This window comes from Corvus cornix, chromosome 3 (genome assembly GCF_000738735.6).
Source record: "Corvus cornix cornix isolate S_Up_H32 chromosome 3, ASM73873v5, whole genome shotgun sequence".
In the NCBI taxonomy this organism is placed as follows: domain Eukaryota; kingdom Metazoa; phylum Chordata; class Aves; order Passeriformes; family Corvidae; genus Corvus; species Corvus cornix.
Genome location: NC_047056.1, coordinates 42,363,838 through 42,499,305, shown reverse-complemented (window position 1 = coordinate 42,499,305; position 135,468 = coordinate 42,363,838). Strand labels below are relative to the sequence as shown.

Sequence of the window (135,468 nt, the reverse complement as noted above, 5' to 3'; positions counted from 1 at the left end):
GGAAATGGTGGTGAGGAAGGCAAAGACAAGCTGGAAAATCACATGCAGGCTGACAGCTCTCCCTTCTCTCCCCGCTGGCACCTTGGCTTGTCCTCACTTATACCCATTTGGGATAAGTGCTGGCTTGGAGGATGAGCAATAGGGCCCCATCGTCCCTGCTTCTCACCCCAAAGATGTTACCTTCACTGACTCTTTAAGACAGTGTAGGGGGAAACCTTGCAGGGAGCCTTCTTGTGGGGAATGTGATGGAAACACATAGTTCAGACTCAGGGAAAGGCATCCCTAATATGGTCTCAGCTACACTGACTGGCTGGGGGCTCCTGGGGGAGGAATGGAACCCCTTATAAAAGTACCCAGGTCCTCCCACAAAGGCAAACTTCCCTGGACTTTAGCAGAGCTACAGTGAAGCTTGCTTGATATGGGAATTTCATCCACCCTTTGGAGATTATCCAAGCTTTCTTGGGTTTCATATGGCATGAAGTGGTGGCCTGGTCTGTGCATGACCTGGCGGTTGCCAGCAGAGAAAGGCCCCTTGCAAGCAGCACACAGCTCCTGCCAGCATCACTCTGGGAAGGAAACCTGTTGGCATCCCCCTGTTGTGGGCTCCTGCCTTGCTCCCTGCTCCCTGCTCTCCTCTCCCTGCCAGCGCAGCAGCAGCACCACATGCTTCAAAGGGTGCAGGGCAGTGCCACCACGCCAGCCCCCCCTCACTGCTCCTCTCCATAGCAGAACCCGCAGCAGCTCCTTTTTGCTTTTGCTTCTTACAAATACGCTCAGGTGCCTGTTTACGTGGTATAACCACGCCATCTGCACCCCAAGCAGCCTCCTCGGCGCCAGGAGCCACGGGTGGGAAATTCCCTGACCTGCAGTGCTGACCAGGGCCGGGCCCTATCTGACACAGGTTAGACCCCTGCCCACCGGCGGTAGGGAGGTGGCAGCGCTGCGGGGGCCGACCCCTGCAGCTCCAAAGGGGCCGGGCCAGGGCTGGGTCCCACACGAGCTGCGGTGGCTGGGGCACAGACGTCCAGCCCCAGATGTTTCCTCGAGCGCACGTGGAAGACGCTTGGAGGAACACATGTGCCAGACGGCACGCTGCTGGGATGTTCACCCCAAAAAGTAGCACAGCCACCCCACACGGCCAGCACGAAAAAGTCGCAGAAAGGATGCCGCTTTTCTAACAGGTATTCTCCGGCTTATTGGAAAAAAAAAAAAAAAAGAATGTTTTACTCATTTAGAGAACAGCTCCCTGCCTTGCTCAGAAATATAAACTCATTATGTGCTGTGTGTCAGCAATCGCACTGCAGTTGCTCGTTCAGAACAGGGCAGCTGGGGGCAAATGCAGCCCCCCGAAATAGCAGCCGGAGTGGAGAGCCAGCCCGGGCAGCCACGGGCTTCGGGAGCAGAAAGAGCCTTGAACAAAACGTCAGCACCATGAAGGCATTTGCTCAGGTCCCACAGAGGACTGTTGGGATGGAAATGCATGGCACACCTTTAAATGGACATAAAATGTGCCATCAGCGGGGTGGGATTTATTTTTAACCCCTCCGAGTCTGCAGATGTGCAAACCCCCTGAGAGCAGCTCTGGGCAGCTAGCGAGAGGCGTGTGATCAGCCTTTTGGCTACCGGGCTGGGAAACGCCTCTGTAGTCAGAGCTCGTTTATCCCCCAGTGAAGAGGGAGATTAAAGTCTTATCGTGCCCCTTCCTTTGCCTCGGTAGCAAACCCGGCCAGCAGCCGGAGCACACACGTACGTGCTAAGCACCACCAACCACTCACCAGCTTTGCAGTTTTCTTTTTGGAAAAGGACTTTCTGGGTCTGGGTTATTAACCTCGGCATCCCCCCGGCTCTACCTGTGGGAGGGAGCTGGAAGATACGCTGCTGCAAGGCAAGGAAAAGCTAGACACCCCGGGGAGGGTGAGGCGCATGCCGCTGACCTGCTGGTGGCTGCCGGGGGCAGGACAGCCCTGCGGCAGGGGCTCAGCCCTTCTGTCAGCACCACTGTGAAGCCATCAGGGCTGGATGTCAGCCTTCCTGGCCTGTGGTCTGCCATTGTCCTGCACCCCCCCGGCCCCTGCTGCGTGGCCAGCAGGCGACACACCCCCGCCAGCCCAAGGCTTCTCCAGCTGTTGTGTTAAACCACCAGCCTACCTTGGCAGGGAGCAGGGTGTGTGTCTGCAGCCCCTCACATCATACAGCATTTTGTAAAATCGACCATCGTGTATTAAGGGTTCCCTCATCACTTCTTGGGAGGAAATTCAGCTGTTCAGCAAAACCAGTACTGATTTAAAATGCAGAAAAGCAAACACTGCAGCCATTTCCCCAAGTCTCTCCAGATTAAAATTTCAATACATTTGTCTCCAGACACCTGTTTGTCCCCTCTAGTTCTCTCCATCCTAACCCACTCCAGCAAAGCAGCCTTGTCACAAGGACAGTCAGCAAAAAGGCCAGCTGCAGTCAAAAAGCAGCTATGGATCTTGCAGCATCCCTACAAGAAGGGTACCTCAGTTCTGCTGTCACATGGCTTGGCATGCAGATTTTGGTTCTCAGAGGATGGGGAGCAAGCAAAACCTGTGCCCAGTGGGAAAACCCCCAGCTTGAAGTACAGCATCCCTCCAAGGCACCAGAAATTATCTTGAGAATGGTTTTGACAAATGGATGCTCTTGAAAAGAACCTGTGCACCACTTGTGAGCTGCTCCCCCAGAGAGTGCTGACGTCTGCATATATTGTTTATAATTAATTATCCACTCAGCACGGGCAACCTGTTGGCCCTGGAGAGCTGTGTTAGGCTGACTTTCATCTCCCCAGCCTGCTGGTGTGAATCCAGCCTGAGCCTCCTGTGAATCGGACTTCTCCCTGCAAAAATCCACCATGGTGCCCTGACCCCCTTGTTCCTGCCACCCCACACAAAGTGAGACATCCATGTCCAGGGACAGCACTGTAAGTGCCAGCCAGGCTGCTTCAGGAGAAATATGTGCTGGTTTTGCCGCTGAGGGGGCCAAGGGTGGTGTAGGGGGCTGTTTCTGGAGCAGAAAAGGAGCTGGTTTTGGAGCTTGCCAGATCCTGCCCCAGCACTGACATTCACCTGCTGCCCCAGCACCTGCCACTTGCCCTGGATCAGAGATGATGGGCACTGTGAGGAAACTTGGGGCATGCAGAGCTAAAAAAGATTCACTGAGCCAAGCTCACAGGAGAAGCTCACTGAGCAGGGCATTTTGCTAGCAGTGGCTGATGAAGTGGATGGCTCTGCTCCTGAGAGAAGAGACTGGGAGTTTGGGACTCTGGCCTGTGCTCCTGGCACTCCCACAGCTGTGTGGGCACCCCTGTCAACCCCACACTCCTGCTCCCCATCCCCTGCAAGACCAGAGAAACGTATTCCTCTGGCTATGAAACACTCACTCATTTGTAGTTGTACAGCCCTATGTGACTGCTCCCAAATGCTGTCTGCATGGTGCTCAGACCCACTGTCTGCTCCAAAACCTCTTTGGAGGAAGACACTCAGGAACAGTGAATGAACACTATGGCAGTGCTGTGTTGAACAGGAAAGAAACTGGCTTCCTGTGAATTCCTGCAGAGGCAAACCATGTCCAGCAGAAAGCAGTTAGCTCCTGCACACAGAAAGAGGTGTGCAGGAATAAAACCACTTTCTTCAGTCACTAAAGTCTCAGAAACAGGTGATGCTGTAACCCCACCACTCTGCTTTCCAAGTGTGCTGGTTTCAGCTGGGATAGAGTTAATTTTCTTCATGGTGGCTGGTATGGGGCTGTGTTTTGAATTTGTGCTGAACACAGGGTTGATAATATAGAGATGTTTTTGTTATTGCTGAGCAGGGCTTACACAGAGCCAAGGCTTTTTCTGCTTTTGGTACAGCCACACTAGTGAGGACGTTGGGGGAGAATGGGATTCTGGGAGGAGACGCAGCCAGGACAGGTGACCCAAACTGACCATATGACATCATGTCAGTATATAAAGTGGGAGGAAGAAGGAGGAAGAGGGGGGATGTTTAGAGTGACGGCATTTGTCTCCCGAAGTAACCATTACCTGTGATGGGGCCCTACTTCTGCAAAGACAGACTCTGGATGAACGTGTTTGTCTCACATTCGGCCCTCATCTCTCGTCTGCCCAGTCCTTTGCAGATGCCCACCATGGAAAAATGACTGACAGGGAAAAAATAAGATCATGCATTCATCCAAACCACCCTTTAAAAACAATTTGCATGTGTTTGTCCCTCCCTTGCCTGTTGTCTGTGAAGAGGAGATGGATAAAACAGGTCAGGACACTTCCTTCTGCCTTTAGTGGCCCCACTGCTGGGCTTCCCAGCACAATTTCTACTGCATTCCTCATGTTCCTTTGCCTCATCTCCCCTGTCCTGCACCTACTTGGTAATCACTATGTTATCAGCATTTGGAAACACACTTTATTGCAGCTCCAGCTGGAGCCCTGGGGAGGAGGATGCCACTCCGGAGATGTGTCCCCTCCTGTCCTGCACATCTAAGCCCTGTCAGCACCGAGGCACCCCACAGCCACAGCCAGCTGGCGGGCAGTGACCCAGAAAGGGCTCCCGTGTGTGGCAGGGGCCAGGGCAGATGCTGGCGGGGACCCCCACCGAGACTCCACTCCACTCCATAGCTGCAGCAGGGAGCAGCTCCAGCAGCTCCACAGCCCTGCTCCAGGCACTGTGCATAGGGAGAAAACCACTAGCTGATGGGTCTGTTGGCATGCTTCCCCGGAGTAACCTCCCCCTGCTCCTCCATGCATCCTGGAACACCTACAGGGGCTCGGCTCAGACAAACCTTCACTCTACTCTTCTTTCTCTACCTTGTGCCCAGCAGACCGAAGCCATATGTCCCTGCCTCCTGGGCATTTTCATGGTGAAGAGGTCAAATAGCACATTTGCTCTGCTCTTCAGAGGACAGTCAGCATGCAGTGGTCTGTCGTGTCCTTTCTAACTTCCCTTCCTCCTCTGAATTATTCCCTGGTTCCCACACTATGCTGCTAGAATCCCCTCCACAATTTGAAAGGCTTATTTAGCGAGTCAGATATAGCAAGGCATGACTTTATAAATAGAGAGGGGCATGGTTGGGGACTGTGCAACATGACTCACAAGTCAAACTGCCAGTGAAGAACTTATCAGACATTTGCTTTAAATATTCATTTAGCAATACCAAACCCTCCTTACAGTTACACCTACTGAATAAAAACACCCTTCCCATATGCAGTCAGTATATTTATATTACTTTCTCCTAAACTACTCTGAAGCCACTTACCATTATGCTGGTAAGAGATAAACCAGAGTCAGAAAGAAAAATACCTCCTCGGAGCTTGAGCCTGCCCTCACTCCCAGCACTGCAACTCAGCACTCTTTCCCAGCACAAAGTCAATGGTATGATGATTATGTCATAAAACATTATCTCCTTTAATGTTTTTCTTTTTTCCACCCATGTATGTTATTCAAAACTACATCAAAACTACAACTCCTACAGAATGCCTGTGGTCCAGACCTGAGTCTTACTGCTCTTCAGTTTTCTTCTATACCTTCATTGGCTCAACTGATCCTTAATTCACACAGATTCTTTCACAGCAAATGGAGAAAAATAGATGTGAATTATGAAATGAACAAAAAAATCTCTACAGAACAGGCAACTGATTCAATGCATATATCTTACACTTTCCATGGCCTCAAGTCATGCCAGGTTCTGGACCTACAGCAGCAAAATTATTCCTTCTTCCTCCCTTCTGCTTCCTCCTGTGATTGCTTTTACTGCTATAGCTTTGTTTCTTAATCTGGGACCTGATCATTCAAGCACTTAAAAGTTAACCAAATCTGCTGTTTCCCCCTCAGCTTCAGTGGGGATGAATCAACTCCAGCCTGTCTGCATTGCAGCAGAGGGCATCTGAGACTGGGTACATGGGCTGAAACCTTGCAACAATGCTGAAATAGAGCCAATCTAACATGCACTAAGAGTAGAAATGAGTACTGAGTGTAATGTCACTACAGCACTCCAGGAGCCTTCTCCATTACTTCTGCGCTGCGGAACATCCCAGATGCCTTCTCTTTACGTGGCTATGCCTCCATCCCAGTATTTGTCCTGTCCTTGCCCAAACCCCCCTGCCCAGGCATGAGCCCTCCCCCTGCCATCTGCTGACCTTGCAATATTTTCCATGTTGTTCTTTTCTCTCCCCTTTTTATTTTTAAACGGTGATGTACATTCAGCAGGTGCACTCCCTGCGCTGCCCGCAGTCCTGCTGCAGCCTTTGCCACAGGAAGCTGCAACTGCTGAAGAAACCAAGCACCTCCAGTTTGGGCAGAGCTACACCTGGTTTCTGGATTCTGATCAAGATCAAGACAGAATTTACATCAGCTTTCTGTCAAACAATTGCTTTTCCACCCAGGAACTTGTGCAGCAGGCACTAAAAAAAAATAAAGCAAGATATCAGCAGAGCCTAAGCACCTCAAGGATTACGTTACACCCTTTTTAGGTTGACTTTGGAATTCAGCTCCAAGTTCCACTTTATACCATACTTTGCTGTCTAAGCAGAACCAAGCTTCTTTATTAACCTGTCTGGCATTTAACCCATCAAATGTGAATAGAAGAACGATAACACCTTGACCATGCAGTCTTGGCCACAATGGACTGTCTTCAGTGGACTAATAAAAATTAAGGAAAGAGGGAAGAAATCTCAGAGGAGAAGGTCTCAAATCAATCACCACGTTTCTCCTAAAACGTTTATCCCAAGAAATATTGCTCATATTCTCCCTGACCTGTTTTGAACGCTGTAAATCTCCTAAATTTGCCACTTCTATTAGGTTTGAAGAATAACCTTATCACACAGGGCTCTTGGAGGCCAAATATGGAGCCATCACACCCAAGACAAGGACAGAAACCGCTGGTGGTTTGGATTCCTGGTGGGAACAGCTTGTGAGGAAGTGGGAGGTCTGGGCGCTCAGCAAGGCAAAGGACTTGCAGGAGGCACAGCCAGAGATTCCCAGAACCACCTGTGGCTACTGCAGCCTCCGGCTTGTGGCTGCAATTGGAAAATGTTCAGATTTCAAGACTTTCTCTGGTATTTGTGCCAGGAAACTGGGCTGCATGACTTTCAGAGCTAAATTTAGGATCACAAGTATTTCACATTCCCCAAACACCTTCTATGACAACATCTCAAAACCCTTCATGGGCATTAGCTATTCCTCTTTATCTTCCTTTGAGATGGAAAATAGAAAAGGCACTTTGCTGGCAACAAACAGAGCCCTGAGTGTTGACTTGTTCATGGTCACAGAGGAAAACTGTGATGGAGGCTTGGTATGGGAAAGGAGAAAGAAGAAAGAAAAGCAACTTTCCAATGTAAACCGCTTGGTTCCTGCAGTTGCAGAAACATGGTCTGTCAGTGCTGCTGAGATTAGATAGGAATAACACCATCACTACTTCAAAATGATTGGGATAAGGGATTTCTGGTAGCTCTTAGTTGATTTGGCGTTTTTTTCTGGTGTTGGGGATAAAGGGGTTCCAGGAGAAGAGATCCTTATAGAGAAAATAACCTGCCTTTGTAAAAGTGCCTCAGTCCCCACACACCACTCCGAAAAACTTGTGGCAAGAAAGTGGACAGCTTTAGCACCTGGACCTCTTAATCTTCAGCGTGGAACATAGTGCAGGACGGGCAGAGCTCCCCACTGTGCCCTTTGGTTGAGCTCTGTAGGCAGGTAGCCCAGTGGCAGCATAGTTCAGTGCTAGCAAACGCAAAACCGTTTAGACTCTTATATCTCTGTTATTGTAACTATTTTTTGTAATTATTGTTGCTAAAGGGAATTAAAAATCCTTCCGGAAGCCGATACAGTTGCCCTGGGAAACCTTGTTGGCTTCTTTTGTGTTGATCTGCTTCAGACCTCCTCCTGCTCGCATGGTCCCTCCCTCTGCAAGCAGCCTTCTCCCTGCCGCCACAGGGAGGTTTGTGAAGGGCAGGAGTGTTCTGTTCTGCACGGCTGGCAGTGCTCTGCTTCTTGCTTTGCTCTGGCCTCCAGCCCTTCCTCCGCTCTCTGGCTGTCCCCTTCCCAATACTGACCTACCCAGCGCAACACCAGCAGTTCAGCACTGGCCACCATAAACAGCAATGTAAACTCACTGTATTTTGCACTCAAATAGATTAGATGGTGTCTGTGTCTAGGGGGTTTGAGGAGCCCGTGGTGTGGGATGCAGGGTCACTGTCCAGTAGTCACCGTCAGCCTGCCCATGGGAGCACCCTTGTCCCTGCCTGCATGCACCAGGCACCAGGGCAGCTCTTCCCCTGGGACAAGAGTAGAGCTACATCCATACAGAGGTCTCCTTACACACCTGTACCTGAAGCCTTACAGCACCTCTGCTTTGGAAAGAGGACAGCCCAGCCAGAACTGTGACAAGGCATGACCTCCACTGCAAATACTGCTCAGGTCCTCGTGCCTTTGTGAACCTGGGTCAAGGGCTGATGCCTGCTGATGCTGACTTTGGGCTGCTCGTCTGTGAGCATGTGTGAGAGTCCTCTTACAAGGCAATCTTCCCCCTTTCCCCTCCTTCCTCCAGATTTCTCAGCTTTAAAGCCTTGTTTACCCTGGTAGAGAGAGAAGCTGCTGGAAGCCAAGCAGTGAGGGCACAGGGGAGCAGGGAGTGCTTGTTGGGAGGGAGTTATGGGTGGGAGTGATGTGCCAAGGAAGAAAACTGCTTCCAGGGATCTATATATATACAGCTCCCTGAGGTGGGGTTACACAGAGGTTCATTCCTGGGCTGCCTGTGGCACTCCCTGGACATCAACAGCCAGAACTGCCTCCAAGCTGCAGCTTTATTTTCAGAGCATGGCCTTGAGCAGCCAAGACAAGACAGGGTTTGGCTGCAGTCCCTGCAAGCACAGAGGATGAGCTGCCCAGGGTCACCACAGTGCGAGAGGTCTGCTCAGTGCTGGCCCCAGCTCTGCACAGGGCAGTGTAGTTTCAAGGCTGACAGGGTGCTCTGGAGGGGGGAAGAAGGAGACAAGGGGGGCAATGGAAGATTTCCCTGACATCTGCTCATCGCCATCACCCACAGCACACAGCCCTTGTGACAGCCAGCAATGCTCCAGCTTTTCCTGCTGCATAGCAATCAGAAGCTGCTTTATTTTTGAGATCCTGGACAAATGAAAAACAAAGTCTTTGCCAGCTGCAAATACAACTACTTCCCAAAGCCTGAAGCCAGAACATTTTAGCCCCTTCAAAATATGTTCTGGCCGTGAGGGTTGGAAGAGGATCCCCAAAACTGCCAGCGATTCCCGGGAAAGTGGACAAGGCTGGGGGGTACTCTGAATGGTTCTGTTGGTAAAGTGGCCCACCCTGACTGGCATCTGTCCCACGTGGCAGCCCTGCACACCAGCACTGCCTGCAGTTATCCATTAGCTGATCAATAGGTTACAGTCACCCTTGTGTGCTGCATTTTCCAGCCCCAGGAAATGTGCCATGAGAATCTGTACAATTGAATAGCTCTTTAATTTTTTTTTTAAAGAAAAATGCCTGTTTGGTTCAAAAATAAATAAATAAGCAAATAAACCCTAACAAGACATGTTCCATTAATTTATTTTTCCTGTGGATTAATGAAATAGAAACAGCACAAAATTTTCCTACAAAATAAAATTGTTTGAAGATTTGAAAGTCTTCATTTTAATGCCTCACTTTCAGAAATAAAGGTTGCCACAGAATTTTTTGTTTAGGAGTTTCCTGTGAAAAGTAATGATAGTTTTCAAGTGGCCTATTTTGTCCCTTTAGTAAATCTCATTGAATAAATATTACTGGCCAAATGCCCATGGGAGACACACAGCCAACTGAGGACACAGTGAGGTTGCACTGATCTTAAGTTTGAGGGGGTGTTCAGGTCCTCTCAACAAAGCCAAGCCCAGTAAATACTGTGGGTCACAGTGCTTTTTGTTTCTGCAGCTTTGGAAGCCAAGGGGAGAAGCGTGTTGGGGTGCCAGCTCCCTTTGCACAAAGCCATGACCTATGAGGGGGGGTGGCCCTTCCTGGGTCACATTCTGCTCTCTGTGCAAATGCAGATTTTCACTTTAGCAAAATCTATATCAAAATAAAATTAGGAAGACACTCCAACGTGCTCATCTTCTCCAGGATTTCTTTTGCTCTTTTGTGCAGAGGCTCCCTCAAGACTTTCTCTCAGAGCCTGGGTTTTCCCTTAGCTCCTTGTATAATTTAGGTAATGGCCCAGGTAATCTGCAGATCTGGGGGAAGCTTACATCCAAATCCAGTCATGACTGTGTCTCCCAAGATCATCTAAGCAGCCCCACATAGTTTTTGTCCTTTCAAGGACCTGTCTTCTCTCTAGATTTTCCATCCCTTGGTGATATTTTAACCGAGGGCAGCTTCTTGCATTGCCCACTGCATGCAGCCGTAGACTTAAATTGTGGAGGGTTGTCCTGCACTGGTCCAGCCCTGGATCCAGATGGCTGTGGAGGGAGCAGTGAGCTGCAGCCCCACAGGATGTTTTGGTGCAGGCAAGAGCCATTCCCCTTTGTTACCCTCCCTCCCACAGCATGTGGGTGTCCTGCATCCTTCCTTCTTTCCTCTTTTACTCCCCTGATACCCCATTTACCCCTTTGCTTCTCTCAAAACAGAGGATGCTGGTCCCGGGGATCCTTTCCCTGCTGCCAACAGCACTGTTAGAGGTGCAGGGAGGATAATGAAATTATTGAGAACTGCACAAAAAAGACCAAACCCAGACCGCTGTGCACAAGCAAAATTTTTCAAAACACCTTCCCAACAATGGGGCTTGTGAGCCATGTGAAAATCCAACTCACCCATTTCCAAAAAATCTGTGTCTTCAATTGCTAAAAATATTAAGGAAAATCCCAAGCCCAAATAAAAGGCTGGTTTCAGGATAAAGAGAGTCTTTTAGTTTGAAATGAAAACCTGAACAGGGTGGTTTCATAGACTTAGGGTTCATTGCATCCCTGTTCATTGATTAAGCAACAAAAAACCCAAAGCAGTCATTTTTCTCAGCTGTAAGAATGCTCTTTAGGGCATTTATCTTCACCTGGATGAAATCGGCACCGAGGTGATTGAGAATACCTGCTGCTGTGGGTTAGATTGAGACCAAGTGCTGCTGTTAGAGGCAGCAGACAACGACACACCAGTGGCAGCATCAGTCCCTCTGTGCAAGGCAGTGCCTGTGCAACACCCTCACTGCTGAAGGACTCGCCTCTGCCCGAAGCTGTGCTCATGAGTGGTCCTAAACCCAAGTTTGGCACTGCAAAATATAGGTCTTCATTCAGAAGGTGCAAGCATCTCCTGACCCCTTTGATTTTGATCAGGTTGGAGAGGAGCAGCTGGCTCAGCATCCCTCCCCCTTTCAAAAATCAGCCCCTTCTGTCGTGGGGTTAGGACCATAAATTAATACTATAGGTGAGAATGTGGAGTTTGTGAATGCCATCTAACTCATGAGGATGCTATTCTAAGTTAACTTTTGTCTGTGCTTCTAAAACAGTCTTTTAATCAAATAACAGAAGCAGGTCCTAAAATCCATCTCATAACACCACCTAAGCCACAACTGAACCTGAGATCAGGGGTCAAGTACTGAGGACTTAATGTTAAGCACCTCCCAAAATCCCAACAGGGAGCTGACAGATGGAGTGTGTGCCGCTACACAAACGGCAATAAAAGCTTGTGTTTGCTTTTTGAGAAGAAACTGGTTTTTGAGAAGCAGCTACTTTCCAGTCCATCCCCAGTCACTGAGAGAGCCCTTAGGGCTGCCCAGTGGCCCTCCCTGCCCTCAGATACCAGGGAAGGACCAGGGCAGCTCCTCCCACAGGCTTTTGCTTTAGGATGGGGCTAAAAAAAAACTGTACTCATGTATGAATCTCACTTTAATGCAAGTAAAATGAGCAAAAATGCAAAACAAATGCACCCTTAACATAGCCATAGAAGAGCAAAAACTTTTCTTGGGCTGGAAGTTTATCTGCAAATCACCTTTTTTTTCCTGGTACTGCTCTCTCCCACGGCAAAAGAACACCCCAAAACTCGCACTGCTTTCATGACAGGGTCCTGTGCTCCAGAAGTCCTCCTTCAAAGTCTAATGGCTCCTGCACATGTGCCCTGACCCAGCGACACGTGCCAAGCCTGGTGGGGCTTTAGGATAGCTCCCACAAGGAGCTGAGCACCTGGGGTGGGTGTGTGTGTGTGAATGCTGCAAACAAAGAGGGGCCCTGAGCCCCCTCACCCCAGTAAGAGAGAAATGAGACAGGCCAGGACCATCTTTCCCTCCTCCCATTGTGCCCTGCTTCCTCATCGGTAAACAGGGTAGGCAAACACCTGCGTCAAGGGGAAGCCCCTGGGATTTTCCTTCGGGCTCCTAGGGAGTTCCTGAGTACAGGATCTGATCCCGGGAAGGGGTGGTTGGAGGGGGCAGAGGAGGGGGTGGTCCCTTCGCAGGCAGCTCCCTCATTCGTGACCACTGGCAAGGGCAAGTGTGTCAGGCAGGGTGAGGAAGTGGCCCTGGCTGCCCTCAGCCCTCCAGGGACAACATGATGGCAGGTGGGTTTCCCATAAGTGGAGTGGAAAGCTCTTTATTTAACCTGCACCCGCCACCTGCCCTCAGCCCCAGCCTTGCCTTCCTCGGGAGCATGCCAGGGCTACTTTTTTGGCAGGCTGAGCCAAAAGAATTGTTTTGCAAGCAAAGGCTCCGGGTAACCCTTTCCTGCCTGGGACTGGCACACTGCAGAGTGTGAGGACACCCACCGTGCAGCAGCATGATGCAACACACAGCCACCCCCACGCTGCCCTCAGTGCCACCGAGCAGCCCGCACCCCAAGGAAGTCCCAGAGCTGGCTCCTCTGGCTGGGGTCCTGTCCCCTCTCCAGTCCTGCTCCTATTTCGAGGAGTGCAGCCCCACTCCCCCTCCCCCCGCCCTCATGCTACGTCCACAAGTGATGGAAGAACCTGAGCAAATGACGACAAACAACAGCATTAGGGGTGTGACAGAATGACTGATGATTTAATGCTTCTTGAAGTTTTTTGTTTCCTTCCACAGGGCATTGGTTTTAAAAACAAACAAAACGAGATAAAATAAATTAATTTATGTACACTTTACATACACTGTGTCACATGGAGCTTTGCAGCAACAGTAACCAGAAATCGTTACAAAATAGAAAGTTACATGGCTGTTGCAGGCTCTCTGCTGCCCGCAACCTTGAAGGTTGTCATCCTGAGCGTGGTTGGCAAAGAGATCATGTAAACATGTTTAGAAGCATTTACGGTGGACGATGGATGGGCCAGCTTCATCATATTCCTGCTTTGTGATCCACATCTGCTGGAAGGTGGACAGGGAGGCCAGGATAGAGCCACCGATCCAGACAGAGTACTTACGCTCAGGTGGGGCAATGATCTGGAAAACACCAAGAGAGCTGAGATCAGTAAACAAGGCCCTGCTGTGGGTGATAGGCACAGGGATGTGCACAGCCCCGCGTGCCATGTGCAGGGCGGCAAGAGAAGGCTGCTCCCAGGACCTCTGTGCTCCAGCCTTACCTTGATCTTCATTGTGCTGGGGGCCAGGGCTGTGATCTCCTTTTGCATGCGGTCAGCAATACCTGGGTACATGGTGGTACCCCCAGACATGACGTTGTTGGCGTACAGGTCCTTCCTGATGTCAATGTCGCACTTCATGATGCTGTTGTAGGTGGTCTCATGGATACCTGCAGACTCCATACCTGGGGGTAGCAGGGGGAAACAGGCAGGCACAAGTTAAGAGCAAAGCAAGAGTTCTACATGGTGACTCTGGAGAGAGGGGAGAGCTGTCAGGGGAAGAGACAGGGAGGGGGGCACACACCAATGAAGGAAGGCTGGAACAGGGTTTCTGGGCAGCGGAAACGCTCATTGCCGATGGTGATGACCTGCCCATCAGGCAGCTCGTAGCTCTTTTCAAGGGAGGAGGAAGAGGCAGCGGTGGCCATCTCGTTCTCAAAGTCCAGGGCCACATAGCACAACTTCTCCTTGATGTCACGGACAATCTCACGTTCAGCTGTCAGGGAGAAGCAAAGGCGTCAGTGTTGGCAGACGAGGAAGAGGGAGCATTTGCACTGCCTCCATAGGTCTGCTATGGGGGACTCTGGACCCCCAGCCACACGTAAGCTCCCAACAAGGAGAGTTTTCAGGGCTTGCAACAGGGTGAGAGCATCTCTGGAGGTGCAAGGGTTGGATGTGAGAGGGAACTTTTTGGAGGAGGGAATGGTGCTTACCTGTGGTGACAAAGGAATAGCCACGCTCAGTCAGGATCTTCATCAGGTAGTCAGTGAGGTCACGGCCGGCCAGATCCAAGCGCATGATGGCATGGGGCAGGGCATACCCTTCATAGATGGGGACATTGTGTGTCACACCATCACCGGAGTCCAGCACGATACCTGGGGAGACAAGAAGCAACCATCTGAGAGATGTGGCCCACAGAGGGTCCTGCCCTGGGGGCAAAGTGCTTGTCAGATGTAGGAGATCAGCCCTGGGTGTCCTTTCTTGGAGAAGAAGGGCCAGCAGGACTTTGCACTCACCAGTGGTACGGCCAGAGGCATACAGGGACAGCACAGCCTGGATGGCCACATACATGGCAGGGACGTTGAAGGTCTCAAACATGATTTGGGTCATCTTTTCACGGTTGGCTTTGGGGTTAAGGGGGGCCTCAGTGAGCAGAGTGGGGTGCTCCTCTGGGGCAACACGCAGCTCATTGTAGAAGGTGTGGTGCCAGATCTTCTCCATGTCATCCCAGTTTGTGATGATGCCATGTTCAATGGGGTACTTCAGGGTCAGGATACCTCTCTTGCTCTGGGCTTCATCTCCTACGTAGGAGTCCTTCTGACCCATACCCACCATGACGCCCTGCAGGGGAGGAAAGCGGGGACTCAGCAACCTCTCCACGGGCAGCAGCATGGGGCTCCCCAGCAGGACAGGAGGATGCGGAGGGCTGGAAGGCAGCAGGGATCCACAACCACGGCTGTGGCAGGGCGCGCGGGAGGCTCGGAGGGGGAGTGCGCCGTACCTGATGGCGGGGGCGGCCAACGATGGAGGGGAACACGGCCCTGGGGGCATCGTCCCCGGCGAAGCCAGCCTTCACCAGGCCGGAGCCGTTGTCGCACACGAGCGCGGTGGTCTCGTCCTCGTCACACATGGTCTCGGCTGTGTCTGCGGGGGCACAGGGCAGCGGGGCTGAGCCTCACGGCGGGCCGGCAGCCGCGGGCGGTGGCGGCGGGGCCGGGGCTTACCTGGGCTGGCTGGGGGCTGCGCACGTCGGGCAGAGAGAGAGGCTCCCGCTCCTCGCCGGGTCACTCGTGGCCGCCGCGGCCGCCGCCGAGCCTTTTATCACGGCGGGCGGCGGCAGCGACCGGCCCCCAGGAATGCGGCCCCGGCCGTCCCCATATTTGGGCGTCGGGCCCGGCGCGGCCCCGGCGCGGCGGTGCCCAAAGAAGGCGCTCCTGGCCCCGGCCCAGGTGAGCCGGGCCCGGCCGTATAAGGCGCGTCTGCCGGGCCCCCCCCGCCACCGCCCGCGGCCGGGGCCGAAATAATCCCCCGGCAGCACCGGCCCCGTTAAGGGCAAAGCAGGTGGGGGCGGCCGGGAGCCCCGCGGGGCTCAGCGGGGCAGGAGGCGAGCGGCCATCGGCTCTGCGGCCACCACGTGCCAAGGCTTCTGGGGCTGCGAAGGGAAACGCGTCCCTCCCGAGTCTTTGCCATAGCTATAGGTGAGCCCAGGGGGAGAAAGAGAACTGGAAAAGAAGAAGTGACAAGGTAGATCCCTGGTTTGCAGGGCACACGGTGACAGTCCATGCAAAACCCACAACTTTATACATCAAGTTAAGCCGTGCATCGTTTCCTTGCTGCGATTTAAAAATGGAAAATAAATGCACGGGATAACATCTGTCAGACAAATGCCTGAAGAGAAGCCCGGTAAAGGATTAATCCTGGTCTGATCCCAGAAGCCTGACGTAGTCGTGAATGCTGGTGCCATTATGAGCGGCCATTGCTGGCCGCTGAGCTCGGCCAGGCAACACGGGAATCCTTCAGCTATCCCTGTGGCTCACCCTTTCCAAAAGGAGTGCGGTCTCACAGGCAAGTCATCTCTGATGAGCTGAAGGTACTATGCAAGTGAAAAGGAACAGTTCATCTCCTTCAGCTATGGGTATTTAAGCAGAGATTCCATGTGGGACACTTGGAAGATTTTACAGACATTCGGTTTCCAAATGGAAAGAAGAGGCAGTAATGCAAGCAGTTTTGCAGCCGTGACACTATGTCAATGCAAATCAACCTTCAAGATCTTCTCTGAAGGCACAATTGGTCAAGTGCAAATCCTTTGAAAATTTAGGGAGTCAGGCAAGAAGGAAGAAGGAATAGTAGGCTAGAAGCACTATGCTGTGAGGTGTCTCCTGCGAGTGAAGGTATTTCTGCAGGTGACTTCCTCCACTGCAAGGCAGAGCAGACAGCTCAACAGACAAGCAGACAACTTTTCTTCTCCGCTGTTAAACTTCTGCATCCTCCAGGTTGGCATTTCTCTTTACCTCTGGCAGCCCTCTGCTTCCTTCTGCTATAGATTCTGAAATCCTGTCAAGCACTTAGAGGCATCGCAGCCACCAAATCTATTTACAGAACTGTAGTGCTTCATTGTGGTTTCCAAAATACGGTCGGTTGTTGAATCAGAAATCAAGTAACAGAAACCCGAACGTCGCTGAAAGATAAACATCCTTAATCCTGCAATGAAATATGATGCAAGCATAAACCCACTCTATCCCTTCTGTTCCCTTTTATTTTCTCTCTACCCCAATCTAGTTTACAGCGAAGTGCCCAAATGGCAATGTTAAATTCTCCCACTTCTGAGTAAAATACCATTTTCTGCAGGTAGAGCTGATGTTTATCTGTATTCACTAAATGAATGTGGTTTTTGTCTCAAGTCAGAAAGCAGCTGGAGTGATTTTCCAGTACAGAGCTGGGCACAAAGAACTCACTATCTACCATACATAGCTTCTGAAATTGATCACAAATGACAACTGATAAACTCTCCTGCTGCTCTGGCGGCAACAAAGGATACAAATGCGTACCTCCTGTACTTTCTGTGCTTTCCATTACTGAGAAAATAACTATTTAAGAAACAATGTGTATCCTTATTCAAGTGGAGCTATCCATCCCCCTTAGGACGTTTGAACCCTCATCTTTTTTGCCACAAGTTTATTTGTTTTTGTTACACTTAGAAACAACCTAAAGCTCTGGCATTTACCACCTTCCATATGCAGTGGTAAATGAAGGCATCCTCCTGGAGCAGTAATCTGAGACTGGAGCTCTGCACCAGCACAGCTTATTACATAATGAAGTGAAGGACAGAGAGGAGGAATAGCCCCAAATCTCAGACTCTTCAAACTTTCCAACAGAACAGTGAACCAGTTCAGCATTACTAGTACAAGAACATTAAACATCTGTTTGGACATAGAAGTTATTTTAATGAGGCGTTGTTTAAGTAAACTCATTGCAAGTAGCCTTCTGTTTTGGCAATAGTCAGATGGAAAGCTGTTGTACAAATGCCAAATGCCTCCCAACCCGGCAGCAGAGTAAAACAGTAGAAAACCCAACAAGGTACATCCTTTCCCAAAAACCTGGAGAACGCTTTTACACCAACCACGATGAACAGGACCCAGCAGAGAAGCCAGGCACTTTGAAACAATAGCTAAGGGTGATCAGAACTGCTTGCACCTGGAGCAAGCTTTCCAGGGCTTGTCCTGCCATGCCTGATGGAATACAGAGATCTGGCCAACAGTCTAGGAAAGTATGAGATATCCCCAAAGTGTTTTATGGTGGACAGTCAATTAAAGAGATTCCTCTTCAAGCAAAATTTAAGAGTCTGGGAAAAGTTAAGGCAGAACATATATTGGCAGGGGCAAGCAATCATTTATTCCATTAGTCCCTTTCTCCCCAAACCCCGCTAAATTTACCAACGTGAAAGCACCCTCAAAGTGACATTCAGGCGAACACGTGGAATTCTTCCAAGGCTTTAAACAAGCAATTCCTTTGAAGCTGTAGCTGAGAGTTCCGCTCACACTTCCCAGCCATGCAAGACTGCAGAAGAGCAAAGTTCGCTGCTTAGAACAATCTTAGAAGATGACTGCTAGTGCATTTCTTTCCCATATTAGTTTGAACCTCTCTAGATAAATGTATTCTTCCAAACATGTTCAGACTCTCAGCCCAGCTTACTGTATTAGTACAGGGAGGAGGGGAAGCCACGGGAGGGGAGCTGTGCTTTTAAAACTAGAAACTGGATTCTCTTCAACCAGTTTAACTTCTGACCTTCTCAGCTGTTAGATCAAGTTATTGCAGCAGGCATGGAGCCAGACAAGTAAAACATAAGGGCATGCAAGTTGCTCTCCAGTCAGTTTCTGTCTCTTCAGCGACATGCAAAAGAAAGGTGCAACACATCAGATTGCAACTGAAAGGCTTTTTTTTAATCAAAAGACTAAACTCTGCTGTCAATCAGAATAATTGAGAAATGGAATTTTTTTATTTTTTTATTCCCATGTCAGAGAACTAACTGGGGCTAAAAAGGATAAATGGAAATTAGTAATGCCTACCAGTAAAAACCAAGGCATGGAAGTAAGGAAGATCATGCTGTACTCCCACACTTTCATAACTGCTTTCGAGGTTTCTTCTGAGCCTAGGCACAAGCAGTTGCTGTCAATGACTGCATGGGGAGCTGCTAATCCCATTTTACATGTATGCTAGAAATAGCTTAAAGGGAAGTTAAATGGATACAATACTAAAATTTTTGGGAAAAGTTTAATCTTACAGATGTGAACTGAAAGAACGGTATATTGACTGGACCAGAAGACTTCAAATGAGAGCTGTACTTTATTTCTTTCTGTCACAGACAAGCTGAGTGATCAGTGACAAGTTAGTTATCCATTTTGTGCAAGTAACCTTTAAGGCAAAACTGAAATTACCCAGTTTTTTTCAGCAAAAAGTGTTGTACAAAGAAACAGTGGAGTTATCTGATAGAATAACCAGTTGTTTCTTAAGTAATGTACGCAGTCACTTCGCATGAATGTGTTTGGTGTTTTCTCTGAACTGAAATCACAGCCCCAGTGGTGACAACACAAGTTTCCCACCTTCTGCAGTGGGTCCCTGCATTTCACCCTGTGTGTCTTGTGTACCCCAGCCTCAGACAGGACACGTGCTAATCAAGATACAGAAAAAACCAGCAAGTTTATGAAAGGCACAGAAAACGAAAACTTTATTTTTATGTTGCCTGAAAACACAACTCTGCCTCCCCTGACGAAAGCATCAATGTCTATACACTTAGGACCAAGTACATTACTCATATAGACTTTATCACAAAGTTTTAGTAAAAAACCAAACAAAACATTAAAAAGTACACATGAATTCAACAGTTCTTTAGAAAAAGTATTAAAAAACCCTGGTGAGAATCATGCTTGTCCCTGAACGTAGAGTTCATAGTTTGCTTTTAGCACAAATTCAAAGTAAGCATTGTATTTCAAGTTGCCGAGTTCGTTTGCTTGAAGCAAGTCCTTCACCTCTGGTAAATACTCACTCAGCTGAACTCCTACAACACAAACCCATTTATTACAACACTGATAAATGCACTTTGCATGAGCAGTTAATATCATTTTTGAGTAAACACCTGTGCCTGCCTCAGAGGATTTGGGAAGCTCTGATTCTGTTATACATGTCAAGAAATACAACAAAGCTCAAGTAGCCTGTAAAACGGAGTTAATTTTCTTCTTTACCCAGAGTTCAGTAATTTAATAATTAAACCTAAAATCCAAACTTTACCTAAATAAAAATAATAATAAATAAAAGAAAGGAAAGAGGAAAGAAACCTCAGTTATACAACAACTATGTATCAGTTGCAACAGTTCAGGGTAGGGTGTGCAAGTCTTACAAATGCAAGGAAATCGACAGGATTGAACACAGAACTGGAACTGTCCTGAAGAACTTAATTCTTGTATTTTTCACGTGAAGCCTTCTCTGTTCTGGGAAAAGTTTCTATGCAGTAATATTTAAAACAGGCTTTGACTCTCAGTTGCTTCCCTCCTCTCCCTCCCTCCTCCAGCTGTAACTTTCACAGCCATAACTTCCTACAGTCAGCTTTAAGTAGAAAATGGGAGGTGTTTTGGTTTTTTTTTTAAACTTTTGGATACGGAAAACAAAAGGAAAAAAAAATTTTGGCTAAAATGGATTAAGTTCTTCTGAGTGATAGTCAATTATTTATTATCCTGGATCTTACAGAAGATACATATTTACCTCCAGAAGACCTACTTTACTGCACAGTAAGCAACTGCTGAAAACCTGCTGAGTGCCCTACTGAGCAAAGAACTTTAGAATACTAAGATTATAACCAAGAAATCTGCTCATCACTTACCCCCCTGAACAGTTTACAGAGATAAAATTAGCTCCATATGATATTAACTGTCTAGTGGAATGAATTTTTTATTACTCTGAGAATTTATTAATGCTACTTTTACATGCTAATGTTGATCTTAAACAGCTTTTGAAACAACGATTTCAAGACATTCAATTATATTTAAGTCCACTTTACCTTCTTTCAATAGCTTTTGTAGTATTTTCACGAATATACTATCTTTAGATGCTTCAATTGGATCATCTCTACCATCTGAACAGGACCATCTGAAAGTCAAAGAATAATTTGGGGAGAGAATTGCACAGAGAAAATACTAGGAAAACTAACAAGAAATAAAAACACAGGAAAATTTGATAGATTATCAAAGGTGATTAACACATGTCCACATGGAAACATTATGCGCTTGGTTATAGCTCAAAGCAAAAGGTTTTTTCTACCTTGTGTTAATTAGTCTTTATTACAAGAGTAAAACTGGAATGAAATTGCACTACTATAATGTAGTCTAGTTAGGAGAACAAAAATGTTTCCCATCTTCTAAACCATTAAAAACCCCAACCAAACAACATTATTTCTTTGATAAAATAGAAGTATTATCCATTGAGATAACTACCTATTCTCAGTAATTATATTTTACAACTGAGGTGAAGAACGTGTAGATTTATTTTCTTGGCAGAATAAAGCAAGAGAAGCAATTCTCTAACGTGAAAAAAAATCAAAATAAAACAAAAATCAAACATTGAGAAAAGAAAGGAGGAAAAAATCCGCAGAATCTAAGTTGCAGGCCTGTAACAGCACACACAGTCCCAAAACAAATCGTTTGTCTCCTTTGTGATTAAACGTGAAGACTGAATGCCAGTCTCACCTGTGATAAAAAAAAATCCCAGATTTTTCTAAGAGGAAGATTGTTTTAAATGACAATTTCCCATCCTTGCGGAGCTTTATATGTACCAGTTTTAAGTCAACACCAACCTAACTTGTTTTGCTGTGGTTCTAACCTTTCAGTTGTTAAAATTTCCTGTTCCATGTGCTAAGCTGTCAGACAACACTGGTTCTCATATCACTCCCTAAACTACCATGGGCCAGTGGGACATGCTTGTAACAGATCTGGACCTGGATCCAGAAGCTATTACTGACAAATCCTCTGTACTTCACTGGTTTTACCCTGGATGTCTCTTCAGCTCCTAAATGTCTAGAATTACATCTTTAATTCTGTTAGGAAGCATGTGAGGAAAGGAGGGAGGGCAGGGAGATTTCCTCCTCTTGGGCACAGAGGAGGACAGTGAGGACACGAGCAGAACACCAGGCGCACACTCAGCAAGGCTCTCCATCCTACCCAAGAGCCTTACCACCATCTGTAGCCCTCAAGCTAGAAACCACAGGCCATCCTTAAAAGCAGGTACTGTAACATGTCGAATGCTTACTTTTGCACACAGATGAAAGTTAACACTACCTCTCTGTAAGCCTTTGTGAGCTCAGCTGGGACATCAAGTTTTCTACACACTATTCGGTGTAAAGTCTGCATCTCAAATTGCACCTGGTTAGCTGCCAGGGTGGCCAAAATCTTGTCAGCATTATACGTGTTTGAACTGTGCTACATTCAAAACCCTGTGCTTGTCCAGGGTAGATAGGTCATAAACCAGTAACTGGACTGGTGTCATGTAGGAGTTCTGGAATAGTGTGAACCTCTTTCTGCTTGTTATTTGTGTTATATGTGCACATAACTTAGTCATGCAATTAGGAATTTATTTCCTAGACACCACGGTCCTTTGGAATCTATCCTATGCGTAAGTGTGAATCCAAATGCTGCTAATTTCCATTTTAATCACAAATGGCACAGTGCATTTGGAATGTGTTCGCTCCTCATCTTTTCTTCCTTAGGTCCCTCCTGGAACATAGATAGGAGTTAGGAAAGGCAGAAGACTCCTGAAAGTTAGAAAGGAAAGCGAGGAAATGCCATTTGAGCTATTTAACCTGGGAGAGAACAGTATCACTGCATGATGAGAAGATTCTTGTGACCAACTGGATTCTGCCTGTACTGGGTTTTGAACATCCATAAGAGTGGCTCTTCTAAGCACTATTTAGGCTTTATCTCTCACAGCCTAGAATGCAGCTTTAACTCAAAAAGGTCGTGAAATTGCCAGTGTGGTTCAATGGCAAAACCCAAGTGAAATAAAAGCTTGCAGGAGTCACCTATGCCTATGTTACTTCTAATAAAAAGCTTCTATTTGAGATGATTCAAAGGACAAAAAAAAAAAAAAAAAAGGTTCAGGATTGGTCACTTCTTTTACCTCAAGATAGGGTTCAAGAACAAAAGCTGCATGGGTTCATTTCTGTGTCAGGTGCCAGGACTGCATAGTAGGTTGCCAGTGAGATAAACCAACAAAGTACTGCAGATTTTTTTTTTTTGCTGGGGTTTCACTTTACAAATAAGAATATATGTTCTGATCAGATACATTATACTTTACTAACCTTATCCTATGAAATTAAATCTTTTTGGTGAATTAGAGAATAGTACACAAAAATATAATTCCGGAAAAGCTGTGTCACAATAACTTATATTTGTACTTACCCATCTCTTTGGAGAGCCTTACAGAGAATTTTAAGTTTAAGATCATTTACATCGACTTCTTCTTCCTTCAATTCATATAAAGAGAAAAGACAGACAAACTAAAATTTTTGGGTTTTCTACAAAGAAATAATCACTCTGTCACACAGACTGCACCAATAAATCAGATTCTTCAATCACCAAACATAATTTTTAACATACGCTGTTCTAACAGGTGATCTGACTGGACTGTTGAAACATCAAACACTGTTTCCATTGAAATCATGGATACAGACTTTCTACAATACATCACCACTCAACTGCTGAAGACCAACTAACACAAAAGGACACATTTTAAAATACCAATTTGTACAACATTGTATTCTAGGCAAATTTTATTTTACCATGTGCTAAATGATGACTGAAGTTAAAGTTCTTTTTTCGTTATGGCCAAGCTAACTAACATGCATTAGTGTCCACATTAAGATATGTTTTATGAAGATATTAGTAAGTATCTTCAAAGATACACATTTGATTTCAAAAGGGCAGTTTCTTCATTGCACAGAAACTACCGCCTCCAATTTGTGCTGAATGGTTCTACACAAGTTGTTAGAAGCTTTAATATCTGTGGGGAAAAAAATTCTACATCTCATGGGTTTAGAGTAGCATTTATTTAATTTAGATGAAAAAAAATACAGTTGGAAAAAAAGTAGATGGCAAATCTGTGGTTCAAAGCTATTTACATGTTAAAAAGTGGTGACTATCCCACATTACCTCATGACCATCAGTGAAACTGCCAAGAGGGAAGACACAAGAACTAAGCTTCTAAAAACAGCTGATCTTTGTCCTGTTTGGAGACAGCCTGTAGGGAAGCAAGGCTCTAAAAAAGAAACTCTAGACTATAAATGGGAAGTGAAGATGAAGAGTGTAATTTTTCTTAAATTATCTAAACCACATTTGGCATTAAGTCTCCAGTGACTTAAAAACAAACTGAAAAAACACATCAGGGGTTGCTTTAATTACCATACACTAAGCTAATATGTTCATTAACTAGAGATGCACCATCCTAGCTTAAATAATAATAAAAAAGTCTCCAGGTTAGAAATCCTTCAAAAAGTTTTCTTACCTCATCAATATATTCTAGCAGATCAAGTGCCTTCTTGAAGTCATATTCATTGGCTCTTCTGTTCTCATCACATATAAACATCTATGAAATCAGAGATTAACATGGAGAATTATTTTTAGCCTGCAAACTAACGTAACTGGTATCAGGGACAACCCACTGTGGGAAGACCACCATGTATTTTCTGCTTACATGACCTGCTCATGAAAATATGTCTTGATTCAACTGCTAGTATTTTTATAGTAAGGAATATACTTCAGGTTTTAGAGCAGCATTCCACCTACGTGACAATGGTCTGTGGGCAAATGATACTAGATACAAGGCTGCTGGGTTTCAAATTTAAGTGCCATTTAAGGCTGTAACATTCCTGGACTACTGTAGCCAGAGCTCAGCTCCACAAATAAGCTCTCCGAATTATTTCGGTAATTAAGCTCAAAGCAGTACTTCAGCACATGTGCTGCCTTTCACCTCTTAAAAACAAGTTCCCCCTCAGTATTTCATATCCCCCAATTATAAATTAGTACTTCAAAGGAAAATTAGCATTAACACTCTTTTAATTTACACTTTCTGAGTTTCATTCTTGCATTGCAAGGAGCAAGTATGAACACTGGTTTGACAATACAAGAGAATTCAGAAAGAAAACTCTTGTGGCACCAGCACTTGCCAAGCCCTGACTGACACTTCCTACCCTTCCCTAATCCCACAGCCAGCCTTACTTAAAAGACGCAGGTAAGGATTTCACAGTCTGCTATTAGCACAGTTTTAGCATGCTAGTTTACATGTCAGCTTTTGATTTTCCACAGGATTACAGAAAAATACGGAGCTACAAAACTGACACCCAGACAGGACTGACTTCTTTTACAATGTATTGCTGTTATTCATGGGAGTATTTTTTGTGTGCATCACTGGATGGTAAAAATATGTGGCAAACAAGGCAAAATCAGTAAGGTTACTGGTTCCTGGCTACCACCAGAAAGGAGTGAGAAAAAGGAATCAGCACTGTTACTTATCCCTGTACTGGAACAGTTCACATTTTTGTTTCATTACAGGTTGGATTTTTATAAAAGAAGACAAAAGTAGAAAGACTTCCGGTGCCTCTTTGCAACAGGTGACCAAAAGCCTCTTCCTGTTTCTAGTTCTTCCTTTTTCTATCTTGCAGCATCCTTCTCCACTAAGATAGAATTGTTTGTTCATTCTGCCTTCCAAGTTCTGCCCTACTGAGAATGTAAAGGAAGGTAAAAACTGTTCTCACATCCAAAAACTGGTTTAGACCAATAAATCAACTTCTGGCACTGATCTGATTTGCTTTTTCTCGTAGCAGCACTCCAAAGCACACAGTCACAACAGAAAAAACTAGCACTAAACCCATCATTCTGATGTTTGGTGCTGGTAGAACTAAGCAAAGTTGAACTAATTCATACATCAGATCTTTAGGTGCTTAGCAAGTCATATAAGGGATAAAGGCAGCTGTGACCTCCTCATTTATTTTACCACAAAGAGGCAGAAAACATCCTGGAAGTTTACCTGTGTAATGAAGAAAACACAAAGCACTTACATCAATAAGCTGAGATGCAGACAACACTGGCATATCGTTGAGGTTCAACTGCTTCTCTGCCAGGAGTTGTTCGGGAAGTGTCTCCTGATGTAACAAAAAGCGCTCCTGCTCTGATATTTCTTGTAGTCATTTAAGGAAATGAATGTTTCATGTTATTAAAATGTAATAATAAATTTTGTGGCACAACAGTAACTGTCAAGTCACAACATTATTCAAGCCTACAAGCGTTTGTTATGAAGCATTCCATTTGGACTCTCATCCACGTTCCCAAAGCACAGAAATACTTCCACTTCAATACCGCCATCCTAGTGAATTAGTTCTTACTTTTCACTCATGTTCCCAGCGTAATGAAAATGGATAACTCCAATTTTGCCCCAAAACTTCAAAATTAATACACAGGATTGGATGGAAGCTGTTGCACTGCGCAGGAAAGTAAGCTGGTTGCAACTTCAAGAAGCTGTGCCATGGACTTGTTCCATCTCATGAACTGTTCAGTTTTTGACAGTTTTATACTTGCCAGTATGATCTGCTTTAGGATCAGAAACTTGCTAGTCTGAGACATTCAAAATGGAATAAACATCAACCACACTGTATGAACCCTGCCCTTCCCACCAACTTCCACTGCATGGTAGAATAGGGAAAATAATTCTATGGAGCATTTTATCTGTTTGGAGGAATAAGCAAAATGTGGCAGAAATAATTAGCCTTTCTTTATCAACAGGAAACTGATACACAAATAAATTAAGTTTTAAACACTGCACCATGTGCCACACAGAAATGTGTAGCAGAATAAAGTCCAGAGCAAATTTTGAGAATCCTCTAGTCCATTTAAATAAAGCTTTGGTTTTCTCATTTTTCATTTTTAAATTTTCTTATTTAAAGGTGAGATTCTTCACATCAGCATAGGCATTTTCACAGTGATAAAAAACTAAATTTAAACTTCAAGATTTCATGCAGTGTTTTACAACTTAGAAGATAGATAATACATTATTATTATGAGCTAAAAATAATTTGTAAAGCTTACTTAGTTAACATAATCATTACCAGGCTTTTTCAACAGCATTTAAGAACTATTCATTACCTAGATGGATAAATACGCAGATAAACAGAAGTAAGCTTGAGCAGCAACCCTGAGTCAATATTCCAAAGCTTCCCCCTGGTGGCCAGAATCCTTTAACCAGTAGTGCAGAATTGCTTTTTCTCACACTCACAGCACATGTGCTGCACTAACAGTATTTTCCAAAGGCATACGAATGGCAGAGCAGTGGAACCATTGCATTTGGTAATGAAGCAGGACAGATATTTGTACTTTTCCTGTTCACATCATTTCGGATAGAGCACAATGAAACACTGTCATGGTAACCTTTCTAGATACAGAGAGCAAAACCCTGAGAAAGCACATCTTGATCACACCTGTATATATTTGTAATTACATTACAACACGGTTACTGGATTTCCATGTACAGCCTAAGAGCCTCAGGACCTGAGAAGAATTCAAAACTGAAAGCCATTCTATAAATAAGCTCTAAGAAATTAAGTAATTTTTACCTTGCATCTGAAATATAAAATGCAGATTCATTAAAATACATTCAGTGTGAATGGTTTACAACTTTCACTTCTCAAAGTACAAGTGCAGCTTGTTATTTATGCCAATATTTCACACGTTAGTAGAACAAGTGGAAAGGTACAAATTTGCCATGCTCGTAATCCTAACTCACATGTGAAAGTGAATACTGAGCTTACTGCCTCATGCTGTCTTCCTTGTGGCTTCCTAAAATGAGCAAAACCATCAGCCCATTTATCCGTACCACACTAAGCGCTCTCAACATAAAAAAATCAGCTATCTGCAAAATTAGTGGGATTCTAATTCAGTAATTTAATTAGTCTTTTCTTCACTTTGCCCTATTCTTATTTCTTACCTTCTATTTTCTCTTGTAGGATGTCTTCTGAGAAGTCAGAGGCTAGTGCAGCTAATTTGCTCAAGCCAAGAAGTGTCTTCTTCTTTGCAAAATATCGTGTCTCCATATTTGCTAAAGTCTGCAATGTTCTGTGAGCCTAAAATTAGAAATCAGTTTTATAAATTAGGATTGGAAGGTTAACAGACAAGAGTTTTATCTGAACGGAAGTCTCACAGCTATTTATTGTTTGTAACACTGTAACCCTTCTTTTTAAAGGTTGTCCAGTTTGCACAATAAAACTCTGCATTACACTCTTCAGGAAAAGACACAGCCCTCTCTTCCAACAATATATTAAAAAAAAAAAAAATCTTTTCAGTACTAATAAAAAATCCCCTACCTTTCTCTCAAACGATAAATTGCAACTTCACACATTGTATCTTTGGGATCTAATTCAATACTCTGCCATGAAATTAGGCAAATATGTTTTGACAGAACACTTTTGCATGCAGATTGATTTACCTGTTAATTCGGGAATTTGAAAAAAAAAATTGTGTATAACTGCTGCAGTAACCCAACACAGAGGCAAGAATTTGTTTATCAGTCAAAGGCACAGCTTCTGAGAACTTCCTCAGAAATAAACTATCTAAACTGAATTAACTGTGTATTTTAGAACCCTTATTCCCCTCTTCGAAGTGCTTTGCTAAGAAAACTTCAATTGACACAAATGGAATATTACAATATTCTCAGAGTGGATTTTGTTTGTTTTGGTTGGGGTTGGTGGGTGGGGCTTTTTTGTTTAAGAGAGATATGGCATTATGAACCTAGAATTTGCAGTAGGATAAATGTTCCCATGGTTTGCATGCTTAACAGATGTGCATGTGGATTGAAGGAAGCCATTTTTGATTTGAAACAATTTTAACTGTTAAATGAAATGCAGAAGGATGGAAAGACTGACCAGCAAGAAGAGGGGATGTAACTGGAAAGCCCAGAAGGCAACAAATGATCATGTTTAAAAACAATGTCATGTTAATCTACCCCCATGCACACTTGCTATAAAAAAATACTTTAAACTATGAATGTAAGTGATTAAAATTATCAATAGCTTTTCTACTTTCACGATACCTCCAAATTCTTTAGCTTTAAGATGTTAGTCTTGAAATAGAAGTTTCAGTTTTTCCCTCACTGGACAGTATTTCAGTGCTGTTGATATTCACTATAAATCCCCAATTCCATTGAAGTAGTGATCATGTAGCCAAACCAAACTTCCTTAGTAAAAAGTACTAGCCACCAACTATGGATGAAAAGCAGCCCTGATTTCCATTACATGGTACAGTGGCTTAGATAATAGATGGTGCCTGAAGGGAGACTTTCGGTACTCCATTAATTATCTGGCATCTTTCCCCTAACTCACCTGGATAAGCTGTCTTTTGATGGGGAAGAGTCATAACTAGGTAAGTTATCTGCTTGAATACATACTTGACCTGTTCAACATGTGGTATTTCCATTTGGCTGTATTTAAGAAACCCTACCTTTTGCAAATCCTGGCTATTGATGTCATGTAACCAGCTCAGATGTTCATGTGCTTGCAAGAAACTGGCCAGCTGTCCATGCTGAGCAATAGGCTGAGATAACAGTTTTCCTCGCTTTCCTTTTTCTAGATACCAGCGAAACAGGAAATCTGAAAAGTTCTGAAGATAACAGGAATATGAACAAATTTTAAAAGTTACATTTCAGTATCTGGTTTGTCTCCTAAGACAAAGTGCTTTATAAAATACAATTGGTAAGAAAATAGTAAGAAGCTGCTTGATAAATCCAGACACACACACACACACCACAAAATACACTGCTGATAAAAAACCCAGTAAGAGCCCTGATCGAAAGTGTTTAAAGCATTCATGTGGTCTCTGCAACAGATGCTGATAAACACAGAATCCTTCAATTAAAGCGATGGAAGCGCCAAAAGCAGATTCTCCACATTAATACACAAGAACAGGAATCACATCAATCACAATTCTTCTAGTCTCAATTTCATACCAGTTCCTTTGCCCCCCTTGAAACTCCATGCTTACTATGTCCTTTCATAAATAAGTTTACTTCCGCTGTCACCGTTTTTGAAACATTCCCTCCTACCTACAAGTTAACCTGCAACCTTACTTCTTTCCAGGCATTGTTTAAACAAACTTTTTTTTACAAGAAAATGCACCCTATTTTATCCTCAAAAACTTCCATGTGAAATAACTCATCAGGATTTCTGTTCGAGATTTAATTTAGTCTTTTCAGGACAATATTAGAGTAATGTTAAATTTTAATTCCATGAACAATTTAAAAAATGAAGTCTGAAGAGGCCATCAGTCTGATAGTCTATCCATGAGACTTATCTATTCAGCTGTACATTTGCCACAGTATCTTCTTTTCAGGAAGTCTTACATTTCCCCTTTAAAATAAAACATGTGAAGTGTTAAAAAAGAGGTAATTTATGCCCTTTGACAGGCTGAGTATTTAAGAAGTACTATTTAAACAGCTTGCTATAATTTCTATTACTGATACTTCTGTTTTTTGTTATTATAACAACTTTTATATACTCTCTTTACTAGGAAACATGTAGACTGCAGGATTTCTCTTTCCCCAATAGCTGTGGAAAGCTAAACAAATTCATCTCACCAACTCTCAAATTAAGAACTTTTTGTTCCAGTCCCACACGTCAAGTAATCTCTACTACCTTTTCCTTAAGCTTTCTAGTATTTCAGCACACTTAGAAGTTTTTACACTAGATTTTAACAGACAGTGGAAAAATTGTCCAACAAATATGTAGCAGGACAATGCAAAAAACCCCAAAGCAACAGCCCTACCTTCCTACTCTTTGTAACTACTTTTCTATTTATACATTAATTACTTTTCTATTTATACATTTAATAGTTTAATCTCTTTTGGAAATTATCCTCCGATTTATATTACGTTAGTTTAATAAAACAACAGTGTACTGACAACAGCACCTTACTGAAGAAGTCCCAAAATGCTGAAAAATGTTAAGAGTGAGCTAAAGTGTCTGGGGCACTAAAAAGGTCCCATGAAAAGGCACTGCCCATACAGGTAGTACCCTTATTTCTGCTGGCTAGCTTTGCACTCCCAACGAAAATACTCCATTGAATATTTTACAGTGAATATCGACTTTGATTTTCCACATTACCCCTGTATGTATATGCAAATACATACGTATTAAAAAAAAAAGGGGGAAAAGCCCCAGAAAAAATTATACATTTTGCAACATTTCCAGTGCAAACTTATTTCAAACACTATCTAAAGGAAATAGGACTTGCCTGATCTGCAAACTGAGTCATGTAGCGCTGTAATCTGGCCTGGTTGTCTGTCTGCTCACACATCTGCACCAGGATATCAAAGTCACAGTACTTCTCTGCTAAAGCAGCTGCCAACTGGTACTGTCCCAGGGACACTAAGTAACCAAGAAAAAAGAAGTTTCATCAAACAAGTTCATCTTCCTCTGAGACCAGAAAAATGAAAACAAGTTTCAAATGTTGCCATCGAGGAGATACTTACACGTTCCCAAAGGAATATTCCCCCACTGCACACATCTCCTGTGCAACATGCAAGCACACTGACCTACCACCTCTGTCCCATAACACAAGAGGGAAGACGGGAATACTAAATGGCACCAAGTCTTCTTTTTCTTCTGAAAGTTAGTATCATCTGCTATTTGCACTGGGGGAGGGAATTCCACCCATGACTTAACATCTATAATAACAGCCACTTAAATACACAAAGCAAAAACATAGCAGCCAAAGGCTTTTGAAAAAGAACAGGACAAATAAAGACAATTTGGCTTGTATTAAAAAGATACTACTTAGAATCTTTCTTTTCATTCAGTTAAATACGTAAGAGTTGGCAAAAGACTCAGTTTTGTTTGTAAGGAATTATGAACCTTAGATTGAACATATGATATAAAATGTATTCATAAGCTAACACAGCCCATGAATATCAGGAAAACAAACAAAGATAATTTATGAAACTTTTTTTAAGAATGCTCAAAAATTGTCAATAGATTGTTCCACTTATATCATTTGCTTTAGTAAAAAAACCTAAACTTTCCAAAGTTACTAAAATGCATTTACACCAAATTATTTCCATTTTAAAAGAGAGCTTTTCTGTCACTTACTCATTGAAGACTTGACCACATTGGGTACAATTATTAAATAATCGATATTGAAAAAGTAACTATTCCCTGATAAATACCAAACAAGCTTTTGAGGCATATAAGTTTATCTCAACTCGCAACAATGTAAACATCTAGAAATCCATTTACAGGCTACTTTTAGCCAGGCAGAACAAGATAAAATCCTGCCAGGAAAATGTAACAAGTTAGTAGAAAAAAAAATTCAAGCAGCCACATGCCTAATAAGAGGTATGCACATGGAGTGCAGTCCTGGATGCAAACTTGTGATCTGCTTTTATTTTGTAATTATCTCATTAAATCATAAAACCAGTCACTTGTACTCTGAAAGCAAATGTGTAAAGCAAGCAGAATTCATACAGAGATCCCATTTACTCTATCAAATCTGTGCAATTTCCTCATTGAATGGACCATTTAATCTTTGTGCTAAAGAACACGGAGAGCACTTACGGAGAGGGGACAAGAGTTCGGATCTTTTCTGGACGTATTCCATTTCCACGCTGCTGTACCGCTCCTGATCGGCCAGGCGATCCACAGACTTCAGCTGAGCAACGTAGCCGTCCAGGAAGCAATCCAGGAGTGCCACCAGCTGCTCAGCCACGACGCTGCGGAGGTTGCTGTCCACCTGGGGATACACCACCTTCAGAATGATTCCATGCTGACGCGTTATCGCCGTGCGGAGGCCACTGGACGCTTGGGAAAACAACACAGGGAACATTAAAGCAATAATCCAGTCACCACAGCAATCTACGGTAAAGTGTAAGAAAAACATTACTATGTATAATAAAAAAAAATACGAGGGGAAAAAGCTAATACATGTTTTCATTTTGAAAATCAACGTAATACCATCATTGATCCACACCCCCAAAGAGCAACTACTCCCATCTACTTTTACATATTAAGTTGGGCCAAGATGTGGTAAACAAAAATCCGGAACTACGCAGATCTACGCTGCCAACTACCAATAGCAGCTCTTCTTCCAGAAGAAAAGAACTACTTGGACTATTTTAAAGCAAACTAAGAGAATACACACAAGGAAAAGGCAACTTCTGTTAGTCTGATTTGAACACTTTGATGTAGTTGTCAAAACAGAAGATTAAAAGAGTTTGCATGGGTCCTGCTATTCACAAGACTTTTGTCTTAGAAGCACTAAACAAGTGTGTTTTGCATGTAGAAGCTACAAGGAAGCTTAAGCACCAACTGGAAAGTGCTTGCTTCTGAGAACATTTATTCTGATAATTTTTCACATTATTAAACCATCAAAACAAAACACATCTACGCAAGTCGAGAATCATCAGTCCTTTTAGAACAGTTATAGACCACATTTTATGATTTATTTTAATGTTATGTACTCCAAAGATCTGCCAGCCAGAACCGATGCATTAAAAAAAAATATAAAAATTCTAAAGTTAGGTTTTTTCCCCAAGCTTGTGGTTTTATAGCCAAATGTGCAATGCAAGTTTTAAAAAATTATCATCAATACTGGACAAACTAAGTGTTCATTGATTAATCCCATTTCATTCTCCAAATGAAAACTTCATTTTCACTTAGTCTACTGACAACCCTGTAGAAGCTTTTAATAGTAAGTTTAAAATTCAGACTGAAATTCATGTGTTCTGAAACTTACGAACTTGTAATAGTAGTTTCTCACCTGTCCATGGAATATATTCAGGTTCTCTTTCTGGAAGTTCTCCTGTTTTATAGAAAGAGGCTCTAGACTGACGATACTGACAGGCAGCTTGTAGCATATCCTATTTAAAGGCAAGGATGTGAGCATTTTCAAGTCTACCTCAGTATACACAGACCATAAAAGATGTTGTCTTTTATAATTCTGTAATGTTCTTTAAATATCCACATTCTTTCTACACCACTTTCTCAGTTGTACAGAAGGGGACATACTGACTGAGCAAGAAACCTCAGCGGTCAAACACAAGCTCTTCACTCTTTGCTACATATTCACGACTTCACAGCTTCCAACAAAGCTGCAATTTCTCAAATTATCTTTAATGGTGGCTCAGGAGGAAAAGGAATGTCCCTAATTCTGCCCAAGGCTGTCTTTTCCTTCCTACTGTACTTGGACATGTGAAAAGCATATTCACTTTTCCTCTCATGTCAGTAACTTGGATGAGCTGCGCTCAACTTGTTCTGTGCTCTTCAGTGTTTATCTTCCCCTCCCACAAACATCTTGGTTAATGCAGTTCTGTACCTTAATGATGTTGTTCACATTGACAACTATTTGGGCCCACTCAATTGATTCAATAGGCACATCTTTCAGGATTTGTTCCTCCTCTTCTAATAAGCATTCAAAGATGGAATCTATCTGGGATACCTTGAAGACAGAAAGAAAAGTTACACTGAACACAAACATGTCCACTATCAGCTGATACCTGAAAGCCAATTTAAGAGCTGTATAGAAAAAGATGCACGTTACATACTATTATAAACCACATAAATAGCCAAAAAATATTAAAAGGTATTGAGTACCCTAATGGATAATGAAATCACCAGCTTATGGCTCACACAATACTTAAGACTACAAAAAATGCCTTCTTTCTGGACTTAAATCTGACAGGGAAAAAAAAAAATCCTCATTTCTGAAGGCAACTCCATACACTTCCATTAAGCATATTCCTCCATCATCTTCTGGAATATTTGGCAGCAGAATGTTTGTTAGATAAAGTATACTGCTTAACAGATCTGCTTTAAAATAGCAGACTATTATTTCTATTTTCTTTTATATTTATTATTCTCCCTTAGCAACTATTGTTCTCTACAGTAAAAAACTTCCTAAGAATAAATGTTTTGTGCATAGTTCTTCTCAAGAAGGAAGAAAGAAATAAAGACAGAGCACTTGACTGGAACGTGGCATAAACTGAGAATTAACTTAGCTTGACTAATGTTAGAGAAGACAAAAATTATAAGAGACTGAATAAATACAATTCCACCCAGGACAGCTCATCAAAGCAGCTCTCCTGTCTGGAGAGCTTTATACTCTTCAGTTCGTCCCTTAAAAATGGTAATTTAGCATACATCTTCTTATGTGTCAGAGAATTTCAATTGTTTTTTTCATTTCTTATCCATGTTGGAAATTGTAACAACTTTACTTCAGCTACAAGAAATTTGTCAGAATTCACGTTTCAGCTGCAGACACAAAACAGTACATACATTAAAGTGAGGAAAATACTACCACACCATCCCTATCTAAAGGGTAGTTGTGTGAAGTTGAATTAACTTTTACAGTTTCACAGGGAAGAGTTTCAAAGTACATTTCAACGCACTGTAACATTTACTACATGCAACACTATACAGTAATTCATGAATGACAGGTTTCTTACCTCCCTGAAGAACACATCAGCAGGGGTAAGGCTTGGTGGAACATCACACTCCCTTTTGTTTAATGCAATCAGTATAGCAGCATTCACTAGATCAGGCAGCCTAGAGTGGTGATTCTTGAGAACAATAGCTGCTGCCAGTTTCTCTGCGTGCTCACAGAGCAACAGGCGAGTGGCCATCGGCATCCCTCGCACTGGAAAGCTGCCCAGACGTTCAAATGCACCAACCTTTCATTACAAAAAAAACAAAACAAAACACCCCATGCAGTTTAAACTTTAGTGTTCTAGCAGAATCAAGACAAAGTAATAATCTGTGTGTGCTGATACCAAAAGAACAGTAGAATTTACCTGATGAAGAAACTCAATGAAGAAGGAGTGTGCTTTTGTCTTATCCTCTAGTTGATGAAGAAGAATGAGAGATGTGTTGCTGAAACCAGCTGCTTCTAAAAAAAAGTAAAATCTTAGATCAGAGCACTTGATATCTTCATTTCTGGGTAACTGTGTTTTTTGCCTCTGAAGTGAACTTATCTGTCAATTTTTACAGTAGTACCACACCGGTACTTTTTACAGTATATGCACACACATTTATATACTACTTACCATGCTCTTTTAATCTGTTTTTTTAACTCTATCACAGCTGAAGTAAAGCTTTTAGAAGAACTAAAGTATCTTTAGATCAGTAATATTCTGAAGTACCCAATTTATTACACTGCTAAAATAGCAGCTCATGAGCATATTCTAGTTTTAGTAGGATTCAGACTCAGATTTTTATCCTCATGGTGGACTAGCTATTGCTAAATTTATTATGTCCTAGACCACAGCTACTAGAAACTACAGTGCTAACATGCATTCAGATCTGACTGTGCATCCAGATTTTTTGTATATTCTAAGTGTAGTTAGAATATCAAGATAAAAAGCCTAGAAGAACTATCACTGAGCAAAATTAGCAAGACGATTTCCAAGAAGCTATCAATTTTCACTTCTGGCTTTAGTCAAGAATAAACACAGATAGGCTGCCAAATTAAAGTTGTTTCCGGAAATAAAGAGGATCTGATGCCTGACAATTTCCATCTGGCTGCCACACAGAAACAACAACAGGAAACATCATCCATCTGTAAATATTTACATGAACTTTCAAATTAAGCCTCTACCCTGTAACTGGCAACTACTGCCTAGAGGTCCTGGGACCACTTTCAAATTAAAACTTGTAAGAGACACCAAAGCATGAACAAAGAAGTTTCTTGCTGAAAACATGTCTGCTTTAATCCTTTATGTACAACAAATACTCGTAAATCAATTTCTCTAGTCCTCTTTCAGGCAGACATAAATACCAAAGCCCCAGAAGAATACGAGCTTGCTCTACCCAGGATCTAAGGTGACCAGAAGCTGTGCAGTCACACTGACAAAAGGGCTAAGAATGAACAAACAAACCCTTTCTCTTAACACATCTATTTTTTTAAAAATTATTCAAAACTACGCATGGAATCATGGAAATACTAAAGTGACACCACCTGATCCTTGCACAAAGTACCCTTCTCAGGAATACGTTTTCCTCGCTGCTTGTGTTTACTACATGAAGTCAAGAACTAATCACAGCAGACTGCAAGTTTATCTGGTAGTATCAAAAGATGCATCTTTAAGTCTTTCTGCAAATGTATCTAGTGGTGGTAGAGGGCAAGAGACACCTATGCCTTCCTTGCAAAGCTTAAAGTATAATGTTATTTAGAATATTATGGATACTATTTCAGAAAAAAAAAACAACCCAAAAAGCTCAAAAACCAACATATTATATTTACCTTCAGGTACAGATTCAGCCCATCTTGGATCAGAGGCAGGGTAGTCATCCATTAAGTCCACACTGATCTGAGTCACTGCCCTATCCAGCTCAGCATCAGAATCCAGATCTGCATTACTTGGGAAGAGCTCAATTACCATGCTTTGTGCATTGACTATATCTTTCCTGAAAGAAATGAAATAAAGTATGTTAAATAAAATCAACAGACAGGATTATAGAAGAAAAACCCCCTCAGTTAACAGGATTTTCTGATACACTTTTTGTGAAGTTTTTGATTATATACGTCAAGCATTGTTTGCACTCTCTCTAAATTACCTGTGGATAAAAGGTATTCAAATTCTTTAAAAGCAAGTAGGCTGCACAACTTATAAACCAAAAAAGCACAAGCCAGGAGTTAAGGCACACTTTATTTTATTACCTCTAGTATTATTATTATTTAAGAGAAAATACTCATCACACAGAGCCAAGTCTGGATGTGTCTGGTAGCTAAGTCACTAAATTTCAATTGCTTGTTTTAAAATTTTCTCATTTTCTCAATCACTCCCACTAATGGCAATAGAGCAGAAGCTTGTAAAAGCTCTCAGGAAAACACTTCAGCAAATATAATGCATTCTTTTTATTTCCTATAATTGCAAAGAATCCTTTCATTCATATCAATTAGTAAAAGAGCAAGAAGCAACCAAACATAGACCTTCAAGGTAGGAAGTCGTATTTCTATGTAAGAATTATGCCATATACACAAACCCCAGAGACTTGATTTTGTGACTAAAAAATTATAGTATTCTGACTGAGAAGGGATATTGTGATTCCAGTACTGGAAGTATTTATATTTTTCATGAAACTTTCAGTTTGAACACTTACATGACCATGATGTCTACAAATTAAAAAATAAACCAAAGCCAGCAGTGCATCCAGAAATTGCACAAAGGTAAACTAAAGCAAAGGATACTTTTAAAAAATGGAATATACTGGATCTCCTACTAAAAAAGAAAGTCCCATCTTTACTACCCAGCAGGATGTGTTTCTAAGGAAATTACATGGGACCTTCTTCATATCATGAAATGCCCTCAGAAAGGGTCAACTTGATCTTTCCATGGAACCTCCTATTCCCTGTGAAGATCACTAGGTCTGTAAAGCTGCCAGTGCTCACTGTATAACTGGTGGACTTTACACTTCCAGTGGCTGCACAACCTTCCATTATTTGGTCTGCATCAACCCAGTGCCCATCTGGACCTGTTCTGTGCAAGATTGCTCCAATTATTTTACCATACTATTTTTTTCTGGAAAAAAATTCAGAATAACTACTATATACATAAAATTATTATTTTCTTCTGGCTTCATAAGTATAACCCAGATTTTTATCAAAATAACTTTCAACTTTCATACTGTTTCACACTGTTTTCCTTACTACCTCCCACTTCCTTCTGTTTCCAACCCCCTTGTGCACATCCTCAAAGACATGTTTGTTAACTGTGCTCTCAGACCACAGCTACTCCAGCTACCTTCAGCAGCACTTCTGTTTAATGACACTTCTGAATTCCTGCAGAATTCAGTGCCTGTTTACAGATCTTGTATTGGTATCCTTTATTCTCTGTGCCTAATCCCCTTCAATATTTCTTATCTCACACGAAGCTCTATGTCAAAAGCATTCCTACCTCTTGTTATCTCAAACCTCTTCATTCCAAGTTTTAAGACTCTTGAAGGAGATTAGTCCTAAGAGGGTTTGTTTTGTTTTTTAAATACATAAATATTGTAAACAATCCCCTCTAAATATAATTAATCTACAGATCTGTTTATCTCCTTTTTCCTCATTTTCCTCCTCTGTTTAAATCACTCATCTCAACATCAAACCTTTCAGAAGCATCGCATGCCTCCCCACAGTCCAACTGCTTTTATCAGGATAGTTTGACAAACAGGGTATTTTTTTCCACTCACTCTTCCATATCAGCCAATCTAAAAAACCAGTATCATCCTGCCCAAGGTCTACCATACCAGTTAGTCTTCATGGTCATAAGCACATTCAAAAGTATTGCTGAAAAGAGCTAGGCAAATAAAAATGATGATGAAAAAGAAAGTTTTTTAACAACAAAACACCACTTAATAAAGAATAAAACAGTCAAAATGCAAAGCTGAAAATTGTTTCACTGGCACAAACATACCCATAGAATTTACACAAAGTGACAAGTCATTGAGATTACAGAAGTCTGCTCCTTTCTAGCACATACCCTTTCTTCACTAGCCCAAGGCTTATTTAACACTTTCCTAATAAAGATATGTCACTAAAATAGCTACAACTAAAATAGCACAGGAGTATCCTAACCAAGACAATCTCTTACTCAAATATCAGAGTGTCTTCAAAACCAGCAAAGTCTCAAAAACGAAGTGCAATTTCTACCTGCAGTACTGTAGAAAAGCAGCTTTCAGTAATTTGGTCTTATCTTCTTGAGCTATAATTTCTAGCCTACTGGTTGCATCAAATGCAGGACTCTGAAAATGCAAAATAAAAACTTCAGCTGAAAGACAAATATTAGTCTTCATTATGAAATGAAAACAAAAATTTTAAGTAGTAACGGCACAGATTTAAAATAAAATCACCACCTGGAAGCAGTTGTGTTTATTAAGTCAAACATAAACCTCTAAGATACCACACAATGAAAGTCACACAGAGGTTTGACCAAAATTCACACCATCTGCAAAGGAACTTACACCAATTTATTCTGCCCATCAGATTTTTTAATGATAATTATTTGAAGATTCAAACCCACCATTCTTCACAGAATTTAAAAGGTATTCCTGAGTACCATCATCCACAAAAATGGTCTAACTGCAGACAAACTTAACTAGAGACTAGTTTGTTAAGAAAAATACAGTTCCATCAGAGCAATCACACAAAGGCCTTCCACTAAAATACTAGTCAATAATAACAACTGACTATAGTGCTATATCAGGCTTAGTGATGGACAGCAACACACCTACATGGAAAAAAATGCAAATTTCATGGAAACCTCAACTGCGAAACATAGGAAAACAAAAAAAGCTACCCAAACTGGCAGATGTAAAAATTTTTACGTTTTGAAAACTGCCTTCATCACATGTGTTTAAGTCTCTATTTAAAAAAAAAACAACAACTCTAAAACCCAAACAAGCCAGGATTTCCACAGTGAAAATTCAAAAGTGACATAAAAGACCACCTTATTTGTGCCCTGTTTTCCATCAGGCAAGCAAATAACCATTACCTCACTTCTTGGTCCAGCAATAGAAGAGGACAGGGCATCTTCAAGATCTTCAGGAAGCACAGAAACATTTTCCCTGGACAAGATAGTGAGAAGTCCGCTTTTTTTGGCAAAGAAGATGGGAAGGCTATTACAGGAACCTGCTCCTAAAATACTATCTCCTAAAATGAGGAGAGGGAAAAAAAAAGCAAGCACATAAAGACCCCTTTATTTTAAAACCAAAATGTAAGTTTCATAGACAATTATTACTTTTTGTCATTAACCAACCAACAGTACTTGCTTACTGCACCTGACTTAGAGATTGTGGAACTATTTGCTACTCTAGATGTAGACTTCCAGATAATGCAAGTGTTAAAAAAAAAAAAAAAAAAAGGAAGAAAAGAAGAAAAAAACTCAAGATTCTGTTAATTCAAATTCTACCTAAGGACCGATGTCCCTGCCCTACTTGAAAACACCTCTGAAGGTCATGTATGACATACTTAGAGACATCTGACACTGAGTTAACTTCAAGGAAAGAATCAACCCACAGTGAATATTAGGAAAAAGAAAAACAAGGAAAAAGCCCCACAGGCAAACCCCCCATCCTCTCACATACCAAGAATAGGGATCTGCTTCATTTTCATTTAAAACACTGTAGAGTAACAATACTGGATGTCACATCAGCACTTCTCCATACACTCATGAGAAATTCCCAACTTGAAACATTTAATACAGGTGCACAAGTATGACACTGCTCTCTCAGATATCTAAATACTCAGAAGGTATCAACAAACTGTGATTCCCCTCCACAGCACGTTACCTTGTATGCCAAATATGATTTTCTCCTGTGGTAAGGAGATTCTGCCAGTTCCAGTAGAACAAGCAAACACTTCATCTTCCTTATAAAGGTAAGCAGCATGGCTGAAGTAATCTGGGACTACCAGGCAGCACAACACTTCATCTTCTGACTGAAAGTGTTAAATACGAACAGTAACGCATATATAATCAATACCTTAAACACTTAAAATTTTAAATGCTAATCCAAGCTGCCTGAACTTGTTTTAATTTTATCAATGAGATATGGCTGTAACTTAAACCTAAAAACCTAAACAAAATGGCTTTTAATTTGCCTTAAAATTTTAGATCCTGGGGGTTTTTTTCCCCTTCTGTATGCATTATATTCTTGTTAATTTCACATGGAGAGATAAGTAAACAGATCAATTATTCTACAGTTTTCACACTCTTCTTCCACCTCTGAATTTTAAGATGCCAGGCAGTGGGGACAGGAGGAAGAGTGGAAGAATTTTACCAAAGAAATCCAATGCCCAAGTTTATGCTTCCAGAAGACACAGCACAGACAATGTATTCCGAGCAAGCCAGCTACCTAGCAAGGACCAAAACACAGGTCTCTTAATTTCTTATCCTGCAACAAGAGTCTCAGAGTTTGAGATCTGTTCTAAATGGGTTGCAAGAGCACACGACAAAATCGCTCTGTAGAAACTTTCACAGACAGCACAAAAATTAAAATAAATTTGTAGGAGTCAGATTATTTTTGAGGGTTTTATGTTATACCTTAAAATGCAAAGTCTAAACTTTATATACAGTTAGTATTAAACAGTAAGAGATGCTGGTACACATTTTCCTCAGAGTATTACAAATACATACTTCCAAGAGAAACTGATTTTCCTTTAGCCAAAAATCTGACACATGATTTATGTACAGGAATACTCTGAAACACTGAGCTTCCTCAAGTCAGTATCAGAACCTCCATTACCTGAAAAGATGGATTATACTGTGTGACCTCCACAACAACATCATCAGACATCTGGTAGCCTTTATCTTCTACTGTTATCAGAGTGTAGTAGACAAGACACGGACGATCGCCAGGATGCCATGCGGCAGCAAGTATGACCAGTCCATCACTATTCAACAACAGGTATCACACCATTGAGAGATGATTACTATATATTTTACTTGCTCAAACACTACCACTCAAAAAAAAAAAGATATCTAAGCACAATCTCAACTAGATACTTTCCCATCTCTTTTTTTTTTAGAAAGAAAAACTATACTATTTGTTCTTCCAACCTACTTTATTAACAGTATTCATACCGCAGTACAAAACTGAACCAAGGCAGTTGTAATTTCATGTAACTAAATCAAATGCTAGAGATATGGAATTCTCTGCATCTGCTGGAACAAGTTACAGTTGCTTATTTTTTGTCCTTGTAAAATCAAGGCAAAACAAATAAACCTGATAAAATGACACTAAAAAAAGTGAACGGAATTATTATCAGGTAAAGGATTTGTAATGCCTAAAAAGACAATGATAGCATGAAATATAGGATAACTTAATTACCTAACATAGGTGCTTATTTAACCACACTGCCACTCCAGCAAAATTAAATTGCAATTTACTTATATGAAGTTTTTGCAGGAAAACAGAAGAGATTTATGTCACTAATGAAGGCCTTACCAGATGCAAGTGTACTTCCTTACCGATTCTGCTGCAAATCCATGTATTGTATATTTACTCCTCCCTTAATATCTTCATAGTTACTTTCAGATCCCTAAAAAAATAAATACATCTGTTGTGTAATTGTATATAAACAGGTTATCAATTAAAACCAACACACTAACCCCTTCCAGTTGGGCTGGCTCTTACCCAAATTGCATCTGTGATATGTTCTTTAAGGATCCTGTTGATATCCCAGCTGAGAATGTAACGTTCTGATGAATCATCAATCTCCCATTTGTTTAGATTTGAACTTGTAAGCATGTAAAAGCTTGATCTCTCTCTATCCCAAAGAACACTAGAAATCTGCATTTAACAAATGAAAAAGTGAAAAGGTTAAAGCAAAGCCTTATTATCTGGATAGAATAATCTAAACTGCTCTCAGTCCATAAAAAGAGTCACTTCCTTGGGCAATTACGCAAGTTGCATTCAAGATGAGCATTATGGTAACTTCCAAGAGAAGTCTTATTTTAAAATAACATCTATACTAAATACATTTCTCATAATTTCTGCCAGCTTCTGCAGAGTTCATTGACAAAACTCAACCCAGTCATCAACCCTTGGCAGTGCTAAATCAGAAAAGAACAATTTACAGGCTGGTTCCTTCAAGTAGTGATGAGGCTATCACTAGAAAGGGGTAGGATATGCAACCATGGCATATTCCCCAGGAAGGACTACTACTCCAAGTCATCTCCTTTTATTCAGAGTTGAAGAGCAAGCCAGCATTTGCCTTCACAAAACATACAGATTTATTTAGTTTCTCTCTTTGATTCAAATTTCAAAGAAATGTAAGTAACATAAATGAACTGAGTCTTGTCTTTTTTGTCATCACACATCCTTATACAATCTTTTCTTTTTCCTGTCTTAAACACAGAGCCTAGGAATTACAGAGAGAAATTAAAGAAGATGAATATTTCTCAAGCTTACCACAGCATCATTTCCAGGAGACAATATACCAAGGAGAGAAGAAACCTTTCTACCAATTCCAGAAAACATGCCCTGCCCCTGTGGCAGGGCATGCTGATGAATCTTGCCAGAACTATCAGGTATCAACCGGACTAGCTGACCTCTGGAAGATGACAAAATAAAGCTTCCTCCCTAAAAAAAAAGAGAAAGGAACTACATTAAAAAAAATAAAAATCACATTCTTGAAAGCTCTATTGTCAGCTAAAATTCTTTGTCAGCTCATACGGGTAAACACTGAACAAGACACAAGGCATCCTTAGAAAAAGACAAACAGAACTAATCTCTCGCGTAATTCTTGGAATCTAATGACGAGAAATAGTGTTACCTTCACGACATTTATTATAGATTTAAGACTGATAAAGTTGAGCGTGCATTTTCATCTTTAAACTATGAATAAAACCCATATTTTAATATAAATCATACTGGTTTACCTTTACTGCTCTGAGGAAACTGCACAAAGAGCCTCCAAAGTCTGTGAAAGTGTCTGTATAGGATCCTTCATGTGCGAGATTGGGCCAGTAGCGCACAGAACCTTCACTGGTAGCAACCATTATTGCCAGAGACTTGAAGTGAAAAAGTAATTAACAGAACAGGCAAGATAAGAATAATCATCATCATCATCAGATTGCAGCTTTAACTAAAACATGTCATTTTACATATCAAGACTGTGGGTGACAAAGACACGAGAAAGTAGTAAATACATATGGATGCACTCTGATGAACCTGGAACTGAATCACAAAACCATTCTGCAGCACAACTTAATTTGTGCAGGGAATGTTATACTCACTTATTTTGCTAATGAATACTTCTAGTGGTTCTTGTTCCTGATAATTCAGGGTCTGCTGCTGAAATGCTAACAAAACTTACCGTTATAGAACAGAAAAGAGCATGTGGAGGATTACAGATGCCAAGAGTTAAAAGCTGCTATGGCAGACTTCAAATGCAGACTATAATTTAACAAAGAAACTGCTCTAGTGTCTTTAAAAGAAATATCAAATCGCATGGTGGCTCTTCTCTTCAAAGGCATAGGCCTAAAGTGTAAGTCAGGAAATCACAGATACCAAATTAAAAGCATGAAGCAAGAGACTGTGTTCAGGTAGATTTAGATGAAAGCATTGTACTTAATCTACTGGTTGTTAAAAAAAAAGCAAAAACCACAGAACAATAGAAGAATTGTAGCTGGAAGTTGTTGTTGAGTTCCTTGGAATTTTCTAACCAATTTTTTACCAGACACTGACCTTCAGTTCACAAGCCAAAGAAAGATGAAATTTAAAAACACAATAAATAAAATACTAGGTTTAGGTGTATTACTTCCTCTTAAACGTCTTTGGATATGACTAAGTCAGAACACTTCAGGTTTTACGAGATAATCCCAAAATACTTTTTTTTATGATCTGGAAGTGTAACACAACAGCAGATCAAAAGAAAAGAACCTATTACACATTCTGTGCTGCTGCTTACTTCAAGGACAACTTCTTAGCTGGTTTTATTAGAGCATCGCATAAATTAACTGAAATCTACACCCAAGCTGAAAATGAGAGGTTCTTTTCATGAATAAAAAGATGTACCAGGCACATTAACACACTTTCAGAACACAACTGATCTCTGAACCTCACCCTCTAGCACAGTAACTTACAAAAAGCCACTTAGGAAACCAATCAGTCAAGACAGGTTAAATCTGTCCTCCCAGTGTCAGCTTCCTTATAAAGACCAGCCAAGGGAAGGTGCTGGTGTTTGCCTCTCAGCTATGGATACTGGGAATTAATCCACTGAACAACAGTGTTCAGCCAACACTTAAATTGCTCTTGGTCAGACCCCAGGTTTGATTGCCTTGATGTTGTTAACCCACCACCTCCTAGTTTACTGTATTTTTGTTTGTTATGAAAGCATGTCAAGAAATCCTTAGGAAAACTATTATTTAATCTGATCCTGTGAGATGCACATGGTGCAATTTAAAAGGATGAGCAGAATTTTGTTTACTTCAACGATTATTTATTGCCAACTATCAATTCTGACCTTTTGAATAGATAGCATACCACCAAATGTTTTAAAATACTTGGAATATATCCTTTTGATAAAAAAAGGATATATTCAAAGTTATTCTACAGGTGCTTTTAAACAATAACATTTAAAATTTGATCACCTGCAGAGAAGGTGCTTCACCTGAAGAATTGAGACAAGATATAGCTGCTAAACTAGAACTCCACTGGAAGTCACTGGGTGGCAGCTGCAATTCCTTGCAGAGAGATAACTGGAAGAAAGAAAGAGATGTCATAATAAATATGAGACTGAAAGAACTTATTCCTCTGCCAGAAGATCTTTAGACTTTTTGACCCTGCTAAAAATTACATTTCAACTAACCCAGGCACTGTGTAAGGGAACCAAAAATGTCACAAAACAATTTCAACAAGGTTGTCACAACCAGCAAACAGCTAAATAACATCTAATGGTACCTTTTCAAACATCACTGGTTTTCTTTAATTATTTCTGAGTGTTTCTCACAACACTACAATATTGAATTATTTCTATCAGGGATTATTTAACTATTCCTTGTTACAACAGTCTAAAAAAATTAAACTAGAAATACTTGAGAAAGCTTATTAGGTACTAACAGAGTAGAGAGGGGAAACACTTCTCACTCCCCTACACCCTTGAAGTTAAACAACCAGAAAAATTTTAATCCCTTGAAAAATCTCTCCAAGTGCCAGAATGTGCATAGCTGACACTCCCCTGTAAGAGCAGGACCTGTATAATTAACATACACTGCCCTGACTGAAAGATACTGATTTTGTAACTACAGTTTTTCTCTGACCATCACTGAAAAAATACTGAAACAAACACTGTCCAGAGGGGATAAAAAAATTCTTGACCTAAGAAATCTAGGTGAAACATATGTTTAGTACCTCTGAAACTAAATGTGCTTTTGGGGTTTTTTGCAAGTTGAAAATTGGTCCCAGAATAATCTAAACCAGTCCGTAACATATCAACTAGATTTTAATTATCAAAATAAGCTTTATCAAGACTATCTAACCTAAGAGCCACACCTATTAAAATACAAAGAATTAATCTTAGTGTCAAGGTGACAATTAAAGCAGAAGCGAGGAATATAAAAATTATAAGCTGTCTCAAAAGCTTGAGTTTCAGTTACTGTTAGCATGACTTCCTATCAATCCTGCTGCTTTTCGGGGAAACCAGACAAAATCCAGTTGAAAAAAACCCCAACCCCATAACTGTATAAGCAGTTCAAATAGCATAAAATATACTTTCTTCCATCTTGACCTTTCAGTTACCTTAGCTACTGCAGACTGACCAATCTTCCAAATAATCAGCCTCTCTTTATGAACTAGCCAGGCCCATCCACTTTCATCCACTTGAACGCTCAGCTGGTCATCAGCTACATAAAAAAGTAATTTTCTTAAAGCATTCAGATGTTTAAAACACTGCACAGTAACCTCTAAACCAACAAACATTCATTCTTACATGAAAATAACAAATACTTACAGTTAAATTAGTTTCCATGTTAGAATTTCCTTCTATTTGATTAACATATGAAATTACTACACTTAGCTTAAAAATCCATTCAATAAACCCTCAACTTTTGAGAATGAAAAGACAACCCTAAAACCCATTTCCACCTATTTAAGAGCTGATTATAACAGCCTTGTAAATCGCTCAACAATTGTTAAGATTATTTTTAAGATACATACTTGGTTCCTCTTATATCTACTATAAAGGGAAAACTTATCCATAGAGAAAAAATTGCTTAGGAGACCAATTTCTTGAATTCAGGGAAAGGCTTGTATCACTGGGGCATTTGGAAGAGATAACAAATGGGAATTGAAATAAAGAAAAAAATAAAGCATTCACTCTAGGACACAGCAGAATCAAAACAAGTAAAAAAGACGAGAAAGAACCAATAAGTAAAAGTTACTAAAAACCTAATATTGGCTTTCTTTATAACCTTGGATTTTTACAAAAAATTGCATAAGCAGCACCTGAAGGATATTTCCATACATTCACACCCACATGGGTATGTATTACTGTAATTCTTGTAACATAGATAACCAAGCTGGATTCGAAGCAAGGCACAGACGTTTTAGCTTCCCCTGTAAAGTCACTATTTCAATGGCATCAATGACATGTTATGATTTCTCTCACTTGTCAATTTTCATTGAAAAAAATAACATCAATTTTTACCATCAGCCTTCTTCAGGGCTTCCATAACCTTAACAGGCAGAGAGGATCCAAAAGCTTTAACATCATAGTTAATAGTCTCACTTGCTGTAGGAAGCTGGATAACTCTGGTAGGAGTCGCTCTTAAACAAAATAAAAAGTTACAGTTAACTTTTTATTGCTTCTTCATAAATTTCAGCATACATTTACTTCATCAGTATGTATTTAGAAACAGATTTGTGAAAAATAAACATGCTTCCTCTGGCAACACCACCTAAAGCAATAATTTGGTGGCTTCCTTACAAGTTGCTAGCTGTCATCAAATTGTTTATTTTTAAAGAACTGACTTTGAATGTGCATTACTCCACCAGCAACAAACTCACTGTTCAACTTCTCTACACTCTGGTTATCTACAGAATAAAGACATTCACAGTGTCAGAAGAAGCTTAGCACAAGCTCTTCCCCGACTGCACTGCCTACTTCCATCCCTAGCTCTGGCACTGCTGGGCAGTACACACACTGCAACACTTTCAACACCCATGGCAGCTTGGATCCACCAGCACTTCTACCACCCTTAGGTTGCTGTGGAGACTGCAGTTCTTATCTGTTTCACAATATCATTTACAAAAGCTGCTATGCATCTTTCCCCACCTTCTCTCTCTGGGACAGCATAGATCTGTCTTGTCTTTTGAACACAATTAGGTGGGCAAATTTCTCTGCTTTTAGAAGTCAATGCCCTCTTTTTATTTCTCCTCACAAGTAAAATGATGCCTCAGACCTCCCAGTGTGAAATGGAAAAGCTAGAAGAGAATCCTGACACCCAGTGTGCAAAAATTATTATGCAGACCTGAAGTAAAAGTTCCCCAAAACTGAACATGGGCAATCCTCTTTATCTTACCAACACAACTAATAGCTGCTCCTGAGGAAAGAGAGTAGGAAGCCTGAAACTGATCTGGAGCTCATGCTGTATCTCAGTTTTGATTCGCAGGGAAGGGAGTAGACAGGAAGCTGGGGAGAGGGGTGGGTGGGTGTGCAATGCCTGAACTTTGACTATTTTATCTTTTTAAATAAGGAAGTTCTTACTATTTTCATATATCACACATCACACAGGGATATATTTGAGGAACCCTCGAATTCAAAACCTAGTAAGAGGTATTCATAACGCTGAACACGTTATGTACAGTACTATAACGTAACCCACACTGGTTCGAGCACCTAACAACGAGGCCGGGTGTGCGGCGAGGGGCGGGACTCACCGCGCCGAGAGGGAGCCGCTCCTCCGCGTCGCCGGCGAGAACAGCACCGGGGAGGCGGCTGCCGCCACGACGGGCAGCCCCTTCTTGCCGCCCGGCCGGGAGAGAGGGCTGGGCGCGGCGCTGCCGAGGGCTCTGCGGGCCGACCCGCCCGGGGTCCGCGGGGAGTTGGGAGCTGACGGGAACATGGCTGTGGATGCGGCAGCGACGCCGGCCCCGCACTCCCGCCAGGCGCCCGCTGAGCGCGTCACCGCGGGGCGGGGCCGCGCGGGAACCGCCGGGAGCCGAGCGGGACTGGCAGGAGCCGAACGAAGCCGAGTTTGGCCGGGCGGAGCCGAGCGAGACCAGAGAATCTGGGAGGAGCCGAACGACGGCGGGTGGAGCCGAACGGAGCCGAACAGAGCCGAGCGCATCCGAGCGCGCCGCGGCCCCTGCCGGGGAGCGGCGGAAACCCCGCGGCAGGTGTCCGGCTACTCCTGCAGGACAGCGGGCTTGGCCTCCCGGCGGTGGATGGCGCACAGGGTGTGCCTCAGCGGTGCCAGCCCTCAGCGCCAAACTAAAACACGGTCCTCTCCCTCGGATAGTCCTGAATAGATGCGTGATCCTCCGGGACGCTCCCAGGAAGATTCACAGGGCTGGGTTTGGGAACCATTCCTCACCGAGTTCATGCGGTTAGCTGAAGCAGGGAAAGGCTGGATATGCTCAAAAAGCAGCTGTTCAAAGACCATTTGGAAGGACGTATTTTCCACTAAGAGTTTGCCTTATCTTCAAAATAGCCTGTGCATACCTGTGTTTGTCCCCAATTTTCTAATTAAATAAATAAATACACGAAACCATATTCCATGCAAACCTTGGTATGTTTCACATCTATAGTATGTAACAACCATGCTCTACAGCTATTCTATGGTGTAGAAATAGATTTTAGCTTTCAAGGGGAGCTAAATTTTCCTCACTAAAAGAAAATGCTCAGTGGCATTGGTTTGCATGAAAAAGCTTTCTGAAGGTAGGTATGTACCATCCACTTGGGGAAAGAATTGATTTGTATCTGTATTGTCAACAAAGCCAATCAGTTAATATAAAATTAACTAAAAATAGAGTACAAAAAAAAAATCCCAGAACTTTTCAAAAATGTGTTCTTTGATAATAGATTCAGGACTGTTAGGCTTTCTGTGTGGATTGTGGTCCAATGTGACTGAACCAAAACGGAGATGAGATAAACTTGAGATGGTTCATCTGGCAGGACTAAGTATGAGGCACCTGTCAGTGTCAGTGCTTTGTTTTTTTCATTCAAATCATCTCCTTTGGCTTTGATTTTATGTGAAAAGCAAAATACCAAAATTTATGGGGCTCCACTATGCTGTTACATTAACATAGTATCCTAGTATCCTTCTATATAGCCTTCTTTATACATATGATGCTAAATCATCATGTTACTGTCACTTCATCAAGAAAAACAAACAAAGCAAACCAGGAAATGCACATACAAACAAACAAATATGGAAAACTCTGGAAAAAAATTCAAGCTGACATCCACATTTCTCAACATTTATGATGGTGATATTCAAATTATTTTAAAAAATGAAAGCTCGTCTTCACAGCTCGTTCCTAAAATATTTTAAATGATGCAGCATGAACAGTTGTTTTTTGCTGATTGAACCCCATCTATACCCAGCTACACTTCCTTAGGGAATTAGTTGGCTTCATTTTGCTGTCCCAGCCCTGTAAGAGCTCCATCTTCAGGATAGAGATAGAACTTAACATTCAAATTCCATTTTCAACACAGAAATAATTTCTACTGATAGCAGTTACAGACTTAACCAGTTCTTGACCGTCCCATAAATATCCCAAGGAGTCTTTTGAGTGGTTCTAACTCGAATAAAGTCTGATATCCAGTGTACCTGTTATGGTAAACATTTCCCTTTCTGTGGACTACAGCTTTTGTGTAGCTTTTCACACTTCTCCGTAGGCTGTAACACCTGCCAGGACAACTAATGAACAAAAGAGGTGAAACACTCAATCAGTTCAGCTGCAAATAACTCCTGTAACCAATGTAAATACAGGAATAGAGGGGCTCATTGAACCTTACATAAGGAGAAATTACATGAGTGAGGATTACAGATTCAAACCCCTCTAAATACATTAACTGGTAGACAACACTGAAATTAAACATTGGGTCTGGAGTATTTCTGGCATATCTTTAGTACAACATATGTTTCTAGGCAAACTATATCTGAAGATAAAATTACATCTGGACGTAATTTTATTTCCATTCTCTAATGTTTTCACTATATTCCACAAGGTGCCATTAATGGCACTAACATTTTAAGCTTGCCCAGCACTAGGTACTTCAGCTATTGCCAATATGGTCTTCCAGCAACAAGTTTTCCTAGCATAGATGAGTTTTAATGTGACCTGAGAAGTTTCTAGCTTTTTAAAATCACCTTGTGAGGTTTTGCATCTTCAGAGATTCTATTGAAAGAGACTCTTCAATTAGAAACATGAGGCAAACTCTTCACTGCCAAACATATCCCCCTGCAGTTATTCAAATTAATGTAATGCTGCTATTTTACTAGGTGTCCTTTAGAAGGTTGTTTACCAGTTGTTTCTAATAAAGTAGTTAGGCAAAACTCATGATTTCTATCACTGAAATTTAATTAGCAATACAAAACTTACATATGCCTTTAAAAAGGACAAAAACATATAAGGGAGGCCATGTTCTTTCAGATGTCATCTTAGAAAGGAAGTGAAACTAAAGAAATGGGAAAATAGAAAAGGGAAGAAAATCCATGCAAATTTTAGATTTTCCTATGCTGACTTCAAATAGTAATACACTTCCTTTATCCCTATGTAAAGTCAGTATTTTTGTTTGGTTGCCTTTTTTTCATGTTGGGTTGGTTGTTTTATTAAAGAACTTTCCTCCAACTCATGCTTTCATACTCTCTAACATGTGGTTTTATATGTAATTCTCTACAGGAACTGTAGATGGGGATCATAATCAAGTTCAGAACACAATCACATTTCGGAACAAACGGTAACTGGAAGGACAGTCCAGTGGAAGTCACAATTTTCACAGTGTGTTAGTGTCATGCATTTTTGAATCCCAGCATTTTAAGACTACTGACAAAGCAGAAAACACAAAAGTTCCTTGGAAAGAGAGAGACAATGATATGAAAATGGTAAGATTGTCATTTAATTACCTTTGAAATGCTTAACTTACTTGAGAATGGAGCACATCTTCATACAGTGTATTACAGCAAACAAGATTCTAGACAGTCTTAAAAGTAACACAAGCAGAAAAATTTATGCACTGAAATTATCTCAGTGTCACAAATATTTTTAAAAGTTACAATACTTATTAAAAAGCTTTCAATAAAAAGTTTAAACACATTTAAGTTTCAAAAGAATATTTTGTACATTTTGGAAAAATATAACATTTACTTTACATAACTGAAACATAAGTTATAGTCTTTGTAGTTTGTAAGTTTCCATTATTCATACATTGTCTCATACATTTTCTTTTAATATATCCTTTTCTCTGGATTGTAAATCTAATGCAAAAGTATCATTATTCTGAAGAAAAGCTTGTTTCTGCATTAGTTTCCTGAAAAGTCCATTTGGATTTGCAAGTAATTCCTCATGCTTCCCACATTCAAGAATTTTACCCTGGCCAAGGACTGCAACAAAATCAGCATTTTGAATAGTAGACAGACGATGAGCAATAATTAGGACTGTCCTCCCTTCCATCAGCCGGTCCAGAGCTTCTTGCACTAGATACTCATTTTCAGCATCCAAAGCACTAGTAATGAAGGGGTGGGGACAGGAGAGAGAAGGATATTTGTTATTTTAAGACAGGTTGTTTTTGTATGTATTAGGCTTATTTTGCCAAGACTGCAAACCCTCTCTATTGGCGGTGAAGATGAACCGCTGGAACTGCAGGAAAGTTTTGTGAACACGCTTAGTGCTCACATCCAAGTTATTGGCATTACATAGTCTCATATGCAAAAATAAGCATGGAGAAATAACACCAAATTAAGTGGAAAAAAAAATCAGTTACACTGTAGAATAATCCTATCTCTTTTACACTAGGATCTAAGTTTAAAGTTACAAAAAATACTTAAGTAGATGTTTCAAAATCATGTTATATATTACAAATTTAACCCCATGAAAAATCACAATGTACCAGCTATCCTTTCTGCTTTGCATAAACAGCTTTTATTACAGGTCTCCTAACCAAGTCACACATTCTAGAAGGCACATTCTTTTTTGTGGGTAGAGAGCAATAAGGGGCTAGATAATGTATAATAACATGCAGAGAAAGAAGAGAGAACAGTTTGCAAATCTGAGTTTTAGAGGTACATAATTTCTAAGTTTCTTTTCCTTCTTACCTTGTTGCTTCATCTAACAGAAGAATTTTAGGATTCTGAAAAAGAAAGTAAAATTGGTTATAATAGCAATTAAACAAGATCTGAATATTTGTATAAATAGAGAACAGGATTCATATAGTTTAAAACTCCAAGTAAGAGTACTTACTTCATCAAAAGAACTGAGCATCATTCAAAGAGCTACTTCTAAGAAATCTAAATGCTAAGAGGACAAAACAGAAACAACACTCCTCCATTTTCAAATTTTCCAAACTAAAAGAGCAGAATACTATTCCCAGATAACCATTTGAAAGATACAAACTAAAGGGGTGAGATGATTTTTAAGGCATTCTTGGCAGCACTGTGGTCAAAAGTTATACATTCTTATGTGGCTCTTTTACAGAGGCTCAGCTACCCACTGCTTACAGTCAGTCTGCTATATAGAACTGTCTTAGTAATTAAAAGTAACAAACCCCTACTAAGAAGCAGTATTTCACCCACAGGTAAATTGCATAGTACTTAAGAACTAGCATTTAAGAACTTCTCCCAGTTAGATTATTAAAAAAAAAAAAAAACTGCCAGCACTCAAATCCCTTAGAAGAAGTCACTTCTGAATTACAGTACATAACCCAAACTTCCTTGATAAAGTTAGAAGTTTAAAGCTTTTACTCTCATCTGGGACAGATGGGGCTACTGCACCCCCAGCTACCCCAGTATATCAACTACTCATTTATTTTTTACAACCTTTTTCCTGCCACGAAATTAAGTCTTTAATCCCATGAACTGTATGAAATGCATGACTTGAAATACAATCAGCTTTTCAGCATTTGTGGTAAAAGAGAACTGGTATACTGAAATTCCTATTAACTGGGCATGCCAGAATGCTACAGACACCTGGGTGGCTTAACATGAATGTAGACTGGGTTCAGCAAGGATCAAAACTTCCAGCTGAGCATCAACATCAAACTGCCTCCCTGCAAGGCCCAGTGGCTGTTCCTGAACCAAACTCTTTGTCCTTTTGATCCTCAGAAGCCTCCTCAAATTTGTGCAGCACAGAGCCTGTCCTGAAGCTAGACCCATACCAATCTTTGAAGAAAAACATGACACAACATTGTGCCTGAAATACCATCTTGGCCCAAATCCAGGCCACCTCCCCTCAAAACTAAGACAAGGCATCTGAAGTACTAGTAAACTGCAATCCAGAAAAATTAACCCATGAATGACAGAGATTTGAACACAGAAGTGTCATATATGCATTTACTAGCACCACATTCTTTAAGTCTTCCTTCATCCTTGACATCATGTTATGGAAGTGGGCCATTACACAATGATTTAACATCAATCTTGGCAAGAACTATCAAAAAACATGGCTGAAAGATAGGAAGAAGCACTGACATTAGGTAAATTGTCATTAGTTAAGCCATTCAGCCCCTTCAAACTTCATTAACATCAAAGACACAATTCTCCTTTTTAAAAATATTTTCCTACCTCTCCCACTGAAAGACCTCCTCCTTTTTATTCCTTCCTGCCTCCCCCCAAGAAGTAGTTAAATAGTTGTTTGGATGCTGGCTTACCTTGAGCAGAGCTCGAGCAATCGCAATTCGTTGCTTCTGCCCACCTGAGGGAAAAGAATCAGTAAACTGAAACAGGAAAACAAATGCCACAACATTTTAACTGAATGCCTGGGCTGAGCAGAATTAGGCCCATGTACTTTAGTGGGGAATGGAGGTAATGAAGGGTGGATGCCTTTAATACTTATGGCAGGCTACAGCTTGGAGAAAAAAGTGGTAACAAAAAATGATGAAATTTTTACATCACTCAGAGAATCGAGATTTTTAAAATAAGCAACATAAAGACGTACCTGAAAGCAAAATGCCTTTTTCTCCAACTACAGTGTCAAATCCTTTTGGAAAATCTCTGATAAAACTAGCAGCATTAGCTATTTCAGCAACTTTCTGAATCTCCTCTGCAGTCACAGCAGAAGGATCCTCTGCACCATAGGCAATATTTTCAGCAATAGAACAGGAGAAGAGAATTGGTTCCTGACAAATGCAAACACATAACTAATATAGTGGATCTGTAATTGTATGCATGTTTTGTCTATTATCTCAAATAACATAAACCCCACTTACAAGACTCCACTTACAATATCCATACGAAGAATATGTAAGCTAGAGTTAGTTGAATTAAAAACTAATAAAAACCCCTCCTCCCCTAACACCAAAATGGATAGTGCAAACCAATTAAAAATTAAGTTGCCTTTTTAACTGACAAAACATAACTCTCAATTCCTAATATTTTAGGATGAGTTTAGGAAGATTCAAACATCAAAAAACCCTTCCTTTGTACTTTGCCACATATCACCATCATGGGAGGGATGGACCACCTCTCCTGTGAGGGAAGGCTGAGAGAGATGGGGCTGTTCAGCCTGGAGAAGAAAAGGCTCCTGTGAGACCTGACTGTGGTGTTTCAGGACCTAAAGGGGGGCTCTAAGCAAGATGGAAACAGACTTTTTGGCAGGGCCTGTTGTCATAGGACAAGGGGTGATGGTTTTAAACTAAAGGAAGGTTGGTTTAGATTAGATAAAAGGAAGACATTTTTTTACAATTCAGGTGGTGAAACCCCAAAAGAGGTTGCCCAGAGAGGTGGTGGATGCCCCATCCTTGGAAACATTCAAAGTCAGGCTCATTCAAGGATGGGGCTCTGAGCAACCATATCTAGTTGAAGATGTCCCTGCTTAATGCAGGGGGATTGGATTAGATGACATTTGAAGGTCCCTTCCAACCCAGAGAATTCAATGGTTTGCAACAATGATGATTCTTTTCTTAATCTCTACACGGATTTTATGGCATTATGTGCATTTAATTTGTATTAAAGCTTGCAACAGAGAACTGTGAGATAGAACAAGTGATGTGCAATGGGAAAATGTCTAAAACAAGGAAAGTGAGCTCTGTTTAAAAAATAGAGTCGTGTCCTTTGTATACCAGTAGGAACCTCCTACTGGTAATTTAAATGGAATACATTCATTCAAAAAAGAAAAGTGCTCATGTGGCAACAGGAAAATAATTTTTGCACAAAATCTTTTGGTGGCATTATTACATAAAGAAGTTGCTTTGAAATGCAACAAATACCCAGTTACCCTTATGCTGTTAACTAGAACAGCAGCCTAACAGTTAATGCACTGTGAAGTATCTGGGGAGACAAGGGAACGAACATTTTAATTGGCAAAATAGTTAATTTTTAAGACACCAATGACTTTCAGAGTTTGGAGGTTGCTAGGCAGGTGGCACTATCAGAGTAAGTGCCAACCATGCTGTATTTTCATGCTTTCCTAATGGAACTGTGTTTTCCTGGAAACTACTCAGAGCACAGAAGGTCAGTTTTTTAAATGGCTGTGTAAAATATGATTGTGTGACTTCCATCAATACAAGAGGCAATTAAGTGTTATGCTTTTTGTTACTTTCTTCAACAAATTATAGCAAACATTAGGTTGGTCATACCTACACAAAATTTACAGCAATTTACCTTGCAGTCTCCACATGCACACTTTTCTTCTAAACTAACATTTTGAATCTCTGTGATTATGTAAAAACAGACTACAGAATACCGGGACTAGCTCTAAATACTTATTTTTAGAACAAAGCATGTGCAACAGCAATTATGGTGAGATGGAAGGATTTCACTGAGAAGCAAGATCATGTCTTTTTAAAAAGAAGGGAAGTGAGGAAAAGCTAGTTGATCACAAAATTATTTCATCCACTTGCATTTCTTTTTTCATTCCTTACCTGACTTACTGTTCCAATCTTTGTTCTGAACCACAGTGGATTTAACTGACGGATATCAAAGCCATCGACGGTGATAGTACCTTAAGTAAGGAAACAGTCAAGTGTGTTTGACACATACTGAAAAGAGACTGAAGGAACAGCTGAGAATGACAACTCCTGAGGAATCAATCACACACTGTACTGGTGGATCAAAAATGCAAAGCTATGCATTCTGTATTCCCCAGAAGGGAACACAGACCTAAAGCACAGGAACCCCAACTGTTTATAAGGTTTATCTGAGATGCAAAGTATTAATTGTCACAAATGAGAGCAACACACAAACCATACCTGAGATAGGATCATACAGTCGCAGCAAAAGGGATACAATCGTTGATTTCCCTGTACCACTTGGGCCAACCAGAGCCATAACAGAGCCAGCTGGAATGGAAAGGCTGAAGTCTTTGAAAATTGATGTTTCTTGACGTGTTGGATATGCAAATTCAACATCTTTGAATTCCAAAGCACCTCTGAATACATCTTTGCCTAATGTGATTCCCTCTATATAACAAAGAATAAAATACAGAAATGTGAATAGAAACAAAAATTAGCTCAGTCCTCCTAGAACTTGCTTTACAGACACTCAGTAGAAATATCTATCTCCACATTCAATCTATGGATAACTGCAAGCCACAGCTCAGGACTGCAGTGGTTATATTTCAGCCATGAGCGAATCAGTGTGGTACACCAATCATTCCTGAATGCAATTGCAGGTTGCTACCAGCGCTGAACCTGTAGGCTACCTACAGCAAGAGGGAGAATTTGCATCTTGCTAATACCTAACCACTAAAAACAATCACTTCTTGTAGAATTATCTGAATTAGTAAACATACTATAAACAATTTAAGCTTTGTCAATTAGGAGCAATGAAATAAAAAGGCATTGGTGAAGGCCAAAGTCCCGCTACCATAGAACACAAAAAGATAAACATTGTGAATCATTTATTGCCCTTTCACCAAGCCACAAAAGTCACCTGAAACAACCTCCTCTGAACAAGAGCAGTTCTTGTCACTGGAATAAAGCTGCTGCTAGGTTTGTTACACTAACAGCCAATTTTGAGTTTTATTTTCTCCTTTCAGTGGAAAGCATATTTAATAAATTCAAATACGAATCAGAGGCCTAACTCTTAGGCAACAGTTCACTGAAACGAAAATTTCAGTTTGTGAAATTTTCCATGAATGAAACCACCATGAATGAACAACTACCAAAGTTAAATAAAACCAGCTTCTTTCTGGAACACAGCATTTGATTTAAACAATTATCTTAATATCATTACTAGAAAAAGCTGATAAATAGTTAAGACAAAGAAACAATATTTCTTCAAGCCCTGTTAAAATCCAGTGACACATATCCATACAAAGCAAACTAATTGGACAGTGGGGCTGCATTCCCAAAGGATGAAGTTCCCACCAGTTTTGTGAAAACTGGCAGTACTAGAGCAGTACCCGAGTCATGTTTGTTTGTACTAGAGAAACACAACTCAAACCCTTAATTCTTTTCCGATGCAGCACACAAGTAACTCCCAACTAGCCACAGCACATGGTAGCACATGCCAGTGTTTGGTTAAACAGTAACTGTGGATAGGAAACAAAGACACCCATCAGCAGAAATCAAGATTTCACTAGTCCTGCTTTTCTTTTTTCCAGGTTTCCATTTCTTCTCCAGGCTTTCAGTTTAATGGTAGTAGCATTGGAATGGAAAACACAAGAGCATACAATTCCAGATTCCTTCCTTGACTTTAACCTATGGACATACACATTGTAACTTTAATGTTTCCACAATGACCTGTAAACCTCCTTTTGGGAAAAGAAATGTATTTGCTAAATCCTGTGTTAGCAGCATAATTCTTATTATTACCACAGTAGCAAGTAATCACTTATCTTAAGTCTCAGTTCCAGTTATTGCACAGTCTATTCCATGGCCTGAAACACTGAAATCTACTGCAATACAGGAAGTCTCCTACCACAAGTCCTTCCTCTATATATCACTGTAAAAATATCTAACGTACTTGTCTCTTGTTTGGATTCTAGACGCAAGAAAAAAGACATTATTATTTGTTCCCAAGATACTTGTTCTCACCAGCAACAACCAGAGTTCTGCAAAAATAAAACCCTGCCCCCCCAAATAAGGAAGAAATGTGTGTAGTATTACTGCGAGGAGACAGGTGCAAATCACTCCAAAAGCAACACCTGCTGTATCTGCACATCCACACTATCCCAATAAGCAGAAGTCCCCCTATCAGCCCTACCCTTTACTTCCTTTTATTCCCTAGTCATGCCTCAGTCCCTGATTCCTATGGCAGAACAACTCAAAAACTCAGCTTAGTATGTGTTGTGGAAAGGCTTCAAACTTTGTGTTTGCAAGTTAGGATTCAAATCAACATGTCTTACTAAGGACTGGTTTTCACTGGATTAGTATGAAATGTTTAAACTTGAAATACTCTTAATGAAAACCACCTGGTTTTGAAAGCTTCTCTTTTCAGACTGATCATTTCTTAGCCATTAGAGATGAGCACGGTAAGCCTTTCAGTGGAAATATGAGATACAGCCATCTCAGAGCTCCTCCCTCCTCTCCTTTTTCTTCTTTCCACTCTTTTCACTCTAAAGCTGAATCAAGAGGAAGTAGTGATGACATCAACAAAAAATTCAAAAAAAGCTAGAAATGACCATGTCCTCTGTCACATAACTTAGAAAGTAATATGATTTAAAGTCATATTCGGAATTAAAGAAATAAAAAATAATTAAACCAAAAATAATTAATTAAGCCAAACTTTTGGCTTCTAAATTTTTTTATTAAGGGAAATTTTCATCATCTGTTTTGTACTTAGGCAAAGTCAGAAGGGTTATGACTATATCTAGTGTAAGTCAGAACTACCTGTAAGTATTACACATACCCTTCTAAAGTATTGCTGACCATTAAGAGAAAAATCAACCTTTAGACAGTAACAAACCAAGAACCCACCATCAAATGGAAGTTGGGGCTTCCTTTCAATAAGTTCCCAAAGACGTCCACCAGCACCTAGTCCTTTCATTAGCTCAGAATAAAAGGAACTCAGACCTAAACAAAAAGCAGAACAGTATTATGCATCTATATTGAATGGAAGACATAGAAGAGATAAAATTAGCATTATACTTTTCAGCAGCAGCATTAAAGGATCAGATGTGTAGGGGATCTTTTATTCCAACAAACTGTTAAATGTGTTAAATCCTATCCAGTCTCATTTGAGAGCTACCAATAACCCTTATTCACCATTCTTATTTATATCTGTAAAACAAATCACTCTGAAGAAAACAAAATGTTAATACACTTCATCTTATGTATGCCCTTTTTCATTCACCTGTCAGGAAGAACAGCATCCAACTATAGGAAAATAGCTTTGCATCCAACCAGCTATATTTCCAGATGATTCAGTAGAACAGAGCATTCTGCATGCTCTTTTTTGTCAGACAGGTTTACACTAGAACAGGGGAGCCTGACTGAGTCAGCCACAGCGGAGAGAGGGCACAAAACCTAAGGCTGAAGTGACACTTGAGAAGGTGTGTGGAGAATGGATGATGGAAAGAAATGTGTCTCCCATGCCAGTATGCTTCAAACCTTACTGGAGAAAGAAAAACCTAAGGACAAGGCCTGCACATAGTCCTAGGTCCCAGCTTTTAGCAGCTATGTGAATATCTTGAAGGTAGCTTAGCTGAAGGGCTTTCCTGCTGACATAAACGCAGAAACCAATATAGAACTAAAAATGGAGTAGTACATAGACAAAAGATGTCCAATTTCTTAATTTTCTGTGTGCCTTTCAAAAGAAAGACACCGATTTCATTATCTTTGAATTCCAACAGAATAAACATACTTACACCGTAAAATGCTTACAGTGTTAAGAGTTATTTCAGGAGGGCAGAAAACCCAAGGCATATATAAAAAAATATGTATATCTAAAAATATATATATATATTTTTATTTATATATATATATATATACATATATATATATATAGGGTTTGTTTTTGCAGAGCAACAATCCCAACTCAAGGTTTTTAAGCGTAGGCAGGGTGTTTCATCATGTTGCTGCTGAGGACTACCTGAAAGCAATTTTTATAGCAAATTGCTATTTTATAGCAAATAAAAGTTAATTCAGTGAGATTTTTAGCAGTGCTTCTAATCTTCGTTTATTTAACATTAGCTTGTCCCATGTTTTCAAAGTGCCAGATATCTCTCCATTGAGCAAACTTCAATGATTTAAGCAGAGAAGAAAGGGGGCTGGTAGTTGGAATGGGTGCCACTGGAATTTTGACATACAAGGAAGCAGGTTTGTTAAATTTTGCCCTCAGGCACATCTTTGTGCTCCCCATGATAGCAGGCCTAGTCTTAAAAAAGAAAACTACCGGCAAGCTGCATTGCCCTCCTAGTCTATCAGAAGTAACAGACTCAGTTTAAAGAAGAATGCTTCCAGTTAGTTGTCAAACTTCCAAGCAACTTATCTTCATTTTTGCCTGTATGCAGTCATGAAGACAGCTCTGTCAAAAAGATGAACATCTTGTTGCTGGGCCAGTAGATTACAGAGTGTGGGCTTCAAGGAGGAGTCAGTGAGTAAGCAAAACCAGAAGGTTAGCACCACAGTGCAGTATTCTGCTGGCACTTTGTTTACTCTCCTAGTTGAGGACACTCTATACTGAGTTACAGCTAAATGCTATACACAATACAGCAAGTACCTTAATTTAGACCTGAAGAAAATTAAAGTAATATATGCTGTCATATGCCCACATTGAAAAAAACCAACCTTTATTTTGGGGAAAAAGAAGGCTTATATTAAGTTATTGATTATTATTTTCATTAACTCTTCAGAAAAAAAATTATGATTTCTTGAAAAGTTCATTTGGAAGACTTTTTAAGAAAGTCAGGTCTTTTGAGAGCTTCTTCCCTCCCGCCCCTATAATGACTGTAATGCTTTGAAGTGAAGAAAATCTAATTTCCCATTCCATACCTCCAATGCTTATTCCAACCCAGAAAGCATACATTAGGAAAGATGAGAGTTCACCAACTGTCATGTAAGCACTGCCCATTAGTAATCCACCTTTGTATAACACTGAGAGGACAATTAGGTTTCCAGAAAGCCCAGTCTAAAGAAAAAGGAAAAGGCAGATTTTGTCACATACATCTTAAATTTCATCCTCTAAAATGTTGTCTCAGAATTTTCCTTGTAATAAAAAGAACTCTCACACTATAGGTATCTAGGCTTTTGGAGAAGTGAGGTAAATTCAACAATTCTAGCGTAAAGCCAGCCAACAGCCAGCCAGACATCCAGTGGCACTGTGCTATCCAACAGGTGTTCAAAAAGCAAGCAACTCTTTTTTGGCTTTTTTTCCCCAAGGTGGAAAGGAACACTAAACATTATTCTTAACCATCGTTACCAAGGAAGAATTGGTCGTCGGCAGTTATGTTCCACTTTTAGAATTCGATTAAACAAAGTTATGGAAAAATCCAAGCCTCCCTCCCCTACCTGTGCACTCCCCACCTCCCTATGCATTGATGCTCCTCTCATCAGGGAGCCAAACCTCTAAATGCAAAGGGCAGGGGAGGGTTTCCACTGGTATAATTCCTTGAATAGAAGGTGTGGCCTCAGAGAAGTAGTCCCCAGCTATGGGGTGTGGGGCAGAACTAGAGGCTTAAAGTAACTTTATCATATCATTTTATCTTGAAATGCAGTTTCACAGCAATTTTGACTGATTTAAGTCCAGTCTTCCCACAGTTTTATGTAGGTTCAATTTATTCTCAATCATTTACTTGCAGATTTCTAAGTATCATCAGGAGTTTTGAAACAATTGACACTTTGCATAACATGGTTGGCTTACTTTCATTAAAATATACTTACTGCTCCAAAGAAGCCTGCCCGAGCTAGTGCTTCTTTTTTACCCAGCTGTAGCACATAATCAACTTTATTTGTATACTTCTCCATTTCAGCCACTTCTTGCCCAAAAGCTCGAACTGTTCTGATGTTTCCGATACGCTCTTCAGCTAACTGCATAGAAGCAAAGCACAAAACAGATGCACAGAGACACACAATTTGAAATGCTTACATTACAGAACATCTGAAAGTTAAACCAATATCACTTCACTAATCTACATATCTTTGGATAGCACTGTAAAATTTCTCATGCCTTCCTCTCCCCACCCCAACTCCCTTTTTTTAAATTCTATTAACTTAAAAGCAAACTGCATGCCCAGGCAGTTTTAAAAAACCTCAAGATTGTCTTAAGTGCTAGCAGAGACAGAAGAATATAAAAGTAGGGTTAAAAAATTTGGTGTGAACAACACCCATAGGGAAATTACTACTCACAATAATTTGCAATAACAACGTGGGAAGAGAAAAAATAAAGAATATTCTGTTCCATACTAAATCATGCAAAAAAGCCTGCAGTTATTTCCTAAAACAATTCCACTCATTTGATCAAAGCAATGCTGGGAATTAATTTAGCCCAACTACTAATGTCTCATTTCAACTCAGTATTTTAACTTCTAAACAGCAAAGTATTAATTCTAAAATACCTGAATTGTAACCAATTACACTAAGTTGTTAATGGACACTGTGATGGTCTTAGAAAAAACAAGTCTCCCTTTTGTAAGTAAAAGTATGATATAAAAATATAATTCTCCTTCTTCCATCCCCCATTCAACCTGAAAATTTGAATGGAGCAACAATTGCTTGTTCATATGAAGTCCCACACCTGGTTTACAAAGGCACGAGCTTCCCATCAACAGAGTCTGAGGAAGACAAACAGAAGAGGGCTAATCTTCCTTTTGCTCAGTCCTACAAAGGACATCCCAAGTTTATAACAGTTGACAACTGTGACTGTTTTAACTAGAGCTTTCCTAATTATATTTCTATGCTTTATAAAAAATGTTTCCCCACCCTAAACCTTTCAGTAAAATGTTTAAGAAACAGGTGCCATAAACATTTAAGAGCTGAGAGGTCAAGCATCAGGGATGCATTCCAGAGACGGACTTGGTAGCAAAGGAAGCATCCATCTAGGATGCTCCTGATAGCTTTAAGCTCAAAACCATAATCCAAGAAAAGTGTTTTTCAAACCTAGGTACCAAATTACACAAGACTTCATAGGCTGGCTTTTTTTATGCTCTCACAAAGCTAAAGTCTAACCTCCTTACAGTTTCCTACATTTCCAAATTCTCAAGGCCTAGTATCTCTGCATTATATTGTTATGGACAAGGGAAGCATGGTTGTTTTTGAGATCTATGAGTAAGCGTTACTGACATTTACCTTTCATACTACTCAGGTGCAAAACTACAGGGTCAGAACTAACAGTACAGTTGTCTTCAGAAGATCTGTAACTTCAGAGATATTAACCTAAATACACTAGAGCAACTTTAAAGTTAACTAGAAAGGTTACCTGAGTTGCTTCTGCAAGAGAATCTTGAGTCATTTTAGTAAGTTTTCGCAAGTATCTGCCATAAATCACAGCCACGACAGCCAAGGGTGGCACAACACTCAGTACAAATGCAGCAAGGCTAGGGGACACAAAAAACTAGAAGAAAAAGGTATTGTCAGAGTTTAGCATTCAGATTAAAAATAATCCCTGGAGTACTGAAGTGCAACTTCCCTTCCTACTTTTCTAAAACCAGGAGGGATTTAGTGCTGCCATGCTTTCATTTATCATGTTTTAATTCTTTTCCAGGCAAAATATCCATTCTTCCACAGCATTTGGGAGGTTAGAACAAAGGACTATAAACAAAGCCATCTGGATTTAATTTCTAGCTTTCTCACTGGTTCACTGTGTGGTCTTAGTCAAGCATCTTAACCTGCCAGTAAACAGGCCTACCAGGAAATCTCTTGGGGATGCTGAAAGACATAAGCTATTACACAGTTTCTAAAGTGCTTTCACAACTATTAAATAGGTGGTGTAATACAGAAACTGTGAGTAGAGAAATATCATACAGTACTTCTGGGTAACTGAGGAACAAATAGATGGAGCCACCAGTACTCCCTGACACCCACAAATGGGTGGAACAGTGTATTTAATTTACTACTGCAAATCTTACCACTTGTAACAATCATCATCAACGCACCTAAAGAGGTTCTCTTCATAAGATTTATTGAAATTAGATCTAGTGTGTTTTAATTTCAACTTGCTTTCTGTATTGAAAACAAAAATCTCCAGAAAAATTCAAAATCAACATAATTGACAGGCTTTATAATAATTTCATAATAATATCTTCTTTCTGGGCAAGCTTTTATAGCCCACCTCTTACAACCGTCTCATGGCAGTATTTTGGAGCAGAATGCATTCTATAAAGTTATCTCATTTTATCTGTGGTAAGATAAAACCTTAGACTCTCTTTGTAAGAGAGTACAGAAAGCCATAATTCTTATCAGTGACAAAATATTAAAGCTTTAAAGCTTCATAGTGGAAACTCTTAACAGTTTCTAATAATGACAATATTGGAAGCTTATTTTTATGAGGAGACTATTTGCTATCTGTTTTTAACTCCAGGTAGACAGCAGAAACTACTACACCTTCATTCAAGATAATTGCAATCAATGCATAAGCATAAAAAAATTAATGCCACAAAAAAAACCATCAAGAGAAGTCAGATTTTCATGTAAACCAACTGACCACCAAGGAATATTAACTGATGCACTGCACTGAAGCCTTCATTAACAGGCTTTCTACATAAATATATTCTTTACTGACAGACTAAAGCAGGAAGACTAGTGCTTGTAAAAATCCTCTGCATTAATTAAATATGTGATGCTGCCTTTGCTCACCTAGGCTTTAACCAGAATCAACCAACTTTAATGATTTTCATATCAGGCCCTTCTTACCATATTTTACCAACAACCACGGGAATGTTATCACTGATTTTAGCATCTCCAGTAAGAATGGAATTCAGCTATTTGCCTACTACATTTTGCTTGATAACTTTGGGTAGCAACAGTAGTTAATTTCAATCCTTCATCCTCCAAATTTTGCTTGTGAGTAAATATCAAGTGGCTGGCTACAGGCACATCACCTATTGCAATAATCTCTGCATCAGTTGTAGATAACCAATGAAATACACTTGCATCCAAGAGCACACAATTGTTCCTGGACTGACTCAAACTCACACTCACCTAACAGAACAGAAGCAAATGTGAAACTACAAGAAGTGTCAAGCAAATAAGAGACCACCATACCATCATTCCAACCCCCACAGATGCTTGTGCTCCGGCCCTGAGCCCATCTGAAAGGTTTTCAGTCACTGAGCGGCCCAAGAGGGCTGTATCTGAAGATAAGCGGTTTATCAGCTCTCCTGTTCTGCTCTTGTCAAAAAAAGCCATTTCTTGCTTCACAATAGAGGAGAACGTGGTTGCTCTCAAACGTTTCACAATTCTTTGTCCTGTCAGAAACATAAGTCAGTCAAGCATGACACAAGAGGCTTTACACAGACACCAACAACATAAAAATCACAGGATTGTAGAGCACTGAACAAAGCACATTACAGGGAAGAGAGTCTGGTAAGATCTGTCACATGAGATTTTTAAGATGTCACCTAACAGTAAATAAAATTGAGCAATCATTCCAGCATACTTGTCTTTGCACTATTAGTTTACCTTTCCTCTGGTTAAAAAAAGCTACTGATTCCAAGATCATCTTTTGGCCATTGCCAAGAATTTATTTAAGATCATTAGATATCCTGACTCTGCAAAAAACAAGATGACTCTCAGTACCACTTTTGCTTCTGTTTTTACCTGCAGTCTGCATGAGGTAGACACGAGTAGCATTAGCAGCAGCACCACATAAAAAGATTCCACTTAGCAAGGCACACAGGCTGGTCAGGCTGTCAGTGAAATCCTCACTGGGATTTGTATAAATAATGTCAATAACTTTCCCCATAAAGAAAGGGGCTGACATGGTAATGACACTGGAAACTGCCAAAAAGCCAACAGCAGCTGCAAATCAACAAGAGAAAGGAAAGTTATTCTGAAGTTACAAGTTCATTAATAGTACAAATGAAATGATTTTTCAATTGAAATTTCTATTAAGTTTGCAAGTGCCAATTGAAATAATCAGCACTCTTTCACACCCAGTTCTGAAAGGGGTATTTTAAGCCACTGTATAAATTAACCTAGGCAAGGCACATTTTAAGACTCTGAAAGCCTCTGTATTCAATCACAGTCCTGGAATCACTTCTCTTGTCTAATCTTCAACAGCACCATCCAACAAAGATAACTTTTCACAGGTGTCACTCTTAGAGAGCATTGGCAGTTACCAAATTCTCACACACAATCCTTCAGCTCCTGTTTCGTTTGGATTTTATTATTAATGTTTGTTACTGTATGAAAGCTTCCAGTTGTCTGTTTTTGAGATAACAATGGACTGAAGTAAAGATCTCATCTGAGAACCATTTAACCACGCAATTTTATTGGAGGAAAAAAAAAACCAACCCAAAAACCAAAAATCCCCCATAATTTTATTTCCTCTTGACTGATGGATTTTATAAACATTCATTTTGTTTTACTCTTTACTATTGTTGGTCTAAAAGAAAAATAGCCTAAGTCTTAATTAGAAGTACATTAGCTGATAAGCAGAGCTCTTGAATTCCAGTTGCAGGATCACCCATGGAACAACCTGTGTCGCTCTTTGAGGGTGTATCACAAAGTATGAAAATCACACTGGACCAAAACTCAGCCTTTTGAGCTTAAATCTGCAAAGAGATTTCTTGAGCCAAGAACACAGTTTAATTCTAAAAAGGCAAGCCAAGCTTGGAAGGCTGAGAGCTAGAAAAAAATCACATCTTAATTGAAAACTGAACAAATTTGATATGAAAACCACTGAACCACAACAAACAATGATATTTATATAGCATCATTTTCCAAAAACCAACCACACACTTAAAGCAACCATTCATAGGATTGCTACAAAACTTCTAGCAAATAATGCCTTTGAAGACAAAAATAGACTGTGTTGAAAGTCCTGACATTTAGTTGCATTCTACTGAGCTTCTTGTATCACTTCTATGATGAAGACAGCGGCCAGCCTACCAGCATCACACTGCTGTAAGCAATATTTCTAACACCTGACACAGATAGTCTGACGCCTCTTACCACCTCCACACACACGTGGAAAGTTTTGTCTCAGTTTTTACTTGAAGTGTAAATACAGCTGTGTAAAGAAGAATTCAGAGTACAAAAAATGCATACCTGCAGCCTGTGCTTCTTATTCAAGATTTGTTTGCAATCTTTCCCTTGTGTTACACTCAGGCCAGCAAGTGTGTGAAAGATACAGGATTTGGATCTTTAACTTGAAGCTATAGAAACTATAAGAAACCAGAGGAGAAAGGGAAAAACCTTCTGCTGCAAACTTATTGATCTATGCCATAGGCACATCTCACAAGGATGTTACTTACTAGCTAAAAATTCATGAATGACCTTACTAACAGGTTGGCAGCACTGGTGTATTCAAACTGTAAAGCAGCAGGGAAAAACCCAACAAAACTCAGGTCATTTCCTGTCAGAAAAAGCTGGTTGGTCTCCAAGGCAGCTGGAGATGGACAAAAGCATTGATTATAAGCACAGTACTGCACGGCAGCTCAGTGTTCATTAGTTCAGACAATTTCTCAGTTACGGATGGAACAGTACACCTGAACTGCAGATACAAATATTCACAGAAGGAAGAAGACTGTATGGCTAAAAACCCCCATATGTTTCTGTCCAGTGGCTTGAATTTATCTTCAGCTCTTCTTCATTCAAACTAGCACGGGTTTCACTGTAATTACTTCCAACAGCCTTAACTGAATGAAGAGCAAATACTAGTACCTAAAGCAATCTGAAAACTACTGAACTAAGCAACATACCTGTCTTTATTAATTTAATCACAAATCACATGCAAAATAAGGTTCCCTAGTTGAGACTCTCATCTTGATTAGACCAGCAGACCAACTAGAAAACAGCACAGTTGCCAAGGGGCTGCTGTTTTTTGTTTGTTTTAAAATGTTGACTAGTTGAAAAAACGGGAACCAGCAAACACTCTTTCCATCTCCTCCTTCAAAGGAGCTCTAATGGTGATAACTGGCTGAAGGGAGGAGTTCAATGTGTTCAGAAACCAGATATGAAGACACTCCAGTGACACTGAAGGTTGCTGCTGATAGAAAAAAAAAGGTCGGAGTAAACTCTATAGTATTAGTTTCACATGGTTTACTCTGTTACCCACAAAATTACATCAAACAAAGCTTCCAAAATACACCCTTTTATTTTTTTAAGTAATTTTTTTTGTAGGCGATGCGATGACAGTAAAGAAAATGCGAGGCAGATCAGCGGAACTTATAAAACCAGGTCTGCAAAGTAGTAACAGAAGGCAAGCTGGCTGCAGCAGCAGCTGAGCAACCCTCTAAGAAACATTAGGCAAACATTTTGCTTGTCTACTTGCACAGAAATCCAGACTGCTGTACAAAGTGATGCTTTTATCACTATTAAGATCAACACACTTTCTGTTAAGGCCAACATGGGCTTGCCTCTTGACAGCAAACCTGCAACTTCCTTCGAGGACAAGGTATTGGTTGCCAAGTGATAAACTGGGATGTTTACAAGCAATAACTAGGCAGAGGTATCAGAAACCTCTCTTCAGAATGCAGACTAAGTGACTCCAAAGAGTCATCAATTAATTTTCTACACACAAAACCACCACTAAGACAGAGAATGTTTCTAATTTTGCTGGTTCTTACCAGAGCACCTTTCTCACCCAGTATAGTATGTGGAAGTGTACGAAGACAAAATACTTGCAAGCCTGTTTGGAGAGGGGCTGTTTTAAAGACAAATACATAAGGATTTTACCCCAGATGAATTAAAATCACCCAAGTCAATCAGGGATGAAAGACAGAAAAATGAGGTATTGATGATATCTGGCAGTGCACAGTAACCCAGCAACAGGTCACCCTAGTTAGTTTTTACTACTCCATAAGCTATGAATGTTACCTCCTGAAATCTTTTAAGTACTGTACTGGTTTCATTGAAATATGGGGGCTGGCAGGTCAGAAGCAAGCTTTGGATTCGTGAGAAATATCCTTCTACCAGTAACAATGAATGTCTGTCCTTTTACAGTTATCTGTGCAGTTTTATTTAATACACTGGGATTTTATTAGCTTAACGCTGACTGGCTTTCCACAAGAGCATTTGGAGGGATGAATAAAATCGACCACATTATGACGTGCATTCAGAAAGATCAGGCTCTTCATTTGTTCTTTAACGGGAGAAAGATGCACTGGTAAATTTTGTATTTGTTGGTCGAATAAAGTTCATTTCCTCTTGGTGGACCCTGGTCCATAATATTTTTGGGTATCAACCCTGTAAAGAATCAGCTCTGCAAATACTTACTTTAAGATAAAAATCTTCTTCCAGAGTACACTGTAAGCACTTAAGGATGTTCTGTATAGTTCTAGGTTATGAGTGGTGTGGTTTTCTTTCTGTGTTAAAGTAAATTCATATATGGCATCTACACTGCATCTATTATTATGCAAGAACGTTTTAGCACCACCCTTCTTACATTGTTAAGAACAACTGTGTTACTGTGCTCAGAAAAAAAAAATACAGTTCACAAAGTAACAGAAAAACTCTAGGTTTACAGGAGAGAGTACGGCTTCTTTTTTTATTGTGCATTTAACAGTAAAGCATTTAACTTGTTCATATTTACCTTGTATAGAAGACTAGCTAGTCTAGCTAGTACTCCTAGCTCCACAATTTATACAAATGTATAATGCAGCAACAACATTCCCCAAGGAAATTAAGCTCTAAGCACCTAACTGATCACAGTGATAAGCAGCTACTGTTTCTGCAATGTCTTACTTAAGTAGCTTCGTTAACAGTTCACCACCAGTTTAAAATAAGCAACTGTCACCAATTTTAATCCATTGGAAAGCAGCTATTACAAATTTGCCAAAAATATCAAATAAAACTTATGAAATAACATTTCTTGAATGCCTCTAAAGAAGACTTGTGTACAAAACAATCCTTCTTACACGGTGCACAGATAGTTTTATACAGGGAAAGGGCACACTTTGCTATGGAATTAAAAATTTCAGAGTTCCTTGCGCTTACTTTACAATTCAATAGAACTATTGTTTCCTTCGAGTGTGGTTTGGATAAAGTGCAACAGACAGATTCTCATGGGGAGAAACAAGGAGGCAAGAGGAAATAAAAGGGATCATTTTGAAAAGGCATTTTTGTGGTCTCACACACAGCAGGATGTAATAATTTCAACAATGGCCCTGTCCTCTTCCCCAGGAACTGAATTTAACTGAAGATGCAGGTTTACCTTACCTGACTACACCAGATCAGCCAAAGAATTCCTACAACTACTCCTCTCCTTTGTTAAACCTGGGAGGTATTACAGGATTTACAAACTCCTAATCACTACACAAAACTGTGGTCACTAACAGAGTGAATTCCCACCATAGTATTTAGGCTTCTTTTTACCACTTTAATGCCAAGCAACAAAATTCAACACACATGTCCCATTTAAAATATATTCATAGCTCTACCCTGCTGTAGAAGTAACTGGACACAGAACATATTACACTGATACTTTTTTCTTTTTTTTTTCTTTTTTTTGACAGCATGACCTTTGATACATTTATTTTCATTCCTAGGAGCTTCCAGAGGGTCAGAAGCTCCTTCTGCAAGAGGTGCTGTGTGCCAGTGCACTGGAACTCCAGGCCAGAGTACATCGCTTCTTCCTGAGCCATTGGATGATGAGGAGGCCCTGCACAGCAAGATGGGACCTTCTCCTCTGGTGCCAATCACAATGGGAGCAGGTCACCTTCACCTCTGTACCAGCACCTCATCAGCTGACACCATTTCCCCAGCGCACCAAGATGGGTGAAGCTAGTCTCACTCAACTTCCTCATAAATCATCCTCTGCTCCCACTGTCTTCCACTGTCCTCACGGCAACCACTTCACCTTCTGTGACTGTGAATTTCAACTCACAACTGCTATGAGCAGACAGACCACCACATGGAATCCCAGAAAAGGTACACAGCACTCCACACTGGTGCTGCTACACCCCTATGTTACCAGCCATTGGTTCTATAAAAGAGAAGAAAATCCAGAAGAACTCAACCTTCCTGCAGAACTAAACAGCACCTGTAGACCTCTGAAGAAATCTCACAGCTTTTGCTTACTGGTTATGTGGGCTGGAAGAGGAAATTAAATGTTTTACCCTTGGTTCATTGTTTCATATAGTGAAACCATTAACCTTCCTCTTTTTCTGAATGCAGGAAAACCAATACTGAGTTTCTGAGGGCTAGTTTCTCAGTACCAAGCTTCAACAGGAAAAAATGCAACATATTTTAACATATTTTAAATACAATCGGTAGATGCAATTTCCCTACAACCACCTACAGTGCATTTTACCCATATTTGTTATCCCTCCACTCTATAACGACCAAAAGCATTTTCCTTGTTAGCTTTTCCATCAGTCCACCTAATTACAACTTAACAACAAAAGTTTACACTTAAGTAGGGTGTCAAAAAAGAATACTTTTACATAAATTCACTCCTCTCCCAGAATGAAGACCAACTGAACACTGAAGAGCAGCTATTACATTTCCATATTTTTTACATCCTCATGACTTGATACATCAAGTTGTTGTGTTAGGGTTTTTTTAACTTTAATTCAAGCCATTTTGTTATCTCAAAAGATAAAACTGCATGTAGCTGATTTTTAGTAACTGTGATAGCTGATTACTTAGATAAAACCATCAGAAGACTGCACAGATTAAGGATACTTTGCTCTATTTCAAAACATAATTACAAACAAGCATACCATACCCTGCCTGTGATAAACAAGCTGACAGTGAGTGCCCAGTAGAGTGAACTAAATAAAATTTTCAGTTATTTAGAAGCCTTGGGTCCTAAAAGCCATCCTTAAAATAGCTGATTTATTTAAATGGGAAAACCACAGACTTTTAAAACTTCATTGTAAAATCAGCAGGTAGTCTAAAATCTATAAACATTCATTTGGATCCAAATTATGTTGACTATATAATACCAACATGTAATGAAATTCTGTAAATATCCACTCTAAATAAAATCTTGTGCGAAGTATTTGTATTTCACAAACCACCTCTAACTACCTCACCTCTCTTCTCTCAAACACCATTTACCCATTCCATAGGAACTACCTAAATTTTTGCAAGACTACAGGCCTTTCACTGCCATGATAGTGCACATACTGTCTACCAATAAAGATGCTTAAAAAACCCAAAGCACATAATAATTCGACATTGTTTTCTTAGCAACAGCTATTATCCTATTAACCCATGAGAAGAATGTCAAGAAAAGTTCGTTTATACTCTGTTGAAAATATCAGTGTTAGAGGTGTAACTTATACAACCATGGTGTTTTGACTTCACCACACAGACACTAGAAAATAAACAATACTCAAAACATCTTACAAAAGTTTTAAGCAAAACAATTATTGGGGGAGAGAATTCCCATTTATTAAAAAAAAAAAAAAGCTTCGGGGTCCCCTTTTTACTTCATTTCATAGAGTCTTGGGCCCAAATTTTATTGCAGGTGGATTGCAAAGCTAGCACTGAACACGCACAGAGGCACTAAACAAATGGAACCGAGTTCTGTTAACTTCCAAAACTTTTGCCTTCCCTTCAAAAACCAACAGATTAAGAGATGGCAAAGTGAGAAGAGGGGGGAGAATGCATGTTTTTGGCTTTTCACACGTATGGAAGGCTCGCTCCAAGATTCCGCGCTGTGCTGGGATGCTGCCAGCTGGGCCGGTTCGCCAGGGAAACAGGACCTCCTGCTTCGCCCCGGCGGCGGCCGCTCCGGGGGCGCACCCGGCCGCACACCTCGGCCCCCGGCAAGCCCTCCGGGCGGGGCGCCCGCCGTCCCCTCCCGCTCGGGCAAAGCCCCGGGGCGGCCCCGGTACCTGTCAGTCTCCGACGCTCGGGGTGCGCCAGGGCCAGCAAGCCTCCCGAGCCTCGAAGCGCCGGCGGGGAGGCCCGCAGACCCCCGCGGCGGCCTCCGTGCCCGCCGCGGTGCTCAGGGAGCGCGGGACGCCGCCCGCTGCCGCCGCGGCGGGGAGGAGGCGGCGGTGGTAGGACGGGGAGCCCGGCGACAGCGGCGGCAGCGGGGGTGCGCCCCCGCACCTGCCGGGCGGGCGCGGCGGGGTGCGGAGCGCTGCGGCCGCGGCGGCTGCCCGAGCCCAGGGGGGCGGCGCCGCCCGGCGCAGCAGCGGCAGCAGCCAGGGCAGGCGCGGCGCGTAGCCCGCCATGCGGCCGGCGCGGCACCCGAGCTACTGCTGCGGCCGCAGGTCCCCGCCGCGCGGGTCTGCGGCGGGAGGAGGAGGAGGAGGAGGAGGAGGAGGCGCCTCCGAGCCGCCGCTGCCGCCGCCCATGGGCCGGCGGCCGGGAACCGCGACCGCGCGGGCCCGGCCCGGCCTGCGGCGCGCTGATAAGGCTGCGGCAGTCGGCCTCCTCCCGGCCGCCCCCGGCCAGCGCCCTCTGCCGCCGCACGGCCCGGGGAAGGGACTGGAGGGGGCCCGGGCCTGCCGAAATGGCGCCCGAGAAGACTGAGAGGGTATCTCACTAATGCGTATAAATATCTCAAAGGCAGGTGCCAAGAGAATGCTGCCAGACTTTTTTCAGTGGTGCCCTGCGAGAGAGCGAGGAGCAGTGGCTATAAATGAAAACATAAGAAGTTCCACTTCAACATGAGGAAGAACTTAATGTTGAGGGTGGCAGATCACTGAAACAGGCTGCCCAAGAAGGTGGTGGATTTTCGCTGTCTGGAGACATTAAAAAACCAACCTGGACGTGTTCTTGTGTCACCTGCTCGAGGTGACCCTGCCTTGCCAAGGGGTTGGACTGGATGATCTCCAGAGGTCCCTTCCAACCCTAAGAAGTCTCTGATTCTTTGAGCCTGACCTGCCTTGCCCAGTGATGGCAGAGACCCTCTGGGAGGGGACGGGAGCTGAGGCAGCCAATCCCGGGAGAAGAAAGCAGGGACTTGGCCCCCTCCCCTGTTCCTCCCAGGCCCGCATGAGTCACAATATCTCCAGCCATCTCGGGCTGCCCACTGGACCTTGCCAGCCTGTGTCCATGGGTTTGGTCTTGGTCCAAACAAGGGAAAAATCTCCATCCAGAGGAGAGCTGCCTTTCAGGGACACCACATGTTCCTGATCCCATGCTCAGGCTGGTGTCTAAAGGATCTATATAAACTGGCCTTATGTGCCCATGCAAGGGGCTAGAGCCCACAGGATTAGGACTAATGGGTTCAAACAGAAAGAGGAGAAATTTAGGATAGATATTGGGAAGAAATTCTTTACTGTGAGGGTGGTGAGATACTGTTCTGGATGCCCCATCCCTGAAACTGTTTAAGGCCAGTTTGGATGGAGCTCTGGTCCAGTGGGAGATGTCCCTGCCTATGGCAGGGGGGTTAGGACTAGATGATCTTTAAGGTCCTTTCCTACCCCTTAACATTACTATTTTTTCACATATCACTGCTCAGGGTGCGAACCATTTTCCAAATAATCTCCTGCCACAAACCTGATTTAAGAAAAGGAAACCCAGTCATGACTTTCCCAAGGCCACACAGTACCAGCAGCCAGAGCAGGGAACTGACTGTCCTGTTTTCCTCACCCGAGTGCCCAATATAGGGATACCTATACTTCAATTTTAAAATTTTGGGTCAAGCTTCTGTATAAATTAGTTAACAACGGTTTGTGAGACTAGATATGCCACAGTGGTTCGAACAACCACACTTTAAAGTCTACAAATGTGTAAAATTGTATCAAAAGATCACGAGAAAACATGAACAGCCTTTTGCTACTGCAAATGATATAGCCAAATTCCCAGTATTTAGGGAAATCGAGAGGTTAGCACATCCAGTGACAGTGCTGAAGAACGGAGCCTCATCCTGGGAAAACCACCGGAGCAGTTTCCCTTGATATTTCAGTGAATTAGCATAAACCTTCCTCACAGGAGGCCTGCGGTGCAAGGGCAGTAGCACCACAGAGTTTCGTCCTTTCCCACACCCAGCTTCTCTGCCCTCTATAGGCACTGCTAGGAGGATGTGGTGTATATTTATAAATAATGTATATTCAATCACAGAATGGGTCAGATTGGAAAGGACTGCAGGGGGTCATCCGATCCAGCCTCCCTGCTCAAGCAGGGTCATCCTAGAGGCACAGGATTGTATCCAGATGGTTCTTGAATATCTCCAGTGAGGGAGACTCCACAACCTCTCTGGACAATCTGTTCCAGTGCTCAGTCACAGTGAAGTTCTTCCTCATGTTCAGGTGGAACTTGTCGCGCATCAGTTTCTGCCCGTTGCCTGGCACCACCGAGAAGAGCCTGGCTCCATCCTCTTCACACCCTCTTTTTAGCTATTTACACACACTGATGAGGTTCCCTCTCAGTGGTGTCTCCAGTCGGACTCCCGTGGTCATTTCCCAGCGCCGGCGGGCCCTCACGGAGGCGAGGCTGGCGGCATTGCGGCGCGCGGGGCCAGGAGGCCGCCAGGGGCAGGGCCCGCGCGGGGCGGGTGTTGGCGCCGCTGGCGGCGCGGAGCTCCCGGGGCCTTTGTGGCGCTCGGCGCTTCCCGAGCTGCCCTCGGAGCAGAGGCGCGACCAATCGCTCCCTCGGGAGGAGCGCGACGGGCCGAGCCGGGCAGGCCGTCCTCCCTGTGAGGGTCGGTGGGAGGGTGTGTGGGAGCTGCGCTCCCCCTATGCCCAGGTTTAGGGCGATTTTTTTTGAGTAATTCTCTCCCGTGGCAGTGCAGCGCGTGGCCGCTTCCCGCGGGCCAGGAGAGAGCCCAGGCGGCGCCTCTCGGCGTGCTCGCCCCGATCGAACCCGCGTTTCCCGAAGAGCGGTGGAACCAGTTGGTTTGGGGAAGATCTCTGCGATCAAGTCCAACCTATGACCGAACACCAGCCATCCTGTCAATTAGACCATGGCACTGAGAGCCACATCCAGCCTTTCCTTAAACACCTCCGGGGACAGTGACTCCCCCACCTCCCCGGGCAGCCCGTTCCAGTGTCGAATCACCCTTTCTGTGAAGAAATTCCTCCTAATGTCCAACTTAAACCTCCCCTGGCACATCTTGAGACTGTGTCCTCCTGTCCTGTCGCTGGCTGGCTGGCTGGCAGAAGAAGCCAACTTCCACCTGGCTACATCCTCCTTGCAGGTGGTTGTAGAGAGCAATAAGGTCGCACCTCCCCTAGGCTAAACAACCTAGTTTTGGAAAACACTAGTACACAATACTGGTATTTGGGGCAACTCTACACAAGGCTGTAAAAGGGGGAAACACCCAATTAAATAGTATATTTTAGTGAGAGGAGCGGTTAGTTGACCCTGTTGTGGCCTGAGGAGCCTCACCGCTGCAGGCTGTGTGCCATGGTGTGCCCCAGAGGCTAGCACTGTGTCCCCCATGCCAGCCCCAGGGTGGCTGCCTCCCACCTCTGAGGGCTGGGGATTAAATGGGGTCTGGGACACAGGACAGAGCAAACTTCAAACCTGTTGCAATACCAAGGGCCAGGGTCTTGCCAAACTGCTGCAGCTCTGCCCCCTGCCCTGGAAGGTGCAGAGGGGAAATCAGGTGAATACAGGGGAGGTGAAAGCACCACAAGAAGGGCACACCCAGGAAAGTTTGCAGAGATGAGAGTTTATGTCTTGCAGTGAAGCTTCAGGTGCTGCAGGCTGTCCTGCCAAACCTGTACTGTCCCCAGATTATCTGGCTGGGTGTATGAAAGCTGATGGGGTTAGATGTTGTAGATTAAACTGCAAACGTTAAATTTCTATTCAGTTATTGCATGATACTGAAATAATTTTGTAGCCTGTCTCCATCTTCAGGGAGAAAAAACCAGGCACTTCAGGACAAAAGTCTTTGCATTGAGTGAAGCAAGCAGTACAAAAGCAACAGAGCATTGAAATCCCATAATACATGTTCTTTCAAAGTGCCATTTAAAGGAAAATGAAACATTTCCATTGTGAAATTAAACCTGAATGAAGCATACAGTTCCCACTGCCAGGTGCACCCGAGCAGTGAGGTGTGCAGGGTGGGGCTCTGGCATCGCTGCATGTAGATGTCACTGAGGTGTGTGATCTCTCTATGCAATAAAACAATCCATGGAGACACAAACAGTGCTTCAGAAAGGCAGGTTCTCAGCACTTGTGTTTTCTCTTGAGAGACTTCAGAGAAGTGAGAATTATGGATAAATAATTTTAAAAACAAAAGAGAAAGCCAAGCACTCCCCACTTCCTCCGGGACAAGGAGATCTGCCTAGCAAAGGCATCAGAAAGTTTAGATGCAGCAGAGCTTTACACTCCAGTTTGGTTTAGCCATTTTTTCTGGGTTAAAAAAGAATAAATAAAAATACAACCACCTCCAAACTCACAGATGGTTATACAGTCATCCTAAATGGTCATGAAATATTTGCACTACTGGAGTGGAGCTGCCAGGAGGGAAGAGAGTGCCTAAAATTCTGGCTATTCTTTTCCAGTCTGTTAATCACATGCAGATTGCTCTCCTATTGCCTTAAGCAAAAATGGCAAAAAGCAACAGCAGTCCTGCACATGTCTCCAGCTAAGCTACTCACCAATTAAAAAAAAAAGAAAAAAAAAAGAAAAAAAAGGAAAAAGCTGTGCAAACATGCCTTGCTTCAACTGCAGTAATGGGCTGAAGTTGTGATGTGTTAACCTAAAATACTACAAAGTCACATGTGCACTCAGAAGTCCAGTCCCCGGGTTGGCAGATTTCTGGTGTTGAAGTACATGCAGCTCCGGAAGGATCTGTGCTAGTTCTAAAGGGCAAGTTGTCAGTACATGAGTTTTGCTGTGCTTTTCTGGATGCCAGACAACTGGCCATTCTCCACATGCAGTTGGCGCTAGTTCGTCTGGAGCTGTCTTACAGCATGGCCCCAGTTTATCGCTGCAGCAGCACACAGCAGCTTCTGCCTTTATTTGCCCCATCCCTCTCCATGAACTACAAAGCATTAGTAGCTGTTGCAAAGCCAGTGCAGGGCTGGCCTAAGGCAGACATCAGGTACTACTGCTGCTGCTGTCCAGAGAAGAAGAAACACCTTCTGGCAGGAGTGGTTTGTTATCTAGCAGCCTTTCCTTAGTGTCCAGCTACCTTGTCACTTCCAGGAACTTCCCAAGACTCATGTGCAATCCAGCCTTTGGATATTTCAGCGGGAGTGTTGCTGCGTCTCTGGATAGAACTACAGCACCCACTGCTGTCTAGGTAGCCCACTTGTCTAGGTGTAAAAATGGAGTTTGATCTGGCACCTTCCAAATTAGGGGCAGGGGGTGCAAGATATCCCTAAATATCCCAAAGAATATTCCACAATCAAAGGTTTCTTTCAGGAAACAGGCAATTCAGTCTGCTACAGTCTACTTCTGTTAAATAATTTTATGCCACAGGAAAAACAAACAAAAAACAACAAAAGGCAAATAAAAATCGAACAAACAAAAAACCAACAAACAAGAAACACTCCAGCCCAAACCCCAGGCTTGATATTTACAGGCCATTTACGAGGAATGCAGGGTGATCATTTCAAGAAGCTGCCTGACCAGCCCCTCTGCTGCCCTACCAGGGCTGCTGGAGCAAGTGTTGATGCATGATGTACAGCACTATGAACAGAAGCATCACTACTCGGTGGGGGAAAGAAGTGATAGCAAAGAAATAGAACTGGATACCGTCATTATCCTGGTCTTGTGCCCTGACACTCATAGCTCCTGAGCTGCCTCCCATCCCATTCTCCAGAGCTTGGATAGCAATCCCAGCATACTTCCTCGCTTTGACAGCCCGGTAGAGGGATTAGGATGGAGTTACTTCCTCCTGTTCTCAGGCAAAGTGTCAGAGGAGCACTGCCTGTGTGCTGATATACTTGTACAGCACCAAACACTATAAAGCCCTGTTCTTAGCTGATCCCCCATCTGTGTATCCTAAAATACTGTTGTTATCAGGCTTGCCATAAACAGAAGACCACAACTTCACTGAAGATCACAAACCTGTGCAAAGAGAAGACAACTTAATCCTAAAAGGAACTGCAGAGATCTGGACTAGGTAGGAAAGCAGGACTACTGATAAAAGCAGGCTTCTGAAATTGCCTCCTTCCTCCCCCCTAACCCTCAGCTTTATGCAAGTGTAACACTTGTAATATCAAGTTATAGAAAGAACTTCTACAGCTGCCTTGTTCAACAACTTCCCTGTCCCAAGAGACTGTTTCTTCAATATAACACACCAGAGGTAACACCTTGTCTTAAACTGTGCCCTTAGAATGTACTACCTTCTCTGTTCACCTGCTGCTCAGTGCTGTTGTATAGAAGCGTCCTTGAAACAGAAAGCCAGACAGAGGTTTAAAATTGTTAAAAAAGATTACCAGTCCAGAGAAAAATTTTTATCAGTATTTTATACTTGAAGTACGCTGAGCATGGTGAACATTGTTATTTCAGTCAGTTTGGGCTCCCATCCAGTACATTTTAAAAACACCCTGTAGCTGATGTGGAACATGCCAGGATAGTCTTTGGCAAGGGACATCCAGGCAGTTAATTTAACTGTCACATCGGTGTCTTGTAATGGTACAGTTTTAGAGCCTGGCTCACTGTAAGCAACTAGACACCACTCAGAAGAAAGGCCATTTCAGGACTTTGTTGAAGAACCCAGAGCCCAGAGGTCTAACAAAAGGCAGCAAGTGTTGAAACAAGGTTAGCAACACGGCTTGAAGTCCTTTTTATTTTTCTTGGCAAACCCAAAGGACCTGTTAATGGAAATACCATTCTGTAAAATGTTTTTAGACTTAAAAACACTTGTAAGAGACAGTCTTGTCACAAAGTGACCAGAATGGGGAGGAATAGGATGAATTTACCATTTGAGGAATTAAGACATTTAGACTGAACAGTGTGGCAGCAACCTCCTTGGGAGACACCTGTGTTAAAAGTGAGGAGGACAACTTTAGTGTAGACCTGTGAATGGGTGTAGCAATTTATTAGAGCAAATACCCTTTCCTTTCATCAGTATTCAGTGACTAAACATGGGCTTTTACCTTAGCTTTGTCTATACCTGCTGTGGCCTGGACTACCTGACACCCTGGAAAGGTGTTTTGCTCTTCATTGTCTAATCAATTCAAGAGGTTAGGGAACAGAACAAAATTATCAGATAAAAAATGTCAAAACCAAGGATATATTTTCCCCCCTCATAAAATCAAGGTGTAGAACTTCTTGCTGCAGAAAACTGTGGAAGCTACAAGTATATAGCTGATTAATAAAAGAGATGAGACTATTTTAGATGAAACTAAATTCATCAGCTGTTATTAAAGACACACAGCCTGCAGTGCTGGAGGTCTACTGTAACAGACTCCAAACCCCAGCAAACCATAACTCTGAGAAGACAGGATTGTGTAAACCATGAAAGGACCACTGTTCATCTGTCCTCTTTTTCTGAGTATCTCCTGACAGCCACTGGCTGGTACCATGCAGTAGCTGGTGCCCTGTGCATCGTGCAGGAGGCACATGAAGTAAAAAGTTTTGCAGGGGAAGGAAGACCCAGTTATGCAACTGAGAACTATATTACATATGGACACACAAACTGCAAGATCCTGCTAGGATGTTTATTAACATTTGAGTGCTTAACTATGTCAACTTAAATCCTTTTGTGGTTTTTGTTATATAATTAAAATAGAAAGTGGTCTGTGCAAGTATACTTATTTCTGAACTAGGTAGCTAATAGAGACTACAGTCCAAATTTTGCTATACTTAATGGTATTCCTTCCATCCACTCATACTTTCCTCCCAATTCTGCCTTAAGATTCAGTCTGTCAATCAACTGCAGACATTTTTTTTATAGTCTAGATTATTTCCTAGCTTCCTTCAAAGAGCACCAAAAACTCTCCACACAGTACATAGTAGTTTATAGCTTTGAAGCACATAATTAGTCCTTGTTTTTCCAACAATTCAGGAATGAGTTTTACATCTTTTAGCCTATGTACACATAACAGGATCTGCTTCTGAAGTCTCTTTACTCTTGTCACTTCTATATGCAAAATACTTCAGAGCAATGCAAGTAATAAAAAGCCCAATTTTGCTGTAGAAGTAAGATGTTAATGGGAAACTTTGTTCTCTGCCCATCTCATTCTTATTTCCGCCCCCTACCCTCTCCCCCTCCCTCCTCCCCTTCCCTTTTGGTTGCTGTTTGCTCTACTTCAGGACCAGAACTCCAGCTGCTCTAAATCTAAACACTGCTCAGGACATATGGCAACAAACAGCAAAATGAGTTCCAGTGAGCACTGGTGGGCCACATCCTTCCTAGGTATTCACACAGGCCTTCAGCCAAAACAGTCATTTCAATGAAACCCTTGGGCTAAAATCTACAGAAGCGAGCAAAACCACTCAAAACAACTAGACAGGTTACTGCAGGTTGAAGAATACCATGTGTTTGGTCTGGTGTGCGGTATTGGCTCAACAGAGCGGAAGGAGGTCTCTCTAGAGACTTGCATAGCATAAAGCATCAGCAACACAACCATCTTCCATACATTTTTCTTCAACATGCCCAATCCTCGTCTGGGATTGTTAAGCTGCTTCACACTTCTGACAAGCAGCCACCAGAAGAGCAGCAGTGCCATTCAACTCCAAGTGTACAGAGGGGTTTCTGGTACTCCCAGCACTGAGCTGCAGCACATGTCAGAAAGGTTAAACACTTTCCTGGTGAAAGGCTTTTTGTAGTTTACTATCATCTAAATACACAATAAAATAAAAAGGCAACTGTGAGTTGTTGTCTGAACTCTTATTAGATTGTTCAGATCTTCTCAAGAGAATTTTCTCACGAAAATCCAGAAGGGCTAAGGGAAGCTGAAGGGAATTATCATTTAATACCCACAGCCTGTCTAGAAGACATTTGCTTGAAAGAGGCATTTTAAAAGATCAAACCACAAAGTAAAGGTCATATAGCGCTACAGAATGAGGCCTTCTGGCGTCTAGTATCAACCTCAGGGAGTACCTAGATTCTCCACATACATTTTAGCTGACCTACAAAGCTGTATCAATATTCCACTCTGTGATGCGTCACATCAGCTCTGTGGAAAGCAAGCAGGGGGACATCAAAACAGCACCAAGTGAGTGAGACCACCAGATCAGCCTCCAAGTGCCAAGTGGGGTCTGGCTCAAGCAGTGCAGGGGAAGCTGCTGCCCTCTTCTTCTCATACAAGTCAGAACAAACTTCCCAGAAAGGGACCAAACAATTTTTATTTTTCTTTTTAAACTAAATGCTTTTAATAGAAAACAAAATACAAAATAACTCTTTCCAGAAAGCAGAAATATTTAATCTCTCCAAATGACAAACTAGAACGTGCTTTTTCCGCAGATCCTTGTAAATGCTGATGATTTATCTCACAAAGTGTTCATGAAACCGGTATTGCAACATTTGAGAAAAATCCAACACTGGCAGAGCTGCCTCTGTGTACACACAATAATTTAGTAATACTATTTTTTTCCCATGTCACTTTGTGTGTCTCTTCTCATCCCCCTCTCCCTAGACTGCCAACTTCCATTTACGGAAATATTTCTGTGAGGTGCAGTGGTGGGTTGACATGCCCTGTTTCCATCAGGAGTCCTAACTTAGCCGCTTCTGTTCTATGGTGCCCTCCCCCCAGACAGGGCAAGTCGCTCATTACCCTAAAGCCACCAATCTGTCCCCACTGTCCTCCCATCCTCAAAACACAGTGCAACCAGAGTCAGAAAATTTCCTAATTAATGGAACATAAATACACATAATCACAGCTAGTACCAGGAACCAAACCCAAACAACAGTGCAGAGATGGGCCCCAACTGAGGTCAGATTTCCATCCCCTTACTAAAAAAGAACAAGGGTATTTTCTACTTATTTAGCCCAAAATATTCCAGAAGTGCTATAGGGAGCTGAAATATTTAGGACCACTATCACTGTAGGAAATATGCAATGTTCTTTTAATAAAAGGGTCTTAAAAATGCTGGTCCTCTGCAATACCAGGAAAACAAAAGCAAAACAAAACAAAAACCACTGAGCCAGTAGTTCTCCACACACTCAAGCCGAATTAACAGTAGGTAAGATGTGCCCATCAATCAATGAAGGATATCTAAGTGCAGGTCAGCAGCTTATCTGGTTGGCAGTTTCACTTATCTGGGCCAGGCTTTCAGTTTCCCCAAGCTACTGGATTTACTCCCCTTTTTCCCATTCCTACAAGTACAAAATTAGAATGTATATGTATTTTCATCACTCCTCCTTTTTTTCCTTATTCTGTTCAACAGTACAGGCATTTTTGTGACATCTTAAAGCATTTGCATCACTCTGAACATGCCTTTCAAGGGGGCAGAGGAAGAAAAGTGTTTCACAGTCAGTAATCTCAGCTTGCAATGGACTCTGGCATTCAAGACACCCACCCACTTCCCTAAGACAAAAAGCAAAATTAATGTTCCTGATTTTCTTGTGCAATTCCAGTCACTAGAAGAAGATTACAGGCCATAAACTGTACGCTCAGTACATTATTCATCTGTCCGGTATATACACCAACCAGTTCACTGGAAGACCCATCCGCAGGGGCGTTGCAGTAAGTGTTCCGAATGTCCCAGACCCGAACTGAATTGTCCATTGACGCTGAAGCAATTAAACTACTGTCAGGGCTAAAAGTAAGGCTGGTTATGTTGTCCGTGTGCCCCCTCAGTTCTTTGTAAAGAGTTCCTGATGCCAAGTCCCACAGCTTCAGCCGCTGGTCTTCACCTGCCGATGCCAGGTACTTCCCGTTGGGAGAAAATGCGAGCGCCAGCACAGGGCCCCGGTGGCCGGTGAAAAGCCGCACGGAGTTGCCCTGCTGAGTGCTCCACAGGCGCACGGTTTTGTCTGTGGAGCCCGTTGCTAAGTAGTTGGAATTGGGGTGGAACTTGACACAGTCCACGTCTGCCAAATGGCCTGCATATATTCGCAGCGGGTACGTCCGATCAAACGACCAGAGCCTTGCAGTGCGATCGTGGGAACCGCTGGCAAAATACAGGCTGCAGGGGCTAATATCCAAATCCCAGACAGGATAGGCATGTCCTTGGTACAACACAGTGTTTGTAAAACTTCCGAGGTCCCAGTATCTGATGGACATGTCCTCAGAACAAGATAAGAGTCCTGAACTGTCTGAAAGAAACCTCGTGCTATACACAGGTCCACAGTGTCCTCTCAGGATCTTCATTTCTGTGCCTGCATTGTCATCCTCTTCCTCCTGGTCATGAAGAAGAGAAAGAAACAAGGAAGGAAGCATGTTTATCCATTCAACAAATATAAGAATCTCCACAAGGAAAATGGGAGGTTGTTAATACAGAAGGACTTAGATTATTTACTTTAGATGTGGCACATTTTGCACAACTCTGAGACATAAACATTGCTGGTGCATTTGCTCTAAGTGAATACGGAAAGAAATGGTGAGATAAGACTTTCTATAAAGGTATTATCACTATTTTTGGTAGCCTTATGCTCAATCCAGAAGGCATCTTAACCTGAGACTGCAGGCAAAGAGGGGAAAAAATATTTAATGACATTTTTCCTTTTGCTAAAAAATATGCATAGCCCCTATCCACACTGTACTAAAAACACTTGGCTAAGATGTTGAAAACAGATCTTGGCATCTACTCTTTTCGTGTGGTCATTGTTGGAAGTGAATCTCACAGTAGAGGGAAACAATCACAGATGTCTAAAATAAAAGGCAGATGGAAAGACAAAGCGTATTTGACAAGCTGTCTGCTTAACATTCTTTCTTAACCCCACACATAAACACAAACACAGCAAGGCTCTAACATCTATTTCTCCCTGCAAGCTCCATCAGGATGCTTTCACATCCTCACCCTTCAAGAACAGCAACTGTACACAGCTTATTTAGGTCAATGTATCTATTTTGGCATAGGAGAAGATGAATATTCACAAAAATGATGGAACTGGAAACCTTTCAATCCTGTTATTCTCCAATTCAAGTACCAGGGCAGATAGTCAACAAGTAAAGACTTTTGTGTTTAAAGACTATTCAGCGAGCTGTGCTAAAGCAATCTCCCAATGGAAGGTAAGAGTCTCTAAAAGCCTACTCAGGTAGCAGCCCTTGACACTTGAAATACAGACTGCACAGATTTCAACAGATCTCAGAAGTGTCCTTGCCTGACAAGATGGGGTCTCACTGACAGTGCAAGATAACCCTGTCTTGGGGTGCACTTGTGTAGTAACTTGAGACCACCTTTCCTCAGGGCTGTCAGGCAGACACTCTTCCTCAGTACTGAATCAGTAACACCCATTCAGCACATCAAATTCAACACAACATCCTTTTGTTTGTGAGCAGCCCCTTTAACATTTATCATCTTGAACTGGCCCATTTCCTGCAGAAGGAGCACTTCCTGCCCGGAGAGGAAACCCAATTCCCCAGGGCTGCTGGACTGTTGCCAATCAGCAGAAGTCAGACCAGCAGAAGTTGGTGTGTTGAAAGCAGCTCTGTATCTTCCACCCCCCTGACCTCAGGACCCACAGACAGTTTGGCTTCAGACTTAGCAATAGCCCTGAAAGTGCTTCTCCTCCAGTAGTTTCAAATTCACGCTGGAGGTGAGCAAACTCTGACTTGGCTATCTCCTTGCCTTTCTCCATCTCAACAGCATGTTATGTGGTAGGCAGCCAGCCATATTTAGCAGTGCTGCGTCTCTTCAGAGTAGTCAGTGCCCATGGGAGCTTTATGATGCGGCTGGAAGCCAACTTCATCTCTGCTATGGAGGTGAGGCAGAGAGAAACTGCAGGCTCTGGCATGCAAAACCCCATTCTTATTCAAATTGCTTTTCTACCTCAGATAGAGCATGGCTTACTGGAATCCACAGCATCTCTAGGCTGTGTTACCACATTAAAGGGGAATGGCTGATACCTGCAGCATTTTATGCTATTTAATTATGACCGTAAGATTCCTGACAAGTTACCAGTGGAAGCCCCTTCAAGCTACCTGTATTGTATTACAGTTTCTGCAAATTTTGCAAGTCCAGGTAGTCAACTTCATGCATTCAAATACAAGCCTACATGGGCTGTCTGCAAGGACCTCCTCTGCCTTCCTTGTTTTACAGTACCAGCAGATTTGACAACGCCTTCTGCAGCATTGAAACCTACACTCCCATATGGTCACAGGGAGCAAATCTTATCTTCGACTTGTTTGACACCCATTTAGCACAACTGCATGCTCCTCTCATAGCTTACTGAAAACAGCGTATCTGTAATGCTTCTGAGTCACTACATTTTTCAGTTTCCTCCCTATCCAAGTTAGTCTGCTGACCAGATTAAGGAGGCAGCTGCAAGTGCAGCCACCAAGCCTCAAAAAGCAACAATGATAGTCTCAAAGAAAAACAAAACAAAGTCTCACATCTTTTTTTTTTTCTAACCAGTAACAGGTTTTCCTGGTTGTCATCATCTCTCTCATCCTGCAGTGCTCTTAAGATGTCAAAAGGGAAGATCTCTTTGCCTACAGTAGAGATTCCCTAGCAGGGAACGATGAGGAAGGATGGCTCTCTTTGCAGGACATTTCTTAGTGCTCCTTCCAGAATTCCCTCCCATCTGCCATCAAACAAGGTGTCAGCATCATCCTCACTCATTACCACTTGAAGGACCACTGCCACTTAAAAGCAGAACCTTAGAAGCAGAGCTAAATGGGGTCAATACTTAGTCTTCACAGGATTTAAAGGCTGGCACTATTGTGGCTTGGAACAGAGCACTATTTTCTGATGTTAATTTATGGAGTACCAGAGATGAGCATGGCAAAATTGCAGAGACAGACAATACATCCGTTTGTACAGCTACAGAACTCCATTTTTATACTGGACCCAAAGTAAGAGAGACTATAAAGTGGCATTTGTGAGACACTACTATAAAGAAAACAGAATTACTGTATCCCAAAATAGTAAGCCTCTCTTATTTGCAATAAGCAAGGCTACACTAGTGAAGTACACTGCAGCATCACACTGAGCAAAATTCACTAAAACTAGACCTAGAAGATGATTTTGACCTTAGTGACACAAAGGCTTCACATGGACTAGGAAAAAGAAGTTGTTCTAACACATTTTCTAAGTCTCAATCTCATATATATATATATATATATATATATATACACTCACACACCCCCTCACAAGAAGAATAAACTCAACAGAGTAGCTTTAGTGCCACCCTGAACAACAGCAACTGAAACTAGCATGATTTTAGACCTTTATAACTTCATAAAAAGAAGGATGTTTCCTTGCAGAAAATCAAAAACCAGGCTGAAGACTACTTATTTAATGCATTACTATTTAAATACATTATCCAAAACTAATTATGCAATACAGAAATCAACCAAATCAAATTTTAACATCCTCACAAGTTATTCTACAGAACTCACAGAAGTAATGTCAAAGCATATTAAGAATTTTTTGTTCTTTGTCAAAGTTTTTATCAGCTTTATCCCTGTGAATTGCTACTGATCAGACTGCAGTGACAGTCTGAAATACAGCCCCTGCTCACACTGAGCTGCAGCCCAGTCAAGGTAGTCTGTTTTGGTCTTGGTATCTTTGGCTTCCTCTCCCATGGCACCAAAGCAAGTGCTGGTCTGTTCCCACCTGCAACTCTGTGGGTATCTGTGTATTTCCACTTAGGGCTCCCAGATAAGTGAACTTATTTCCTTGTATTCAAGGGGCTTTCATTTGCATTTGGTAACCAACAGTGTGTTCAGACTGGTATTGGTATCCTCCTTCAACACTGAACTCCTGCTCAGGTCACTGTTTTGTCAGTGGTGGAAATTATTCAGGGCAATGAGGACTTTGATCTATGCTGGTTTTTGACCAGTTCTGGCTTTAGACCTGTGCACAAAAACTGCAGGGTACACAAAACATCAAATAGCCACCAAAGCCATTTGCATTCAAGATTCCATGGCTGTCTCCTAATACATGCACAACATGCAAGTCTATGACCACATGCCAGAGAAACTTAATAAACACACTCCTGATAACCTGGCAATATCTCACTTTTCCACAGTCCAGAACCAAAGAAGGTGACCTGCTGATTTACTAAACAAATTCTCCTCTGTTGCAGGTTACTGACATTGGGCTTCCATGATGGGCAGTACAGAGTCACATGCCCTATGAACTCATGCAGTTTATAATGAAATCAAGTCCATAGCTCCATTTTGGGCTAGTTTGACCCACTTACCTGCTCACTCTGCAAAAAGGGTTAACCTGGGAAGCAGTGAACATACTGCTGTGCTGTCTCACCTTGATGCCTGCCTCTTTTCTCAAGCTGTTTAACAAAGCAACCCCTAATCACAGATCCCTGAATACACCAAGCTCTCAGCACTCTTCCAAAATAAATAGAACCTTGCCACTAAGTATTTTTTAGAAGAAAAAATGATGTCTCTCCTGCTAAACAAGAACAAATCAGTTTGGGTTTTTTTAGGAGAAGAGTGATTAAACAATGAAAGAGTCACAAATTTTGATCTCTAACCAGATATAAGTTGCTACTTGGGCAGTTGGGTGGAGAGGGGAGGAAGGGCGTGACTAGAAAGCAAAAAAAAAAAAAAAAAAAAAAAAAAAAAAAAAAAACCAACCAAAAAAACCCCCAAGAAAAATAAAGGTCATGTAGAAGATGCCATCTAGCCTTGCATGTGAACTGAAGGTACACACATCCCTGTCCTTGTCTCCACCACTCCAGAGTAGAAAGCCTCTGAAATTTCTACACTTCAGATTCCTTAAGAGACATTTTGCATAATTTTTCCATAACTCTTTACCTCTGGTAAATGAAGGTGATGCCTGAAATACAGTTTTGCATGTAGGCATCTGATCAGACTTCTTTAGCTGTTTCCTTACTTTGTCTGTATTTTCCTCTTCCTGTGTCTCTGCCCTTCTCTCCATCTCCACCCTTATGCCTGGTTATTCTGAGCTACTTTCCTTCTAGTTTTCATTTGGCACTGCGTTTTACTGCCCGTATCTCCTTGTTTCATCTTTCCATCCCGAAGAAGGCTCCATGTTCCTCAGGGAAGGGAGCCTACTCTAGTCACCTGCCCTTACTGGGCTGCCTGTTCAAGGCATCTGGCATCTGTTCAAGGACAGCTGAAGGAGGGGGGACCAGCACCTAGGACTAACAAACTATGACCCGAGCACAAACTCATTGCACCTCAATGCAGCATTTACTACCACTGCAGGGAAGAACAAGGAGGAAAGCAGGTTATAAAATCTGACCATCAAGGCACACAGGTTGTCAAACAGCCTCACAGTTCCCCAAGACATTACTAGATCCTCAACAATTCATGTTCAAAACAGGCCAGCAGGAGGGGGAGAAAGGGAGAAAAAAAAGGGTATCCAGACCTCCTCATCCAGGATGTCACAAGCCAAACGGATGCGGGACACATCAACAAGGTGGGGCTCAGATTTCAATTTCCTGGAGCGCAGGCTCCACAGCTTCACACATGAATTATCGAACCCAGCAGCGAGCAGCTTGCTATTTGGTGAAATCTCTGCAGTGTTCAGCAACTGCTCCGTGTTATAGAAGGCATAGAAACAGATGGTGGTTAAGGAAGGGGGCCCGTCCTTGACACGTTTAATGCTGTCCTGCAGTAAATCCAGCGCTGCCTCATTCTGCAGAATGGAAGCCGGCATGTCGCTGGGCTCCAGGCCATTGCTCTCGTTGCGTGAAGAGCTCCCACCAGCATAGAGCTGGTAGTCAGTCCTCTTGGCAGGCTGCACATCCAGGTGAATGTGCAAGGTCAGGACTTTGCACAGGGCGTTGTTGTTGTCACTTTGGAGGTAGCGAAGAAGGTAGTTGTAGCTGTCCTCTTGAAGGCGAATGACGTACTTGTTGTCCAGAAAAGCCCGGAGCTTCAAGTTGGACAGGATATCTTGAATAGTCATGGTAGTCTGCAACTGTTCAATGATATCCTTCTGGCTGGCATTCTGCAAGAACATGCCATGGAAGCGGCTGTAAAAACTGTCCACTGTGCTTTTTAGGCCATTCTGGACCATGTTCAGATGGAGGTAGACGAAGAGGGGATATAGAAGAGGCATCACTTCATGGCTGTGCTGAGAATCTGAATCTATATAAAAAACAACAAAAAACTTGGAATGACTTCTCAATCCACTTTCTACTGGGAATAAAACAGAGCAAGGACAACTACTGAAAAAGCCTTGACAGCGACATGAGAGAGCAAGCAAAAGGAGACTTTTGTTGGCACATCTACATGAACCTCTTTGTCACCTTAAGGAGGTACAGTACGTATTGCAGACCTGAAGAGAGATTGCCACATCAGTGAGGTACCTTGCCAAAATAAAATACAGCGATTTCAAAACCATTTTTAGGTGTGGGACAGCTAATAATATACCACCTCATAAAATACATGGTAGTTGAATTCTCCCCACTTATTTCAAAAGAAAAAGTATGCCCTTTGTTTATTGTGATAAATGAACTTCAAAATTATTCATTATATCTAAAATAGTATTTAAGTGTTTTAAGTCAAAATTGTTTACCTAGCTTGTCTAGGCCTGAGCTGTAGTGGCTTTTTTTCTCTCAGCATCAGTAAAATGTGCGTGTGGTGCTTTGGATGGAACTGATTTGTCTTCAGGGGAAAGGAAGCTACAGTTTCCAAAATGTACTGCAATATGCTGTGCTCTTGTTTTATTATTTCTGTGCCTGCTCATGTACATGCTTTTCTCTCTCTGCCAAGGCAAATCCCAGCAGTAATTCCTAGTACACAGTGTAACAAACCCCGATTAGGCTGTGCTGTACCTTGCAGAGGCTGATCTGTGCAACAGCTCCACCCCTCCTTCCCCAGCTTCTCTGGGGCTGTTTGCCAGCTCCAGGGAACTGTGAGGAGTGGAGCCCTGCAGAATACCATGGCAACAAACAGGGCCACAATGAGTTATTACCAGAGGACCAAATGGTCCAAATTACTGGAAAACAAATGGGCACTGCTGATCCTCAAAATGCGAAAGGCATTGCTGCTTTTCAACATTCTCTTCCCTCCTGCCACTCATCAATGCATAGTCCCTTTTCTCCTTTTCCATTAGGTTATTTTTCCTTTGTGCTGAGCACTCTTCCAGACTTTCCCTAGTCCATACTGTGCCTCTCTCTCATTTCTACAGGAGTAACTACAGAGTATGTGTGGTGTGCAGTGTATACATACTTTTTGAATACTTAAGCATCACTCTCCTTCCTCTCCCACTGAAACTGGGCCAAAGCCAGTGAAAACAGTGGTCTGAATGTAGTAAAAGCTCTAAGCAGTCAGCAGGTCTCCTTTTTCTCCAGGTGCACTAGTCCAAAAATGCAACAAGAAGAAGAACCTCACTTTGCAGTAGGGGACAAAAGGAAGAGAAGGGAAGTTGGCAGAAACATGAACAAAGAAAAATGTTCCCTAGGAACATACGAAGATGTTACAGGGCTGGGTCCACCTAGCCTGAAGAATAAAGGGGGTATTCAACTGCTTGCATTCAGTACCCAGCAAGATATTAGACTGGAAAAGGAGCCAGCCTCCTCTCAGAGGTGCTCAGGCAAGCTGTTGCAAGGAAAATTCTCATTGAATTGCAGCAGGGTCCCAGAGATGCACAGCAATCTCCAGAGTCTTTGATTTTCCAAACCTGACTGGAAAAGGCTATAAGCAACCTGATCAAACACCAATCTTGCCCCACTTTGAGCAGGTGGTTGAACAAGAGACTAATTAGTGAAGTTACTCCTGTCCTGTGTAAATATGCTGTTGTCTAGAATATCTACAAAGGCCAAATGCTTGAGCAAGAAAAGACAGTCAGCCATCTACAAAATTCAAAGCTATTCAGCACACAGACAACAACCAAAAAAAGAAAAATTAAACATTTCTATTTTAACTGAAATCTCAAAACTAGAAATCAAAAGATTGTTAGAGACATGATTTTGCATTTTATTATATGGCCCTTTACTCACTGAAATAACAAAACCAAAACTCAGCTACTTCTTCCCTGCTTCCTGATATTTACCTGTCAGAAAATTGCGTAATCGTCCAAACTGTACTTCATATTGCTGTGGCTCTGCCAGGCAGGGAGCTGCAGACACAACGTTGGCACAACCAGACTCAGATTGGACTGTGAAATAGAAGAAGCAAAAATTACATGGGGATTTAAGGATTTCTACATGTGTGTCTGAAAACAAAGCTGCTCATAAAATCCAGAGTATGCAGCCACTCAGATGACATTTAATCTTTCAAACCATCCAGGTATAACGTATTCCAAAGCATCTAAATGTGGCATTAACCACCTAGACAGATCATGAATGAGAAAATACACTGAGAGCCAAAACCCATCCTAAAAATCTCAGCAACTCACCTGCTCCACCCAGAACTCATTTTGAAGTTTTCAAACGCAACCTTAAGTTCCCAAGAAATTCAGAGTAACACCATCACAGACCCCTTAAAAGTTTTACAACTGTGGTTTTACAACTTTACACTCAGAAAAGATAAAGAAAGCAATACACAACTTTCCCCAAAATATAGTTTCTTTTTCGGTGAGTCCTACCAACCATCATAAACAAATCTACAGTCACACTACTTCAGATTCTCGAATTTCTCATCCCAGTCACTATAATTTACAATAAATTATAATCATTATAATTTACTAAGTCTCACAGAGGTGGTGGAGAAAGCACTGAATCTCTAAGCAAACATTTAGCAGTTTTTCACTAAAATGTGCCCTTCTCCCTGAGGATTTTAGGTTAAGGGGTAGCTGGCAACTGACCACAAACCCAGTTGTTACAGTCTTCTCAGACTGTGTCAAACTGTTTTTCAGAACCAGACTCTGGTAAAAGTGGTTCTGAACTGTTTAGAAAGGGAATTGGCTTCTCCTTCTATGGCACCAAACCTTTGCTTTTCTGCTAATGGCCTGGAATCCGCAGGGGACTTTGTGCAACTTTTCAGACACGCATCAACATACCCCAAGCACGTGGAAATACAAGTGATTAGAAACACACATTCTGCTGTTCTAAATAGAGCACAAGAGGGCAAGGAGTTTCACTATTTTCCTTTCCTATTATTTTTTTTCAATTTGTAACTCTTGTCACCTCCAAACCCCCTATTTTTATTACTTTCACTTCAATTTATTTAAGTCTCCCTTGCCCTGCATCACTTTCCATCCTCTGCCTTTCTACTGCTGATTCACTGGGGGGGCTTTTGGCTCATGCAGAGAGGCACCAGTCTGACAGCCCTGGAAGTCTATAAACAACATTATCAAATGTTCACACGCTAAAGAGAGATAGGCCAGCCTCCAGCTCATCTCAATGCCTCTAATTAGAAAGAGATCAGCACATGGTACACAGGCAGCCTGTCACTACTTCTTCCCCCACTCCTCTCTCTCTCTGGTAAGACAAAGGTCTACCTTCCTTCAGCTTATGTAAATACAGGAGGTAAGTTTGGCAAGCTGAATTCAGCTTTTGAAACAGAGAGATGGGCTGTGCTCATCATCCCTTCTTGGGGAAAAAAAACCAAAACCAGATTCCAGCACCAATATGATATCATCTTAAATAAGTTTAGATATAAACAAATATAACTTGCTGAAAGGCACAGCTACACTGAGCTTTCTACAGCCTGGCTGCTTCAGAAACTCAGTAAGTTTCTCCAGTAAGAACTCCAGACTTATATACTGGTACTACTCAACAGCTGAAGTAAAAAGCTCTGCTATTTGGATGTAAAATTTAATATAATCAATATTCAGCATGAGAAAGTAAACTGCACATATACACATGTAGTAACTCAAGAATACTTAGTGACAGTTTCCAATGTCACCCATACAACTCATTGTAAAAGCAAAGAAATACAGAAATATGAGGGCCTGTCTCTTATGCTGTCACAGGATTACATGTAACAGTCAACTCTTCACAGAGATCTGGTGGCCTCATTTCTGCAGGAATGGGAATGGCTTGCCACCTTGCTCATGCTATGCAAGCACAACTCAGTGGCCTGGGCTTTGTGAAATGTTTCCTCCATGCCACAACTTTCTCTGTATAAGCAACTTAATTCCAAAGGTGTACTTCGTGCTTCAGAAAGTGGAGTATCATTTTTGTCCACCTGTCCTGAAACAGTCTGACTGGGCAACCATTATGGCCTATTCTTTCTGCAGTGATGCTAGAGCTCATTCCCGTCCAGGAAATGGTAAATGAACCCTACATACCAGACAGTTGTGACAAATTCTAATTCTTTGCCTTCCCAAAACTTACGAGAACTGCAAAGAGGATCAAGAAGTCAACTGATTCCAAAACAACAGTAAAATTTCATGCACATTTTCCATCCGGTAGAAATAAAACACTTGCTATATCCTTGTACATTAATAAACCTACCACAGTTTCTTTTCTACCTTCCCCAGTGGTCATAAGAACATCTACTAGAAATATCTGCTGCTTCATATCCAATAAGTGTGGCCAGCTATGCAACCTGATAGGAAATTCAAAGGAACTCGCTCCTAACTCAGGGATATGGACAGACCCTCTTGGTCTTGTGTTTTGGCTACCAGCAGAATTGCTTCCAGCTAACAAATGCGGGGCTGCTGTAAATGTTGTATAACAGCAACTGATTCCTCTTTTACGTGACTGTGATGATGTACAATTTGACATTATTTCAGATAGTTGTATGTCATATGTGCTAACAGTGCTATGGGCAGAATTAGAAGAACCTGTTCCTTAGTCAGTCATTCTGTCCTCAGATATTATTCTTTCACAAGGAAGCTCTGTGCTGTATTTTACTGCAGATGTAATCAGACAGCATCCTAGATAATCTCATCTGGGCTCCCTCTCCCAGAGAAAAGGTTGGACCAGATCATCTTCCAAGATCTGCTCCAAGTCTCCCATTCACACAGGCTAGCGAATTTAAAAGTCAAACAAAAGCACTGAACAGAAAAAACAAGGTGAGCTTTTCTAAGGAAAAAGCAAAAACATCTCCAGAAAAACATGCTGATAATTTTCCCCAAAATAAAGCTATGCAGGCTTTACAAGCTGCTCAGTTTTTATTCAGTTCACAAAACTGAGATGACTGCAGCAGAAAGTATTTTCAGCACCTGTTGTCAGATTAAGTAACAAGCTCGGGTTTGCTTTTCCAACACTCATTGATGGAACTGCAGCACGCTCATTGACAGCTCACTGCGAGCATGCTTGACAAGAAGTCGTAAGAAGCTGAACACATGAGAGCAGACCATTTTCAGTTCTAATGAAAACTGATGACTGAATTCTGAATCACCATCCACTAAACACGTGCACTGGCAAGAGGATACAGACTAATATGAAATTTAGTAATAACGTTTGATGGAAGATAGTAAAAAAGACAAAACCCAATCACACACTCATTCACACTCTTTACTGAAATATTTTTTTTCTGCATGAGGCCACATGCACGTGCAATGGCTTGTAACCCAGTCCATCTCCACTGCATAAGACACTTCGGTGACCTCCTCATACGGCTGGTATCACATGCTGAGCACATTCTGACCTTTCTACCCACTTCTCACATAAAATCTCCCATTGAAAAACAATTCAGTATTTTACTTTGGTTTCATTTTTTTACCATCTTCCCCAGTACTTTTTCAGGGATTGCAATAAACTTCTGATAGATAGGCTGAAAAAAGTGAGGAAATTAAAAGCACTAATAAGACATTAAGTTACTTCTAATAATGAAATATTGTCCAGTTTCCTCCAGGCCACTGAGGGAGTCCCCCTGGACATACACCCACAAGTCACTCATCTTTGGATTGTTAACTATGGTAAAATACTCTAAAGGTGGAAAAAGCGGTTCCTGCATCCAGTCTTATCTAGCCACAAACGCAGTTATACAGCTACTAATATTTTATCAAATCAAGTCGTATTACAAGTAACTAAGATCTCCACCATTCCACTTTGCCTGGGATACTGTCATAATCTAAGCAGTTTCATTAACAGAAAAAAAATTCTCCTTGCTTTTTTATCCAAAAGGTCAGCCCAGTATTTTCTATTACTTTTACAAGTGAATTTAATCTCTATAACGTCTGCATAACTTTCATCCTTCTAATACTTGTACACACTCAAGCAACAGCATAGTTTGTTAAAATAAAAGTAATAATTACAATGAAGACTGTCACAGACACAATATGGAAAGCAAGCAGTGTGGCAGGATTCAAACATCTCTAAGAAAGAAAAGAAAGTTTATTTCCCTGCATGCCTTGTCTCATCCACTGAAGGTTTTGGGTTTTTTCCCCCAAGTGACAGAGAAGGCTTTTCACAACTACAAAGCTGACTAGGCCAGAAAAAGACACAGCCTTAATTTCACATGATATAACTGCTGGAGCACAAAGGTACAACAGAATTCCTTCTACTTCCTTCCTCATCTAGGTTGTTCTCACCTCCATTCCAAAGCCCCACTACTCACCAGACTTCATGTTATTTGGGATAAAACATATGTATTTTCCACTACCCTGACATGGTGTTTCAGCCTGATGTTCCACTGAATGTCACCTTGTTACACTTTCACCCACATTTTCATTCTTCAAAAGTTCGTAATTCATGCCAACTTAACAGTGAGAGATTTATTTCAAAAGAAGAAACGTCCATATGTGCAGACAAATTCATATAGCTGCCAACATACATGCTTACAACTCTGCCAAGAAGCAGTCATGGAAAATACAACAGGATTACCTGTGAGATTAGCTGCCATCTCTTCAGCAGTCTGACACAGCCTCAGCCCTTGTTTTAGGGGACCTTCCGAGTCCACATACTGACGGCGCTTGAGGTAGCAGGACACTGCCATCTGAATCTGTTCTGTGCGTACGCGTTTCATGACCTCAAAAGAAAAGAAAGAGGTGATAAGGCTCTTACAGGGTAAGCTAAGATCAACTTACACTGCAGCTGCAATAATGCCAATAGAAATCAAACAGCTCCATATTTTTGTTGCTGAAGTATGAAACAGAACCTTCAGGGATTTGCCTCTCGGTGGTATGGCCTAACTAGACATTTTGTAGACCCCTGAAGATATTTTGCTGCCTAATTCTACTAATTTTTCAGAGGAATCAAAACTAGTTTTGAGGATTCTGGACTAAAAGTGCAATGGTGAGCTGAAGCATTTTTGTTAAGAACAGCTCATAAAAAGGGAATGTCTCTCCTCCTTGTCTTTTTACAGCAGCAGTTTGAGTAATCTTCAGTCATTTTCTGGTTCCTCTGCTTGACCAACCAACAAAATAAAACTCCAGAAGATTCAGTGGAATGAGAAATTAACATACAAAGAAGGAAATTTTGGAAACATAGTGCTTTATATAGCAAATCTATATGGGGAGTCCAAGAAGCAGTAGCTTATTGGCTGAACTCAAGGGCTAGAGCCAGACTTCTGGCACTTCACTCAGATAGGTCCCCAAGAAAAAAAGAAGGAAATTAAAAGCAGAGCCTTCTGTCTTTGTCACCTACCTCGATCTATCCAGGCTTCCCTCCTACAAAAGTTTGAAACAAAAATAATCCTTTGAAGGTTTTTTAATATACATTTAGGAAGCCATCCTCACAAATACCACTTGGTAGTACCTCAAAAACAGAATGAGCCCAAGGCTACCTTTTAGCTCCTGGCTTGTAATAGAGGAACCTCAGTAAGATGAATGCAATAGCTCCCTTGCTATTTGGAGAGTCACTGACTGCACCAACCCTTCACAATAGCCATCAATTTTACACAAAATTTAGATAACCTAAAAGCCTTTAAATAAAGCCACAGGGGTTTTTCTTCCTATAACAATACTAGGTAAAGCCTGCCTCGAGACAGTTCAACACCTTACAGCTCCACTACCAATGACATGAATGTTTCCTGAGTGTTAGTGCTTCCTGGTTTGAGCAGCTAAATCTAATGAAACACAACTTCTCAGAGAGACAAGGATGCTCTTCCTCCCCTTGTAAGAACCATTATTTCTACCGTAAGGACAGCTTTAAAAATATTGTAACAAATGAGTCTTTTCTAATACCCATGTACACTTTAGTGCTTATTCCACTTGTTAGAACAATAACCCTTCTGTGAAGTTAGGTACAAGTGGATGAGGATGCAAGGTTTCAGCAAGAGTTCACTTTCAACAGATATGTGGAACTGCAAACCCACATGCTTGGGTGAAACCTTAGAAAGATTCCCATTTGCTACCACAGGTTAAGTAACTTTTGAGGGTAGGGAAGGGGCATCAACAGGTGGGAGTTTTCAAAGCATTTCCAGATTTCAACCACACCTTTTTTCACTCCAAAAGCAAACTTCCTTTTCATCTTCCCTGCAATTAAAGAAATTATATCTAATACTTACACTGTCTCAAATGTAACACTTCTGCTGCACAAAACTGTAGGAAAAACAGAACTCTAATGAAGACAACAAAGAAGAGTGGACACAAGGATGGATCAGCAACTTAGCACCCTCCTAAAAACACTCTTAAGTAAGCTTCACAATGTACGGTTACCATTCTGCATTTCAGCCAGCAGCATGGACTCATGTGCAAGTGATTGCCCAGGTCCACAGGCATTTATGCGATCTTGCTCCCCTCTATATTCCCCCCTGCAGTCACAGTAGGGGATGTTACCAGCAGTATCTCAAGGAGATTTTTTTTCCCTGCTGCCAGGTAACACAACAGGAACTACCTTAAGGGAATACGTCTTCACCAAGAAACACCCATTGGCATCAGACACACTGTCACCCATACTCTAATTTCAGCTCTTTGCTTCTTCCTTCACTTTTGCCTTTATACTTAACACTCAGCATTACAAAGAATAGTGTCACCAAGGCAGGAAAAGCATTCACAAAAACTGCAAGAGCAAAACCAACATTCCTACAAATATTCTTTATTGAGCCCTTAATCAAAATTAGAGTATATCATAAAATAAACATAAGGATGGCCTGCCAAAATGCCTTCAGCTGGGTTCAAGCTAAGCCAATGCACAACAGGTCAATGATGCAGAATTTAAAGGTATAAAAGGACAAGCCTGCCGTTTTTAACTTTCAATCAATTTTAAGACTCTAGCTTTTATAACTGAAGATTAACTCCAAAAGATGAAACAAACCAGAAGCATATAGTTCCCTGTCCATGAAATGCATAAAGCTTGAAACAATTGTTCAGAAGTCCCAGCTGTTTGATTCTTCTCAAACAGCGAAAGAGAACAATAAATACTAATGCCATTAACTAATTTTACTGATAAGCAAAATACACAAGGAAAGAGAGAGGAAAGATCACGTTGTGAGTTTGCAGAGCTACAGTGCAGCATCTTCTGCAGTGCTGCAAACTGGAGTACTGAAAAAAGGTTAAAGTAATTTTTTTTTAAGGATCAAAGCCACTTAAAAAAAAAGACAGAGCAGAGGCTAATAACACATTGCAAGTTCCTCCTTCCTAGAAAAGCTAGAAATTAGTTATGAACTAAGCAATGGGCCAAGAAAATTAATTTCCCACCTATGCTACATTTCAGGTACAGGTTTAGGCAGATTCCACAGCCTTGAAATAATCCCAGTACAGACATACTAAAAAGAGCTTAAAAACTAGCACTGGAAACACTGCTTTTAAAGACTCTGTATTCTGGTTCTGACACTGGGAAAGCAGTCTCTTCCTTGCAACAGACTGAGGAAAGACCTGTGAGCATCAGAGAACTAAGAACAAGCAATCTTAAAAACCACCCAAACCAATAAAAGCATAAAACAGAAGCATCTTTTGAATATTCTCTAATAAGAACTCCATCTCAGGCCTCAGTTGTGGACAGCAAAAAACTAATCTTTTATCCTTTATCACTACAGGTGAAATTTGGGGCCTACCAACAATAATAGCTCCCAATTTTTAATTTTGTGACATTAGGATAATCTGAGATTTACAAGACTTCAGAAAAAACGAGATGAGGATAAACTGATATGAAGATAACCATGAACTCAGAGCCAAGGGATATCACATATGCAGCATCTGCAATTCACAAAAACAGGCAAGTAAACATGACAAGCTGACTTGGAGACCTAGAGAGCATGGTGGTGGTACAAAAATAGGAAAATAGGATAGCAGGAACTACGGAGAAGGCTTTTGCCTGAGCAGTGGCATTCACGTGAAGAGGCAGAGAGGGAACAGCTGTGATTTTAAAACAGCATGAATCCATTTGCATTTGGACCTAGATCTGGCTCACCATCCACGAATGACGCTTTGCCAATTCCACATTGTTTCCCCCCCGACCCCCCCGCCGCCCCAAGGCGGTGCCAAACAGTGCTTCACCGATGTCCTCTGCGGGACTTGCGGGACACGCTTTCCTCCAGCCCACTTCACACCACCTCGGCCCCAGCTCCACCACCCAGCCCTTCCGGGGCCGAACGGAGCCGCGGCACCAGGCTCTGCTCGCGTCTGGGCCCTGCCGGGGGTCACCGGGGCCGGGAGTCCTGCGGGGCCCCACGCCCGTCCCGCTGCTGCTCCGCGGGCCGAAGGGCGCTCGCTGAAGGGACGCGAAAGTGAAAGCCTTCTCCTGTCAATATTTGAAAAAAAAAAAAAAAAAAAGAAAGAAAAAAAAAAGAAAAAAAAAACAAAAAGAAAAGAAAAAGGAGGAAAAAAAGAAAAGGGAAGAGAGATGGCGCGATAAGGAGACGCTCATTAAACCCACGCACTTTCCAAGGGAAAGAAGGATATCACGAGCAGAGGCCGCTCCGCGACCTCCGGGCGCAGAGCACGCGCCTGGCCCCGTCCGCAGCCGGGGCTGCCCCAGGGCCGCGCCCGTGCCCGAGGCGCCCCCGCCGGCCTCCCGGGAGCCGCCGGCCGGGCCGGGCCTACGGGCCTCCGCCACGAGGCGGCCCGCGGAACGCCCAGGCCCCGCTCCCGCCGCCGGCCCCGCCCCCCGCGCCCCCCCGTGCGGGCCCCGGGCCGCGGCCCCGGGCCGGTTCCCACTCACTGAGCATCGCAGGCGGCGGGAGGCGGCGGGAGGCGGCGGGGACCAGCACGGCCGGGGGGCGCTGTCACTGCGCCCAGCGGCGCCGGAGCTGCCGGCGGGCGCGCCGCCGCTGCCGCCTCCCCTGCGGGCCGGTGCCGGTGGCGCGGCCGGTGCTGCCCGGGGCCCGGCGGGCGGCGGCGGCCGCTCCATGGCCCGGCTGACACACGCCGGGGCGGGCGGGAGCGGGGCCGGGACCGCGCAAGCGCCCTCTGGCCGCCAATGGGCGCGGGCTCGCCCCAGCGCGCCGCCTCCCGGGCTCGGCGCTGCTTGGAGGGGACGGAGGCCGGCGCGGAGGGCCCGGCCGTGCCTGGTGCGGGGAGTGGGTAGCGACGTCCCTGCGAGCGGAGGGGAAGGTGAGTGGGACCGGGGGCTGGTGGGGGAGAGCTGGGCGCTGGGGAGCGGGGCCGTGGGCGGCTGGCGGGTGGAGGGGGCGCTTGGGCCCCGAGCGGTGCCACGTGGGTGAGTGCGTGAGTGTCGGGGTGAGGGGCCGCTGCCCGTCCGACCGCATTCTCTTTGCTTGGCGTTTCTTCCAGACGCGTGTCTGCCTCTTCGCTGTTCCCACGTGCCGCCCCCATGGCAGCGATCTACTCCGGGATTTACCTGAAGCTGAAAAGCGCCAAGACTTCTTGGGAGGACAAACTCAAACTAGCTCGGTTCGCGTGGATTTCTCACCAGTGCGTCCTGCCTAATAAGGAGCAAGTGAGTGCTTTTTAGTGGTGAACAGTGATGAAAGATGAAAATACCGATGGCGGATTGCTGCTGTGGATGAATCAATTCTTAAAATCCAGACCTAGCTTTTAGCTAGCTGATAGCACTGTAAATATAGCGCTGGTTTAGGATTGTGATCAGCTCTGATTTCTTTGTCGTTACATGAAATGTTTTTTAAAAACATACTGCAGGTAGCTTTAGCACAAAGTCCTGCATTAGTGAAGTATGGAAGAAACTTTCTTGTAAAGAGGGTGGTGCCTGTGTTCTGTCTCTCAGAGTGATGAGAAATCATTGTCTTCAGAGCTGTCATTGCCATTGGTATTATGTCCAATACAGGACACTCCGAAGTCAGATGCTTTTGGCCATAGTTAAAAACAAGAACTTCAGGGTGGGAGGACTGACTGTAGCCATGTGTGCGTTCTCTGGTGCTCAGAACTTGTGCATGAGCAAAGAGCACACAGTGGATTCATGGACTGCTGCTTAGAAGGTGATTTGGTTTTCTCTTCATGAAACCCGCTGTGTGTCCTGTTTTGTTTGGACGCTGTTTCCTGAAGGTCTCTGCAGTGTTTCCCTGGGTTACGGGTGTCTTGTCCTATTCCTCCAGCCCTGGTAGTACTGTGGGGTCTAGGGTTTGCACATCTGAGATCTATGTTTTGGGTTCTTGTTATTTCAGTTACTTAGAATATTAAACTTAGCCATACACTATAACTTCGGTTTTGAAACAGTAATTAGTAGATTTCAGCATTTTCCAGTTTGCACCTGTCTGAATTCCTGGGCCTGAATTTCTAGGTAGTGAATTTCAACACATGAGGAGAGGGATGTGAGTGGAATGGCAGCTGTCAGAAAGTGAAAACCAGCTGATTCTCTGAGCACTGATTTAAAAGACTGCATTTGCTAACCGGTATCAATTGTTAGAGTTAGAATGTTGTCAGACTTTAGATGTTCACTCCTGAAAGCTGTTTTGGGATGGTACATGAGAGCACAGCGCCAACATTAGGTAGAGTGTAAGCTCTTAGGAATTGAAATCTTCAGAGGCAGACTTCTCTGCTCACTCAGAGTCTGTTCTGCTTGGATGTAGCACAGTTCTCAAGGCACAAACACTGTAACTGTGAAGAGGTACTGCTTTTGTCCTGGTTTTGCTTGGGGGTTATTAAAGATTTATTAAAGATTTCTTGTTTTCCCTTCTCTTAACAGGTTTTACTTGACTGGGTAAGCCATGCATTGGTTTCAAACTACAACAAGAAACTTGAACTGGAGGATGAAGTTGTTGAAAAACTCTGGGCATATCTTGACAATGTTATCCATAGTAAAAGACTACAGGATCTCTTAAAGAGTGGGAAGACTATTGGTCTCAGTTTTTCAATTGCACAGGTAACTATAACTGTGGATATCTCATAAAATTCTGGCTAGCAATATGTATCTTTTACAGTACTTGACTCTTTCTCACAGTGTCAGATGTTAGATGAAATATGTATTAATCTGATAGCTTGCAGGACCTATACTGAAAGTTTCTATATTTCTGTCCTGCAGTACAGTTTGCATTTGTGCAGCACAAAGGTTAAAAATGGCAGAATTAGTGAATGGCTGCAAAGGCAGTGAAAATGACTTGGAAAATGACCCTTGTAGTTTTGATCAGATTGAAGGGAAGCAAGAAAAGATTGTCTTTACATGCAGAATTGAACCGTGAAGTATGGAGAATCGGTTGGATGAAATCTGTGCTTCAGAGACTTTATGCAGAAAGTGTGCCAAATTTAAACATGGTCTGGGTATGAAAACCTGTCTGGATAAAGATTAGGTCAGAGGTACAGGACAGGGTACTCTGAACACCAAGGACAGAGGTGGTAGAGGGTCCAGTGGAAAGAATTTAAGGGTCTGTTTTAGTCCAACAGTGTTCCAGCTGAGGAGATGAACCATCCACAATAAGTTGTAAGGAGACAGGTGACGTTTTTAGCAAAATAGAGGCAGATTTGTAATTGTTACTGAATTTGTTTGCAGACGTTATCTAAAGGTGAGAAAAGGGAACAAGTGAAAAGTGGATCAAAGGGAAAAACAGGGAAATCCACAAAAAGTTTGAGAAAAGGAAAAGAAATGCAATATTATTTCTCTAGAAATGTGTATCCCTCAAAGAGAAAAGAGAACAGTCCTTCACATTCCAGATATCAGCACCAGAAACTGTCTTATTTTCAAATATAAAGATGACATTGAGTCATGGACATTCTTACTAAATAAGCTCTCTGTATCAGAGCAGGGATGTGTATTGTGTGTGGGTTTGTTGTTGTTTGGAGCATGATTTTGAGGACCATTCAAGAAGGGAAGAAGTCTACCCCTACTCCGTTTCTGCAGGATGAACTATTAGGATCAAGTATGGATAGTCTTACGCCGTTGCCAGTAGCGCACATGAGGGCTTCCTCACTCATCTGGTGCTGCAAACAAATGCAAGGACAGTGGAGCTTCTAGTTTGAGACCTATGATGTGAGAGGCCCAGCAGCAGCTGTTGGCATGTCCCCCTTGCTTTCAGCCACAGCTCACAGAAGGTGGTGTTGGTTCATTGTGATGGGCTTTATCTTTGTATGCTAAATTGACTGGTTTTTGGGGTTTGTTTTTGTTCTTTTTTCCCCATCTTCAGGTCATAAACAAAAGGTTACTGGAGGCCTGTTCTGAAAAAACACAAAACATTGGCACAGTGCTGAGCTGCTCCAGTGGCATCCTTTCTACTCCTTCGCTGTCCATCATTTACACAGCAAAGTGTGAGCTTTTGGTTGATCTCCTCAGCAAGCTGTCCAAGCTGGCATGTCAGCAGCTGGCTTCTGATGATGCTGTGGGCTCCCAATTGTTCAGCGTCCTCCAACTTACCTTTGCTCAGTACCTCCTGATCCAGAGGCAGCAAACCAACCCAAACCGTGTGTTTGGGCAAGTGACAAGTCACTTGCTCCAGCCATGTTTGCTGCTGAGGCACTTGTTGACTGTGAGGAGCTGGACACAAGCAGATGATAACCATGTGCGTCAGCACCTGAGCCGGGACATACGAAACCAAATAGAAACTTTGCTGCAGGCTGGGTTATTTCAGCCTGAGCTTTTCTCATCCTACAAAGAAGAGCTGCTTCCAGAACAGGAACCCCAGGAGAAGAAGAAAGGAACTTTGAAAACTCTTTTGCTACCAGTCAACACAGTGCAGACCAAGCTGGGCAGTGACTTGTGTGAATCTGCCCTCCATGGGGCGGTTGTGGCTGGTTCGGTGTCCCTGCTATATAAGCTCTTTCTGGACTCATACTGTAAGGCAGAAAACCACCTCGTGTGTTTCCACATGCTTAGCAGGCTTTTTGGCTGTCTCAGGCTCTCTGACCTACAACAGGCAGGGAGGAGGGATACGCTCTCCCCTGTGGACTGGAGCACAGAGCTGCTTGCTTTGGAACAGCTTCTGAACTTGGTGCTCAGCAATGATATCTATAATGTCGCCAGTGACCGCATCCGGCACAAGGAGGTGCAGTTTGGGTTTTACCGGAAGCTAGCACAGATGCTGCTTACACACTCCCAAGCTTCCATCCCTGCTTGGTTCAGGTGTCTCAAACTCTTGATGTCATTAAACCACCTTATAGTAGAGCCAGACCTGGATGACTTGGTGTCGTCTTCTTGGATTGATGCCGAGGCCTCTGAGCCGCGTACGAAGAAGGCACAGGAGACTCTCATCAACACCATATTCCAGACTTACTCCAAGCTGAGGCAGTTCCCACGGCTCTTTGAAGAGGTGCTGACAGTCATTTGCCGGCCAGCTGTTGACGAACTGAGGCCGCCCATCTTCTCTTCTGGCCTGACAGTAAAGCTTCGTGAGTGCCTCCTTGAACTGCCACCCAACCAGATTCTGGACATTCTGTGTCTCTTTGTGGAGAAATGCCAGACCCTTATCATTCCAGCTGTTGAAGGGTCAGTTGACATGGCCTTGAAGCTGATGTCAGTGTGCTCGGTGCTGCATGCTTTTCTGTTCAACATGAGGAGCCTGGATGATGTCACTCCTTCCCCTGTGGTGCTTCGCACTCAGCGTTTGATGGCAAACATACAGAGGGGAGTAACTCAGCCACTGATGGAGCTGCTGCAGGCTCCTAGGAGAGAGGAAGAAAAGTCAGAGCTTTGGTTAAGAAAGGCCAGTGACGCTGCTCTCCTCCTTGTTTACACTTGGGTTCAGGTAGACACTCTGTTCGGTTTTAGCTGCAGTAAATATGTGTCTCCAACAGCTGAAGTTGCTGTTTCTGAACCTGCTGCAAGGCTCTGGGGCATTTCAGCTTTCCTGCCTGGTGTGAAGGAGCAGTGTTGGGGGAGAGTTATGGAACTTGCAAATAGTTTTGCCTCCACTAGTAAATACTGCTTAGAACTGCTTGCACTTCAGAAAATGAAGATGATGTTAATGCAGACTGAAGCTGACCTACAGGCCTTGCAGCATGCTGCAGCTTTCATCCTGGAGTCTGGAAGATCCACCATGAGCAGAGGAGAATCTGAACCGTGGGACGGAGATATCAGCACGATAACTGAGTTTAGCTACCCCACAGCACACTGGCACCTCGTCATGTCCAACCTGACCATCCTGTTGCCGTATATTTCCTTAAAAGATGTAGAGTACATTGCAAATGTGCTTCTAGAGACATTGATGTTGGCCAAAGCCCAGGAAGCTGCCACAGACCAGGGGCCTTCCATCAGCATTGGAAAGATATCCCTTGGTTTGATCCACAGCTCTCTTCTACCAGAAATGAAGGTCCTGCACTGTGCTTTTCTGACCCATCTTATTCATCAGTTTGCTGTGGTGCTGCCCTCTGCTACCAGGGATTCAGTAGATCTGCCACTTCAGCAGCTGTCTGTGAGTAATATTCCTTGGCATGAAGAAATTATGGCTCCTTGCAAAACTGTTGACCCCTTGGAAGTGCCATCAGAAAACAAACTGCAGAAGGATGAGCTGAGCTTGTCATGGAAAACACTGGAGAAAGTTGCCCAATGTATAGTATTGTTAGCAAAAAATGGCTGCCCTGTCATCCTGAAAGAACGTCAGCTACAAAGATGCCTGGGTTTGCTAGAAATTGTTTCTCTTCTGAAATTAGACAGTTTTCTTCCTTCTGACTGTACTCGGTGTTTCCTGGTGCTGCTGTCCCTGCTAGTTAATACCAGGGCTAGTGTCTCTTGCAGCAGGTTGTTACTGCTGAAGGTTTTAAGTACTTGCCTCCACCTCTTGCGGTGCCTGCAAGCTGGCAGGAATGCCAACTCTGTTTTTAAGGTGTTACATGCCAGCGATGTTCTTGAGGCTGTCATGACCTCCCAGCTTACAGCTAGCAAGTTCTTTACTGATGTCTTGACTGATGTTCCTGTTTGGGCACAGTATGTCCAGGAAGTCCAAGAGTTTTTGGACAACTTTCTTCAAATGATTATTGAAAGAAGACAGAGTGTGAAGCTCAACTTGGAAAAGTTCATGTCTTTCCTGGTGAGCTGCAGGCCAGACACAGGTGCAGCCAAAAGCAAAGACTGGAAAAACTGGAATCCTGCAGCTGAGCAGTTACTGCTTACAGCATTCACCACACTCTGTCGTGTCGTCACACTGCACCTCCAGCAGCTGCCAGAAAAGAATCTGCATTCTGCGGATGTGATGTCTGCTCGGTTGGAACCAGTAGTTCTGCAGATGGTCAGAACTGTTGAACACGGTCTTCAGAGTAACACCCCAAACCAGCTTTTGCCTGTAGCATTCATACCATCTGTCACTACTCTCCTCAAAGCAGATCTGAGCCATCCTGTCAAGAAGGACTGGCAGAAGGAGCCCGGTGGGTTTTTGGAGTGGCCCCGTATTAAGCTGTACCAAGAGTTTTACTCTCAGATACTGAAAGAGCTGCCCTGTGCAGGGAGTAATCTGCAGTTCCTTCAGCCTGCATTGCAGTTCCTGACCGTCTTCTGCTCCGTGCCAGAGCTGTATCCTGGAAAAGAAAGTGCAGTCATGGTTGTTTTTGCTATAAGAAAGCTTCTCTCTGGTATGAAAACTCTTTCTCCACCTCCTGTGCTAATTCTGTTAGTTAAAAGCCATTTAGCAAAGCATACAGCTTCTTTAAAAGTCTGTATCTGTTTACTTGTGTTAAAACAGCAGGCTTTTTTAAATGTGTAACAGGAAAATTTTCAAGGAGGCAATATTGTGGTACCTGGACCACAGCCACCATCTAATTTGGTGGTGATCTTCTGATGGATGTTAACATCTTAATAAGTTAAGGTCCTGAGTTACTCATCCCTGGTAGAACATTTTGAAAGTAATTGGAACATGGTAGTACTTCTGGATGTAGGGCTGAAGTGCAGTGTCCTGCTTGTGTAATTGGTATAGTAGGCACCACTGAGGCAGCTGATTTGCTCCAGGTCAGGTCTTACAGTAAAGTACTCATCTGCTTTTGTATCTGGTAGGTGAGTTTATAGAACAGTGGAAGTTACCTCACTGTTAAGGATGCTGAACACTATGTGTTAATTCTGATAAATTCTGTGGGATATTGGCAGGTTGGTTCCTTTATCCTCATCAAATAAAGAGCCAGGGCTGGAGACTACATGAAAAACCTACTGCCAGCTGTGGGACCTAATGGCTCCTTTATGTTGCCTCATTCAGAAAGAGAGAAGAACACAGCACGGGTGTAACTGTTCTCTTTGACTTCTTCAAACTGTTGGAATTTGTCAAACTTACTGCTGGTGTGCTCTAGTGCAGTGGTCTCCAACCATTTTTGATTGCACATACCTATCATTAAAAAAAACCTAAAAAATTGAACACGCAGCCTGAACTCCACTGTGTACATTACAAAGCATACATACAGAAAATGTTTAAAAAGCATGAGATAAAGATGAAATAAACACTATTTAAAATATTTTTTTATATTTGTTGAAGATATTTTACTTGTAATTCCCACACCCCAATGAATTGTCTTGTGCACACCCTGTGGTGTTCACACCCTACTTTGGGGACTGCTGCTCAAGTGAGCTACAGTCGTGATCTCAGTGTTTGTACTGCCATTAAATAGTCATAAAAAAAGCTTTATGCTTTTGTGATTTGTGATGGATCTCTGGCCACCATTTGTAGAAAAGACCTGTGGCTTGTTTAGCCTGCTCCCTTGGCTTGTGCAGCTGCTTTTGTGTAGTCGTTCTGTGTTATTGAAGACTTTATTGGTATGATGACTGCTCTGTGAACCTGAGAGTAGGATATACTTGAGATCATCAAGTCATTGTACTGGTGTGGAGAGAGTTAAGCAAAGTATTGAGTTCTTTATGTATAAGAGTGTTAAAAAGAGCTATTTTATTTTTTGTTTGCCGTGTTCTTACCTGTGGAAGTCCTTGTCTGGGCAATTGATTGCTTTTGTCTCTTGAATATGCAGGTCCTGCAATTACAACCCAGGTGATCCAAAGTATGGAGATGGAGCTGACAGAGGTGCTTGTCCAGGTGCTGGGAAACTGCTCTGCTGAGGAGTTTTATGCCATAATGAGGCTGGTGCTGCAGGGACTGGAAGTGAGGAATATTTGGCAACAGAAGGCTAAAGTAAGACATGATCTTAATATATTGTCAACTTCCTTGTACATGCTGCTGTATCTTGAAAAAAGGTTGTTGGCTGAATAACATTTGTTACACATTTTTTTCTTCTTTGTCTCGGTTTTGGAGACAAAACTTTGGGAGGAAACACTCTGGAATGAGTGTCTCCTCCGAAGGGAAAAGGGCCTCCCGTTTTCCTCCACCAATAAGACAAGTGGGTCACAGTGAGAGTGGAAAAAAACCCCCCAAACTGTTTATTAACACACAAACAAAACAGGGTAGAACAGGATAAAAAACCCCCTCAAAATACAACAAATTCCTGGGGAGGGAACAGACACGTGGGCTAGGACCAGCCGGGGCCACCTCGCAGGCTCCCTGGACTGGCAAGGAGGGAAGGGAGGCAGTGAGGCAAGGGGAAGGAAAGGGAAAAAAAGAACAAGAAAAAAACCCAACAGAGCCTTTTCCCAGCTAGCTGGAGCACAACAGAAACCCAAAGAGCAGCACAGCACTCCCAGTGCACTCCCTGCCGAGCCCCCGAGCCGCTGGGCCCCCGTTAAACTGCCCCACACTCGGTGCTGTGGCCCCGGCCCCGGGTCCATCCTAAAGGCCCAGCGTCCTTGGGCATCGAGCGGGCGGGTAAGGAATAAAGTGGCTTCAAAACATCACCCCAGGACATTCTTCCTGCTTTATGTTCAGTGATCAGGTCAAATTATTTCACATGTATAAGGGCTTGGTGACTGCTGTGTTCTGTATATAGATTGAGAGATGGAAAGATCATAGAAACCTACTCAAAAAACTTTCTGTTCAGCTTAAGGACTCAGCAGTCTGGATTCCAGGTATTGTCAACAGAAATCAGACAGCTGTGGTGTTTCAGGCCATGCTGAAAGCTCTTTCCTACTTGCTGCTCAGAGCTCTTGCACAACAGACACCAGCAGTCAGTGTTTGTCTGTGGCTCTTTTTTACAAGGAAAAGGCACTTTTAGAAATGCTAGCATTTTTAAGTAAAACCAAAACTCTACATTTTGATACTTGTTGCTCTAAAGACTACTCAGCAATAACCAGATACCACTCAGGATGTTTTTAAATTCTGTGCCTTTCTTCAGAGCAGCTTAAGCACCAGTGATGATGTATGGAACACTTTTGGCAAAAAAAGTCAGCTGTATGCTCCTTAGAAAGCCCAGTGACTTGAGAATGACACTTGGATTAAACTTGTGGGGTTATCCAGCCCTGTCTTGTTTGTCAGAAAGAGATGTGGATGTGCTGCATCAATTCTTGATGCATCTCTTTGAAAGTGTGTCTGGAATTCCTGAACTGCACGGATAATTCCTGCTACCTGAATGTAGCTTGCAATATGCTTCTTTTATTAGTCTGTATAAACAACTAGCAAGTAAAAAAAACACTGCTGCCAAAAACAGCATTCTTAATTTACAAGTGTACTGTATTGCCTCTGCTTCCCTCTGTTATCTAGTGGCAGTTGTATGAGAAGGCTTTCCTTTCTTAAAAGTCATGTAAGCCTTTTTGTACAGTAAGTTGATTGTGAAACAAATGTGGCGTGAAGTACATTTGGGTCAGTGCTGCTCAGTGTATTGAATTCTGTTGAGCTGCCACTTACTTCACAATTTCCAAAGAGAGGTGTTGGTGGGAGGCCTTTCATGTGTCAAGGCTCTGGTAATGCTCAAAAGTGCCACTGGTCTTGAAAGAGCTCTTCTGTGCTTGAAAGGAGCCAGTGTGCCTTGTACCCCTGACTGATGATCCGTCTGCTTTCTGCAGGAAGTATTGTCAGCTGTTACGCTAACCAAATTGTTGCTCAGCTGCCCATTAAGTGGAGACAAAGAGAAAGCTTTCTGGTTTGCCAGCCCTCAGATAATCACAGCTTTAGCTGTAAGTATCTCTTTATTGTAACTTCATTACCTACCCCTCTTATTTGTTAGAGTCTCTAGTGGTTACATTTAAGGTGCACAGAGGCACACAGAAACAAAAACTAAACAAATCAATGCCAGATTCATCTGAATGTTTTTGTCTAGACTCTTTTTCTCCTCCTTCCTCAAGTAAATCTCCTGTGAGTGCAGTGTGCAGATCATCCATTTCTTATACACAGTAATTTTATGGAACTACACCATGTAATATGGAGCTTGGGAGAAACTTGTTACACTACAGAGTAGAGAGTCTGTCTCCTGTCCTTCCTTCTGTCTAAAGGAAAAGGTAACTGTCAGCCATGGGTTGCAGCAGAAGCCAACAGCAACAAAACAAAAAGAAAAAAATTCTTATATAAAAAAGTAATTATATAAATTTACTGAATTATGGAAGGGAACCTTAACTGAAACTAATCAAACCCAAGTTTCCTGTCCTTCATTTGTACAGCACATAAACCTAGTAGGTTTGTCTTCTCTTGGGATGATATCTCTAGGCAAGAATTTATCAGAGATTGGCTCTGTAATGCCTGGGAGTCATAAGCTTGCAGTTTCTGCCCTTTTTGATAGGTCTGCAGGCTTGTAAGGGAGTGAACTGCATCATTGCATTCGTGTGAAGAGGTGCAAAGAGGTGCTGGTTTCCAAGGGGCCTGGGAATAGTTGCTGTTCCAGTTATGCTCACAGCAGTGTTTGTTTGAAATGCCTCATATGCATCCTCACCCAGGGCACAATTGCATGAAAATGGCTCAGGTGCAGGAGTCTCCCTGCCAGTCCAGCTAGCACAGGTCTAGTTTCATTTTTTGTTTCCAGTTGGAGCATTAGGGTTCTCTGGTGTTCCAACACTAATGATAGGTGGCTAATGCATTTCTCCATGTCTGTTTCCTGTCTTGTAGCTGCAAACCAAAGAGGCCTGTCAGGACCAGTCACTGATTTCCGTCATAGTTGTACCCATTCTAGAGACTGTAGCAGCTCTGCTAAGACAAGGAGAACGGGTTCTCGTGAATCCACATCATGTATCATTGGCATTCAGCATTCTCCTAACAGTCCCTCTGGATCATCTGAAGACAGAAGACTATCGTGGTGTCTTCCTGGGGGTCCATGAAGTGCTCTTCTCTATTGTGCAGTGTCATCCGAAGGTACATCTGGGAGGGGGTGGGAGGAGGGGAAAAAGGCAGAAAGAGCAAAACAGCAGTGATAAAATTTTTTTTAGTATGGTTTTGAAATATTTTGTCTTGTTAGTATGAAAGTGTGTTGTACTGCTTGTCATTTAAAAGGCTGGGAACCTCAAAATCACATAATTTCAGTTGCTCTCCTGCTTTGCTTGTGCCTGCACTGTTGTTCTCTAACAGTGGATTGCTTATGAACATCTGATGCTAGGTTAGGAAAAAACGTTTCCTTTTTCTGTGGTTGATCTCTAGAAGCACAAATGGCTCAGGATGCAGAATGAAAAGATAGTTTCTACCCTCTCCACTCCCTTTACTATGTAATCTCAGATGTTTTTATTTCGTGTCTTTTTCAGGTGCTGTTGAAAGCAGCACCATCTTTTCTGAGCAGTTTCCATCGTCTGGTTGTTTCTGTCATGCATGAAGGACGTCAGAAAGGAGACAGAGGTACCATGTCTTTTCCACCTCTGCATTATATATATACACTGTAATTTTATATACTCTAGAAGAGGAGATACTGAACAGGGCAAATTCCTCAAAACCTAGCTGTGACATTGAAACTGTCAGCCCTGTCTGTCCTTTATGTAAAACTGGGGATGAGCTTTGTGGTGTTGTGGGCTTAGGAAGATATCTGGGGCTCCTGTGGAGCTGCATGCAGGACAGCATTGCTTTTGGTGAATAAGTTAATCTTCACTAACTGGCTGGCAAGTAGACAGGAACCAGTAAGGCTTGCTGTGCTCAATTTCTGCTCTTCCTATCAACCCCTGTGTCTGGAAGCATGGTGGCTGCAAGCTCCAGTGATGCACGCTAATATGTGTGAGTTATAATCCCAAATCAATGTTACTAAATGGAATTTCTCGAGACTGGACCTGTGTTTACTGTGGAGCTGAGCTGTCACCATTCTATGCTAAATATAAAGCCAGAACTCTACATATCTGAAGCATCAGTTGGGATTAGATGATATATCTGTATGATCAAGGATTTGGAATAAGTGTAATTAAATATCCTAAGAGGAAGTGGGAAAAACATACTTCTTACTGGAAGTTACTAAAGAATTTACAGTGTCAAAGTAGACAAGTCAAAGACGTTCACAATGATTAAGATGGTCAGGACACAAATACCCTCTCATTAACAGTGGTGAGTTTTGAGACAAGTTGGCTTCATGGCCTGAAACTGATTGTATCCCAGCTTTCTGCCTGTGCCATGTTCAGATTTATCTCAGCTGCTATGGTGCCCACAGCTGTGGGCAAATCTAAGTGTATGTATTCATTGTAGAGGAATATATTAGCTGAGGCTCCATCATAGAGGGAAAGGTATGTTAAACTGGTGCCAGACTTGGAGAATTGTCTTGCTTCTGCAGTATGTTTCCCTAAGGCAAGGGTCACAGGAAGCTTACCAGGTACATGGCATCATCAAGTTGAAAATGATGCTGTTTATCTTTGCAGGATTGTTCTGGTTTTGTAACAGGTAACATGAAAATAATTTCTGGCTTCTCCGCTGTTTGTGCTAGCTCTCTTCATTCTCTGCCTACTGAGGTAATTCTCAGCTGATCTCACCAGTCTCACTTTAAATATCTCCAGTGATGTAGCTTTTGCTGCCATATTCCACATCATAGATCTCATCAGAAAGCTTTCTTACCATGTTGTTTCTAAGAAATGTCTTCTGATTTTCTCTAGGTAGGGAATACAATTTTCTTGTCTCCTTGTTCTCTCCTCCGCAGTGCTAGTTGGGACTTAATCACGGAAGGGACCATAACTGCTGCTTTGATCACTTCAACATCTATAACAAACAGTTTTTGCCTTGCAGTGCACATGAAATTGGAATCAGTATACTCTTACAAAATAGCCATTCTAAGAGAAGTATTTTGTGTGTTGTACGGGGCCTCTAGCTGTGGCTTGATAAGAAAAGATGATAAAATGGGCAAGCTGTCCTTGGCCTCATGTAGTTCAAGCATCAAGACTGAGTGATTCATTGGGGTTTCTTTCCTAATGTTTTTAAGCCTCAAATGCCAGGCTGCATCTCACTTTGTGTTTTAGGCAACACGGATGACTTTGAAATGATACTGAAATGTGCTCACTTGGTGGAACGGATGTATACTCATATTGCTGCAGAAATGGAGGACTTCACTGTGTTTTCTGCTTTCATTGTGGCTCAGTATGTGACTGAATTGCAGAAGGTATGTTCTCATCTATCTTGAAAGTGCCATAGTACTGGGCTAGCTTTGGAGTTTCTGTTCCAAAGGCAACTCTGTTAAATTTTGTAAAATTTGTGAAGTTACAGAAGTTGTTAAGCCTCATGGAGATACAGGTTTGATCCAGACTGTTATACTGAGCAAGAGTTTCTGAGAATGTTTCTTACCAAACTCCTGGAAAATTTTCTAAAGGCGTGGGCTGTGTCTTTTTTTTTCTAAGATGAAACAATGCAGTGCCCATGTACAGAACTGCTTTGCTTTCATGCCATGTTGGGTATTGCTTTTCTTCATAGAATCATAGAATGGTTTGGACTGAAAGGTTGAAAGATAACCTTTAAAGGTCATCTAGTCCAACTCCCCTACAATGATCAGGGACATCTTGAAATAAATCAGGTTGCTCACTGCCACATCCAATTTGGCCTTGAATGTTTCCAGGGATGAGGTATCCACCACCTCTCTGGGCAACCTGTTCCAGAGTTTTGCCACCATCATTGTTAAAAATGTCTTATACTATTTGTCTCCCAAATAGTTTTGTTGTCCAGGACTGGTAGTAGTTAAGGCCCTATCTGGCGAAGTAATGGTGGAAAATTCTGGAAAATATCTTTTAATATGGTCTAAATGATTAAGTGAATAGAAAAAATGTTACCAAGTCAAGAATTATTAGCTTTTCAGTAATTCTGTACCAAATCCTTCTGTACCAAAGGTACCATTCTGATCCTTACTGAGAGCAACTACTTCTGCTCTTATGGATGCCAGAGCCAGATCAGTATTTTCTGTCATCTGGAGGTAACTTCAGCTTGTCATTTTCTTCAGCCCAATATACTTAGATTTCACTAGGGTTTGAGTGCTGCTTGTGGCACAAGTACCTGCAAATTGATTATTTGTGGTTCTGGCCTGGGCATGGGCTGAAATACAGAAAGGAATTTTAGTCTTTGTTTTTAGGCCCTCTTACAAAAATAAAAATATCCTAACTGGTGCTATGTTCCTGAAGGATTGTGGTGTAACCAGTGTAACTAACCATGGAGGTTATTACAGAGGTTAAACTTTGCTGCCTTCTCTCATGACCTTTTTTCTGTCTTTTTTCTTTTTTTTTTTTTTTGGCTGGGGGGGTGGTGGAGCAAAACAATGGGAGATGTCAGATTTCCTGGTTAGTTGGTTATTGTTTACGTAGTGAACATGGTAGTTCGGCAGAGGGAAAATTGCTGTTAAGACAACTTCTGTTCCCTTTAACCACCTCTGAAATCTGTAATCTGGTCATCACTGAATGTAAGTCTGAAAGCCTGACTTGAATTGTCAAACGACCTTTTTAAGTTGAAAGGACACTTGTCTCTGTATTAGCAGGAGCACAAAGTCTCATGAGACTTCTAGGAAAGTTTTGTGCAAGATGTTCACTGGGAAATGGAAAATGATGGATGATAGCTGAAACCACAGATCAGTAATGTATGCATGGAACCTTTGGGTGTGGAAGGGGGAATTGGTGTAGTGTGCCACCAGACGCTGTGGCAAAGGAGTGTTTTCTGTCTGACAGAATAGATAGATCACAAGTAGGTGATGATTTATTTGCTCGTTAGACTGGTGGGAATTGATGGATATCAGAGGAAGGGGAGGCCTCAGCATGCCTGTCTTAAATGGAGCTTGAACACATCTTTCATGTTGCTCTGTGGAGGGAGAGAAAAACTCTTTTAACCATTCATCTCTTCCAAGTGGCTTTCTGTGTGTGATATGAAGACCCTGAGGGTCCATCAAAGATAACTGAGAAAAACATGTTGGTAGGTTTAACTCTTTACATGGGCATTTGCACACTTACTGAAACCCTTTTAAGGGTCTGCAAACTAGAGCTGATGAAAGCTACTGGCCTAAGTAGTTACTTACCCCTAAAGTGGTTGTGCAGCAGCTCCCTCAGTGCTTCCTCTTTATACCACAAATTATTTTGTATTAATCTAGAAAGATTCCTTGCTGGAGTGGGTGGCATCTCTTTCATACTGTTGACAGTGCTTTCTGCTTGTTGCCTATGAGCTGTTGCTTAATTCAGCAACAGTGAAATACCTCTTCACACATTTAATGTCTCACATCAAGAGCTCTATAGTGCTTGACAAATTGGTTATGCTAACTGTATAGACCATAAACCACTTACAAGTATAATTAACTGCCAGCCAGTAGTGGCAGCTGTTTAAATTTGGTTCTGCTTCCCATGGTGTTATTGGTGTTTATAGGAAACTGCAGAGCAAGAATGGACCAAATAAGGCATGGGTCCAGATGAATTTGTGGTGTGAGGGGTGCAGTTCCGTTAACTGCAGCTCTCAGATAGCTACTTATCCCAAGTGGGCCATCTGGTCCATATTGTCAATAGCTGTGGGTTTTCCTGTCCTTGTTCTCTGCAGTCATTTCTCTGCCCTAGGAAGGGAGAGCCCAGCCCAGTGCATTCACTGGGAGCTGTGATGCTCAGCTGTTCTCCAACCATATTGCACAGTGTAGGGAGAAAAAACATCTGTTAGAAACAAACCAATTGATCAACTGACAGAGAAGGGGAAAATTACAACCTCTTGGACATGCAAACACTTCAGGGTCACAGATCTTAATGAAGGCTTATGTGCCTTAATGCCTGCTATATGTTTTTCCCTGCTATGTTAGTGGATCTAACAAAATATATTAGCTGTTCCACATGTAGGGCAGAAAGAGAGCAGGAGCCTGTCACAGTGGTGAGGAGTGCACTTCATTAGCAGAAAGTTTATTAGTTGCCTAAGGAAGAAAGAAGCCTGAATTTTAGTGACAGCTTTTGATGTAATTTTCATTAGGCGTGGAGTGCAGAGGCTGACATCTGGAGGCATAAGGCTAATTTTGGGATTCAGCAAAGATAAGACATGGTTCTGCAGCAAAAATGACGTGATGATGCCAGAGGCTAGCACTGTCTTGGGCAGTGAAGTACTTAGCAAGTGATTTGTGAGCACAGGACAAATTTCAATTAGCCTAGAGCAGCAGAGGACTCCAGAGGCAGCACTGCTGTTCCTGGTTGTAGTGGGGGTTCTGCTGGTTGTGGGGTTGAGCAGAGGTAATGTCAGGAGCAGGGCGCCGAGTCCTGAGTAATTTCTTGTATTCCGCCAACTTTCTGCCTGACTTCAGGCAAGGTACCTCATTCCTGGTGTTAAAACAGATTAAGGAAATATACATCTCCTGAGCTTTTTGAAGGCTTCTTTTATTAAGGTTTGCACATTGAAGTACTCAGGAAAAAATTGTTAGATAAATATCAAATAACGAAATGAGAAGTTATAATTGTTTGACTACCCAATGTAAATGAGAGAGCAGCCTAAAGGAAGTGCGCATTTATAACTGACTTACTAGTATACAGCCTATAGGAGACATACAGAATCTACTGAAATGTGTAATCCAAGGCAAGTATTTTAGGGGTTTTTTTAATTACAGTTGTTGTGCAGAGGAGTGTCCATGTGATTCCAGGATGATTAGTGTCTTTGCCACTGCAGCAATGCATATAGTACTCCTGTGGATTTTACTGTGAAGGCTGTGCTTGTTTTGCAAAACATGTTTGCAAAAATCAGGGAAATACTGCACAAGTCAAAATCTTGGATTTTATCTAATGGGCTGTTCCAGATGGTCTGATGCAAAGGATAACGTTGTCAGCATTTAATGTACACTGACTGTGGAAACGGTGTTTTCTTGCCTTTCTGTCTTCAAGTTTAAGGCAATTTTGTTCTTCTTGTAGGTGACTTTGCACCCAGCTGTGAAGACACATCTCACAGAAGGAGTATATCACATCCTTGACCTTTGCATTGAACGGGACATCAAGTTCTTGAATGCATCGCTCCCAGCAGGCGTGAGGGAGGTCTTTAAGGATCTGTATAATGATTACAACCACTACCACAAAGCAAAAAAGCAGGGGGAGGAAAAGTACACTGCATGAGGAATCCTGCCTGGTGCTGCATGATCAGTTATGAACTGATCTTGCAGCACTGAGAAGATGCTCAGTTGCTGTTTGGTTTGGGATGACCAGTAAGATCGAACCTGAGGAGGGTGCTAAACATGAATTGCATTTATCCCTATACAGCCAGCCTTCATAAGGGGGAAAAAGGGAGATGGGGAGGGAGGATGTGCTGTGCTGTTTGGTCTGGTCCTGTGTTGTGACACAAATGACAGAACTGCTGTGCCTCTGCTGGCCCCTGGTGAACTCGCTGGGAGCCCTGGGGAGCTCACTGCAATTTGGCAGCAGATGTCAGGCTTCAGGCTTTGGCACATCATGGTGCTTTCCTGTGGAAGCAACAGTCTGGTCTAAAAGCCAGTGAGGGATATAACTCCTGCTTTCGCTTACATGGTAAGCAGAATTAAAGCAGTTAAAGTGCTTTTTTTTGTACCCTGTTATTTTACATTTTGTAGCTGAAGAAATTTGTCAGTGTTACACAGCTGTACAGCAGGTTACTGTGCAAAACTGCAGAAATAACAGTAAAAAATTTGAAAGATTGTATCTCTTTGCTTGATTGGTTTTGCTGTCCAGTCCAGCCCTGGGCAACCTGATCTGACCTATTGAATTTCCTTACCAACTGTATTATCCTCTGATCTCACGATAATCAAAAAGACTGACTGCCTGGAGCTCTGGTCGATTTACTGTCATTAAGCAATTACACTTAGTCATCTGAGCTGTGATCACTCTCCATGTACAGTTTTAGCTTGTGACAAATGTTAATTACCACTGTTACTATCTGAGACCGTTTTTGGTCTAAGCTCAGCCTTGTTGCTTTGCATTCACTCTAGGTTAAGAGTAAGGCCTAGACTTCTTGCAGCTCAGCTGACAGGAAGCTTTATCAAGTTTTATCAAGTATCTCCCTTTCATTAGCTAAATGACAGAAGTTTATTTTCTTGAAAATGATAGATACTAAAGATGTAAATTTTTATGTAAGTGGTAAAACAGTCTTCACACATACATGTAGGTAGTAGAAAGAACTCAATACTTTCATTTTATTATCTGCTTTAATCCATAGATAGGGGGTGGACAGAGGGAGGATGGAATGTGGCTTACCACTTTTCTGAGTCCATCTGCCTTGTAGCAAGGTCCAAAGGATGAAGTTTGTCTGGGGCAAGAGATTCCATGTGGCTCACATGAGGGAGGTGAGCAGGGCTGGGCTAAACTTCATCCACTGGGCTGGGCATGACCCTCCTCTCATCCTGAAAAAGCATCTTGGAGAGCTTTGGTACTGTGCAAGGGCTATTCAGAAGTAATAGTGCTATGTTATCAACGCTGTTCTAGCCACAAATGCAAACCACAGCGCCATATAGGCTGCCACAAAGCGAGTTAACTCCATCCAAGCTGGATCCTGTGCACCACTGGGCCACTTCTGTATTTTGTTTCATGTGGGCCAGCAGTGGGAAGGGGGAGTTACTTCTGCTCCACCAGGAAGTGGGACAGTGACATAGGTCCCAGAAGGGAAACATGTATGAGCTGGGGGCATCCAAAGGGGTGCCAAAGAGGGGAGATCTCCAGGGTGGAGACAGTTAATACGTAGGAAAATGAAAGGAGGTTTTGAGCACTGGGAGAGGATGTGGAAAGAACAGCGAAAAAAGGAGAGCTGGGTTTGGAGCGGGGGAGGAAGTGAGGGAGGAAGGAAGTGAAGTAGCATCTCTGGCGTGTTAAGTGTCAAGGCTCCCCGATGTAGCTGCATGGTTGCAAGCCACACACTTAGCTCAAAAGCTTCTGAGTGTAGACCACAGTAAATAATGTTAGCCAAAGGAGGCAAACGAGTTGAGCTGACATCCGTTTTATTTCATTAATACTAACTTTGTGAACGTTACCAATTTTAATCTCTTGGCTTGGAAATGAAAATGTGTAACTGACTTAGATGTACAAGGGTGATGGAATTAACAAACCCCCACTATCAAAAGGATGCAGTGCATGCTTGAATGAATGAAAATTTGAAATCCTACCACAATTAAACCTTTATTTCAAACACCCTGTGCAACTGCCACTTATCCCACAGCCCCCCTCCTTCTCCATGCAAAACAGTGGAGTTCTGAAGCACAAAGCAGCATTTCTGTGTAGAAGTGACAAAGGGGTTAAAAGGAAGGCTGTCTTTCACTTGCTAATCCCAGGTCTTTGTCCAAGATCTGCTCCGGATTTTTTTTTTTAGCTGGAATAAATTAAATCACTGGCAGAGGACCACCTGCTGAGAAAGCAGGCTTTGTACTCCCGAGAGCATTCCCACATGGGTGCAGTGTTCCTCTCTTGTCACACGGTGGGGCCATGCTGCAAGGGTACAAAGCACCGTCTGAAACCAGTTTGGGAGCCCTTCCTCCTAGGCTGGGTTAGTTTACGAGCTACGAACATCAGGAAGGTAAAGGCTTTGGAAGAAGCACCATCTCAGGGGTAAAGGCCGGCAGTCGTGACCTTTGTTTCACTGGAGCATTGCTTTGTGTGAGTGAATCTCCAGGCCTTACAGGCTTCTGCAACAGATATTCTTGGCCAGATTTCCAATTGTTGATGCAGTGCATCTCTTCTGAGGGCTTTTCTTGCTGCAGCACGGACAGAAATACCTCTCGTAGGCAGAACTCGGAGGCTGGGATCTCAGCGTCCTGCTGGCTGTGCCACTGGCTCAGCCTGTGACTCTGCGTGTGGTGTTTGGTACTGGTGCATGGGCAGTGCCCAAGTCTGCTGTGCCAAAACTGGCTCAAATAGCAAGGAACAGGAAAGGCAAGTAGAATAGTCAAGGCCAACAAAGATCATGCTGGATTTATTTACCCTTTATTTTTGTGTAGCTGCTGTGAAAATCAGCTGAGTTTTCTACTTACCTGGCGGTGGGGCTTAATACTTGATTTACCTTGCAATTGTGGATAGAAATGTCAAAAAAGATGATGGTGTAAGACGTTAGATATTGTCTTACTTACTCAAAAATTGTTTTTGCTGATCATACCTTCTGGGAAGAGAAAATGTACGGAGTACTTTCCTTTAAGCTTGAAATGCATCAGTAGCTTCCTATTTGTTTACTTCTTGATGCAGTTCTGGAGCTTCTGGATAACAGAAGGCTCCCTCCAAAGCTATCTTTATGGGTTAAAACATAATAATATGAATAAAGGAGTACTTTGAGAGATTTCTGTACCATTATTACTGAACCATTAAATGTCTCCAGTGATACAGTTTGTTGATGATACTGAACTGAGTGGGGAAGTGAACACTTGGGACAGGAGAGGCAAGCTGCAGGAAGACCTGGATATGCTGGAAGGCTGGGCTAACAAAAACCTTGTGAAGTTCAACAAAGACAAACACAGGGTCTTGCACCTGGGAAAACATAATCCAAGAGTCCAGCACAGCACAGGCTGGGATCTGCCCATCTGGGGAGCAGCTCTGTGGAAAGGGACCTGGGGGTGCCAGTGAACAACAGGCTCGGTATGAGTGAACGTGGGCTTCTGTGGCAAAGAAATCCAATGGGCTATTCAATCCCATCAACAACTGCATCACCAGAAGAGAGAAAGAAGCCATTTTCCCACTCTCTTCCATGCTTGTCAGGCCACACCAGGAGTAATGTGATCAATTTTATTCCCCGCTATGCAAAAAAGATGTGGACAGGCAGGACAAGGTCCAGGGAGGGGCCACAATGATGATCAAATGACAGGGAAGTCTTCCATGGGAGGAAAGGACAACTGGGTTTGTTTGGCCTTGAGAAAATAAGGTTTAGGGGGAGACCTTATCACTGTGTTTCTGTATTTAAAGGGTGGCTACAAAGATGAAGACTCCCTTTTTACAAGGAATCACATGGAAAACACAAAAGCTAATGGTAAAACTGAGGACATTCCAATTGGACACAGGAGGAAAATTTTTCACAGAGAGAACAATTGGCCATTGGAGTAATCTCCCCAGGGAAGTGGTGGATTCCTCAACACAGAACAATTTTAAATTTTTTTTTCAGCTAAATGACTGCTTGATTTTTTTCAATGAGAAACATACAAAAGTGCCATTGTAAGCAGTACTGACATTTGCTGCTGAATGATCAGTGATGTATTCTGCAAGTAGTCAAAATTCCTGAAAAGGAGGAGGCTCCTGTTACTGTACCTACCCAGTAATATTTATGTCACAGACAAGTGGAAGTGAAACGTGTCTTGCTATGGAGCAGTACTCACTCATCTGTATTCACGCACCTTTTGTAAAAAATGTGAAAGTTTTTTTTTTTTTTAATTAACTTTAAAGTCTGGAAAATTTGTGAAAGAAAGTGTGTCCCTGTGACCTTCTCAGAAATTTTAGTCTAGGAGAGCCCTCCAGCAAACCTGTCGGCAGTTCTTCAAGAGAATCTGTGAAGAATAAATAAATGCCCTCCAAGTGCCTAAGCTGTATTGCCATCTCTTGGATACTGACGTTTTTGTACCTATTTCTGAAGATGATAGCAAACAAAAATGACCAAATCAGTTTTGTCTTTTGTAGGAGTCTTCTAATGCAAGCATAGAGTGGCAAGAGGTACAGGCCTGCCAGTGGTGAGTGCTTGGTCCTTTCTAGGTGTAGACTTGTTTATGTCAGGAGAGCTTTATTCTGACATGTGCTTCTGAGGTTTCTCTTTTAAGATTGGTGGAGACCAATTTCTGCCTCAGAGCAATTGTCATTATTTTAATTACATTTTTTAGAAGTTGGATTCAGAATTGCTTCTTGAAAGAAGTTCCACAGATGATCTGCTCTGAATTAGACATCTTCTTGTGGAGGCTGCTGCAGGGCCTGGACCCTCTTTTCAGCTGGGAAGTCACTGTAATGCTTTTTCAGTTCTTCCCCACAACCAGAGGACAGGGTGTTTTTTTGCTGATAGCTGGCAGAGAGGATTCGGAAAGCAAACAAAGAATAAAAGGAGAGGAAAATCAGGGACAGGTCCCCTGTTGATTCATTCATTCAGGTTTTCTGTTAGGTTCAGGTATCCCTGCTTTTATTTTTACAGCCTCTGCTTGAGGGATTGGTTCTCCAGGCTTTCACAGAGCTGTGCTGGGGCTGCTCAGGAACGTGCACAAAACGGACACATTACTGCCCTAAGGATGATGACCATGGGTTGCTTCTGGTGTAGGAAGGGAGAGAAGCAAAAGAGCAGGAATGGAGGTCTAGGATGCATCCAGTCTATTGTCAAGACTCTTTGCTGAGATAGCTTTGTTAATGATTTGATTTTGGGTAGGAGTTAGCAGCTTCCAAGACAGAAGGAAGTTTCTGGTAGCTGAAAGGAGAGCAGCTTTGAAAACCAGGCTGTTCCTGATTTTCAGTGCATCTTAAACATCCATTGCTTTATTTGGTGTGCTCCAAGCACCTAGAAACCCTTCTGGGCAATGGGCCACCACGTGTGCAGTAGTGTGAACTGTGAGCAGGCACTCGCTGTCCCTGCACACTGCCAGGTGTGAGAGACAGTGGGTGGGAGAAGAAACAACATTGTAGGAAGAAGTGATTGATTTGTGTTTAGTTTTTTTATGCCAGTTTTAGAGCAGCACGTGGGAGTTCCCTCCAGTAACCCCACAGAAGAGTATTCTTGAGTTTGGGGTTTGTTAATATCCCAGGAAAAGAAAGGAAGAGTAAAGGACCATGTTACCAAAAAAAAAAAAAAAATCAGAATTTCATGTTGGGGCATAAGCAGGCAAATCCATAAAAGACAATTTGATCAATACTTCCATTGGTAAATTATGTGGTCTGTGCAAACAAAGCCTCAGCTTTATCAGAGAGTGTATTAACTCATGGAGGGAAGGCTGATTTATCACACTTCATCCAGTAATTGTCAGCCCATAATCCCCTGAAGACAAAGTAGCCATCCATGCTTATCACTTGAGGAGAGACACTAGAACAAACAGATGGTGATTTTAGCCTGGCAAGAAAACATTGCCACTTGAGCACAGCTGGTCTGCCCAAATGCAAGTAGCTGCTGCTTGTTCCTGAGGCTCAGGAGTGCAGCTGATTTTGAGCACCCATGGCTGGGAGTAAAGCTCAGGGCTTTGTGGTGGCTTTGGTGTTGCACTTGCTGCAGGTCACCTGTGTGCTTTGCTTGCTGAGGCCTTACCTCTCTGGCTTTTGACACAGACAGGAGTCTTCCCTGTAAGAGACTTGTGAAGTTTGCAGAAATTTTAATGCTCTGTGGGTATCTAAGGGAACTGAGTTGGTTTTTTTTTTAACTGCTACAGAGATGGGTGATACAGCATTATTTAGCTGATCCACAGTATCTCCAGTGATGACCAGAAAATATGTTGACTGACTGCATAATTTCTGCCCCTTTCGTCTTCTCACCAGGTGTATGTGAATCTTGCTGTTGCTTTAGTGTGCATTTTACTCTCTTTTCTAGGTTTTATTGAGATTGTTCAGTGTTTTTGGGAGACAGCTATGCAAATGTCAGCTGCTAGTACCTGATTTCTTCAGACTGAAATTTAAAATATGTCCATGAAAGTTTTCATAACCTAAGCCCATAATACTGAGAGCCTAGAGTATGTGCCTCCTGGTGCCACATGCAAAGGAAGTGTGACTAAGAAACGTGTTATTAGCAGCTTGTATTTTGTTTGTGCAGTGACATCTAAGGGACTTTCTAAGCAACTTATTTTCCCTTGCTGTAAAGGAAGATTTCTTACTGCGGCAAGAGGCAAATCTGTTCTTCAGATCTCAGCCTGTGCTGTATTGTCTGGATGAGGAGAAACCTGTGGAAGAGAAATAGTTTTGTTCCTGAGCCATGGAAACTTCACCAGCTGGAAACCTCCTTTGACCCACATGCCCTTTCCCTGCAATAGCACCACACCTCTGATCCTGTTTTTGGAAGAGAATATGTAGCTGTGCTGTCTTAATGCAGGCAGTATCTGGAAGATGGGCTCACCTTTGCATCCACGTCCAGGATGTTGAGGAGGAGTTGTGGCATCTTTCTTCCTGCCACACTGTAGCAGTGGTAATGTTTAGAATTAGCTTCTGCACATGATTCCTAGGGACTTCAGAGGGCAGAAACTTGCCCTTGGAGCTCTCAGCACTTTTCATCTTCAAAGTTCATTATAATCATTAGTACATTAATTAGGCATTCTCCCCTTCCATTCTGCTAACTAGATTTATTAAGCTGAATGTATTTATCTTTGGGCAGCTTCTACAAGCAATTGAATGAATAATTTTCCTAATAACTTTAATAGCAAAGACATGAAAAGGAACAGGGATGATGAGAACAGGAAATCAAGGCAAATAAAGCTGTGCTATGAAAGGAGAGGAACAATTTGATTCTAGGTGTAATTCCACCTACCCCTGCAATTCCCAGCTGACAGCTGTGCATCCTTTCTTGCTTCTGCCTTCCCTAACCTACATGGAATTACACATCTATGTAACATTTATGCTAGCACACACAGATGCAAAAAAAAGGAGGTCATGGATGACTGGGATCTGCAGAAAAGGAGAACATGAAAATAGCTTGCAATTGCAAGGTGAGGAAAGCCTATGTGAATGTTTGACTTTTACATATGCTTGTATCTTAGGTGTTTCTATGAGAGCTGGTATAATCTAGCAGAGTGTTCCACAGTGGGTGAGCTGCAAGGGTGGAGGAAGGTCATGAAAGACTATGTCAGGCAGTTTAAGGTGTTGAAAACTGTCATCTAAAGCAAATGAAATCCTGATTTCCTTCTCTGTCTTTAGCCTTCAAGCATTGTCGGTTGTGCCCTCAAAGCACACACAAATACACGATGGGTGGTTGTTACAATACACATGCAGTTTTGCTCATACACTCGCAGTAAATGTTGGTGGAAGAACACAAAAGATTTTCTCTGAAAAAGTACATGTTCCCAAAAGTTCAAAGACTTGTTGACTTAGTGGCTGGAGTGCTGCACTGTGAATTTAGTGATTTTTTTGCAGTGCTCTGCCGTTTGCCAAGTGATTTCACCTCTGTCTTCTTCCTGTCTTGTTTATTTAGATTCACAAGCTTAAGACCAGGAGGGACTGCTAGATCATCTTGCCAGACCTCTTGTGCATCACATCACAGTCGATTCAGCTTGATATAGTTACTGCTGTAGTGAACCCAATAACCTGTGGGTGGGTGCAACATATCATCCATGAAGCCAAATTTTTGACATTAAGCTCTTCAGGGCAGGAGTTGTGTTCTATCCATGCTTTAATTAGAGATTCTCAGCAGTGCTGTTAAACCAATATTAACACCAAGAAAAATAACACCACGAGTAATACCAATAATGTTAATTATAATAAAATCTATTAATATTTTATTGGTTAGGTTGCTTGTTTTGTGTTGAATTTTCTTTTTAACTGTGAAGCCAGCCACTATATATGAACCGTAGCTTTCAGAAAGGAGACGAAGAGGTGGCTTTTCAATTCTGGTGTGCAAATACTTCTGCAGAGCAGCAGACGAGGTATTGGATGGGCTCTTTAATGCAGTGGAGGAGGTTGTAAAAAAAAAAACCCCAAACCAGCATAGCCAGGAGCTGCTCTCCAGCAATGCAGATTGTCAGTAAGTTGATCTCCATACAGCAGTAAGGGAGTAAAATGTTACTGCTGATGGCATGCAGGATAAATGCTCTGAGTCTCAAATGTAGATTTTAATAAACATGGGGAATCAGCCCATTCTTCTGTCTCTTAATTCCCAATTTAAGGATCACATAGTCTGCCTGTGCCATTTTGATGGAAAGTGGCTTGTCAAATGGAGCAAGTTGGGGGTTTTTTGTAAGAATTCTTTCAGCTAATGTGGATTTGACACTCCCACAGCTTTGCTCAAACTCTGTCAGACCAGGGAGATGTTTGTCAGCATCCTCTTTTACTGGAAGAGCTAACCTAGTCTGAAATCTTGAAGGAATAAAACCTTGACTTAAAATAGAAGTGTTTGTGACAGGACAGGGCGATAGGAATGGAAGGATCCTTCCTAACCACCTGCCGGGCTGTCAGAGGAGCTCATCTCTTCCCCTTGTCACCCTTGGCTGTCTAGAATTTGCCATGGATTGCAGGCAGGCTGTGAAGGGGCCGGGCGAGATGAACATGTGCACTGAGAAGTGACTGGAGTTTATTTGTTGTGACAGGAATGGTGCCCCCTCCACCACCGGCAGTCACTTCCTACAGCCCTGGGATGGAGAAGTTTCAGCTGGTTTAACCAAAGCAGTGCAGGGCTGTATCAATCTCTCTGCACCCTCTTGGAGGTTACTTTCCCCACAGCATCATCAGTGGAGCAAAGCTGTGGTCTTGCCTCAGACCCAGCAGCTCCGAGCCTGATCCATTTCCCCAAACCCCTGGAGAGGATGGTTAAAAATAAAATGCTGAGTTGCAGAGAAGCTAACACACTTCTGCCCTCTCTGGTCCCTGCTGTGGGACAGTGGGACAGTAGCCTTTTGCCCACAGACAGAACAAACACAGCTGGTGAAACTCAAGGTAGTACCTGGAGGAGATGCAGCTAGGTCAATGCAACCATGAGGAGCTGCCTCTGAAATCCCAGGGTACTGCTGGTCCTGCATACTCAGGGTGGAACTCAGCCCTCTCACAATTCCCACTCTGCCCAGCAGTAGGTGTGTGCTGCAGATGGAGGCACTCACAGCACCAGCAGGCAGACTAGCTCTTGGCTGGTTTCCCACAGATGCCAAAGCTCAAAAATGAAGTTTCAATCCTGGCTGCTAATTGACTTGGAGGTATGGGGGGTGCTGTCTTCCCTTTAGCTCTTGTTACCCTGGCACCTCAGGGGCTGCCGTCACAAACACCTTGTTTAAAGCTGGCCAAAGGATAGCCAGATGTACTGCAGTTATTTACACCTTTGGTGGCAAAACAGACATGCCTTGGCTTTAAAGCCTTGCCTTGGGCTTCACACAAGAATGGATTCTCTTTCTTAGAGCAACATGGGAGTTGTTCTGCAGCAAAAGAGAAGGGAGTGAAACTGGACCAGAGCAAAATTAGGTTTATGGTTGCAGGGCTTGTAATGCAGTTTCCCCTCTGTAGCTAGAACTGAGCTTTAAGCCTTGTTCATTGAATGAGATAAGCCACTAAGACTTCATTACTTTAAGGTTCAGTGATAACACTCCTGTTGTCTAGGAACTGGAAAGCTTGGGAGTCCATCCTTTTGGGACAATTTTGAAAGGAAATATTCACAAATTCAGATGCAGGTTTGTTTCATGGTTTTGTTTCAAAGCTAGTAGGAAATGTTCAAGTCAAAAGCTCCCTGGAAGAAATTGCCAGTGCAACTCAGTTCAAAGCAAGGTCTGCCCTGCTGTTTCTATTCATAGTACTTCAAGAATGTGTTTATTTAGTTTTTTCAAAGACAGCTGGGGTGGGAATTTCAGTATGGAATGGGAAAGGTTAAGGCTAAAAAGCTTAAACAAAAAAGCCCCACCATGGTAGCCCTGTCTTCCCTTTCTTTTGGAGCCAACGTAGGCTGCAGGTGAGCAAGGCCACAGGGAGACTAATTTCTTGCAGCTGACAGATGTTAGCTGGAGCAGTGGACTTCCAGAACTTTGAAAAGCAGCCCTTGGAGACTGCATGGTGTATGTTACAGTATGGGTGGTTGCATTCTCCTTGCCTTGGATTCCCACAGGATGTGGCACTTCTCCCTCTTGAGGTGTTTAGCACTCGAGGGGAGCCCTACCCAACTGTGGCTGCATAACCTGGGATGTGGCATGCACTCCCTGTGTTGTAGTCTCTGTTAAAGGTAATGTCTTCCACCACTCTCTGACAGAGCAAAGGTTGAGGTGGCTCTGTGCTCAGCTCTTGCGGGTGGCTATGTTCACGAGCCTTCATCTTGCCCAGGTGCTCGTCTCCAGTGCTGGGCAGGGTCATCTCTGTCAGGCAGCTTGTCCAACCTTGCTAAGTGCCATGTTCCAGCATTTGCAGTATTTCACCCCTTTGTGCACTTCCTCTGTTTGCACAGTGATTACAGAAATAAGTTTTGCCTGCACTACAGCATTCCTTAGGTTCCAGAAATGTGGGTTATTATTGTGATTGTTAAATACAAGCAAAATTGCAGTTTAGTACTGAGGGTGAAATATTCCCCCAGCCAGATGTGGTAACTGTTCATAACTCTCAGGCTTCTGAGAGCTTGAATTGGTCTGAGAAATGAATGTGGTGTGTAGGACAGCTTGAGATGAAGCCAGCCTCTGCAGCAAACTTCTGAGCAGCTTCACCTGCTCTAAATTTTTCAACCTTCTTTAGCTCTTGTTTTCAATATGCACCTTCGGAAATGCCTTCTCTTTCCCTGATTCTGCTAACAACAGCTTCTGGGGGTCTTCTGCAACAGTATGAAAATTGTAAGCCTGCCATTTGCCAGTCTGTTGATGGGCCATCTGTATTAAGCCATGCTACTGTGTTCATCCTTTAGCTCCTCCTGTCTTGGGTTGGGTGTTTTCACAGCTAAGAGTTGATCAGATGTGCTCATCTCATTTTGTGAGCCAAGGAAAGATTCTCAACGTCTGCAAGAACTCTGCCCTGCCCTTTCGGGGAGGGTGGGGAACCCCAACGTTTTGTAACCATATGGTTTTGGCTGATTTCTGGCTTTAATAATTTCCTCTTGGCAGAGGACTATCCAGCTCTCTATAGTCTCTACCAGGAACTGACTCATGGAAATTGAGTTTTCCCTCAATGCATTGTGAGAGCGAATATCTGTGTGTATTTGAAGAAGCTAGTGAGCTAATGTGCAGGTGATGAATATTTCTAAACATAGGGGGACACCCCATATTTGACTATTTTATATTAAGCTTCTTGTTTTATGCATCAACCATTTGGAGATTCATCTGTTCTAAACTAGAGGTTTGTCTGCCTCATTGCTCACAAATTGCAAAGCTGGTGACCTGAATGTTGTTGCTTTACAGAGGTAAGTGATAGCTGGTAGTGGATGGAATTGATCAAATACCATGGAGATAAGCCTAATATAAAATCCAAACCTTAGTCTTGCTGTCAGCTCTGTGCAGATCTTGTGCCCCCTGTTAGGACATCATGGCCTCAGGCATCATCATCATCTAGGCTTGAATTTGGGATTTGTGGATCTAAAAGCACAACCTGCTATGAGCTGGAGGCTCAGGCAGGCAAGTGCACTGTGACTAAACATGAGGTAAAGCATGTTTGCATAAGCCACAATGAAAAAGATTAAAGCAAATACATTTTAATCTCAGTTTTGTGATAGGCTATGTGTGAATGCAGTCTGCCGCTGCAGCTCGGCTGATAAGCAGTGTCTTCTTGAGCTGTAGCAACTAATCAAGTATGTGAACTGTGAATGGAGGGCACATCGTTGTTACCGTGACACTGAACTGTCTCAGCAGTAATTGACATCCTGTACCTAATAGACAGAGCTGCAGTAGGCAGAGGTTCGGACTGTTTGCCGAAGTCCAGTTGTTTATAGTGGGGATCCAGGCATTTGTCTATTCAGGGGTCTCACAGATAGATGCCTCTGTTACATCAGAAGTGTCTTGGCAGGCCAAGCTCTTTAGATTACATGGTATGTCACCTGTTCTGTCAAAAGTTGGGGGTTTTGCATGCTGTTTGTTTTCTGTCACAGGATTAACCACTCCAAAACCAGGGCTTTCTCAGTATCCTCAAGAGTTTATTTCCTACCTTTAAAGATTATTGTCATGGGAAATTTTGTTTGATCTCACACCTGAGTCCATTGGTTCAATTTTATCCTCTTATTTCTGGATAAAAGGAATAAGGGCAGGAGAAGTAGTATTTCTTGCATCAAGGTTTGGAGCCGTGGTATCACCGTTGCCCCTGCTGTGGAGGAGTTTTGGATAGACAGTCTTCAAAGCAGCGATGCCTTTCCCTTACAAGCAGGAAATCTGCTGCCTTTTAGATGTGTCTTTTGATGACCCCCTGACTGATTTCTGATGCTTTTATTTCGAGACACATCCCACTGTACCAGATACACACGCAGCTACAGCCCTAGAAGATTATCTGTATGCTGTTGCACGTGAGCAGGCTGTGCCCAAGGCTCAATCCTGCAGCCTAGCCGGGTATTAGCTGAGAAGCAGGTGATGTGCAGGGAAAAAATGGGGAGTACAGAGCGTGTTTGTTTGGCTCGTGGGGATAGAGAAATGGCAATCTGTGCTCGGGAACAAAGACAATTTGCATTTAATTTCTCTGGGCTGGAGTGCTGGCAACAATGGTAGATGTTCATGTGTAGCACTAAAGCCCCGCGCGGCCGGGGCTGAATGGCCGCCTTTGTTCGGGGCCGGGGCAGCAGGAGCGCAGCAGGCAGGACCGAAGCTTCGTGTCACACAGCGTGGCCACAAGCGGGAGGCGCGGACAGAGAGAGAAACTGGGTGCAGGTAAAGCCCACCCCATCTCTCCTCCTGTCCAGGGGAGGTGCTCAGCAACCTTGGGATGCTCTAAGGGGAAAACAATGCCACCCTCCAGTGGCTGCCCTGTGGGGTTGAGGTCAGTGCCTGTCCGTGCTGGTGTTCACTTCTGCTCTGCTTTGAGGAGGTGAGAAGGGGCTGGCTACAGCTCTTCGCAGAGAACTATGGCCAAGGGTCATTCAGGAGTAAGCCAGGACATGCACAAGGTGCGTCCTGCTCCTGCAGCTACTTGGGATCTGCTCAAGAGATTGAAGAGTCCTAAATCTAACCTGTCTGAGATATGGTCTCCTCCCTAGATGAAGCTTTCAGAAGGTAGTGAAGGATGGTATGGGTGGAGATGGAGTGTCAAGTGTGATGCAGAGACTTGTTCCTCTAGCTGACACCTGAGTTCATCCAGGTGTTAAGTGGTGGATGCCTCCCCAGACTTTGTTGGGGCAGGCTTGGCACTGCTTTAGCAGGCTGTTAGCCTGTCATGCAGCTTGGAAAGCCCCTCCCCAGGAACTCCAGGCACTCCTGGATTGTGAAAAGCCTATCCCCTCAGACTGGTGGCTAGCAGCCACAGAACACGTTGCTGTCTCCATCAGCAGTGTTCTCTTCCCCACAGCCCCAGAAGTCCTTACTCATTGCAGTAGCCGACTTTCTGATACAAGTACCCAAGTGGTGGGAGTTTGTCTGAGACCACCACCAGGCAGCAGGTGAGAGTCTTCTGGTCTCTTACCAGGAGTGGTTTAAAGTCTACTGTTTTCTGTAGAAGGTGGGAGGAAAGTGTGGGATGTAGGATCCTGTTCTCTAGCTCCACAGGGAAATGGTGTTTGGCTTGGGGATTGACCATGCAAAACTCTGACTTAGAAACCTGAGCTTCTCCTGCCTCACCTACCCCATTGTACAGCGCTCACCGTGCCAGCTGAATAAGACATAGTGTTAATTGCACTGTGTGTTCCTAAGCTTCTTCCCATGGCTTTCAGGAAGCTGATTAAGAGAGAGAAAGTAAAGTGGGGATTAATGGGATCCTGGTGGAGGCTTGGGGGGAAAAAAAAAGGAAATTCCTTGGAGGGGAAAAAGAGGGATTTGAACAGCTGACAGCAAGCCTCTGCAAACAAACCCGGAGAGTTAGGCAGCAGATGGACTAACACTCTCTGGGCTTGTGCCAATGCATCAGATTGATTTTAAAGATGAAGCACCCACTGCCTGGGAAAGAAAGCCCTTCGAGTAGGAGCTCTTCCTGGCAGCTGTTCAAACACTAGCTGCTTTACAGTTCACTTTCGGTGCACCAAGAGGCAGAGAGAAGCACTGGGGACTTGGTATATGAAATATGACCAGTGGGAACTATGGACCAATGAAGTGGTTATTTTTGTAGGGAGGATTGCGCGGAAAATAATGTCCAGTTGCTCAGAAACTTGCATAGTGTGCAATTAAAGAACCAGGAGAGATCAAACGGCCATCAAGTCAAACTCTGTGCCTCCCAGCATGGTGAGTGCTACATCTTTCAAGCAAAGGTGAAGACTTCTCTGGAGTTCAGTTCCAGAGGGGAATTATTTTGCTGGGCCTCAGCTGTAGACCTTGCTGTAGATCAGCTTATGTCATGAGGTACGACTGCTGTCCTAACCAGCTGTGTTACTGACATCTCCCCTGATGTGTCTGAATTGAACTCACAGGGTGCCTCGGTGATGGGCTTGGATAGGTACAAATGCCTCCTTCTCCCACACCATCCTTTTCCTTCTACAGAAATGGTATGAGCTGGAGTGCTTTATTTTTCCCTCCTGTCCTTTTCTTGAAATTAAATAAAAACCTTCCTGTTGATGAAATAAAACTACTGAATAAGAAAACATATAAAGACTCCTAGGTGAAATCAGCATTTTCACAGCAGTTCGTTCCATCAGATTATGTATTACGTATATGTAATATAGCCCAATGGGCCACCTAATTTATGAAGGCTGTTCCATGCTTCACCCTCTTAATCTCCCATTATATATAATTTGGTTCTCTTTTAAGTCTGCCATACACTGTTTCTATGGTATGCATGACAAGGAGACACAGTCTCAGACCCTGAGCTGGTGCCAGCTCCCACATCTTGGATTGCCCCTTGAACATAAGCTTATACAAAAGTTAATCAGTTTTTAGGCTGATTGTACAACATATGCAGTTGTGATTAGAGTCTATATTTAAGGCTGGGCTGCCAAAAAGACTCCGGCAATGACAAGCTTACAAGTATATCAGCAAAAGGCTGACACAAATGTGGGGTGGGCTGGGAGTGCCACACAATTTATACTCTGCCCTGAGGAAATGCCACCCCCCACCCTGGCACAGCACCTTCCTCCGCCTCTGTTGGTGTTGCAGCAAAGGGTACTTGTGTTTGTCATCCTGCTTCCTCCTCCATCCCAGGGTTTCTGATGCAATAGGACCAGAGTGAGAAAACAAGTATGATGCAGCAGGCCTGGCAAAGCGCAGCTGTGGCAAAAGGAAAAAGTATTCGGGGGCTGGCAGCAGGTCTGATATCAGGGATTTCAGGGGTGCAGAGATGTGGAAAGGTAAAGAGAAAGCGGCATCAGCTGCTAATTCCCATTAATGAAGAGTTCCCTGTTTCCCTCACTGTGCTTGCATGTTGCTTGCAGCCAGAGTAATTTGGAGAAAACCAATATCCAGCTGTCGCTCAGAGGTCGGATGGGTTGTGTCTTGATGTGTGCGATAGCGTGTCTTGACTTTCG

At 42.6% G+C, this 135,468-nt stretch overlaps 5 protein-coding genes across 7 annotated transcripts; 1 reads left to right on the top strand and 4 right to left on the bottom strand.

Annotated features, from left to right (window-relative positions):
* Nucleotides 1–12,962: 12,962 nt before the first annotated feature.
* Nucleotides 12,963–15,351, bottom strand: ACTA1 (actin alpha 1, skeletal muscle). Its single transcript, XM_039568948.1, has 7 exons — nucleotides 15,242–15,351; nucleotides 15,019–15,161; nucleotides 14,534–14,858; nucleotides 14,231–14,392; nucleotides 13,822–14,013; nucleotides 13,521–13,702; nucleotides 12,963–13,380 (listed from the first exon to the last, which is right to left on the bottom strand). The coding sequence occupies exons 2-7, from the start codon at nucleotides 15,145–15,147 to the stop codon at nucleotides 13,237–13,239; spliced, it is 1,134 nt and encodes a 377-aa protein (XP_039424882.1). The 5' UTR covers nucleotides 15,148–15,161; nucleotides 15,242–15,351; the 3' UTR covers nucleotides 12,963–13,236.
* Nucleotides 15,352–18,841: 3,490 nt separating this feature from the next.
* Nucleotides 18,842–49,190, bottom strand: NUP133 (nucleoporin 133). 2 transcript variants are annotated; one of them, XM_010391551.4, is made up of 26 exons: nucleotides 48,949–49,190; nucleotides 47,717–47,835; nucleotides 46,810–46,913; nucleotides 45,663–45,770; nucleotides 43,950–44,081; nucleotides 43,480–43,650; nucleotides 42,703–42,858; nucleotides 42,537–42,607; nucleotides 41,812–41,959; nucleotides 40,858–41,005; nucleotides 40,062–40,219; nucleotides 39,221–39,312; nucleotides 36,827–36,990; nucleotides 35,379–35,473; nucleotides 35,034–35,258; nucleotides 33,905–34,027; nucleotides 33,350–33,449; nucleotides 32,149–32,391; nucleotides 30,830–30,963; nucleotides 29,042–29,200; nucleotides 27,534–27,669; nucleotides 25,615–25,733; nucleotides 24,063–24,143; nucleotides 22,961–23,025; nucleotides 20,569–20,657; nucleotides 18,842–19,572 (listed from the first exon to the last, which is right to left on the bottom strand). In XM_010391551.4, the coding sequence occupies exons 1-26, from the start codon at nucleotides 49,131–49,133 to the stop codon at nucleotides 19,436–19,438; spliced, it is 3,462 nt and encodes a 1,153-aa protein (XP_010389853.3). In that variant the 5' UTR covers nucleotides 49,134–49,190; the 3' UTR covers nucleotides 18,842–19,435. The 2 variants fall into 2 exon arrangements, with proteins under 2 accessions (XP_010389853.3, XP_010389854.3); XM_010391552.4 differs by having other exon boundaries at nucleotides 35,379–35,470.
* A 2,921-nt stretch (nucleotides 49,191–52,111) lies between these two features.
* Nucleotides 52,112–74,201, bottom strand: ABCB10 (ATP binding cassette subfamily B member 10). Its single transcript, XM_039569574.1, has 13 exons — nucleotides 74,056–74,201; nucleotides 66,866–67,066; nucleotides 66,311–66,513; nucleotides 64,527–64,661; nucleotides 62,993–63,139; nucleotides 62,105–62,240; nucleotides 60,089–60,184; nucleotides 57,419–57,628; nucleotides 57,092–57,171; nucleotides 55,168–55,348; nucleotides 54,881–54,924; nucleotides 53,331–53,365; nucleotides 52,112–52,741 (listed from the first exon to the last, which is right to left on the bottom strand). The coding sequence occupies exons 2-13, from the start codon at nucleotides 67,026–67,028 to the stop codon at nucleotides 52,450–52,452; spliced, it is 1,722 nt and encodes a 573-aa protein (XP_039425508.1). The 5' UTR covers nucleotides 67,029–67,066; nucleotides 74,056–74,201; the 3' UTR covers nucleotides 52,112–52,449.
* A 9,147-nt stretch (nucleotides 74,202–83,348) lies between these two features.
* On the bottom strand, nucleotides 83,349–102,099 carry TAF5L (TATA-box binding protein associated factor 5 like). 2 transcript variants are annotated; one of them, XM_039568882.1, is made up of 6 exons: nucleotides 102,003–102,088; nucleotides 101,339–101,582; nucleotides 97,785–97,929; nucleotides 93,119–93,223; nucleotides 90,485–91,209; nucleotides 83,349–85,365 (listed from the first exon to the last, which is right to left on the bottom strand). In XM_039568882.1, the coding sequence occupies exons 3-6, from the start codon at nucleotides 97,924–97,926 to the stop codon at nucleotides 84,568–84,570; spliced, it is 1,770 nt and encodes a 589-aa protein (XP_039424816.1). In that variant the 5' UTR covers nucleotides 97,927–97,929; nucleotides 101,339–101,582; nucleotides 102,003–102,088; the 3' UTR covers nucleotides 83,349–84,567. The 2 variants fall into 2 exon arrangements, with proteins under 2 accessions (XP_039424816.1, XP_039424817.1); XM_039568883.1 differs by lacking the exon at nucleotides 101,339–101,582 and having other exon boundaries at nucleotides 102,003–102,099.
* A 170-nt stretch (nucleotides 102,100–102,269) lies between these two features.
* Nucleotides 102,270–120,008, top strand: URB2 (URB2 ribosome biogenesis homolog). The gene is made up of 10 exons (XM_039569514.1): nucleotides 102,270–102,394; nucleotides 102,575–102,740; nucleotides 103,944–104,120; nucleotides 105,376–108,748; nucleotides 110,120–110,280; nucleotides 112,041–112,151; nucleotides 113,074–113,316; nucleotides 113,700–113,790; nucleotides 115,380–115,519; nucleotides 119,253–120,008. Exons 2-10 carry the CDS (start codon nucleotides 102,615–102,617, stop codon nucleotides 119,448–119,450), a joined length of 4,620 nt encoding a protein of 1,539 aa, XP_039425448.1. The 5' UTR covers nucleotides 102,270–102,394; nucleotides 102,575–102,614; the 3' UTR covers nucleotides 119,451–120,008.
* The last annotated feature ends 15,460 nt before the right edge of the window (nucleotides 120,009–135,468 follow it).

Excerpts from the sequence above, each read along its gene's own strand:
- URB2 (XM_039569514.1), top strand. The coding sequence starts at position 102,615 with ATGGCAGCGATCTACTCCGGGATTTACCTGAAGCTGAAAAGCGCCAAG. Across the intron at positions 108,749-110,119 it reads TATAAGAAAGCTTCTCTCTG|GTCCTGCAATTACAACCCAG; the intron begins GTATGAAAACTC and ends TTGAATATGCAG. Across the intron at positions 115,520-119,252 it reads ATGTGACTGAATTGCAGAAG|GTGACTTTGCACCCAGCTGT; the intron begins GTATGTTCTCAT and ends TTCTTCTTGTAG.
- TAF5L (XM_039568883.1), bottom strand. The coding sequence starts at position 97,926 with ATGAAACGCGTACGCACAGAACAGATTCAGATGGCAGTGTCCTGCTAC. Across the intron at positions 93,224-97,784 it reads GATGGCAGCTAATCTCACAG|TCCAATCTGAGTCTGGTTGT; the intron begins GTAATCCTGTTG and ends TCTATTTCACAG. Across the intron at positions 91,210-93,118 it reads ATTACGCAATTTTCTGACAG|ATTCAGATTCTCAGCACAGC; the intron begins GTAAATATCAGG and ends TTTTTTATATAG.
- ABCB10 (XM_039569574.1), bottom strand. The coding sequence starts at position 67,028 with ATGTCAGCCCCTTTCTTTATGGGGAAAGTTATTGACATTATTTATACA. Across the intron at positions 57,629-60,088 it reads GCCCCAACTTCCATTTGATG|AGGGAATCACATTAGGCAAA; the intron begins GTGGGTTCTTGG and ends TTTGTTATATAG. Across the intron at positions 55,349-57,091 it reads AGATTGGAACAGTAAGTCAG|GAACCAATTCTCTTCTCCTG; the intron begins GTAAGGAATGAA and ends TGCATTTGTCAG.
- ACTA1 (XM_039568948.1), bottom strand. The coding sequence starts at position 15,147 with ATGTGTGACGAGGACGAGACCACCGCGCTCGTGTGCGACAACGGCTCC. Across the intron at positions 14,393-14,533 it reads TGCCTCTGGCCGTACCACTG|GTATCGTGCTGGACTCCGGT; the intron begins GTGAGTGCAAAG and ends TTGTCTCCCCAG. Across the intron at positions 14,014-14,230 it reads CTATTCCTTTGTCACCACAG|CTGAACGTGAGATTGTCCGT; the intron begins GTAAGCACCATT and ends TCTCCCTGACAG.
- NUP133 (XM_010391551.4), bottom strand. The coding sequence starts at position 49,133 with ATGTTCCCGTCAGCTCCCAACTCCCCGCGGACCCCGGGCGGGTCGGCC. Across the intron at positions 46,914-47,716 it reads AGCCCTGAAGAAGGCTGATG|CTGATGACCAGCTGAGCGTT; the intron begins GTAAAAATTGAT and ends TTTTTTATGTAG. Across the intron at positions 44,082-45,662 it reads GTGAAGCACCTTCTCTGCAG|TCTCTGGCAATAATGGTTGC; the intron begins GTGATCAAATTT and ends TTTCACTTCAAG.